This window comes from Sycon ciliatum, chromosome 9 (genome assembly GCF_964019385.1).
Source record: "Sycon ciliatum chromosome 9, ocSycCili1.1, whole genome shotgun sequence".
Classification (NCBI taxonomy): Eukaryota; Metazoa; Porifera; class Calcarea; order Leucosolenida; family Sycettidae; genus Sycon; species Sycon ciliatum.
Window position 1 is genome coordinate 13,194,728 of NC_088651.1, and position 144,179 is coordinate 13,338,906.

Genomic DNA, 144,179 nt, shown 5'->3' on the forward strand with positions numbered 1-144,179 from the left:
GTTTGTATTCGTTTGCATAAGCCTGATCTTTGTAAGCAGAAGAAACATGTAGTTGCGTTAAAATTGTTTTCGTAGGTGCACAGCATGATTGTTTGTCTCACTACACAGTTTTAGCGTTATAATTATTAGTTTTTCACCCACCGTTGCACTTAGCTCTCACTTCACTGCTATTGTCTCACCTTCCCTCTTTCTATTTTGGCACTGTATTTTGTTCTCGTAACACATCATTGAATGTATATTTAATCATTGTTCAGCATGGTTACTCTTCAGTCACGACTTTCCACTGATGAATGTGACAAGAAAATTAATTCTGGTAAACTTTCATGACTTCGTTGTAGTGTGGCGATGACTGCAGAATTTGTTCTTTTTATTGCTATTATAAAATTGTTGTCTCCACGTCGATTATTTGCATAATAATAATAATAATTTGAAACTTTGATGTTGAGCCATAAATAAATGTAGAAAAGAAAAGGACATAATTATGGATACAAGTTAAGAGTAACTCTCCATCACTGTAACTGGACACTATATACAGTCAGAAAGTGCAATAACTAGGCACAAAACTGACAAGAGTACTGAGACATACGACGTCCTGACACCTAGCTTCAACACATCTCCGTAGCGCTAACCAAAAGCCTTCCAACTTGGAAGGTTCAAGGTTATGAAAAGATTAAAGAGGGGAAGGCAAGCGCAAAGAAAACGAGCAAAAGCTTAAGTCCCAACGGAACAAAGAATGTCGATTGTTACTGGACGATGACGAGACCAGTACGATATTTGACAAAGCGGTCTAACTACAATTCGAAGCAGCAAAGCAGCACACCACCCAACTTGGGTGGGTCATTAATATCAAAGATAAGTAAAGAAAGGGTTTCAAATTGCACACCTGATGAGCCGTATGGAACCAAACAGCGAAACGTACGTCGTATGAAACAACTTGTTTTGTAGTCAACTAGTCCATCACAATGTCATGCATGAGGAGTACTGTAGAAGTTTGACTTTCGGCTTGTACAATTCGTTTTTGCAAAGCTTCCCCTTTCTTTACTTATCTTTGATACGTGCGTTCAGATGTTGAAGAGTTCTACCAACGTACCGACTACCGCATTGTCGGCACTCAAATTGGTATACCAATTTAGATGCGAGTTGGTTTGGGATGACATCCTTCCTCACCGTGAACGCACGTACAGTTGTGAAAACGGGTACAAAATGTACGTTTTGGCCCGGACAAATGTCCCACGTATCTTTCTCTCCCTTGGAAAGGTAACCTCTCATTATCGATCAGTCGCGTGGTCCGCAAAATTGTACAGCAAACGTACTACGCGGTACATTTTGTACCCGTTTTCACAACTGTACATGCGCTCACGGTGAGGAAGGATGTCCTACCAACCCAACTCGCATCTAAATTGGTATCCTAATTTGAGTGCCGACAATGCGGTAGTCGGTACGTTGGAAGGACTCTCTTCAACATCTGAACGCACGTATCAAGCAGCACGTCCCACTGCACATGCTGACTGGCTCGGCACGGGCGCTGCGGCCCAAACGCGGCAGGCCACCTAAGAACCCTCGGTCACAGCCTTTGTTAGTACAATTGCCGTCGTCGGCAATAGTGCCTTCGTTACCCGTATCGAGAATCGTGGAGATGAATAATGTGCACATCGTCACCACAAAGCAATGCACGATAACAACACAAGAGAGTACGCCACAAGAACATCTGGCTCAAGACCAAAGATGACGCTGCGATGAGGTGATGCCCCCATCGCCGTCGTTGCCGTTGCCTCCCCCGGAACCGCCACCTGCACCTGTCATCGGCGGTGCTGGGGCTGGGTCTGTGGGGTCGGTGGCACAGGTGAATATGGAAGAGGTAAGCACTGAACATGAACAAGGAGAAAGAAAGCTGAAGGGAACGGAATTCAACAGAGAAAACAACACGATCAACATTCAACGACCTAGACGATCAACGGCTAATTATTTAATGAATTATTACAGTACTGGATGTCAAGCACCGGCAAAGACACTGGGAACAGAAGATTTAACAACAACAGGAACAACAACAATAACAACAACAATGGTAACAAATTACCATCAAGATCAAAGGAGGAGTCAACGAACAGAGGTTAAGCAACATGAAGCGAGCCTGGGACCGATCGGTGTGGATGAGGAGAATGACACGGGGGACGACACTGAGGACGAGTTGGAAGATGAGACGGAGGACGAGGTTGCGGTTGGCGGAGACGAGGAATCGGATGGTGATTGTGATCGCAAGAAGTCTGCCGTTTTTCTTCATCTGTTGTCTCACCCTAAGTGTCTGCAGGTGTATGATGATTTTAGTTTTTCTGTTCTTTGTCGTGCACGGTACGCTAGTCAGTTGAAAGTACTTGAGGCTGTTTGTATTCGTTTGCATAAGCCTGATCTTTGTAAGCAGAAGAAACATGTAGTTGCGTTAAGATTGTTTTCGTAGATGCACAGCATGATTGTTTGTCTCAATACACAGTTCTACCGTTGTAATTAGTTCCTCACCCCTGTTGCACTTAGCTCTCACTTCACTTCTATTGTCTCACCTTCCCTCATTCTATTTTAGCACTTTGTTTTGTTCTCGTAACACATTATTGAATGTATATTAATCATTGATTCAGCATGGTTACTCTTCAGTCACGGCTTTCCACTGATGATTGTGACAAGAAAATCGATTTTGGTACACCTTCATGACTTTGTTGTAGTGTGGCGATGACAGCAGATTGTTCTCTTTATAGCTATTATAAAATTGTTGTCTCCACGTCGATTATTTGATTAATATTACGGTCATAATTTTTTTCTTCAAATAGGGGCTTCAACTTATAGTTCGAACCATGGGCATTCGCAAACCAATGTAACTTATTAGAGTGTAATTGTTATTTCATCTGAGTTATTAACCTGATGATGTCAACTGTGCCAAGGAGCGCCTCCTTTTGCAAGATCGATACACTGGCTCCGGTATCCAGTTCCCTCACAAAGTCAGCAGTCGAGGGGGTCAACCCACCTAATGACCCCACAATCTTGGCCCGAACCTGCCACATCTGTCCCACCTCACGCTTCAGGCCTTGATATTTCGGTATCTTTTCCACAGATTTTCGGCGGATGTTCCTATCCAGAGTGACACTTACGTCCACAAGGAACGCTTCATCTTTGCCCTTGATGACAATGTCCGGTCTGTTCGCTCCAATGGGCGCTGCTGTTGGAATTGGCACTTTCCAGTAGATTGACACATCCGTTTCGGCACTGTACACGACGTTGGTGAGTCGGTGACTTGTGTAGTTATTCGAAATGTCCGATGCACCATACTTTCCGCACAACGTCCAGTGGAGATATTTTGCTAACCTGTTGTGGCGATTGCCATAGTGAACTTCCAGCACAAGCTGTGCATTTATTATTACTACTTGTATTATTATTTTACCGTATTTCCGCGCATATAAAGCCATGGCGTTATAGGTGAAACATCGCTGTTTTGGACCAAATGTTTGGAGAAAATAGCCTCGGTTTTAACGCCATGGCGCTAAAAGTGAGAGACGCGTACATGCAAAAAACGGCAGAATATGAACCTCGAGTACTCGTATGGTGCCGTTGCACTTTCATGTCGAACGTCCATGTTTTTTTAATTTTCCGTGAAAATTTCAAATTGTGAACCTGTTGTGTACAAGGTGCCATACAACCTTGTGTGAAGGTATGGGATGTGACAGTGGGGATGGGTACATGCAGGGAGAATCACCGTTGCTGTAGGTTCACTGAAAGAATTGAACTCACCTTTAACGCCTGATGCTACTTCCTCCACATTGGATTTTGTTCGCTTATAACGCCATGGCTTTATAAGTGAGGGTGGCCTTATATTCGGATATAACGCCATGGCTTTAGATGCGCGGAATTACGGTATTATTTGAGGGATGCTCAAACGGCCGAAGCCTGATCCAAGGGGCTCTGCGAGAATAAAAAACGTGTACAATACGTGTACAATAAGGTGCAATTTTTGAAAGGAGGAAAATATTAAGATAAAAAAGATAAGGAGTTTGGGACCACAAATTAACACCAACCCTGGCTGGGGAATTCTGTGAGTATGACAGTTCGCTTAGTGTTGCTCAACATCGCACCTAGAAAGTATTACTGTGCGTTGAGTTACTCACTCTTGATATGTGTGCGCTGAGGTGACATCTGACACTAGCTGGTATTGTTGCCACATCATACACCAGTGCACTGTGCATTATCATTTTTTTGGAGTGTGTGTGTGTGTGTGTATGTGTGTGTGCACTGGAAGACCATTCTGGAGGCCTGGAATCGTCGAGATCCAGTGGATATTACCACACGTGTTCTTCGCCGCCGTCTGGAGTGGCTAGGCCATCTAGCTAGGATGGACGGCGATAGAACTCCGCGCCAGCTCCTGTTTGGTGCGCTCCTTCCGCCGAGGCCGGCTTGCGGTCCTCGGAAACGGTGGCGAGACTCTGTCAGAGCTGACCTCTCCGCAGTGAACATCGACCACACGGAATGGTACGACCTCGCCCAGGAGCGTGGGAAATGGCGCAGTGCGTATTCCGCTCAACCAGTACCGCGATCGGCTCAGCGTGACACTTCTGTGCTCTGCGATGTTTGCCAGCGTACTTTCGCCCACCAGAAATACAAGAATCGCCACAAGTGCCTGGCCGAGAGGAAGAATCTAATACCTGAGCAGTCCGGCAGCCGACTATGTAATGCGTGCGGGAGATGGTTCTTGAGTCCTGGCGGGCTAGCTTCGCATAAGTGTCTCTCCAAATCGGCTGCTGAAGTGGCGTCGGTCTCGGCTGTGGCATCGGCAGACTCGGTCCGGAAACAGCGGGTTGCCCTGCCCTGCTGCAGAGCGCATTGTCTCGGCTGCGGTCGCTGCAGCAAGTCATCCCGCGGTTTCGACCTGCATAGCTGTGCTAATTTCCTGTCCAGGAAGTAGAGCGGCGTTTCTGGATCCAGTGCTGAACTCAGTGCTGTCGACCCCTGCACAGGGGACACGTGACCATTTGATGGCAGTGTTACCAAGGACCAAGGTGCATGGGTGTGTGTGTCCCATATGGGGCAGTGGTATGTGCAGCGATTCCGAATCGATAGGTTGCGGGTTCGATTCCCGACGTTTATGGTCACACACGTCTTTCTTCTCGTTCTCAGACTCTACCTGACTATTCTTTCATTCTCCTGGTTGGTTACCAACAAACAGTATATGCCGGAGTATGTGGTGTGATGTGTGTGCGGGAAAAAAATGAAAAATACCAAAAATAGGGATTCACTGGCTAGAAAAAGTCACTTCAAATAACTGTTTGGTGTAAACCAGGCTGATCAGTGACTGTCAATTCTTCAGCCTTGCAAGCTGTGGACTGGTGCAATCCCAGCACAAGTTGCGGGGGCCTCTGCCGTAGCATTGCTATCATCGCCTCCAGGGATGGGTGTCAAAAAGTCAAGGGTGGTTGTGCATGGGTGTCTGCTTGAAAGCACTTAGGGGTTTCCGTGAATTTATCACCACATTGTCTTCTTTGAATAATTGTTGTTGGTAGCATACTTCTTTAATTTTATCATTATCTTTTTGATTCTGGCACGTCATGGTGGGTGCGATGTAGCACCACATATCACCACAAATTGTATGTACATAACTGCTCCTTTGCAAACATGCACACCATTGCATACCTAATGAGGGCAATTTTGCCGAAACGTTGTACAAAATTGATTGAGAAACGAGTTCGAGTTTTGCAGAGTGAATGGGAAAAGAGGGAGATTTCTCTAAAACCTTATTTCCTATGAATGAAGCTGCAGGAAGCCTCCTCACAGCTCCTATAATTACATAATTATATTATTATATGCACGTACGCGTTGCCGGGGGCCCCCATTGGACGGAGGTTGCCCAGGTTCGCATGTGCCAAACTGATTATCCTAAAGCATCACGACGAAAACATACAGAGAGAAACAAATCAAGGGTAAACGAAACAAAACAGTATTCTTATAAGTACAACGGAAGCTAAACGATAACAAACAAGAAACAAACAAAAAATAATAATTCAACGAAGGAGAAAAGGAACGGCGGACAGACTACATTAAATTGAAAACACAAGTGCATGGACAGAGTCGAGGGAAAGACGTGAAAGGAGAAGACTAAGGGTAGGGTACACTTAGGTAGAATGAGAAGCGAGTGGGAGGTTTACAAAAGAGAAACTGGAAAAAGAACCAGCATACACAGATGAAAAATCACGAACGAAGAAGAAACAGAGAAAACAAAACAGTGAGGACATCGCAAGCTGACCTGCGAGGAATTCGGTGATGGTGAGGGAGCTGGGTGGTGGTGGTGGTCCAGACTCCTTGGCCTTCTCCACTGGCTCTAATGGAAAGTCAATCTTCAGCAACGATTCCAGGCTCTCCATGACAAATCCACATCAGTGTCCACATCCACCCGCGTCAAATCGCATTAATGTTGTCCACCCGCGTCAAATCATCCATGGAAGCCAGCCTGGAGTGGAGCATGGAGGCGCTGGACCTATTCCTCAGCGATGGTCTGCCAGTTTGATAAAAGCTGTCTCTCTCCTAAGAGAGAGAGGAAAAGCGTTACCTTCTCCAACCAACTCCAACTATAATTATAATAATGCGTAAACAGAAACCTGAGTGCATATGAAGCAGAACATACTAAGAAGGCGCGGAAAGTGGTCATTAGCTACCCCAGCCATGTAGTGCTTGGAATAAAATAAAATAAATAAATAAATAACAACCTTCCAAGTTAAAAAAAACTCGCCTACCCGGATATTTCTAGTAAAGAAAAAAAGACCAAGGAATTACAAGTTACGCTATAATGTCCACAAACACCACCAATTACTACTAAACAAACAGCCCATGCGATTACATTCCACTGTTGCAGATTTCTGTTCGACTATGTTTTACGCATTTTGTTGTATTTGGTTCTTGTCTTGTAGAGTCCAGTGTCTGATGTCATATATGGTCTAAGCGTACATGCGAGTATGGTGTGATGTGCGACGTTTATGGTATGTGGTGCATGCAAGAGTACGTGTTGTCAGAGTGTGAGGATCTGCTTCCGTCTGTGTGAGAGTGACTGTCAAGCATATGCTGTACATGCGCAGTGCTAGTTTGATCTGGGATTGAGAGTCACGTGTGATTCGCCCCTGGTCTGGTTGTCTTGGTCTTGGTCATTTGTTCTGTACGTATTAGTCCCTGATTGGTCGTTCCGAATTGTCGTCGCTTTATTACTGCTTGTTCTTTTGTTGTTTCTTCGTGTCTTTTCTCGGGTGTCTTTTCCCGTCGTGGTTTTCAGTCTAGTCTTTTTGTATTTCTCCTCCTGCGCCCTCGTTGTTTTATGCTATAAAATAAGAATTGAGACACAACCAATAGTTTGCGTTGCTCTGTGGCGGGAGCCGTGGGGAGAACTATTTCCATTTCAGCACGACACTGACGGACAGTGCTGAAGTTCTACAACTACCTGGCTAACAGCTCTAGCACATCTCGGATGCGCACTCCAATAGCCTCCCAACTTGGATGGTTCTAAGTTATAGAGATAACATAAAGACAGGTCCTTGGTGCTTTTTCTTTTCTCTAAACTAATCCATGGCTCTCCGTCTGAGTCCGGATAATTTCGTGGAAAACGGATGTGTGCGGTTAAGCAAGGTTTGACTGAATTTAAATGGATGGTGAATAACATACGGTGCTGATGAAGAAAAAGCGAAAACATAGATGCCAGGGATGGTGAAACGGGGTCTGAAAACATGTGTGGGTTCAGCACTTACAGTTTTGATTCTCAGGCTGAGGTATTATTTAAAAACAGATGTGAACCGAAAGCCGATAGAAGTACGGTGTAGAACCTAGGCAATTGGCGTGAGGATGCGTTTTGAACAAGTTCATCGCCAAACTGCAACATTGCATTGTATAGGTCCACGTTGGTCAGTTCCTTGCGAAGATTCGATTCTTGTTCCAACGAGAGAAGATACTTTCCCAATCCAATATGTAGAGCTGCACGACTTGGTCGACTGGACTTGGGAAGACTTTCCCAGTACACTTCGTACTCCATGATGGCGATAAAGTAATCCTCTACTCGCGACGTCCGTAGCAATCCATTGATTAGGAAAAGTACAGCCGAATGATAGTCTGCCAGCTTATTGGTTGCATTAATCCATAAATCGCTGGCGTACATGTCACCAATCGGATGGCCTTTTAGCGCGTACACGCTTTCCGCCATGTAGTAGGGGTTATAGGCCCATCCGGTAATAGGGAACCGAGGGATACTAAAGATCTGATCATCATTTGCCAGGGATGGCAAGAGGCGTGCATTTCTCTTTGAAACGGCGTGAAAGCATTCAGAAAACTCAACAAGCCTTTTGTAAAGGTTTGCGCAAGGCATGTGTGAAACCGCCTCTTCAAGTTCTTGCTCTATTCTGTTCAAGATGGCTTTCTGGTACTTTTCAATGGATTCGAAACGCTGGAACCACCACTTCACCACATCCGCTAGTCTGTACAATCTCACTTCAAATGAGAGAGCAATTCCGAGCGGGTTCAAGTCATTCCCGATATTATCGGAGGAAAGGTTCGGGAGAAATGAACTTGCTTCTTCGGCGGACAGATATAGATCCTCTAGATGTGCCATCAATGAACCAAAACAGCTCAATTCAGGAGCATGACCAAATGTTTTAGGCGGCAACAACGCTAAGCTTGAAAGCTGCACAATCAATCGCCTTCTAAGGCTATGTTGGATAGCAGAGTTGGGGTCAGGTTTTTGAGGTCGACGGCATAACTGGCAACGATTAGTGACGTCATCGAACATATCCAGGCTAGCCACACTGTGTGCAATGAAGAGATGTTTAGCTGTTGAGATATAGTCCACGTTCAAATCAACACTGAGCTGGTAGCGATGCTGTATGCCACAAAACAGGACAAAAAGGGAGAACATGACACAACAAAGAATGCAACTGCTTGTGGCATTATATCACAACATCGAAGTATGCAAAAGGGACTCAGAATATTCAAACCGTCCATGTACCTGTTACCAGTTCCCGTTAGGCTGCATTCACACAAGCTCCAAAACGGCATACAAGCATCATGTTCTTTGAAGTGGGCATGGAAACATGCGCGAAAAGTGAAAAATCACATCAACATTCATAGCCATCCAAGAGCGGCTTTGAAGGCGGCTTTGAAAGTGGTTTTTAGATTTCAGGCAAGTCGAAACGAGTGGTTTGGTGTGTCGAGTGCGCAGAGTTTTTGTTAGTTTTTTTGGAGAGTCCGGCACCATGCCTCGAGTTGTCTTTTCTGCAGAGGTGGAGCTACGGCTGATAAAACTATGGGAAAATACCAGCGATAAAGTGGAACTATGAATCGTATGATGAAAAGCGCTGTTGCCGGGAAGAGGATTGCAGATGAGCTGAATTTGTGCGCAAAGCAGCTATCCGGAGGTGATCAGGAAATGATATACACGGCCGCTATCGTTCACAACTCTAGCATACTCAGAGGAATACACCAGTTGTGGAGGCGTTCCACCGAGATCATACTAGCGCTAGCGGACCAAGAGATAGTATTTTTGAAATATTGAGCCAAGTGCCGCACGGTACTGGTGCGCTCAGCTTATACAGAAATCAAAATTCCCGCTCTTCACCATGGGTCACGCGGGTCACTTTTTCAGTGATTGGCATGCACTGCATTTGACTGTGTGAATGCACAGACGTTGCAACTGGCTTGTACAGTCGTGTAAACGCGAATTTTTGTACCGTGTGTGAATGCAGCCTTAACCCCAAACGTAACGAAGGCGTGTCCGGATAGGAGAGAGTACCTGCTTTTAAAACACTTTAAAGGAATGCTGCAACTCAAAAGCCTCATTCGAAATCACTTGGAGCACTACACTTGAAAGGAAGTTTATCACAAAGACAATGCACGTGACTAGTTACCTGACATATCCGTTTGAACGTGTATTCATTCAACAGTATCTCCCTGAGTCGCCTGCTAGCGCCCAAAAGCTGAAGGATGTCCGCAACTGACAGCATAGGTAATAATGTTGCTTGCCAGACATCAAAAGGAACACTATCCAGCCCATACTCGACTGATACTGGGTCCCCTGGCTGGAAACTATCTTCAGGTTCATGTCGGGAGCTGGCTATACCAGAAACTGCTTGATCTGTGCACGCTTCCCTATTGTCACGTGATGATCTGGCATGTTGTAAACGGTATGCTAAATGAATCAGTAACGCAATTACAAAACTGCTTAGGACTGCAAAAAATAATTTTTGAGTTCTGGCTACCACTTTTGCGTTATCATCACAATGATCAGCTTGGTAATGGGAATCCATTGCTAGGGTATGTTGATCACTCCTCGTAGATAAGATCCTGGCAGTGGAGACTTTTTCAACACGGATCAGCACACAAGGCAAGGCATACCAAAGAACACATACACACACACACACGCACACGCACGCACACATACACACACACGCAGATTAGATCGGGAGGGGTGTTATGTCCAGTCAAGGCGGTACGCCAGTGAAGTCGATGGATCAGTTTTAATCAAAATACCTTGTAACATATTTCGCAGCGTTTTAGGTTTTGTTTTTCTACCACCAGTACCGACAACTATCAGTGAGGACTGTGGACAGCGATCCCAGAGGATATTTCATAGACTAGCCTTACCTAGGTCAGAGGAAACTTCACTTCTCAACTCCAACGTTCAAAAACGGTCTATTCAATTGCGATTCAAGTTCACACATTACACCAAATTTTCGAAATTTGGAACTACTGGCGGTATGCCGGAACAGAGTTCTTAAATATATTTTCAAAAGCCAAATTTAACTTTTATCCTCCTATTGTTCTCATATGGGAACAAGAATAAGGCCCAAACAGTTATGACATAACTTACCCCAAACTGGACGAATTGAGAACACTGGACAAAGTTTGTTTATTGCAGTTGCAGCGGCTATAACTAGGTAGACCTCACCCATTCTTATCAAAGTAAACCTCTTCAAGCTTAGAATGAAATCAAGAAGGTGTATACTTCGTTATGACAATGTTTTGGCCTTCTTCACATGGCGGGCGCATGGCGGGCAATAGTGAATTCAGTAACTCGTTCCCCATAATGACTTCACACTAATGGCTCTATCGCCCCACACTAAAGTATCATTTTCTAAGTAAAGCGATCACATGACCTTTACTTCATTTCTCCTCCACACAGGACATATCTGCAATTGAATTGCGCAAGAAAGAGTGGAAGCTTTGTCACAACTCTGAGTTTCACGTAGTACTACGATCATCAGGGGCCTGATGGCTCCAAAACGGGCAGCCTGAATATAAGGGTGAGCAAAGTGGGAAATTCTGAGGGGTATCATAGTCAGGAGCTGGCGTTAATACAATTGAATTAACATTTTATTTTACTGGAGAAAACCCCTTGATATGCTTTGGCCTTTGGCTTTGGCTCCACCCAAGAATAAATGTAATCAAACGATTATATTAATAGAGTTTGCGAGCAACTAACTTCCCTAGCTTGACTTACTTCGATAAGATCAATCGCTCGTATTATCGTAACACTTTCCTGGTTCCTGTATCCATAATATCAGCACAAAGAAGGGCAAATCATAAAATATTTGGCATCAAGAATGCCACTACAGACTTTGACATGGATTCTAGCGCGAAGACAAAATTAATTTGAGTTTTACCTATTGCCAGGGGAGAGAAAATTGGAACTTGAGCAGGTACACGAATGTCTACTACTAGAACAATGATCAGGACAGCTGATATGCAGATGGTGAACTGAATGTTTGTAACCTTGGGACCTCTGAGTAGTACGAGCACATGTAGCTACATGTACGTTGAATCTGACACTAAACGTGACGACCTTTACAACAGCAAAATAATCAAATCAATGCGAGCACTCACGTTCCAGTAGGGCAGTACGCCTTGAGAGATTATTAACGTGTCGTTTGTGTTGAAGTGTTCATGTACTTGTAGGTCTCAGTGTTGCTGAGTGTAACTGACCTTGCTAGGCATTCATCCGGTGATAGGTCAATGTAGCGCTAATCCGGACCAGTGTAGTGTGCGTTCGTGATATCCGATCCCCGTAATATGTGCCATGCCCCTGTCACCACTTCGGCTTCCGCAATGCACGTTTATTTTTAAAAGGGTGCTCACTCCTGTAATCTCACCTCCTCCGTGTCCGCTGCGTGCACCCGTCACGAGAATTCCATAAAGCTGACGTAAGAGCAGAGCTTGCGTCATATGCAGCACATCTTTTACCAGGGAGTGTTCCGTCTTCAACGGGTGGTATAAACACCCACGGACCAGGTGTATGTCAAAGGTGCTTTGCTAGGAGAGGAGTCCCAGCGTGTCGCTAATGAGGCAACGTGTGATGTGTGTGCGTGGCAGCCGATCCATACTTTCATACCACTCTGCTGCCTCCCTGGTAGTCGGAGGCAACTGTGTGTGAGTACAAGTGCGGATGACAGGTTAATGCACGGATACATTTGTCATGACTCACCTTTTGTCTTATCGCAGCAGTTAAGTTTGTTAAGGGCACACGTAACCATAACACGTCATGTTGCCAGCAAAGTACACTACATAATAGCAAACGCAGCGAGCAGAACAACAACTTGAACAAGGACAATCAAGGCTTGTTTGCTGCTACATGTTCTTCAAGTTTAAAGCTCTCGCAATCATCAGGCAACATGAAGAATGGGTGCCGACCATGCCGGTATGTCATACTGGCACCACTGGCGCTAGCAGCAAGTTATGTGGAGTAAAATTGAAAATTCACTCTTTCTTCTTATAAAGTTCAAGGTCTGTCAAAGCCCAACAACACCCGACATGGACAAATTTCCGATTTCGCTCAAAGTTCGCTCCTTTTATCCCTGGGTGGACTTCATTCACCCACTATGATAGTTTGGTCCAGAAACGCTCCGTTCTTTAGTTAAATATTGACCAAATTTGAGCAATCGATAAAAACTGAAACACCTTCAAACAAGGTGGAAGAACGAGAGTTCACTCCTGTTCACAACAACGCCGCGCGGCCAAACCAACTACATGTATATTTGCACACCGATCCAAGTTGCCTGGTAATATTTAGCCATCCAAATTTCGATTGGCGACTTGCAGAGTCCCTTTAACGAATTGATAAATTCAGGCTGTCCAATAGCGGCCATTACGACGGCCATCTTCAAGGGTTACGTCCTGAAATGCGGGTAGACCACCACCATAGTTTGCTACAACACGTCCCCAAGCACCGACGTGCGGTCTTGAATATAGTTATCCACTAAAAGTCACTTGGGTAAATATTTTAATTTCGACCTCTCCAACGGCCATACACTAGCCGAATCAAACCTCGTTTCAGGAAAGTACACAGGAAAGCCTCCCTATACCTTTTCGCTACGCTTCCAGCACTGAGACATCACTGGAGTGATCCCTGCCGTCGCAGAAACTCTAATGAAGCCGCCAAGAAGCGTCACCTGCTGAACAACAGCCCAACACGACGAGAAAGAAGAACTCCTCCCCAACAACAAATCAGCAAAGAGTGAAGCAGACTCCGTGGGCCGCTTTGGCCTCTTCCTTGTCACTACTAATGTAGTATCCCTGCCCGACCAATACGGAAGCAGTACGGAACTAATACGGAGCTTTGCCTGATGTATATTTAGTGTATCTCCGTATGTAAGCGTACGTCGTCTGCTGCATAAAAGCGGCTGCGCATTTCTGTTTTGATAAAGAGAAGATTAGATTAGATTGGATAGCAATGAAAGCTAACTCGAAGAATAAGGATTCAGCCTCTAGGTGAGCACCGGAGAGAAAGTTATTTATTTTGCCGCTTCTTCTTTCACGAACGATTATATCTCAGGTGTGTACCTGAAAGTAGAATAAAAGTAATTATTGTTGATTTCACCGCGCCTACCACTCGGCTACCTATTACATTGGTGGCAGCGGTGTAGTTTTAAATAAAACAACGTGATTCGACCCCAGACTCCGATGGCTCAACCCGCTACAGCTCCGTGCGACGAATCAAGATGAGAATCATGTTTCTTGTCTTCCTCGGCCTGGCACTGCTTATTAGCCTGCAGCTCAGTCAGGGTGCAAGCGTGGATCACCCTTCCCTCCGCATGGCGTCCACTGGAGACTCCAATGGCGATTCCAAGCGACCCGCTACCTACACGTATACTACCGGTGGTGATGGCGAAGCTGATGAGGAGGACGACATGCAGGCTGCTGACCAAGACAAGGAGGGTATTCCCCAAGACCAGCAGCGTTTGATTTTCGCCGGCACGCCGTTGGCAGACGGCCGAACCCTGAGTGACTACAACGTTCAGCAGGAGTCCACTATTCACTTGGTACTTCATCTCCGTGGTGGGATGCAGATTTTCGTCAACACTCTTCCTGGCTAGACCATCACTCTTTACGTCGCGCAAAGCGATGCTATCGACAATGTGAAGACCACGATTCAAGACGAGGAGGGAGGTCATTTGTCTGACGCCGAGCTAGCCGCTCTGAGTGACCGGCTCAACCAAGATGAAGATAACACCTGGCTTGCTCTCCGCCGTAGCTCCAGCCGCCGCCGTGGTTACTAACGCTGATTCCAGGTATGGCATTTTCTTTCCTGTCTTCCTTCAGTCTCCCTGTTCTCTTCAGTCTTCCTTTATGCGAGTGTGTGAATCCAGTTTAGTTTGGTAGGCGTCTGATCAAGGTGAGCCACGGCTTACCCAGCTAACGTGGGACAATGTGTGTGACAACGCCCCTTATAGTTATAGTGTATTCAGTTCGGTTTTTGAACTGCGATGTTCCTGGCGGGTTGTGCCAGCGTTGTGCAGCAAGAGTGCTGTGGCTTCAGGTCCTATTTGGAGGACAGTTCTTTCCCCTTTTGACCCCGTGAGGTCGTGTGAACCTGGTGTGCTTCTACTTTATGATTTGTTATCAGTTCATTTCTTCTGTCTACTCTAAACGTTATCATTTCCGATATAATTTGCCATCTTCCGGTTGACGCTGTGTTCGTAACTCTTCACTATTTTTTTGGAAAATCACGAGGGCGTGATTATCTGTAGGAAGGGAGGGTGTAGTATCCCTGCCCGACCAATACGGAAGCAGTACGGAACTAATACGGAGCTTTGCCTGATGTATATTTAGTGTATCTCCGTATGTAAGCGTACGTCGTCTGCTGCATAAAAGCGGCTGCGCATTTCTGTTTTGATAAAGAGAAGATTAGATTAGATTGGATAGCAATGAAAGCTAACTCGAAGAATAAGGATTCAGCCTCTAGGTGAGCACCGGAGAGAAAGTTATTTATTTTGCCGCTTCTTCTTTCACGAACGATTATATCTCAGGTGTGTACCTGAAAGTAGAATAAAAGTAATTATTGTTGATTTCACCGCGCCTACCACTCGGCTACCTATTACACTAACTATCGGTGTTTTTTATTTAATTTTTTACTATTATTTACAAATGCAACTCGTAAAATAAATAATTGGTGTGTATCACGCAGACAGCGATGACGACAAGAGTTAGTGGTCTTGTCGTACTCGCCGTCTGCGTGGTACACCAACAGCTAGTAGTCATAATAGTTATGTCATTAATCACGAGCTGCATGAACTGGGAGTCATTCCTGAGAGCAGTCTGATAGTACCCTCTGACCACGCACGGCTCAGTATTCGAGAAGTCTGTTGTCGCTACAAACGTATTATTATTTTAGAGCTCTGAAGCAGCCATTTGAGGGCTTGGAGATCAGCTGTGTAGATCGGGTTTTTCATCCTAGAAAGTCGTCCGCTTTCTCGTGCTCTTCCAAATCCCTTCTCCTTTCAGCCAGGTGAGACTGAATAGTGCCTACACACGTACATTCCTGTGCTTAGTTCATGCTTTACAAAAATTGTTTTGTTTCTGGTTGCCTGTATGTATATATGTATGTATGTATAACTCATAATCACAAGGTGATCGTAGAGGCATTAATCAGCGAGAGAATTGTGAATGATGTCTCTCAATCCAACTCTATCGTGTGCTGCATGAGAGCCTGCAAGGGAAGACCCGAGGATGATGAAATTGAAATCATAGCAGAAGTTAAACCACTGTTGTGTGCACGTTCAAATGATGCGAACGATTCATGTTTCCTTATGCAGACCCTAACTACCGAACGATCGAGTGTATTTTTGATGGGCATGAGCCTGAGTCTCCGTTCTTGTGCAATCATGCATATGTAGGTTGGTTCTCTTCATGCTATTATGACCTATTTCATAGATGTTGGTTGCCTTGTTGCTTTCTCTCCGCTCTCCTCTCACCTGAGCCATTCTCCACAAGCGAAGCTGTGGACGCAGCATACTGCAGCTACACTTCAACGCCTGAATGCGTATAATAGTAATACTAATAATAATGAGCCTGATTCCGTGATCGTGTGTGTTGTATTTATGTGTGTGTGTGTATATGTGTGTGTGTATGTGTGTGTGTGTGTGTGTGAGTGTGTGTGTTGTTGTTTTTGTTTTATCCCTTAGAGGAAGGAAAAGAGGGTAGCTAACATTGACAATGCATGGCCATCATAAACCCGATCACTTCGGTGACAGTACAACAGGTTTAGCCACCATTGCACAACACGCAATCACCCAAGAGCATTTTGGTCTGAGCAGTGACCCTTTTGACGTATGGTGCGACCGTCTATTAGCCATGTTGTCAATTGCCGACATATTTCAGCTTTGTGGAGTTAACAGTCACTTTCGGAAGCTGCTGCACAACGAATACACGTTCAGACGTCTTTGTAAGGTGAGTACTAATGTGCCATCTATGTGTGTATGTGTGTGTCTGTTTCAAAACCCTCTGTTAAAAAAAATACGTAATCAAGTGATCCGGAGAGTGCTAAATACCCATGTAGGGCAGAGCCTTGTACACAAGACAGATTGGAAGCTGTGTCGCAACTCTGAATTTCACGTATTACTGCGATCATCAGGCAATCTGATGATCATAGTAACACGTGAAACTACGTGAACGTTGCGACACAGGTTCCAATCTTTCTTGTTTTTCAAAAATATACCAACCTAGAGTTTTGATAGGAATCGAAGTGTTCGCATCAATCATTCCAGCACAAACTAACGTTCACACATGCACTATAATATTATCCACACACACGAAAGGTCCAAACTTCGCTTTTTCACATCAGCTATATAAATGTGTGGTTTACTCAATCTGCGTTTAGTTGTTTAATTTTAATTCTGCTGTTGTTATTATTGCACAAAAGATCTTATGTATTGACACTAACATCGAAGTTAGGGTTAAGTACTCTAGCTCTTGGTCATGCGCTCCCCTCTATGTTACGTCAAATGACCCTAGAGTGCTTGACTGAATCCAAAATGTCCTACCCCGTGGCATTGATATCTGATAATCGTTCTTGCAGGACTGAATATACACACCACTCCCAAACGAATGCACAGCTTCCATGCAAATTCACCCATCGACCTTTTGAGTATTACTAAGCTGACAGTATTGTGTGGTTTGATATTGCAGCACAACTCTTTGAGTGATCCCTTGTTCAAATATTATTTGGGAAAGTAGTTTCAATTCTATTGAAATGAAATAAGCAGTGATTATACACGTTTTATGTCATGTTTTACTGTCTTGTTATTGTTTCGTTGTCCCATGCATACAGCACCGGTATCAGATCAGTCCGTATTTGGAGATGTCCTACATACAGATTTCCAAAGTCATCTACATAGCCAATAGGGTAGCTAGCGTGCATTATAGCCATAAGAGAGATTTCATAAACTGCGTGTTCGGTAGCTATGATCGTCGTGTTTTCCAATGCAAAATGCGATTGACTGTGCAATTATCGAGCCTGGTGCTGAGACTGCCTGAAAACGTGAATACGCCTACTAGCTGGACAAGCACTGGGCAGTTGATGTCACTTGCACAAGAGCAGTGCCTGAACGCGGAGGAATCTTGTACCTACCTTCCGAACCTTTCAGCGACGTCGATCAAAGACACGTGCAATGAGGTCACATGTTTCTCTGCTACATACTTTGGCGAGAGTTGGTACAGACTTAAAGACTTAGCGGAATTGTCGTCCGAGAGTTGCAGCTCCATTGAACATTACCAAATTGCTATCATTAAGGATATAGAAAAGGATCTTTCAGAGATGATCCCATACTTGTCCTACACGCACCAATCTTGCAGGCTGGTGGAACTTGCGAAAGGGTTTTACAGCGTCGCAAAGCAAGATGCAACACTACTCTTATCCCTAAAAGATGCGCATTTGATCGCACTTCTCACAAAGCACTTAGATCATACTTGGACCTATAATCCCTTCCTTCATGTTGATATGGAGTATGGATACAGTGACGTGTTAAGCGATGACACATTTGCAACTCGAGAATGGATTGCTGCCACTGCACATCTCGCAACAAGACATTCGGTGATCTATCTCTTCATTAAGAGCAACCGACGAACATGGAAGGTGGAGGATTACTTCACGGCTATTCTTGAGTACAACAAGTTCCGCAAAACTTTGTCACTGTCTAGTCGTCCCTGCCTTAATGCTCTTTATGGAGGCTTGGGTAACTACATACTTGGGTCATCACCAGGGTCGAGGATGATGACTAACGCAGATTGGATTTGCGCCATGAAACGGTATGGCGCTGAACTTGCTGCCAGTACGAACCCGCAAAGCTGATTATTATCTTCTTATTAATCGTTCTTCCGTGGAAAGAAATTACCCATTCGCCCAACTAAGCTCTGCAAAGTCGGTCGCTTGCGATCTGTTGATGACTATGTTTAACTTGCTAACTTGTTCAGTTCAGTTTGATTCTTATTATGTATTTATAATTATAACTAAAAAGCCTATTTGGCGATTGAAATGCGATTAACGCAACGATTGGAGTAAGCTGCGCACTCAGTACAAACACCATTAGTAAATCTTGTTTTCATGTATAATAACTTGTTCCTTGAACGTTTTCGTGGCCATCTCTTCAGAAGGATTACTGGCAAATCAAAAGTAATTCAGAACTCAATATAGATACGCACAATGCAACTAGTAACTCATATTATGAGGTCTGATCTATCATGCTAGCTACTCATGTATTGCGCATGTACTTCAAGTTATTATCACCCGTATAACGCGTATTGTTACGTTATACGCCTTGCTTCACGTGATTACGTCTTGTCTCTATTGGACGCATCCACGCATCCATATTCTGGATTCATGTGTTCTTCTCCTTGCTCTTCTTCCTCACTTGAGAATGTAAATAATTAGTTTATATTACCTTGTCACCAAACTAGAAATAGTTCCTGTTGTCTAGTAGTAGTGGTGTGCACGAGAACATAACAAGGTCCCCAAGTATAATGTCACTGCATTCGAACTTACTTCGTGCATACTCTGTGTAGACGTTCACTGGTATGCGTCTGTCTGCAATGCCAGGGTAGAATGTACTTACTCCTGCGTTGTTTTATCTCTGGGATGTTTTGATGAGTGATTGCCCGCTGAAGTTAAATCAATGAAATTTCCAATTTTTTCATCTATTCCGGCCACTGATCATCTGACTTTCAATTTTCATGGAAGTTTTTGTTTGTGCGAGAGAGAGAGAGAGAGAGAGCAAAAGAGAGAGCGAATTATAACCTTCCTACGTTACCCGTAAAATGGAGGGGATTTGGACCTAGGCGTAATTTGATAACTATTCATGAACTTAAAATTAAAAAATTCACGGTTCGCGTGAGACTCCGCTAGAAGCCGAGTTTTCCGCATCCGCCGTGGGAACGCCACCACCCTCTAGGATCAAAGGCGCAGATGCAGCGTCTAAACGTTGGGAGGTGAGTAGATCAGACCCACCACCAAGTGGTCAAAGACCGAAATCCTATTAGCTGCATCCATGTTAACCTCGTGCCATGCCACGAGTTCCCAATTAACTGTGGGTCGCAGCACGGCTGGAACAATGTATGAACCTATAGTGACGAAAAGGGTCAAGAAACTACAAGTTACGCTAAAAGGTCTACTAAAACCACCAGTTACTTCGTAATTAGCTCATGCGTTATCATTGCACAAAACTGACCATAACTACTGACGTTCTGCAACTAACTTGCTGTTCTTCACCATAAATTTACTATTGGCTCTCCATCTGAGTCCATCCTTGCACACCTGATGAGCCGGCATTATCTACTAGTCTACGGCAAAACGATCGGCGTGTAAAACTGCTGCTTTTAGCTGATGCTTATTTTCCATCTAAATTGTGATAGTCGAAGTATGGTACAGGTCCTCCCTCATTATAACTAGGCCGATTAGTACATAATGAGCCGGCATTATCTACTAGTCTACGGCAAAACGATCGGCGTGTAAAACTGCTGCTTTTAGCTGATGCTTATTTTCCATCTAAATTGTGATAGTCGAAGTATGGTACAGGTCCTCCCTCATTATAACTAGGCCGATTAGTACATAAACCCCGTAAGAAAAATTTAAATCTGAAATCCAATGGCGAAACGTGGCCTATACAACTGTGTACAGGTCCGGTTACAACATAATGCGATAGTACATACAGTTCGTTGTAACGCCCCTTCTACCAGATCCTTCGAGTGCCAAAACCTTCAGTACAAGATCATACGACCTATAGCAAAGCTTGTTCATGGACATTTACGGGCAAAGAATGGATGCAATTGGTATATTTGAAGCAGAGAACGATTTTTTTACTATGTTCACATAGCCAGCTCGAAAAGAATAAGGAAAAACAATGGTACAGAGACTAGGACAAACGTGACAACTAATGAGCAGGCGCTGCACCAAGACGCAGCAGTGATTTTGGGGCATTGATGACTCTGGCGACTTGAGGTCTCGGCGTCACGGCCAAAAGCACGCACCAAAAAAACAAAAACAAAAAATTCACGGTTCGCGTGAGGCTCGGCCAAAGGCCCAGTTTTCCGCATCCGCAGGAACGCCCCCACCCTCTTGGATCAAGGCGCAGATGCAGCTCCTAAGCGGTGGGAGGTGAGTAGATAAGACCCACCACAAAGTGGTCAAAGACCGAAATCCCATTCACTGCATCCATGTTTCCCTCGTGCCAGGCCACGAGTTCCCAATTTACTGTGGGTCGCAGCACGGCTGGAAAAAATCCTTCCGCTTCAAAGCAGGACTTGAACCTGGTACCCTCTGTTTCTCAATCATGGTCTTAGACCATCCCACTATGCCTGCCTGCACGCACCAAAAACAATGAAAAAAGAACAAGATAGAGCTGTACAGGTAAGAAAGATGCAAAAACCCAAGGCTTAACACGAGCGATTGTGGGGGAGAAACTGTCTTAGTATCATACTATTCATAGGGAATCGACTTCCCAGAGCCAGTTTGTGCTGCGAAGATGGCGGTAAAACATTCGTTTTGAATGATTGCATTCTCTTGCTGTGGGGCGGCTGGGATAGGAGAGCGGCAGGGAGGGAATTCCAATCGCTGATGCTGCAGTGTGGGAACGAGCGCTTCAGTGCAGGCGGGGTAGATGCAGGCAGCTGGTGTTGGAGCTGGTGGTCATGGCCACTGACAGCACTGTGCTCGCTGCGAGTTCTGGTGTTGCGATGCACAGATGCAACTCTAGAAGGCACAAGCACAAAAGTAAAAAGGAATTCATGAGAGGCATAGCTTGGTGATAGCTTGTGGGTATTGAAAAAGCACAGAAATATTGCCATGATGGTCGTGTGGATGGCAACTTGGGCGATGAACCTATTAGCGCGGAAAGTATAGATTGTGCGTGAATATATATGTAGACGTGCAAGGTGTGCATTATCAAACTATACCTCATATTGGCCAAATTGCACTGATAACGTTATAAGTCGCCTGTGATTGCATTGTGCGAGAATGTCGGAGTTTCGAAGAAGTCTGTAAACACTTCTTCCGTTAGTGTGTAATAGTGCTCCAAGATATTGTGTTGCATTATTTTATTGAGCCCTCTCCGCTGGGTAAAGGAAAGTTTCCTCCATGTGTAACAGTCCATATTATGTGAACACTACACTTGCCAGCGAAAACCAAGAACAAGTGCTCTCAAAACCAACCCGCGTCACAAGGCCAAACGAAGAACACACGCGCCAATGCTGAAAAACAAAATCGGCCCCACTTGGCCAACGGACACACCAGAGCTGGAATTCAAACATAGGATTCACATTGTTGTCCCCAGCGCGGGCTTGCGAACTTAGAAAAGCGATCCTGTCAGCTTTTCTATTATTGTGTTCACATGGCAAGAAAAACGACACCGCTATGCTACGTAAGTTTCTACGTAAGGTGCTCGGTATTTCACTTCGGCTACGTAAGTCTCTACGTAAGGTGCTCGGTATTAGATCTACCAACGGGTGGTAGCCGCGTGCTGTGCACGTGCACGGCAGACATTGTGTTGCAGTGCAGTCCGTGTTTGGATGTGCATGCGCGAGGAACTTTCTCCTTTGGAACTGCTTCTTGTATGAGCTGTTTCGGATATTTCGTCTCCTAGCCTGGCTTATTTCGTTCCGGCGCTGCTGAGACCTCCTTTCGCGGAATATTACTCAATGACAGGTGAGTTGACCAGTTCCCTTTGATTCAATTGCTTGTGCTGACTCTTTCATTTACGAAAAGTGTGCTGATTTTGGGCGGAATGCAATAAATAATGGAAAAGCTGACAGGATCTCTTTTCCTTTTACGGAGTACTCGATGACAGGTGATCTCTGAGTTGACCGGTTTCCTTCGATTCATTTCCCTTTGCTCACCCTTTCATTTACGGAAACGTGTGCTGATTTTATTCGGATTTAGATCCATTTTTATCTCTTTGCCCTTGTCTACAGTGTGCGAAGAACGCGAGTTCACCTTCTTATTTATTTATTTTATTTATTCACAATCACGTGGCACTAGCCAATGAAATGGTGATGTGGGCGATAGCCAGCCATGGCGGTAATAGAGCTAGAGGGGAGAAAGAAAAAGAATGAAAGGGGAACTGAAAAGCAGGAGAAGCTAGGGCAGGGCTGGATATCAACTAGTATGTTGCATTCTTCAGTAGCTGTGTGAATGTATTGTAACATTGGCAGGATTTTAGATGTGGTGTGTGTGTGTGGTAAGGCTTATGTTAAATGTGTTGTCGAAATACTCATATTCGTTGTACATTAGTACATTACAAGTAAGGCACTGGTCAGTGGCATACTATTGTTGGCAATTCCCAATCTGGAGGGAAAGACTCAAGGACCCATTGACCGAGTTTGCAAAATAAATTCGCATACATTGTATCAGGGAAAATCTCCATTGTGGAGAGGTTCAGTAAACTTGTTTGCTTCATACGAAAACAGCCAATGGGTGCAGTCTCGTCTCGTGAAGATCTCGTACTTGTATGATTGGATTTGTTTCCTCGAGTCTGGGCTGTTTGATTTATTATTTGTGAGTACCACCGAGATTGCACTGCCCCAAATAAAGTTTCGTGCCGCCAAAGCAAGAATTACGATCTGCAATCTGTTTGTAGTACCTGCAAGAATGTGCTGTACATGTATCGTACTTTCTCTGTTCCTGTTTCAGTTGCCGTCATGTTGCTAAAGAAACGTTCAGTAGAGAGGTTCTGCAAAACGAAAATTCGAACGAAGTTTCGCGACAGTCCTTGCGAAAGTGTGTACGAATTTTTGCACGAACTTTGCGTTCTGCACATTTTCGTAGTTTGCGCGGTCCAAGCGCACGTACGCCCTAATCCTATCTCACGAAAGTGTGAACGACAGTTCATTTCGCGTTCCCTGCAAGTTTCGCGTCCAAAGTTGCGAAAGTTCGTGCGAAGTTTCGCACTTCATGACGTAGAACAAAAGTTTGTACGCATTTTCGTTTTGCAGAACCTCTCCAGTGACTCATTTATTTCATACGAGACGAGTCAATGATTTGGTGTGGCTTACAATCTTTCGCTGTAGAAGAAATCTATTTGTATGTCTATTGGAGAAATAATTGTATTCACTGGTTATAAAATAGGTTAAGACAAACTCACAGAATAAATACCATCGGTCCCTTGGTGTTCGTCCTAAAGAGGTTAGACTGGATATCATTCATACTCACCAAAAGATGTGTAAGATTTTATTATTATGGAGTGCCTTGTTTATCTCTCAGTGCCTCCAACCATAGCCTTGCCCCTTTTATCCTCAGGATCAGTGTAGTTGTTGGAACGAGGTGTCGGATTCAGCAATGTATTTGTTTACATTTTAATACATGTTTATTGTTCCTCCTTTGCTGTGTTGTTTTAGACAATCGTGGACTAACAGTTTGAAGTCATTGAACTACTTCAAAAAGTTGTATCGACATCAACAGGATAACGATTTCAGTGCAATATGATGCAGGATGACCTTATCACGATAACCCATGATTATAAACCATTATAAACACAGAATCAACAAAAACATCTGTGACACGCACCTGGTTACATTTCTCAAATAAATCTGATCGAGAGTGGGGAAATCTGAAATATCTGAAAGGCAAGACAATTTTATGAAATTCTGCTACAGCAACATGCACAGAATGACCTCCGTATAAAAAAAGTATCACCACGGTCCACCACTACTCCCATGTTTCCCCGCAGAAGAACATGCTAGTGCCATTTTCTGCAAGAAAAGGCTTGCACATCAATGCGTATAATACGGTATTGATATGATGTGAAGGCCATCATTTACATATTGATCTAAGACATTCCATTGATTGGTGACAGAAAAAACAAAAAGAAATTATAGCAATAAAAACTGCTTTATGGCAGTTTTCTAAAAAAAGTTATTGTGTTCTAGTCCATGGACCCCGTCTAAAAAGTAAGAAATTAACGAAATGTGATAGCCGAAAATTAAAATTTCACACAAAACCTCACAATAATCACACACAGAATGAAAAGCTACATTGTACATGTAGAAGACCTTTCCCCTCATGATCCTCTTTCCTATGCATGCATGACATGCATGTTGCCAATTGTTGGTGCAGTACAAGTTAAGAGTTGAAAGCAGCATTTCAAGTGTTGTGATTATTGTGAGGTTTTGTGTGAAATTTTAATTTTCGGTTATCACATTTCGTTAATTTCTTAATTTTTAGACGGGGTCCATGGACTAGAACACAATAACTTTTTTTAGAAAACTGCCATAAAGCAGTTTGTATTGCTATAAATAGATGGTTTGGACGCAACAACGTTGTAAATGGCCAACTAACTTGCCTCAGCGCCTCCATGAGCGACACTGACTCACGCTGCTATCTGGTGTTCGCGAGGTCGCGCTGGAAACGAAGCGTCTCTGCAAGTTTGTATCCCTGGTGATGTTTGCGCCTGGAGAGCTATAACTATATGATGGACTTCTGGTGTTCTCTGGATGGCAGTCGTGAGTCACTCAAGTGAGGATTCAACTCGGCAGGAAAACCGCGAGTTCCCATATAGGGAGCAACACACTCTTCCCCTACTCTCACCGAAGTCGCACCAACCTCTTCTTCACATTATAATTTTCACTGGTTTAATAATAATAATAAATATTTTTAAAAATAAATACGTTCTTCTTCGATTCCGCGTCAAACGCGGAGCAGAGCACGAATGACACTTTCGCTGCTCCCGCGACTTGATTGTTCTTTGATCGAGTAGCGGTGGATGGCTGCAGCTGTGTGGAACAGTGATAGGTGATGGGAAGAGAGAGAGTTGTAGCGCGGGTTAGCGATAATATAACGAATAGGGTCAGTGCATGCAACCAATGACATAATCATTTACTAAAAATTAATTATTAAATACTTACTTGTATTGGGGCATCAGTCCTTCGTCGATGCCGGGTCAATCGCTCAGTAGATCACGATTGCTGCACGACACGTTCGCCGACCTGTGAAGTGATTTTATTATGCGCAAGTAGCAGTACGTGACTGGGCGTTGCGCGTCCCTAGTCCTGTGAACAGTGGGCTGCGAAATGTACATGACACAAATGACAATCATTGTACAGTAGCTATAGACGGTGTATTATGTACATAATGACTCTGTCATTTGCGAAGAATAGAGTCAGTGCTTGCACTGCAGTCGATGACTATTACGTAATACTAATACTAGGTGTACACGGGGAATCAGTGCGCCAAATAAAGAAGCACACGTGACCATTTTAAAATGCAGTGGCGGTTGTGCGTGTGACAAAGTAATCAGTCAGCTAAATGTGCGTGTGTACATCATGGAGGCCGTGGCGTGCAGCTCTGCGCACTGCTAGCCGTGCAGAGATGATTGCGATAATTATTACCAATACAGGCTCACTGTCTGCTGCCCACGTCTATCTGTGTCGAATACGTAGGTTTCTGCTGTACCACTAAGAGCTTAGTGGATCAACAGTCAGCCATATAGCAGTAATAAACGTTGATAACGCAAAGTGGATGTACTGTGACCTTCTTCTGAGAGACAACTCATTTTACGCCTACGGTATAGTTAGAGCTGAGCTGTCACGTCTCAGGTCTTCACTACACAGTACACTACTCAGCAGTAGTATTAGTAGTAGTATGAAGGTATAAATCAGTGTTCTCGATCTTGCTTACCATCAGTTCACTTGCAGTTTTCGAATCATCAGGCGACCTCAGATATCCCTTTCCCCTGGAAACTGTAGTTGCACCCCGACAACACCAGGTGCAAGTCTCTGCTCCTAGGTAAGTCTAAACTCTGTCAACACACTGGAAAAAATGTCTTCAATTTGTAATGGTTATTAATTATTTGGGACATTTGTTGGTTTCGTTAATTCTATTGAAAGAAAGTATTATAATGCATGCAATAATTAGGAGAGAAAATCGTGTTTTCAATAAGTAATATTTGAGGTGACGCTATTGCCGATTCACACCATGTACATGTTTTTCCCAGATGTATCTATTGCGCTATGCATTATCTGTTTAGCGAATTATTGGTTTGTTTGCTGGTGGCTGTCTATGTGCGGCATATACATGTAGATGTTATTCTATCCTCAACTGTACTGCTCTGTGTCCGTTGGCTGGGTGTGCAGTTGTTCAGGGAAATCAGCAATTTTGTGGAGCGTACATTGGCAATGGATGCCCATCAGAAGCCTGACGTTCGCGACGATGACGCAACCGAGGTAGCCAAGCCACAACATGACATCACTACTGAGAATACATATGCGATGCCAGAGCTAATGGCTGCTGCTAGTCAAACTCTTACTGGTGATGATAAACTCCAGCAAGAGGAATTGCATCTAGAATCCGCAAACAGTGATGCAACGAGATCACAACATGTATCTGAATATCTGCAGGTGATGGAGCAGGGCCCGATCCCGAATGAACTGGACAGTGTTTCATTTGATGTGTTGCAAGGTACATTATTGCCAATGTTGTCAATTCTGGACATCTTTCAGCTGTGTGGAGTTTCGAGGAATGTTAAGAAGCTGCTGCTCAATGAGTACACGTTTAAGCATCTATGCCAGGTGAGTACCAATGTGCAATGTTTTTGTATTGTTTTGAGACTTTATTCAAATTGTTCTATTACAAAAGGAGATCGCAAAGAGGCTCCTTGCTAAGCCAAAGATTCTTTCTTTTTTGCACTGTCTGTTTCCGACCTATTTTCATTTCATTGTCAACCATGTGTTTTGGAGAATGTAGCTGTTCTCACAAGCAGCTGGTGTCGGTGTCGGCGTCCACAGTCGACTGCGGTGGCTGTTGCTGTATATAATTATCTCGCAGAAAGTCAATTCAATAACATTACTCAGTGACAGGTTTAAACTCTTAAAAGAGTCTTCGACAAAATATACAATGAGCCATTCACAACTTGTTGAAACAGACAGACCGGTACAGGTTTATGAACCAATATCATCCCTTACTCCTATGTTCAGTTTAATTCGCAATGGCTGTCATCACCTATGTTGCCACAGCGCAACCATCTATTCCTATCGGCTTGTTGGGAAAGGTCGCTTTTCTTGAATCGTACCTCTCTCATGACATGCCAGGCAAGGCCGAGAAAATGATCGCGACTCATTTCACCATAGTTTGTGCGCAAACCAGTCCCTCAAAAAATCGATCACGAAGTTTTTTGTTAACAGAGGAAGTAAGTCAGCAAAAAGGCACAAAAGCACCGAAAAATGCATCGCGGACCTGACCCTAGCTCCAATGTCGGTTTTGTCCTTTGTTGTTACATTTCCTGACTGTATAATGATCTAGTTACTTTGGTGAACAGTAGGTCACATATCACCACATTCAGTTTTTCATTTATTTTCCATGATTACATTGGCTCAACATCCGAGTTCAAACTTCAGGAATGAACAAGTCGATTGTAAATGCTACACTACAGCAGGATGAAAGTGTACATGTATTATTAATTTTGAAATATAAAAACAATATTCAAGGGATCCGCGTCGGCATCGCTTGAATGTTTAAAACCATGTATTTACTTACATGTAAATTTACGTCCCTGGTTTAAGATTTGGTGGTTAAAGCCTTTGTTCTTCATAATTGTCCTGTTTGAAACTCCCTGAAACTAATGAATGCAACGATATTTTCTGTATTTGTCATTTTTATGTGCTTCCATCCCATGCAGAAGCGGTATCATCTCAGTCCTTACTTGGAAATGTCGTATATTCGAGCTGCACGAATTCTCTACATAGCAGGCAGTGTGGCTAGCCTGCATCATAGCCTGTGGGATAGCATAAAAGATTTCGTTGTCGAAAGAGCTAATCGCTGGGTTTTCGACCGTAAGTATATATTGCTCAAGCAATTAAGGAGTCTGGCGTTGATGGCGCCTCCAACTACCGGTGAATTCACAAGCTGGACCTTCTCTTGTTTACAGAGTGATCTGATCCATGTAGACTTATTCCTCGTAGCTGAAGCTTGTGACATTCTTCCCAACCTTTCGCCTGGGTTGTTTCAGGACAAAAGGACAGACTCATCTGATGGAGATGCAGACATGAATGTGTATAGAATAGAAGACGTGACGACCTGGTTACAAGATATATGTGGCTCTACTGAAGAGTGCCAAGAAGCTATGATCGAACATTTTCAACAGGATATCCCAAAGCTGGTATTATGTTTACCCTACGTGAACCGTTCCAGGAGGCTTGTTGATGTTGCACAATGTTTTTACAGTATTGCAATTCACGACACAAGATTATTGGCAGCCCTGAGCACGGTATGTCCCTACTTTTGTGAATATGGTCTGGAGCGAATCATTCCTAGATGGACGTATAATCCCTTCGTTCATTGGGATTTCGTCAGTAAGAACAAGTGTGCTGAACACGAGGCTGCGATTTCAACAAATCATTGGATACACGCCGTCGGGCAGTTCGCAACCAAACATTCTGTTGTCAAGCTCCTGATAATGGGAAGCATGCGGACGGTTCCTATCGAGGATTATTTCATGGCTGTCATGGAGTATGAAGACTTCTTGAAGGGATTGCCAAAGTCCAGTATCCCTGATCGTGCAACTCTCTACCTACATTTGGGAAGTTACCTACAACCTGCCTTACAAGGAACACATTCTAGGAAGGAATGGACAGCAGACGAATTGTTCAAAGCCATGGTGGATTATGGCAAGGTGCTGGCTACGAAAAGTCTCGAAACGGCGTGATGAAGAAGAACGAATGAGAGAAATATGAGCAGCAGAATGCCAGTATCACAACAGCCAGTGCAGTTTTGTGCCCCCATTGTCATGATTTCTGGACGGGTGCATTGCTAAAGATTGGTGAATTTTTCATTTTGTAAACTTCCTTTGTGAACAGCTGTCATTTTCAGCGTGTCTCTGTATTACTGGAACTAGTTGCATTGTGAATGCGAGTTTTGAAAACTGTTAGCGTTGGTAAATGTACGAATACCATCTTCTGTAAACATTCCGACCAATTAAATTTAAGTAATCTCAATTTCGATCTTTCTCTGTTCAGGATCCTCGTTACTTGTTCATTTCCCTGCAATATAACCCTGTTTTCATGAATTTTGTTTCGCTAGAAGAAATCCAATGACCTTGCTCCTGGTAAACCAATCCGTGTCTTTTCACGTTTTCATTGCTTAGAGCTGGTTTCCTTTTCATCATTGTATCCAGTTCCGGAAATATTCTATAATGAAAACTCTGCCACTTTGCTGATGTCTAGGGATTCTTGGAATGCACGTCATCCGGAAGTAGCATATGAGAGGGCTTCGGTCGTTGCCTTCCATTGTGAAACGGTATTTGTTATCAATCGCAGTAAGATCACGGGCATGGGTACTATTCGAACACACCACATAGAAGCATAGCGTAATGCATGAATTACACGTACCAGTACGTCGACCACAGTTGAAATGTACTTTCAACAACCGATCATCTAGGATCACCTTCCTTCCAGGATGCTCTCAAAACAGCCATCTAATAGAAATTTTGTTTGCACCTTCCTTCATAGACAATGGCCAGATGGTTAGAATTTTAGGTTGGGACTAGGGCCGGAGGAGGATGACCGGAAGTTCAGCAATAGTATAAACAGTAACTATGGCGGGGATTTATTCCCAGTATAATGTGCCTTACAGTGTCACTTGAATGCTTTAACTGGCCCAAAAAACCTCTATAATTGAAGTTATAGTGAGATACTAGCGCTGAGGTCAATAGCGGTGGTGCAAAGTACTCTAAAGTAAGTTCAGATTGCTTTAAAAGTTGCTGGAGAACAGGGAAGAATTTTAAGTTGTGGAAAACGTTCAATGGTAGTCAATATGTTTGAGGCCAACACCTGGACTCTGTGACAATGCTTGATCTAGTGGGTGCCTGCGGGGAGGGGGTTCTATTCTCTGAAGTTGGCATTGCTTGTTGGTGTAGATACTTTGGTTTTTCTGTCCTCTGACCTCTTCGATTTCACTCACCATGCAGCCCAGGCTGAGTCTTTCGGAAAATAGTCAGTCCACATTGCTCAGAAAACCCGCCAGAGCGGTTGCCCGTGAACCCGGACAACACGGTGATGAGATAATGCCATCCTTCATTAGTTCTTCTTCAATAACGCGTCAATTGCGGAGCAGAGAGCGAATGACACGTATGTCGTTAGCTGCTCCCGCAACGTGATTGTATTTTTCTCGAGTAGCCGTAGATGGCTGCAGCTGGGTTGAACAGTGATAGACGGTGGAAAGAGAGAAAAATGTAGCGCGCGTGAGCGATAATTATAACGAATAGGATCAGTGCATGCAACCAAAGACATTCGCTAAAAACGTGTATTGGTGCATATCAGTCCTTCGTCGATGCCAGGGTAGCTAGCGTGCATTATAGCCATAAGAGAGATTTCATAAACTGCGTGTTCGGTAGCTATGATCGTCGTGTTTTCCAATGCAAAATGCGATTGACTGTGCAATTATCGAGCCTGGTGCTGAGTCTGCCTGAAAACGTGAATACGCCTACTAGCTGGACAAGCACTGGGCAGTTGATGTCATTTGCACAAGAGCAGTGCCTGAACGCGGAGGAATCTTCTACCTACCTTCCGAACCTTTCAGCGACGTCGATCAAAGACACGTGCAATGAGGTCACATGTTTCTCTGCTACATACTTTGGCGAGAGTTGGTACAGACTTAAGGGGGCACATCACCCATAAATTTCATATGGCATTCAATTGACCGTAACTTTGGTGTTTCTCAGTGGATTTGAGTGAAATTTTGACCACACACTCCTGCCACTATGCTGGCCCTCAGGACATGATTTACAAGTTCTTGCGCCTCACTGACAGGCTTTCCAGGCCGGAAAAACTCAAATTTCCGGCATAGTGCTACGGCGTGCGAGCCACCCAGGAGCCAAAAAAATGCATTTACATTTTTTTCACATTTTCGTGCCCATTCTGTCCGTGCGCGGGATCCAAACCTAAAACAAGTCCAGAAGCAGCCATGGGTTGTGGGGTAGGGCCCCTCAACGTGGCCCTGGAATTTGTCACAACGGAACGAGTGGGCGTTCTCTCACGGACTCCCACAGACCCAAGTCAATTTTTGATTTTTTTTAGGTTTAGCACGTGCTACGAGGTCGTACCTTTGATACAACATCCAGTGCTGGGACCTCCACAGCAAGCAATTTCCACAGCGCTGCACACCAAATCCAGGATGCCCTCAGAAACCGGCAAAGACTGCCACTCACGTTTCACTACTGCCTAGTACTGAATCCTACCTGACTTCTTGACACGACTCAAACTTGCCAAAGTCACTACAGTCCATTTCAAAACTATAGACGCGTACCTAGGCAAAAACCGTTATGCCAGCATCTATACCACATAAAATCTGTGATCACTTTGTGCATACATTTTTCCAAATTGGGCGTCTGTTATCCAATCCTTTAGAAACTATATGAGAGTAATTGTGGAGCGATCCTGAGCAATATACCGAAAACTATTCTCAAAAAGTTCCAGCCAAATTTGAAATATTTTAAAAACCCTACGCGTCTATAGATTTGAAATGCACTGTAAATCAACGTCAACTACAATAATCAAGCCACATATCTGCAACGTCACGAGAGTGCTGGCAAAAGTCCTGCTGCACGGCGGCGGGCTTCGCCCGCCGCCGTGCAGCACAATACGTGTTTTTTTAACGTGAATTTTGGACTTTTTTGGACTTGGGGCAAAATTCTGCACACTTCGCGTGTTTCCATAATACGACAAATTGCGCACGGTCTGCTCACATTCAAATACAGTGCTGCCAACAAATGACAGCATGCAACAAAAACATCTTTCCTTGCAAGGGCACATTGTCGGCCATAACTCTTGAACGGCTGGTCAGATAGGGACACAATTTTCAGAGAATTTGCAGCTATTCATGCTCTTTCAACTGACGTAGCACTCAATATGAATTTACAAATTCGATTTTTCAGCGAATTTTTGGGTAGTCTGCCACCTTAAATACTTAGCGGATTTGTCGTCCGAGAGTTGCAGCTCCATTGAACATTACCGAAGTGCTATCATTATGGATATAGAAAAGGATCTTTCAGAGATGATCCCATACTTGTCCTACACGCACCGCTCTTGCAGGCTGGTGGAACTTGCGAAAGGGTTTTACATCGTCGCAAAGCAAGATGCAACACTACTCTTATCCCTAAAAGATACGCATTTGATCGCACTTCTCACACAGCACTTAGATCATACTTGGACCTATAATCCCTTCCATCATGTTGATATGGAGTATGGATACAGTGACGTGTTAAGCGATGACACATTTGCAACTCGAGAATGGATTGCTGCCACTGCACATCTCGCAACAAGACATTCGGTGATCTATCTCTTCATTAAGAGCAACCGACGAACATGGAAGGTGGAGGATTACTTCACGGCTATTCTTGAGTACAACAAGTTCCGCAAAACTTTGTCACTGTCTAGTCGTCCCTGCCTTAATGCTCTTTATGGAGGCTTGGGTAACTACATACTTGGGTCATCACCAGGGTCGAGGATGATGACTAACGCAGATTGGATTTGCGCCATGAAACGGTATGGCGCTGAACTTGCTGCCAGTACGAACCCGCAAAGCTGATTATTATCTTCTTATTAATCCTTCTTCCGTGGAAAGAAATTAACTAAGCTCTGCAAAGTCGGTCGCTTGCAATCTGTCGATGACTATGTTTAACTTGCTAACTTGTTCAGTTCAGTTTGATTCTTATTATGTATTTATAATTATAACTAAAAAGCCTATGTGGAGATTGAAATGTGATTAACGCGACGATTAGAGTAAGCTGCGCACTCAGTACAAACACCATTAGTAAATCTTATTTTCATGTATAATAACTTGTTCCTTGAACGTTTTCGTGGCCATCTCTTCAGAAGGATTACAGGCAAATCAAAAATAATTCAGAACTCAATATAGATACGCACAATGCAAGTAGTAACTCATATTATGAGGTCTGATGTATCATGCTAGCTACTCATGTATTGCGCATGTACTTCAAGTTATTATCACCCGTATAACGCGTATTGTTACGTTATACGCCTTGCTTCACGTGATTACGTCATATCTCTATTGGACGCATCCACGCATCCATATTCTGAATTCATGTGTTCTTCTCCTTGCTCTTCTTCCCCACTTGAGAATGTAAATAATTAGTTTCTATTATCTTGTCACCAAACTAGAAATAGTTCCTGTTGTCTAGTAGTAGTGGTGTGCACGAGAACATAACAAGGTCCCCAAGTATAATGTCACTGCATTCGAACTTACTTCGTCCATACTCTGTGAAGACGTTCACTGGTATGCGTCTGTCTGCAATGCCAGGGTAGAATGTACTTACTCCTGCGTTGTTTTATCTCAGGGATGTTTTGATGAGTGATTGCCCGCTTAAGTTAAATCAATGAAATTTCCAATTTTTCATCTATTCCGGCCACCGATCATCTGACTTTCAATTTTCATGGAAGTTTTTGTTTGTGCGAGAGAGAGAGAGAGAGAGCGAAAGAGAGAGCGAATTATAACCTTCCTACGTTACCCGTAAATTGGAGGGGATTTGGACCCAGGCGTAATTTGATAACTAATCGTGAACTTAAAATAAAAAAATTCACGGTTCGCGTGAGACTCCGCTAGAAGCCGAGTTTTCCGCATCCGCCGTGGGAACGCCACCACCCTCTAGGATCAAAGGCGCAGATGCAGCGCCTAAACGTTGGGAGGTGAGTAGATCAGACCCACAACCAAGTGGTCAAAGACCGAAATCCCATTAGCTGCATCCATGTTAACCTCGTGCCAGGCCACGAGTTCCCAATTAACTGTGGATCGCAGCACAGCTGGAAAAATGTATGAACCTATAGTGACGAAAAGGGTCAAGAAACTACAAGTTACGCTAAAAGGTCTACTAAAACCACCAGTTACTTCGTAATTAGCTCATGCGTTATCATTGCACAAAACTGACCATAACTACTGACGTTCTGCAACTAACTTGCTGTTCTTCACCATAAATTTACTATTGGCTCTCCATCTGAGTCCATCCTTGCACACCTGATGAGCCCGCCTTATCTACTAGTCTACGGCAAAACAATCGGCGTGTAAAACTGCTGCTGTTAGCTAATGCTTATGCTTATTTTCCATCTAAATTGTCATAGTCGAAGTATGGTTCAGGTCCTCCCTCATTATAACGAGGACGATTAGTACATAAACCCCGTAAGAAAAATTGAAATCTGAAATCCAATGGCGAAACATGGCCTATACAACTGTGTACGGGTCCGGTTACAACATAATGCGATAGTACATAGAGTTCGTTGTAACGCCCCTTCTACCAGATCCTTCGAGTGCCAAAACCTTCAGTACAAGATCATACGACCTATAGCAAGGCTTGTTCATGGACATTTACGGGCACAGAATGGATCCAATTGGTATATTTGAAGCAGAGAACGATTTGTTTACTATGTTTACATAGCCAGCTCGAAAAGAATAAGGAAAAACAATGGTACAGAGACTAGGACAAACGTGACAACTAATGAGCAGGCGCTGCACCAAGACGCAGCAGTGATGGTGGGGCATTGATGACTCTGCCGACTTGAGGTCTCGGCGTCACGGCCAAAAGCACGCACCAAAAACAATGAAAAAAAGAACAAGATAGAGCTGTACAGGTAAGAAAGATGCAAAAACCCAAGGCTTAACACGAGCGATTGTGGGGGAGAAACTGTCTTAGTATCATACTATTCAGAGGGAATCGACTTCCCAGAGCCAGTTTGTGCTGCGAAGATGGCGGTAAACATTCGTTTTGAATGATTGCATTATCTTGCTGTGGGGAGGCTGGGATAGGAGAGCGGCAGGGAGGGAATTCCAATCGCTGATGCTGCAGTGTGGGAACGAGCGCTTCAGTGCCAGCGGGGTAGATGCAGGCAGCTGGTGTTGCAGCTGGTGGTCATGGCAACTGGCAGCACTGTGCTCGCTGCGAGTTCTGGGGTCGCGATGCAATAAAGCAACTCTAGAAGTCACAAGCACAAAAGGAAATAGGAACTCAAGAGAGGCATAGCTTGGTGATAGCTTGTGGGTATTGTTTCAGCACAGAAATATTGCCATGATGGTCGTGTGTATGGCAACTTGGGCGAGGAAGCTATTAGCGCGGAAAGTATAGATTGTGCGTGAATATACATGTAGACGTACAAGTGTAGTATCCCTGCCCGTCCAATACGGAAGTAGTACGGAACTAATACGGAGCTTTGCCTGATGTATATTTAGTGTATCTCCGTAAAACAGAGAGGTTCCAGGCTGTCCAAGAGAGTGCTCAATACCGAGTGGTAGAGCTGGTTCAAACAATAGGAGGACAGAGGAAGTGTTTTTACTCAGAGTTTCACGCACTAAGCGATCATCAGAAAACAGTATTTGGAAATCTGGATCAGTTTTGGTTTATATCCTCACAAAGCAAAGTGTAAATAGCGGCAGTGCAAAGCGTGAATGACAGCAAGTGGTGAAAGGTGACAACCACTGGAGCTTGGTGTCTCTTACTTAATTAGGTGATGGCTGTAGCTGGTTTAAAGTTCCGAAGGTAGTATCTATTCTCATGGCGACACTTCGACACAAGCTCACTCCTTTTGTTTAGAGAGAGGTGCTTGGGTGCTTGCGCGATTGCCAATTTTTCCGCCAGGCACAGGTTGCACCTTTTGCTTTTGTTGCTGTAGGCCGCTGCTCTGCGGTGTACCGCCCATTGAATGCTGCATGCCTTCCCTACATCCTTTTTGGTCCAGACGTACTGCGATAGGCGGGTGTCCTTCTCGTGTTGTCTGTGGCGGAATGAGGATTGGTGGTTATAGTAGCGTTGTTTGAATGTTGTTGCTGTTAATCCAGTATATTCCTTCTTCTCCATACCTGCGGTGACTCTTGCCTTATATACGATACTCTCCGTTAGACACGCTCCGTCCAGTGGACACGAGTCTTTCGCCCGACAGTTACAAGTCCTGGTATCGTTGTCACCTCCGTTAGCTTGTTTCTTGGGTCGTAGGATCGTGTTATTGTGTTGCTTGATGATAGTGGCCATATTCTGCATGCAACTGTAGCTAACCTTTACAGAGTTCCGGTTGAAGATTTTGTTGAGGCTTGAGCCTTTGGGGAAGTGTTTGGCTACTAGCTGGAGGAAGCGATGTCCAACGTTGGTGGCGACGTTCTTGCTAAATGGTGGGTTGAACCATATGATGTTCCGAGGGCGATTCCTTTTCTTCTTCTTCTTTGTCTCGTCCGTTTTACGCTCGTCAAAATACTGTACGTTCTCCCGGTATCCACTCTTCCTCAGCGCGTCACTGTAGATCGGAGTCGCATCTATGAAGACGTCTTCATCATTGGAAATATCTGTTAGTCTTCTGCTGATCGATGCAGGTAGGTTCTGGATGATTGTAGGTGGATGGTTTGACTGGCAGTTGATGTACATCGGCTTGTCGTTCGGTTTCCGGTAAGGGCAGTACTTTCCGGTGGTCAGGTCCAATGTCACGTCCAGAAAGTCGACTCTCTTCAGGTTTGTCTGTATCGTTATCTTCAGTCCGAGGTTCTGGAATATTTTGGTCATCTCCTTTCTTATTCGGTCAGCTTCATGTCCTGATGCATTCCTGAACACAGCCAGGCCGTCGTCGCGATACAACCCGACGTCTCGGCCGTTGAACACGTCCGCTATCATGGCGAGGGCGAAGGCTCCAACAAGCTCACACACCTCAGCCCCATCATAGCACCCCATTGTGACGTCAAAGTGCTCGTTGTGTCTCTTCACCCAGTGCCTCTCCAAGCCGAACAGCAGAGATCGCCTGGCGTGGAATATTATGTCACCCTCCTCCTGGGAGATGTCCGTGTAGCGGCGGGCGAATTCGACGGATCTCTGGAGGAGGTCTTCGGAGATTGAGGGGTAGAAATCTACGATGTCAAAGCACACGAATATGCAGTTTTCTTTCTCTGGTATTCTTGAGAACCACTCTATCACCGCTGCCGTGTTCCTCCATGCATTAATCTGCAGCTGGGGACGGAGTTGTTTTAGAGCGGTATCCAGTATAGACTTCGAGACTATGCCGATTTCACTCTTTGAGGGATTAATGAGCCGGCATGGCAGGGACCGGGAAAAGTTGTCTTTATGGTCCTTCAGCGTGATGTATGCGTCCTTCTTCGCCATTGCATCCATTCTGTCGTCCAGCTCCAGCGTCGCAGCAATTGTCTGAGCTTCCGTATCTCCGTATGTAAGTGCACGGCGTCTGCTGCATTAAAGCGGCTGCGCATTTCTGTTTTGAGTAAGATAAGATAGCAACGACAAAGCTAACTCGAAGAAGAAGTAGTCAACCTCTAGGTGTGCACCGGACAGAAAGTCATTTATTATTATTCTTCTTTAACTTCTAATATATCCTAGGTGTGTACCTAAGAGAATAATAATAAAAGATAACTCGTGTTAATTGCATCGCGCCTACCACTCGGCTACCTGTTACACAACGTGTGCATTATCAAACTATACATCATAGTGGACAAATTGCACTAATAACGTTTTAAGGGGGCAGCCTACCCATAAATTTCATATGGCATTCAATTGACCGTAACTTTGGTGTTTCTCAGTGGATTTGAGTGAAATTTTGACCACACACTCCTGCCACTATGCTGGCCCTCAGGACATGATTTACAAGTTCTTGCGCCTCACTGACAGGCTTTCCAGGCCGGAAAAACTGAAATTTCCGGCATAGTGCCACGGTGTGCGAGCCACCCAGGAGCCAAACAAATGCATTTACATTTTTTCACATTTTCGTGCCCATTCTGTCCGTGCGCGGGACCCAAACCTAAAACAAGTCCAGAAGCAGCCATGGGTGGTGGGGTAGGGCCCCTCAACGTGGCCCTGGAATCTGTCACAACGGAACGAGTGGGCGTTGTCTCACGGACTCCCACAGACCCAAGTCAATTTTTGAATTTTTTTAGGTTTAGCACGTGCTACGAGGTCGTACCTTTGATACAACATCCAGTGCTGGGACCTCCACAGCAAGCAATTTCCACAGCGCTGCACACCAAATCCAGGATGCCCTCAGAAACCGGCAAAGACTGCCACTCACGTTTCACTACTGCCTAGTACTGAATCCTACCTGACTTCTTGACACGACTCAAACTTGCCAAAGTCACCAAATCAACGTCAACTACAATAATCAAGCCACATATCTGCAACGTCACGAGGGTGCTGGCAAAAGTCCTGCTGCACGGCGGCCCAATACGTGTTTTTTTAACGTGATTTTTTGGACTTTTTTGGACTTGGGGAAAAATTCTGCACACTTTCGCGTGTTTCCATAATACGACAAGTTGCGCACGGTCTGCTCACATTCAAATACAGTGCTGCCAACAAATGACAGCATGCAACAAAAAAATCTTTCCTTGCAAGGGCACATTTTCGGCCATAACTCTTGAACGGCTGGTCAGATAGGGACACAATTTTCAGAGAATTTGCAGCTATTCATGCTCTTTCAACTGACGTAGCACTCAATATGAATTTACAAATTCGATTTTTAAGCGAATTTTTGGGTAGTCTGCCACCTTAAGTTGACTGTGATTGCATTGTGCGAGAAATACGGAGTTCCGAAGAAGTCTGTGAACACTTCTTCCGCTTGTGTGTAATAGTGCTCCAAGATATTGTGTTTCATTATTTTATTGAGCCCTCTCCGCTGGGTAAAGGAAAGTTTCCTCCATGTGTAACAGTCCATATTATGTGAACACTACACTTGCCATCGAAAACCAAGAACAAATGCTCTGAAAACCAACCCGCGTCACAAGGCCAAACCAAGAACACACGCGTCAATGCTCAAGAACAAAATCGGTCCCACTTGTCCAACGGACACACCAGAGCTGGAATTCAAACATAGGAATCACATTGTTGTCCCCAGCGCGGGCTTGCGAATTAGATGGTTTGGAGGCAACAACGTTGTAAATGGCCAACTGTCCTCAGCGCTTGTTCAGCGCCTCCATGAGCGACACTGACTCCCGCCGCCATCTGGTGTTCACGAGGTCGCGCTGGAAACGGAGCGTCTCTGAAACTTTGTATCCCTGGTGATGTTTGCGCCTGGAGAGCTATAAGTGGTGCTCTTCGGGCGCAATCATTCTCAGCCTACTCAAGCTCAACTGATGAGGGGTGAACACTGTGTTTTGAGCAGGGAGTGGTGCTTTCTTGCAGGGTTGCCGAGTGGACAGTTCGATTGACTTCTGATGGCAGTCGTGAGTCACTCAAGTGAGGATTCAATTCGGCAGGAAAACCGCGAGTTCCCATGTAGGGAGCAACACACTCTTCCCCTACTCTCGCCGAAGTCGCACCAACCTCTTCTTTACATCAAAATTTTCACTGGTTGAATATTACGAATAGGGTCAGTGCATGCAACCAATGACATTCACTAAAAACTTACTTGTATTGGGGCATCAGTCCTTTGTCGATGCCGGGTCAATCGCTGAGTAGATCACGATTGCTGCATGACGCGTTCGCCGACCTGTGAAGTGATTTTATTATGCGCAAGTAGCAGTAAGTGACTGGGCGTTGCGCAGCCCTAGTCCTGTAAACAGTGGGCTGCGAAATGTACATGACCCAAATAACAATCATTGTACAGTAGCTATAGACAGTGTATTATGTACATAATGACTCTATTCCTAATGGCATTTGCCAAGACTGGAGTCAGTGCCTGCCTGCTTTACAGCCGATGACTATTACGTAAGAGGTGTACACGGCCGGGGATCAGTTCGGCAGGTAAAGTACACGTGACCATTGTAAAATGGAGTGGCGGTTGTGCGTGTGACAAATGCACAGTAATCAGCCTGCTAAATGTGCGTGTGTACATCATGGAGGCTGTAGCATGCAGCTCTGCAGACTGCTAGCCGTGCAGAGATGATTGCAGAGATGATTGCGATAATTATTACCAATACAAGCTCGCTGTCTGCTGCCCACGTCTAGCTGTGTCGAATACGTAGGTTTCTGCTGGAACACTAAGAGCTAAGTGGATCAATGAACAGTCAGCCATGGCAGTACTAAACGTTCATAGCGATACGTGGATGCACTGTGACCTTCTTCTGAGAGACAACTCATTTTATGCCTACAGTATAGGTTAGAGCTGAGCTGTCACGTCTCAGAGCTGCCACGTCAGAGCACCGCTCCTTTCACTACACAGTACACTACTCAGTAGTAGTATTAGTAGTAGTATGAAGGTATAAATCAGTGTTCTCGATCTTGCTAACCATCAGTTCACTAGCAGTGTCTTCAAGTTCAAACCACCAGGTGAGCTCAGGTATCCCTTTTCCCCTGGAAATTGTAGTTGCACCCCGACATCACCAGGTGCAAGTCTCTGCTCCTGACCTAGGTAAGTCTTTGTCAACACCCTGGAAACAATGTCTTCAATTTTTAATTGTTATTAATTAGTTGGGACATTTGTCGGTCTCGTTGATTCTATTGAAAGAAAGTATTATAATAACCTACGTGGAGATAATAATTTTAATATAGCTATGAATAGGATGAAGGCCTCAGACATCACGCAACTACGTTACTTGTTTGACATGTATTACTGTGTATTTTATAACAAAAATATTATTGAAAACCCAGAATCGATTTTCTCGTTCCTATCATCAGTGGGAAAAAACGGAACTAAGGATACAACCAAAGAAACTGAATTTAAGTACTGTAAATAGAAAGGTGTTAGAAGTAACATCAAGATACAAGTGCAATAAAACCACTAGAGGAAACGCAAGAAAGGTAACAAGATTACATAACCAAAGGCGAGAAGGCACTGAACGAAGTGTCAACCTACGAATACAACTTCAGTGCAACAATGTGCTCGTTCTGCTTACACAAAACAGGCTTATGAGTACGTATACAAACTGCCTCTAGGACTTTCAACTGTTGGACATAACGCGCACGACACAGAATATTGAGAGTCATCATACACACCAAGACAGTCAGGACGAGATAACAAGTGTAGATACACAGCTGACTTCTTACGATCAACACATTCATCCGCCTCATCTCGCTCCTTCCCACCCGACTCCTCCTCGTCCATCGCCTCGTCCTCTTCCTCGTTCCGCTCGTCATCCTCACGATCATCATCACCACCATCATCTGCCTCGTCCTCTGTCTCCTCACCAACCGTTTCGTCATCCACTTCCTCTTCCATCCTCTGATCATCCCTCCCATCCTCCGTTTCAGTACAGACCACTTGTCTCCCGTTTGCTAGCCGCTCGTCCCGTGAGCGGAGTTGTTCCTCCAGATCCGCTTCACTCACTGACTCATGATACTGCTCGACCCTCCTCCTGTTGGTACTGTCCACAACGCGCGGTCCCTGGCCGTTTCTGGCATAGATCTCTGTGCAGTAGTTTGCTGTTGCCCTCCGAGGTCTCTGGATTAATGTGGGCGGCGTGGCAATTCGTGTGAGAGTTGGTGATGCCAGCGCGAGTGTAGGTGGGTCCACCCCAGCCCCCGCCACAAGAAGAGCCGGTGGCGGTTCTGGTGGTGGCAAGGGCGACGGTGGTGCTGCTGGAGTTCAGAGGATGGAAGAGGAATTGGATGACGAAACGGTTGGTGAGGAGACAGAGGACGAGGCAGATGATGGTGGTGATGATGATCGTGAGGATGACGAGCGGAACGAGGAAGAGGACGAGGAGATGGACGAGGAGGAGTCGGGTGGGAAGGAGCGAGATGAGGCGGATGAATGTGTTGATCGTAAGAAGTCAGCTGTGTATCTACACTTGTTATCTCGTCCTGACTGTCTTGGTGTGTATGATGACTCTCATTTTTCTGTACTGTGTCGTGCGCGTTATGTCCAACAGTTGAAAGTCTTAGAGGCAGTTTGTATACGTATTCATAAGCCTGTTTTGTGTAAGCAGAAAGAGCACATTGTTGCACTGAAGTTGTATTCGTAGGTTGACACTTCGTTCAGTGCCTTCTCGCCTTTGGTTATGTAATCTTGTTACCTTTCTTGCGTTTCCTCTAGTGGTTTTATTGCACTTGTATCTTGATGTTATTTCTAACACCTTTCTATTTACAGTACTTAAATTCAGTTTCTTTGGTTGTATCCTTAGTTCCGTTTTTTCCCACTGATGATAGGAACGAGAAAATCGATTCTGGGTTTTCAATCATATTTTTGTTATAAAATACACAGTAATACATGTCAAACAAGTAACGTAGTTGCGTGATGTCTGCGGCCTTCATCCTATTCATAGCTATATTAAAAGTATTATAATGCATGCAATAATTAGGAGAGGTACTCGTGTTTTCAATAAGCAATAGTTAAGAACATGCTATTGGCGATTCATATCCATGTACATGTATTTATTAGAGTGGCGATGCCACTCTGCTCACGCCTGCCCGTCACCAAACGACTCCCTACTTGTAGTGATCTCACTGGGCCACTGCCCGCCACCCTCCTGGCACCCCCCACACATCTGCTGTACACTGCCTCCCCATCGCCTCTTTCCGCGCTTTCATGCTCACACCTGCCTGTTGCCCGCCACCCTCCTGGCACTTCCACGGTCGCGCCTTGGCCCGCGCCAGCTTTCTCCCCATACCTCACACCAGATTTAGCGCTAAATTTGTTTATGCTTGTGGCCCTATGTGTTTATAAGCATACTGTTGGGTAGACCAGAGTATCAGTTGTCTGATGATTGCCTAGCGGAATGAAACTCAGAGTTACAACCAACCTGAACGTCCTCCGCTGAGTCTGCTATGTATTTATATATATGTAATCTGTTTAGCGAATTATTTGTTCGTTTGCTGGTGACTGTCTATGTGCTGCATATCCATGTAGATGTTATTCTGTACTCCTCTGTATTGCCCTGTGTCCGTTGGGTGAGTGTGCAGTTGTTCATGGAAATCAGCAATTTTGTGGATCTTACATTGGCAATGGATGCCCATCAGAAGCCTGACGTTCCCGACGATAACGCAACCGAGGTAGCCAAGCCGCAACATGACATCACTACTGAGAATGTATATGCTATGCCAGAGCTAATGGCTGCTGCTAATCACTCTCTTACTGGTGATGATATACTCCAGCAAGAAGAATTGCATCTAGAATCCGCAAACAGTGATGCAACTAGCTCACTACATGTATCTGAAGATCTCCAGGTGACGGAGCAGGGCCCAATTCTGCATGAACTGGACAGTGTTTCTTTTGATGTGTGGCAAGATACATTATTGCCAATGTTGTCCATTCTGGACATCTTTCGGCTGTGTGGAGTTTCGAGGAATGTTAAGAAGCTGCTGCTCAATGAGCACACGTTTAAGCGTCTATGTCAGGTGAGAACCAATGTGCAATGTTGCCACAGCGCAACCTTCTATTCAGCTCGGCTTGTTGTGAAAGGTCGCTTTCCTTGAATCGTATCTCTCTCATGGCATGCCAGGCAAGGCCGAGAAAATAATCGCGACTTATTTCAAAACAATTTGTGCGCAAACCAGGCCCTCAAAAATCCATCACGAAGTTTTTTTGTTAACGGAGTAAGTAAGTTCAACAACAAGCCAAAACAGCACTGACATATTCAACGCGGACCTGGCACTACCTCCAAAGTCGGTTTTGTCCTTTGTTGTTGCACTTACTGACTGTATAAATTATGTAGTCACTTTGGTGAACAGTTACCTGGTCATAACTCACAACATTCAGTCCTTCCTTTATTTATCCATGATTACATTGGCTCAACATCCGAGTACAAACTTTAGGAATGAACAAGTGCAATGAATAAAACTATGTGTGCACTCATATCACAACCGGAGCGACGAATTAAGTATTCCAGAACGTGTTTCTTCTTACAAATATCAATGGATTTCGTGATTAAAGAGAATTATGAAATTACAAAAGGATTTATACACTTGGAGTGAACAAGTGGATTGTAAATTCGAAAATTTACATCTACTTCAAAGTACTAATATTATTCTCAAAGACAAGTAAAGAAGGGGGAAGAGTTTTCAAAACGAATTGCACAAGCCGAAAGCTAAACTCGTACGCATACTGTAGGAGTTTGGCTTTCGGTTTGTATAATTCGTTTTCGCAAAGCTCCCCCTACTATTATTATTAGTTATATTGAAATATTGCAATTTCAAGTTTGGACTTCACGGAGAGTTTCAAAGTTTTTAGGAAATTAGAGGCCTCATGCAGCTCTAGCTCAGTTTGTTAGAGCATTGCTCGCGAATAGCAAGGTCCCTGGTTCGAGTCCCGGTGGTGTGACTGATGATTTTTTCTTTCTTTCATATCTGGCTTGCAAGTGTTGAGTTTCGGAGAAAAAAGAGAAGTACGTGGCATTTGGCCTCTTGTTTCCTAAAAATATATTGAAATATTATTATAATAATATTCACGTGTCGGCATCGCTTGAATGTTCAGAAACATGTATGTACGTATATGTACATTTTACGTCCCTGGTTCAAGACCTGGTGGTGACAGCTTTTGATCTTCATATCTATTCTGTTTGCAACTACCTGAAACTAATGAAGTCATGCATATTTTCTGTATTTGTCATTGTCATGTGTTTCCATGCAATGCAGAGGCGGTATCATCTCAGTCCTAACTTGGAAATGTCGTATATTCGAGCTGCACGAATTCTCTACATAGCAGACAGTGTGGCTAGTATGCATCATAGCCCGTGGGAGTGGATAAATGATTTGCTTGTCGAAAGGGCTAATCGCCGGGTTTTCGACCAAAAGGATACATTGCTAAAGCAATTATCGACTCTGGCGTTGATGGCACCTCCAACTGCGGGTCAGATCACAAGCTGGACTTTCTCTTGTTTGCAGAGTGAACTGGTGAAAGTCGACTTCTTATCTGTAGATGAAGCGTGTGAAATTCTTCCAAACGTTTCGCGGAAGTTGTTTGGGCCAGATTCATTGGATTCAGACGAAGGCATGAACACGGATGCATATAGAATAGAAGATTTGGTTTCTTTGCTTCTAGAAAGGTGTGGCTCTATTGAAGAGAACCAAGAAGCCATGATCGAACATTTGCACGGCGATATCTCAACGCTAGAATCATACTTGCCCTATGTGTACCGATCGAGAAGGCTTGTTGACATTGCAAAATGTTTTTACAGCATTGCAAAGCACGACAAAAGTGTATTCACCTCCCTGGGCACAGCATGGTTATGGGCATACCTTTATGTGCAATGTCTGCAGATTCCAAACACGTATGTATGGACGTATAATCCTTTCGTTCATTGGGATTTCGTCGATGTGAGGAATTTTGATCAAGAAGATGATGTGATGATGACTAGAAATTGGATATACGCCATCGGCAAGCTCGCAACCAAACATTCCGTTCTCAAGCTCCTGATAATGGGAAGAATGCGGACGGTTCATGTCGAGGATTATTTCATGGCTGTCATGGAGTATGAAGAGTTCTTGAAGGGATTGCCAAAGTCCAGTATCCCTGATTGTGCAACTCTCTACCTACATTTGGGAAGTTACCTACAACCTGCCTCACAAGGATCACATTCCAGAACAGAATGGACAGCAGACGAATTGTTCAAAGCCATGGAGGGCTATGGCAAGTTGTTGGCTACGAAATGACTCGAAGCCGCGTCAGGAAGAAGAAGGGATGAGGAGAATATCGGAGCAGCTGAGTGCCAGTATCACAACAGCCAGTGCAGTTTTGTGCCCCCATTGTCAAGATTTCTGGACGGATGCATTGCTAAAATTTAATATGTGTGAATTTTTCATTTCGTCACCTTTTTTGTTAACCGCTGTCCTTTTTCAGGGTGACTCTGTATTATGGAACTAGCTGTAATATGAATGCTAGGTTTGAAAAACTGCTAGCATTGGTAACTGTACGAACAACACCAAATTCTGTAAACATTCCGACCGGTTCAGTAATGTCAATTTCGATTTTTCTCCGTTTAGGGTCCTTGTTACTGTTCACTTTCCTGTAATAAAACATTGTTTCAGGTATTCTGTATAGCTACACGCAAGCCATGGACCTTGTCTCTGGTAAACCAATCCATGTCTTTTCAAGTTTTCATAGCTTATTGCTGCTTTCTTTTTCATAATTCTGGAAATATTTTTTAATGAAAACTCTGACACTTTGCTACATTCTTTTTCTTCTTGCTGTTGCTGCTGTCCCCGCAGAGGCTGTTTGTTGTTGCTGTGTGCGTGTGTATGTGGGTGTGCATGTGACTGAGGTGTGTTAGGGGTGGGGGCACGTATGGTGTGGCTGCACACAAGATTGAGAAAGAGAGTACAAAAGAATATTTTTTAATGAAAACTCTGACACTTTGCTGTAGTCTTCCAATGCACGTCATCCGGGTGTAGCATATGAAAGGGCTTCGGTCATTTTGCATTTCCCGGGTGAAAATTTATTTGTTTTCAATCGCAGTAAGGTCACGGGGCATAGGTACTGATCGAACACACCACATAGAAGCATAGCGTAATGCATGAAGTACACGTACCAGGACGTCATCCACAGGTGAAATGCAATTTCAACAACCGATCATCTAGGATCACCTTGCTTCCAGGATGCTCTCAAAGCAGCCGTCTAATACGAGTAATAGAAATTATGTGTGCACCTTCATTCACCGACAAGGACCGGGTGGTTATGAATTTTAGATTGGGACTTGAGCCGGGACGAGTGTGACCTACAGATGGGCTATAAGCAGCAACAATGGCAGTGACTAATTCGCAGTTTAATGTGCCTTTCAGAGTCACTAGAGTGCTTTGACTGGCTCCCGAAACCTCTGTAATTAAGGTTATGGTGAAATACTAGTGCTGAGGTCAATAGCCATGGTGAAAACACTATGAAGTAAGTTGAGACAGCTGTAAAAGTCGCTGGAGAACAGGGAAGAATTTTAAGTTGTGAATTTATTCGAGCAATTGTGTGAAACGTTCATTGGTAGTCAATATGGTGGGGCCAACACCTCGAATCTGTGACAATGCTTGATCTAGAGAGCGCCTGTGGGGAGGGGGCTCGACACCCTGAAGTTGGTATTGCTTGTTTGTGTAAATGTAGATACTAGATAGTATGGTTTTTTTCTTCTGACTTTTTGACTTCACGCACCATGCAGCCCGAGCTGAGTCTATCGGAAAAAACTCAGTCGACATCGCTGCCAGAGCAGTTGCCCTTAAACCCAGACAACATGGTGATGAGATAACGCCTTCGTCCATTAGCTCTTCTTCGATTCCACGTCAAACGGGGAGCAGAGAACGAATGACACGTTCGCTGCACCCGCAACGACTAGTTATGTGATTGTACTTTGCTCGAGTAGCGGTAGATGGCTGCGGCTGTGTTGAACAGTGATAGGCGGTGGAAAGAGAGAGTTTTAGCGCGGGTTAGCGATATAAGGGCGGCTGAGCAGCAGGGCCCGCCACCACCTTCCGCATTCTTTCGGGAGCATAGTGGACTAAGTAAAAAAATAAAATGACGAATAGAGTCAACATCCGACTCATCCGCGTGCTTCTATGCAACACTACCCTACGCATCCGCTTAAGCACCGATATGTCATCGCTCTTCAACACCAACGTGGGAACACCACAAGGTGATGCACTATCACCAGTCCTCTTTGTTGTATATCTAGATTCAGCTCTTCGTGATTTCAGAGCCGCAGCACCTCCCCGTCCACTACAGGACCAACACCTACCCCCAGAAGTGATCTACGCAGATGATACCGACTTCATAAGTAGTTCGAGGCAGTGGCTGACGGATATCGAACCCATTGCAGCGGAGGTACTGGGTGAATGGCATTTACGCGTCAACCATGACAAGACAGAGAGGACAACATTTCGCCGGGAGAAGGACCGTATAGCAGAAGATTGGCGCTCGACAAGAAAGCTGGGCTCTTTCATCGGCGACGAACAAGACGTGATCCGGAGAAAGCAGCTGGCATCAGCAGCATATCAGTCCATGTTCTCTCTCTGGCGTCGCAGCAAACAGATCAGCGAGCGGGTTCGGCTCCGTCTGTACAATACCCTGATCGTCCCAATTTTGCTGTACAACTGTGGCACTTGGGGCTTGACAGCAGCAACTGAGGAGGGGCTCGATTCCTTCCACAGAAGGCAGCTGAGGTCCCTGATTGGCGTCCGTTGGCCACAGCGCATCTCCAACATCAACGTTTACTCCCGCTGTGGTGCGGAACCAATCAGCGCAACGGTCAAGCGTGCCCGATGGAGACCGATGGGCCATGTCCTGCGGCTTCCTGGCGATACCCCGGCAGTGATAGCAATGAAGGCATACTTTGTATGTCGAGAAGGGTCGTTCCGAGGGCGACCAAGAACAACGTTGGTCACAACCCTGTCCAAGGACTTGGAGAAGAAGAACATGGCCAAATTAAAGACAGCAGCGGACCTAGACAGCCTTCGATCTACCGCAGCTAGTCGCGAGGAGTGGAGAGACTTTTGCCCTGCTCTATATTGAGGAAGGCCACAGTATGCTGGCATCTACCACTCCATCATGACTATTACTTCCCCGCATAGGTTTCGGTAGTCACCGACCATGCTGGCAATCACCATAGTGAAGTATATTGTCCGTTGTGTTGTACCGTTAAAATGCATTCTTGCTTCTACAGTATCATACAGCTGATCGTTTGGTTCTGGCATATGCGAAGATGTGAACATTGTTGACATCAACGCGAACATACATTATAATAATAATTATAATAATAGGGTCAGTGCATGCAACCAATGACATTCGCAAAAAAAACTTGTATTGGGGCATCAGTCTTTCGTTGATGCCGGGTCATTCGCGGAGTAGATCAAGATTGCTGCATGATGCGTGCGCCGCCCTGTGAAGTGATTTGACTACGTCAGTTCAGTATGTTCAAGTAGCAGGGCGTGACTGTAGTCCGTAGCTAGCTGTGTACTGTCCTCCAGTACCGTGCATGCAATGAAATCAAGTCGCGTCACTCAAGTACGCGCCGAACGTTGCGCAGCCCTAGTCCTGTGAACTACACTGAACAGTGGGCAGCGAAATGTACATGACTTAATCATGGTACAGTAGTCAGTACATTTGCGAAGAATAAAGTCAGTGCCTGCAATGCAGCCAATGACGAATCTTTAAATTCTTTGTTGGCATCTTCAATACCTACTACTACGAATATTTTGACGATCACGTAATACCAATAGGTACTAGCCTACTAGGTGTACGTAAGTGGGGAATGAGTTCGGCAAGTACTTGAACTTGAAGTACAGACAGTGCACACGTACGTGGCCATCTTGACATGGAGTGGCGGTTACCGGTTGTGCGTGTGATCAATACACAGTAATAATAATACTATTAGCCAGCTACATGTGCGTGTGTACATCATGAAGTTTGTAGCATGCAGCTAGCTCTGAACACTGCTAGCCGTGCAGAGATGATTGCGATAATTATTACCAATACAAGCTCACTGTCTGCTGCCCACGTCTAGCTGTGTCGAATACGTGGGTTTCTGCTGGAACACTAAGAGCTTAGTGGATCAATGAACAGTCAGCAATGGCAGTAATAAACGTTAATAACGATGCGTGGATGCATTGCGACCTTCTTCTGTAAGTTCTGAGAGACAACTCAACATTCGGCTACCGTAAAGATTAGAGCTGAGCTCTCACGTATCAGAGATGCCACGTCAGAGCACCGCTCCTTTCACTACACAGTACACTACTCAGTAGTAGTATTACCGTACTGGCAATATACATGGTCGCAGTGAGGCCATGAAGCGTTACATTGGCACATGTTTACCGCACGCAGGGCGTTACATGCAAAGTCGCACAGTAGCCGATGCGCAGGTTTCTATATTGCCGCAGTCCTTTTTTGCTATTGCAGGACTTCCTGCTGCGTCCAGTTTTGAACTTTTCACCACGCGGTACACGTGCTTTCACAGTTTTCAGCCTTTTTTGCAATGAAAAGATCGCCGCACCCCGCCGGACGCGCGTTACGAACGCAACGAAAATGTGTCGCACTAGCCTGGTCGCGCGTTACGACGCACCCCCCTGCGTTACGCGTTACGCGCAACATATTTTGCCAGTACGGTAGTAGTAGTATGAAGGTATAAATCAGTGTTCTCGATCTTGCTAACCATCAGTTCACTAGCAGTATCTTGAAAACGCCAGGCGAGCTCAGGTATCCCTTTCCCCTGCAAACTGTAGTTGCACCCCGACACCACCAGTTGCAAGTCTCTGCTCCTAGGTAAGTCTAAACTCTGGAAACACTTTCTTCAATTTTTGTAATGGTTATACATTAATTCTTTGGGACATCTGTTGGCTATTTGTATAAATAAAATATCTCTGGTTGATTATATTGAAAGAAGCAATTCTAATCTAGATTTCATTCTCAGCTTGAAGTGCTTTACTTCGATAAGAATGTGTGATGTCTTCCTAGTTATAGCACCTGTAAGCTGAGTGTAACAGCAAGAAACAAACTTTGTCCAGTGTTCTCAATTCGTCGATTTCGGGGTAATTTATGTCATCACTGTTTGGGCCTTATTCTTGTTCCCATATGAGAACAATGGGAAGATAAAAGTTAAATTTGGCTTTTAAAAATACATTTTAGAACTCTGTTCCGGCGTACTAAGATTAATTCCAATTTCCTGTTTTTCTGGTTCTGACGATGGGCCATGCCCGAAACTTTGGCCTAATGTAAATTTGAACTTGAATCGCAGTGAAGAGACCGTTTTTTGGAAGTTTAAGTTGAGAAGTAAGGTTTCCTCTGACCTAGGTAAGGCTAGTCTATGAAATACCCTCTGGGATCACTGTCCACAGTCTTCACTGACAGTTGTCGGTACTGGTGGTAGCAAAACAATACCTGAAACGAGGCGAAATCTTTGGCAAAGTATTTAGAGTTTCCCCTTCTTCCGTAGGTATGTGCAATGTGATAAAAAAATAAACTACTTGTTTTGAAAAGCTTACGTGGAGATAAAAATGTAATCAACGCAATAAATAGAGTAAGCTGCGCACTCAGTACAAACACCATTAGCAAAACTTGTTTTCATGTAAATAACTAAGCTTGTTCCTAAACGTTTTCGTCGCCATCTCATCAGAGGATTACTGGCAAATCAAAACTAGCTCTAAACTCAATATATATACGCACAATGCAAGTAATAATTTAGACCCTACCTAGCGCGAGAAGATGAGAGCTGAAAGAAACATAACATCAATCAACGATATCAGGTGACAACAGATGCGATAAATTCACCACTAGAAAGTAACCACAAACGAGAACTACTGATCTAAATTCACAAACAATTTCAACGTAAACAAATTCTTTTTCTGCCTACACAAAATCGGCTTGGTGGTAAAAATGTAGATAGACTCCAATACACGCAGATACCTTTGACTACGTGAACGAGACCAAACAGAAAAGCAATCATCAGTATAACTAGAACGACAATCACTATTCTGAACAAGATGGTTTGCAACAGAAGATTCATACACCCTTCCTTGCCGCTACTGCCAATCCAGACGAGGCCGATGTAGATGTCAGTACCAAAGACACGTCCGTTACTGGCACTGCCTGCTGCTCCTCCTCTTCATCAACACCAACGGCCATTGAAACGTCAAAGGGAGCATCATCGCAGCAGGCAGTGCCAGTAACGGACGTGTCTTTGGTACTGACATCTACATCGGCCTCGTCTGGATTGGCAGTAGCGGCAAGGAATGTCAGGTCGGTTTCATTGTCACGTAATTCCAAAGTATGTACTGGTTCTAGTAGTGGTGTTAGGGTGTATGAATCTTCTGTTGCAAACCATCTTGTTCAGAATAGTGATTGTCGTTCTAGTTATACTGATGATTGCTTTTCTGTTTGGTCTCGTTCACGTAGTCAAAGGTATCTGCGTGTATTGGAGTCTATCTACATTTTTACCACCAAGCCGATTTTGTGTAGGCAGAAAAAGAATTTGTTTACGTTGAAATTGTTTTTGAATTTAGATCAGTAGTTCTCGTTTGTGGTTACTTTCTAGTGGTGAATTTATCGCATCTGTTGTCACCTGATATCGTTGATTGATGTTTTGTTTCTTTCAGCTCTCATCTTCTCGCGCTAGGTAGGGTCTAAATTATTACTTGCATTGTGCGTATATATATTGAGTTTAGAGCTAGTTTCGATTTGCCAGTAATCCTCTGATGAGATGGCGACGAAAACGTTTAGGAACAAGCTTAGTTATTCACATGAAAACAAGTTTTGCTAATGGTGTTTGTACTGAGTGCGCAGCTTACTCTATTTATTGCGTTGATTACTTGTTTTGAAGTAAGAATAAATTAAAAAAGTAAAACCGAACCATCGACTTCACTGGCGTCCCGCCATGACTGAACAAAACACTGCTCACGATTTTGTGTATGTGTCTGTGTGTGTGTGTGTGTTCTTTGGTATGCCTGGCCTTGTGTGTTGATCCGTATTGAAAAGGTCTCCACTGCAAGAATCTTAACTACGAGGAGTGATCAACATACCCTAGCAATGGATTCATATTACCAAGCTGATCATTGTGATGATAATGCAACAGTGGAAGTTAGTACTGGAAAATTAATTTTTGCAGTACTAATCAGCTTTGTAATTGCGCTCCTGATTCATTTAGCATACCTCTTACAACATGCCAGCGCTAGTGACAATGGGCACATGTGCACAGATCCAGCAGCATCTGGTACCGCCAACTCTCGACATGAACCTGAAGATCATTGCCAGCTAGTGGACCCAGTATCAGTGGAGTATGGGCTGGATAGTGTCCTCTTTGACGTATGGCAAGCCAAAATACTACCTATGCTGTCAGTTGCGGACATCTTTCAGCTGTCGGGCACTAGCAGGCGACTCAGGGAGATGCTGCTAAATGAATACACGTTCAAACGGATATGTCAGGTAACTAGTCGCGTGCATTGTCTTTTTCATAACTCTTCCTTTCAAGTGTAGTGCTCCAAGTGATTTCGAATGAGTCGTTGAGTTGAAGCATACCTTTAAATTGTTCTAAACTATTATAATATTAAATATTCGGGGGATCCGTGTTGGCATCGTGCAACTCTCTACCTAGATTTGTAATAAAGGTCTTTTCAAATAATTATGAAGTTCATCACTATAGGCGATATACATGTACATGTATTACTATTGACGATTATCACTCTTCTATATCGACCTCCACAATTCTCGTGATCCTTGACTGGTCCTATAATACCCATATCGCCGTAATATCGACCGCTGGAGGGAGGGACTTAGAAAATTTCTCTTCACTTAAAAAAAAATTTGAAAGAAGACAAGGGAAGAGAACAAGCAGGATTTGAACCCACAACAGTATGAATCTCAAGCAACCCCTTATACCACCCAGCCACTGTGCTGCAGATGCTGAACCCTGTTGTTCTTACTGTATTGTGCCCAAAATAGGCACATCCTATGTACACTATAGTACAAATGCTATACTAAAAAGGTTAAAATAGCTCCTAAATGTTCAAATTCTGGGGTTATGGCAAAGGAATCGTGATAACTAGGATATTGACCTCGACTTCGGTCTATATGGGAAATATAGACCTCGTTTTGGTCAATATTCTATACTTATCACTATAGACGATTATTACTATACGCGATAACTGTGTATACTTAGTTATGGCAAATGAATATAATAAGAAAAATAATCTAGCAATGAAAAACCGTAAGTAAGGAACTGACAATCGGCCCAGCTCATTGTCGTGTCTTCCTGTGCCTGCCTTGGAAAGGCGCGGAGTCGACAAAGGTCAGTCGTATTGTCAAGTCTATTGTCCAGAAGACGTACTATGCAGTGAATGTAGTAACTGTCTTCACCACGATACGTTCGTTCACGGTGTTGAAGGACGTCCTGCCGACCCATCATTTGAGTCACCTCATTTAACATTTTGAATGCCGACAGTGCGGTAGTCGGTATGTTGGCAGGACGCTTCAACACTTGTCCGAACGTATCAAACAACACGTCCCATTGTCCTCGTTGTCAAAAGCGGCCAGGGCAGGCAGGCCAAAGCGTGGGAGGCCACGAAAACACCCGTTGCCTACTACTACGCCTGTCAGTATTACAACACAACCAGAAACGGATACAACACCGGACTGAACAGTAGCGCAACACATGAATCTGGTGTCACTCTTGACGACAACAACACGGCATGGGAGACCACCGGACGATCGTTCGTTAACAAACCCGACGGCGGTAACGGAAAGATCACCAGGAGAACGAAATGAAAATGGAGGAAAAACGAATCTGAGGAGAAGCCAGAGACTAGCGGAGACACGACTGAGAAAAATGGAGAAGGCGGAACCAGTAGTGGCAGGTGAAAGTACGGGCGCAGCAGTGAACACGTCAAGGAGAAAGAAGCGATGGCATGAGGAGATGGAAATGGAGGATGATGATGGGGATGAACAGGATGGTCAGGAGGAAAGCAAGGGTGAGCAGGAACAGGAAGTGGAGGATGAGAGTGATACGGACGAGAAGGAGTTCGACATCGACAAGAGCAAGTCTGCCATCTACAAGCATTTGGTGTCCAGTCCGGATTGTCCTAAGTTGTTTGACGATTCCTGGTTTAGTGTTATTTGTCACGCGCGTTTCTTTAAGCAGTTGCAGGTGTTGGAAGCTGTTTATATTCGCACACGTGACCCTGTTCTATGCAAGGAAAAGAAAATGTTGTAGCACTCACACTTTTTAAATAATACGCACTCACCAGTTTTTGTTCACACGCACTCACAGCTGCCACATTCATCTACTGCTACCATTCTCAGATACACTGCAAAGGTTCACACTACACGCGTTATGCATAACCGCTAGCTGTGCTGCATTCTCACGCTTCTTTTCATATTACTGTAGCTATATAACTGGTTGTTTTAGTGATTCTTACTATGTGACGATGTTCCACTGATGATGGTCACACGAAAACGTTCTGGAATTGTTTCATTTTAATTGTTTATACATGGTTATGAGTGCACAATTGATATTTTTCATTGCTATTTTACGACTGTTGTCTCCTCGTCGGTTATCAAAATAATCTACGTGGAGATAATAATTTTAATAAAGCTATGAATAGGATGAAGGCCGCAGATATCACGCAACTACGTTACTTGTTTGACATGTATTTACTGTGTATTTTATAACAAAAATATTATTGAAAACCCATAATCGCTTTTCTTGTTCCTATCATCAGTGGGAAAAATACGGAACTAAGGATACAACCAAAGAAACTGAAGTTAAGAACTGTAAATAGAAAGGTGTTAGAAATAACAACAAGATACAAGTGCAATAAAACCACTAGAGGAAACGCAAAAAGGTAACAAGATTACGTAACCAAAGGCGAGAAGGCGCTAAACGAAGTGTCAATCTACGAATACAACTTCAGTGCAACAACGTGCTCCTTCTGTTTACACAAAACAGGCTTATGAATACGTATACAAACTGCCTCAAGGACTTTCAACTGTTGGACAGAACGCACACGACAAAGTACAGAAAAAAGAGAGTCATCATACACACTTAGACAGTCAGGACGAGATAACAAGTGTAGATACACAGCTGACTTCTTACGATCAACACATTCATCCGCCTCATCTCGCTCCTTCCCACCCGACTCCTCCTCGTCCATCTCATCATCCTCTTCCTCGTTCCGCTCGTCATCCTCACGATCATCACCAACCTTATAAGAGATACGGACTGTACATGCCTAACTGACTACATTTTTGCCCCTGGTTCAAGACCTGGTGGTGACAGCTTTTGTTCTTCATATTTGTCCTGTTTTAAATTCCCAGAAACAAATGAATACAGCCATATTTTCTGTATTTGTCATTCTGTATGTGTTTCCATCCCATGCAGAAGCGGTATCATCTCAGTCCTAACTTGGAAATGTCGTATATTCGAGCTGCACGAATTCTCTACATAGCAGACAGTGTGGCTAGTATGCATCTTAGCCCGTGGGAGAGCATAAATAATTTGCTTTTCGAAGGGGCTAATCGCCAGGTTTTCGACCGTATGGATACATTGTTTAAGCAATTATCGACTCTGGCGTTGATGGCACCTCCAACTGCGGGTCAGATCACAAGCTGTACCTTCTCTTGTTTGCAGGATGAACTGGTCTATGTCGAGTTCGTATCTGTAGATGAAGCGTGTGAAATTATTCCAAACGTTTCGCGGAAGTTGTTTGGGCCAGGTTCATCGGATTCAGACGAAGGCATGACCACGGATGCATGTAGTATAGAAGATTTGGTTTCTTTGCTTCTAGAAAAGTGTGGCTCTATTGAAGAGAACCAAGAAGCTATGATCGAACATTTGCAGAGAGATATCCCAACGCTAGAATCATACTTGCCCTATGTGTACCGATCGAGAAGGCTTGTTAATATTGCAATATGTCTTTACAGCATTGCAAAGCACGACAAAAGTGCATTAACCTCCCCGGTCACAGCATGGTTATGGACATACATTTATGAGCACTGTCTGCAGACTCCAATCATTTCTGCATGGACGGATAATGCTTTCGTTCATTGGAATTTCGTCGATGTGAGGAGTTATCTTGAAAAATATGATTTGATTGGGATTAGATATTGGACATACGCCATCGGACAGCTCGCAACCAAACATTCCGTTCTCAAGCTCCTGATAATGGGACGAATGCGGACGGTTCATGTCGAGGATTATTTCATGGCTGTCCTGGAGTATGAAGAGTTCTTGAAGGGATTGCCAAAGTCCAGTATCCCTGATCGTGCAACTCTCTACCTACAATTGGGAAGTTACCTACAACCTGCCTCACAAGGATCACATTCTAGAACAGAATGGACATCAGACGAATTGTTCAAAGCCATGGAGGGCTATGGAAAGTTGTTGGCTACGAAATGATTCGAAGCCGCGTCATGAAGAAGAAGGGATGAGGAGAATATCGGAGCAGCTGAGTGCCAGTATCACAACAGCCAGTGCAGTTTTGTGACCTCATTGTAATGATTTCTGGACGGGTGCATTGCTAAAGATGTGTGAAATTTTCATTTCGTCACCTTTTTTGTTAACCGCTGTTATTTTCAGGGTGTCTCTGTATTAATGGAACTAGATGTAATATGAATGCTAGGTTTGAAAAACTGTTAGCGTTGGTAAATGTACGAACAACACCAAATTCTGTAAACATTCAGACCGGTTCAGTAATGTCAATTTCGATCTTTCTCCGTTTAGGATCCTTGTTACTGTTCACTTTCCTGTAATAAAACATTGTTTCAGGTATTATGTATAGCTAGACGCAAGCCATGGACCTTGTCTCTGGTAAACCAACCCGTGTCTTTTCAAGTTTTCATTGCTTAAAGCTGCTTTCTTTTTCATAATTCCGGAAATCTGTTTTAATGAAAACTCTGACACTTTGCTGTAGTCTTCCAATGCACGTCATCCGGGTGTAGCATATGAAAGGGCTTCGGTCATTTTGCATTTCCCGGGTGAAAATTTATTTGTTTTCAATCGCAGTAAGGTCACAGGGCACGGGTACTGTTCAAACACACCACATAGAAGCATAGCGTAATGCATGAAGTACACGTACCAGTACGTCACCCACAGTTGAAATGTACTTTCAACAACCGATCGTCTAGGATCACCTTGCTTCCAGGATGCTCTCAAAGCAGCCGTCTAATACCAGTAATAGAAATTATGTGTGCACCTTCATTCACCGACAAGGACAGGGTGGTTGTGAATTTTAGATTGGGACTTGTCCCGGGACGAGTATGACCCACAGATGAGCTATAAGCAGCAACAATGGCAGTGACTAATTCGCAGTATAATGTGCCTTTTAGAGTCACTAGAGTGCTTTGGCTGGCCTCCGAAACCTCTGTAATTAAGGTTATGGTGAAATACTAGCGCCGAGGTCAATAGCCATGGTGAAAAATACTATGAAGTAAGTTGAGACAGCTGTAAAAGTCGCTGGAGAACAGGGAAGAATTTTTAAGTTGTGAATTTATTCGAGCAATTGTGTGAAACATTCATTGGTAGTCAATATGGTGGGGCCAACACCTCGACTCTGTGACAATGCTTGATCTAGAGGGCGACTGTGGGGAGGGGGCTCGACACCCTGAAGTTGGTTTTGCTTGTTTGTGTACATGTCGATACTGGATAGTATGGTTTTCTTTCTTCTGACTTCTTCGACTTCACGTACCATGCAGCCCGAGCTGAATCTATCGGAAAATACTCAGTCGACACCGCTCATAAAATCTGCCAAAGCAGTTGCCCTTAAACCCAGACAACATGGTGATGAGATAATGCCTTCATCCATTACGCATTAGCTCTTCTTCGAATCCACGTCAAACGCGGAGCAGAGCACGAATGACACGTAGTCGTTCGCTGCACCCGCAACGACTAGTTACGTGATTATTTTGCTCGAGTAGCAGTAGATGGCTGCAGCTGTGTTGAACAGTGATAGGCGGTGGAAAGAGAGAGTTTTAGCGCGGGTTAGCGATATAAGGGCGGCTGAGCAGCAAAGCCCGCCACCACCTTCCGCATTTTTTCGGGAGCATAGTTGACTTAGTAAAAAATAAAATGACGAATAGGGTCAGTGCATGCAACCAATGACATTCGCAAAAAAAATGTATTGGCGCATCAGTCCTTCGTCGATGCCGGGTCAATCGCGGAGCAGATCAAGATTGCTGCATGACGCGTGCGCCGCCCTGTGTCTGTGAAGTGATTTGACTACTTGAGTTCAGTGTATTGTGCAAGTAGCAGTGCGTGACTGTAGTCCGTAGCTAGTTGTACTGTAATCCAGTACTGTGCATGAAATGAAATCAAGTCACGTCACTCAAGTACCCGCCGAGCGCTGCGCAGCCCTAGTCCTGTGAACTACACTGAACAGTGGGCAGCGAAAAGTACATGACTTAATCATAGTACAGTAGTCAGTAAGTACATTTGCGAAGAATAAAGTCAGTGCCTGCGATGCAGCCAATGACGAATCTTTAAATTTTTTTGCCATCTTCAATACCTACTACTACTACTACTACGAATCTTTTGACGATCACGTAATACTAAAAGGTGTGCGTACGTGGGGAATGAGTTGGGCAAGTACTTGAACTTAAAGTACAGACAGCGCACACGTGGCCATCTTGACATGGAGTGGCGGTTGTGCCTGTGACCAATGCACAGTAATAATAATAGCCAGCTACATGTGCGTGTGTACATCATGGAGTCTGTAGCATGCAGCTCTGCACACTGCGAGCCGTGCTGAGAGTATTGCGATATTTATTACCAATACAAGCTCACTGTCTGCTGCCCACGTCTATGGGTGTCGCACCTAGGTTTCCCGCTGGATCACTAAGAGCTTAGTGGATCAATGAACAGTCAGCCATGGTAGTAATAAACGTTAATAACGATGCGTGGATGCATTGCGACCTTCTTCTGTTACTAGTGTTAGTTCTGAGAGACAACTCATCATTCGGCTACGCTATAGTATAGGTTAGAGCTGAGCTGTCACGTCTCAGGTCTGCCACGTCAGAGCACCGCTCCTTTCACTACACAGTATAGTACACTGCTCAATAGCAGTATTACTATTAGTAGTAGTATCTTTACTTATAAAGAAGAGGCACCTGTGACGAGTGTCTGTGTGTGTGTGTGTCACGCTCCTTATAAAGAAGAGGCACCTGTGACGTGTGTTTTTGTGTCACGCTGAAGCGCTGCGTAGAAGCGCTGCCCTGAGCATGCGAAGCGCCACTGCCAAAGCAGCGTGGGATCCGCAGGAGAGTGCAAATTTCATGATCTCCGACGGTTACGTCGGCAAGCGAGCCTCCGCCACTGCCAAAGCAGCGTGGGCTCCGCAGGAGGGTGCAAATTTCAAACCAAAATTTAAAGGCCTACTGCGCTGCCCTGAGCACGCGAAGCGTGCGAATCGTGTAGCTAGCGGAAGCAGCCACAGAATCGTGTAGCAGGACAAGTGAATAATTAGTCAGTCCATTGTTCATGATGATCTCCGACGGTTACGGTTACGTCGGCAAGCGAGCCTCCGCCACTGCCAAAGCAGCGTGGGCTCCGCAGGAGGGTGCAAACTTCATGATCTCCGACGGTTACGTCGGCAAGCGACCCTCCGCCACTGCCAAAGCAGCGTGGGCTCCGCAGGAGGGTGCAAATCTATGAGGGAGGTTCTTCATCGTTGGAAGGAGAAGGAGGGACGTCTGTTACGCCTTCGGGAGGCTGGTCAGGGTTGTCCATCACCTGGTGGCGGATGAAGCGGCTCAAAAAATTCATAAACTTACGAACAAAAGTGCGATGCGCTCTTCACTGCAGATCAGATGCAGAGTGCAGTCAGTGCAGATCTGGTGAGCTCACCAGTACTTCAGCGGTCTAGCCACCACGTGCTGAGCACGTGTGCTGTTCACGTACTTGCTTCACCCGCATGCCACATTCGGCCAGGCAACGCTGGCCGGTGGTGCTGCTAGTGAAGGTATAAATCAGTGTTCTCGATCTTGCTAACCATCAGTTCACTAGCAGTATCTTCAAATCGCCTGGCGAGCTCAGGTATCCCTTTCCCCTGGAAACTGTAGTTGCACCCCGACATCACCAGTTGCAAGTCTCTGCTTCTAGGTAAGTCTAAACTCTGTCAACACTGTCTTCAATTTGTAATGGTTATAAATTAATTCTTTGGGACATCTGTTGGTCTCAAATATCTCTGGACTCGGATGGAGTGCCAAGGTTTAATTTATACAAAAGAGAAAGGACCAAGGAACTGCAAGTAGTTACGCTATACTGTCCACTAACACCACCAATTAAGAAACACAATTGTAGAACGTCAATGCCGGTCACAGTTGTAGAACGTCAATGCCGTCGGTCAGTGTCGTGCAATGTTTATCGCATGAGCTGATTGTTTACTAACTGGTTGTGTTAGTGGGAGGATAAAACCAGTCTGCCCCCTTAAAGTAGCAGCCTACCCAAACATTTGCTGAAAAATCGAATTTGTAAATTCATATCGAGTGCTACATCAGTTGAAAGAGCATGAATAGCTGCAAAATCTCTGAACATTTTGTCTCGATCTGAGCATCCGTTCAAGAGTTATGGTAGAAAATGTGCCCTTGCAAGGAAAGATTTTTTGTTGCACGCTGTCATTTTTTGGAAGGACTGTATTTTAATCTGAGCAGACCGTGCGCAACTTGTAGTATCATGGAAACACGCGAAAATGTGCAGAATTTTGTTCCAAGTCCAAAAAAGTCGAAAAATCGTGTTTTTAGCCACGTATGGGGCTGCACGCTGGAAGCCCGCCACCGTGCAGCAGGACTTTTGCCAGCACCACCGTGACGTTGCAGATGTGTGGCTTGATTATTGTAGTTGACGGTGATTTAGTGACCTTGGCAAGTTGGAGTCGTGTCGAGAAGTCAGGTAGGAGTCAGTACTAGGCAGTTGTGGAACATGATGGTTGTCTTTGCCGATTTTTGAGGGTATACTGGTTTTGGTGTGGAGCGCTGTAGAAAGGTCTTGCTGTGCAGGTCCCAGCACTGGATGTTGTATCAAAGGTACCACCTTGTAGCACATGCTAAACCTAAAAAAATCAAGAATTGACTTGCGTCTGTGGAAGTCTGTGAGACAACGCCCACTCCTACCGTTGTGACAGATTCCAGCTCCACGTTGAGGGGCCCTATCCCACCACCCATGCCTGCTTCTGGACTTGTTTTAGGTTTGGATCCCGCGCACGGACAGAATGGGCACGAAAATGTTAATCCGAGTGTTAAAAAGTTAAAAATATTGTAAATGCATTCTTTTGGCTCCTGGGTGGCTCGCACACCATGGCAATATGCCGGAATGTTGAGTTTTTCCGGCCTAGAAGCCTGTCAGTGAGGCGCAAGAGCTTTGAAATCATGTCCAGAGGGCCAGCATAATGGCAGGAATGTGTGGTCAAAATTTCACTCAACTCCATTGAGAAACACCAAATATACGATCAATTAAATGCCTTGTGAAATTTATGGGTAGGCTGCTACCTTAAGTTGAGAAGTAAGGTTTCCTCAGAGATACATGTAGGTGAGGCTAGTCTATGAAATACCCTCTGGGATCACTGTCCACAGTCTTCACTGACAGTTGTTGGTACTGGTGGTAGCAAAACAATACCTGAAACGAGGCGAAATCATTGACAAAGTATTTTGAGTTTCCATTTCTTCCATATGTATGTGCAATGTGATACAAAAAATACTTTTGAAGTAAAAATAATAAAAAAGTAAAAACGACCCATCTACTTCAATGGCGTCCGGCCATGACTGAACAAAACAACCCTCACGATTCTTTTGTGTGTGTGTTCTTTGGTATGCCTGGTCTTGTGTGTTGATCCGTGTTGAAAGGGTTTCCACTGCAAGGATCTTAACTACGAGGAGTGATCACCATACCCTAGCAATGGATTCCCATTACCAAGCTGTTCATTTTGATGATAATGCAGCAGTGGAATTTAGTACTCAAAAAATATTTTTTGCAGTACTAAGCAGTTTTGTAATTGCGTTCCTGATTCATTTAACTTACCGTTTACAACATACCAGAGCATCACGTGACAATAGGGAAGTGTGCACAGATCAAGAAGACTCTGGTATAGCCAGCTCCCGACATGAACCTGAAGATAGTTTCCAGCCAGGGGACCCAGTATCAGTGGAGTATGGGCTGGATAGTGTCCTTTTTGATGTCTGGCAAGCCACATTATTACCTATGCTGTCAGTTGCGGATATCTTTCAGCTGTTGGGCGCGAGCAGACGACTCAGGGAGATGCTGTTGAATGAATACACGTTCAAACGGATATGTCAGGTAACTAGCCACGTGTATTGTCTTGTTGATAAACTTCCTTTCAAGTGTAGTGCTGCAAGTGATTTCGAAGGAGGCTTTGAGTTGTAGCGTTCCTTTAATTATAGGTTAGTGCATGGCAGGGAGAGCCTTATGGCTTGTTAGTGCCCGACAGGTTAGCCTGAGGGCCGTAGGCCCGAGGGCCACCCTGAAGGGCACAAACAAGCCATAAGACCCTCCCTGCCATGCACTAACTATTTTAGAACGAGGTTACATGCATTATCTCACTTCCATTATGCTTGTGTACCATTATATTGGGTAGTTTTGTTGTTTGTGTGCAGAGAGACTTGATGTGGTATGAAAGAATATTTTCTTCTGTTTAGTTATGGTAACTCAGCACCACTTAGGACTACTAAAAGTAGAAAAGCAGCAAATGAAATGCTGGGCTCTTATTGCTAGCTTCATTCTTATTCATAGCTTGTGGAGCTATTTAGGGACTTTGAGGGCCCCTTGTCGATACCTCTACTGACTTTGATCTTCGGTTTTATAGGTTTCCACAAGCTGTTGACAAAGGAAATTCGTACAGATGAAAGAATACGGGAGGCAAAACCCGTACACACTTCTGAAATGCGTAGCTTTTAGTAGTACACCGTATATTTTATGCAGAGTTCATTACCTGCACCGTACTATAATGCATACAGGGAGTTGTACGCACCAGTTTAGAGTATATTCAGCGGGCTTTAAACTAATCCAAGGCCCTCGACGCGTCATCAAGAGTAGTAAAATAACGATTGAGCGGGATTTAAACTCTGATAAGGCCCTTGGCGGGAATGTCGCTGATTGGTCGTTTCCTGGACAACGAGACAGACCTCGTTCTAAAGTGTTTTAAATGCAGTTCCTCACTCCTATCCGGACACGCCTACGTTACATTTGAGGATAACGGGAACTTGTTGCTGGTACATGGACGGTTAGAATATTCTGAGTCACTTTTGCATACTTCGATGTTGTGATGTAATGCCACAAAGTTAGCAGTTGCATTCTTTGTTGTGTCATGTTCTCCATTTTTGTCCTGTTTTGTGGCATACAGCATCGCTACCAGCTGAGTGTTGATTTGGGCGTGGAATATATGTCAACAGCTAAACATCTCTTTATTGCCCACAGCGTGGCTAGCCTGGATGTGTTCGATGACATCACTAATCGCTGCAAGATATGCCGTCGGCCTCAGAAACCTGACCCGAACTCTGCTATCGAACATAGCGTCAGAAAGCGATTGATTGTGCAGCTATCATGCTTAGCGTTGTTGCCGCCTAAAACATTTGGTCAAGCTCCTGAATTGAGTATTTTTGGTTCATTGATGCCACACCTAGGGGATCTATATCTGTCCGCCGACGAAGCAAGTTCATTTCTCCCGAACCTTTCCTCCGATAATATCGGGAATGACTTGAACCCGCTCGGAATTGCTCTCTCATTTGAAGTGAGATTGTACAGACTAGCGGATGTGGTGAAGTGGTGGTTCCAGCGTTTCGAATCCATTGAAAAGTACCAGAAAGCCATCTTGAACAGAATAGAGCAAGAACTTGAAGAGGCGGTTTCACACATGCCTTGCACAAACTTTTACAGACGGCTTGTTGAGTTTTCTGAATGCTTTCACGGCGCTTCAAAGAGAAATGCACGCCTCTTGCCATCCCTGGCAAAGGATATGCAGATCTTTACTATACCGCGGTTCCCTATTACCGGATGGGCCTATAACCCCTACTACGTTTGGGAAAACATGTACGACCTTAAAGGGCCTCCGATTGATGACCTGTGCGCCAGCGATATGTGGATTAATGCAACCATTAAAATGGCACCTTACCATTCGGTTTTACTGTTCCTAATCAATGGATTGATACGGACGTCGCAAGTAGAGGATTACTTCATCGCCATCATGGAGTACGAAGAGTACTGGGAAAGTCTTCCCCATTCCAGGCGACCAAGTCGTGCAGCTCTACATATTGGATTGGGAGACTATCTGCTCTCGTTAGAACCAGAATCGAATCTTCGAAAGGAACTGAACAACGTGGACCTATACAACGCAATGTTGCAGTTTGGCCATGAACTTGTTCCAAATGAATCCTACAGCCTATTGCAGAGGTTCTCCACACTACTATTATAGGTTTTCGGTTCAGATCTGTTATTTTTAAATACTACCATAGCCTGAGAATCGAAGCTGAAAGTGCTCAACCCACACGTGTTTCAGACCCCGTCTTATTGTTAATGGCATCTATGTTTTCGCTTTTTCTTCATCAGCAATGTATGTTATTCATCACCTATTTAAATTCAGTCAAAACTTTCTTAACCGCAGTTGCCGCACACATCTGTTTTCCACGACATTATTCGGATAGAATGGAATTATAGAAAATAAAAAGGTCCAAGGAACCCCTAATTATGTTATCTCTAGAACTTTGAACCTTCCAAGTTGGAAGGCCATTGGAGTGCGCATCCGAGATGTGCTTGAGCTGTCGCCAGTTAGTTGTAGAACGTCAGTACCGTCGGTCAGTGTCTTGCTGAAATGGAAATAGTTCTCCCCCGGCTCCCGCCACACAGCAACGCAAACTATTGGTTGTGTAACAATTCTTATAATTATTATAACAACAAATAACGAGGGCGCAGGAGGAGAAAGACAAAAAGACTAGACTGAAAACGACGACGGGAAAAGATACCCGAGAAAAGACACGAAGAAACAACAAAAGAACAAGCAATAATAAAGCGACGACGATTTGGTATGACCAATCAGGGACTAATAGATACAGAACACATGACCAAGACCAAGACAACCAGGCCACGGACGAATCACACTGTCACACATGACTCTCATTCCCAGACCAAAACTAGCACTGCGCATGTCCAGCATCCGCTTGACAGTCACTCTCACACAGACGGAAGCAGATCCTCACACTCTGACCGTGTTGAACACGTATTCTTGCATGCACCACATACCATAAACGTCACACATCGCATCATACTCGCACGTACACTTAGACCATATATAACATCACACACTGAACTCTACAAGACAAGAACCAAATACAACAACATGCGTAAATCATAGTGGAACAGAAATCCGCAACAGTGCAATGTAATCGCATGAGCTGTTTGTTTAGTAACTGGTAGTGTTTGTGGACATTATAGCGTAACTTGTAGTTCCTTCGGCTTTTTTTGTCTTTCATAGAAACATTCGGGTAGGCGAGTATTTTATTTCGGAATGTATGTTAAGCTATGCACTCAGGTTTCTTTTAACGCAACATTATGATTATTATCTCAGTGACTGCTCTCTCCTTCCGTGGCTTCGTTGGACCCAGATGCAGCGCCATTCTTCTTCTTCCCCGAATCCTGTGTCTGTTCTAACCTTAACCCCAATGCCAGGCCGTATGCTCCTCTGCGTCATCCAGCCGAGCAAGTGAAGGAAACTAGCTTCGAGAAGCTCCTATTGTATACAACAAACTGCCGTTAAATTGTCAATAAACATGCTGAATTGTCCGTAATCGTCGAACAACACCACCCTGATGTGATTTGCTTAACTGAAACTTGGCTAGAGCCTACTATACCTTTCTGTATTCCGGGATACCTAACCTATCGGCGAGACAGACCGCCTTGTGAAAACAAGTCTGGCACCACCTCCTGGGCATACTCTTCGCGAAGAGAGATCTTTGCCGTTTTCTTTGGCAATTGCCCGGATCGCCGACACGTACAAGCGGACGGTTGACACGGCATGTTGACGTGCCAGGTAGGCTACAAATGCCAGCATGATGGTGTCTGTAATCACCTTGGTGCCGACTAGTTTGCAGAATTGGTGCAGTCGTTTCCAGGCTGTCGCGCATGTGGCGCTCAGGCACCACAACATCAACAGAGACTCGACCAGCCCGCTGTGCTGCTGTTGCTGCTGCTACTGTTGGGAGTGTTGGCTGTGCACGTGGAGGTACCACTGGTTGCAGACCCATCGATGTGGTCAAGTGGCTGTGCGCGTTCAATATGTAAAGCCACACGGCGACGCTCACCGCCATACTTGCGCTCTAGCAACTTCTTAGTGCACGGTACGCTAGTCAGTTGAAAGTACTTGAGGCTGCTTGTATTCGTTTGCATAAGCCTGATCTTTGTGAGCAGAAGAAACATGTAGTTGCGTTAAGATTGTTTTCGTAGATGCACAGCATGATTGTTTGTCTCAATACACAGTTCTAGCGTTGTAATTAGTTCCTCACCCCTGTTGCCCTTAGCTCTCACTTCACTTCAATTGTCTCACCTTCCCTCATTCTATTTTAGCACTTTGTTTTGTTCTCCTAACACATTATTGAATGTATATTAATCATTGATTCAGCATGGTTACTCATCAGTCACGGCTTTCCACTGATGATTGTGACAAGAAAATCGATTTTGGTAAACCTTCATGACTTTGTTTTAGTGTGGCGATGACAGCAGATTGTTCTCTTTACAGCTATTATAAAATTGTTGTCTCCACGTCGATTATTTGATTAATATTACGGTCATAATTTTTTTCTACAAATAGGGGCTTCAACTAATGGTTCGAACCATGGGCATTCGCAAACCAATGTAACTTATTAGAGTGTAATTGTTATTTCATCTGAGTTATTAACCTGATGATGTCAACTGTGCCAAGGAGCGCCTCCTTTTGCAAGATCGATACACTGGCTCCGGTATCCAGTTCCCTCGCAAAGTCAGCACTCGAGGGGGTCAACCCACCTAATGACCCCACAATCTTGGCCCGAACCTGCCACATCTGTCCCACCTCACGCTTAAAGCCTTGATATTTCGGTATCTTTTCCACAGATTTTCGGAGGATGTTCCTATCCAGAGGGAAACTTACGTCCACAAGGAACGCTTCATCTTTGCCCTTGATGACAATATCCGGTCTGTTTGCTCCAACGAGCGCTGCTGTTGGAATTGGCACTTTCCAGTAGATTGACACATCCGTTTTGGCACTGTACACGACGTTGGTGAGTCGGTGACTTGTGTAGTTATTCGAAATGTCCGATGCACCATACTTCCCGCACAACGTCCAGTGGAGATATTTTGCTAACCTGTTGTGGCGATTACCATAGTGAACTTCCAGCACAAGCTGTGCATTTATTATTACTACTTGTATTATTATTTTACCGTATTTCCGCGCATATAAAGCCATGGCGTTATAGGTGAAACATCGCTGTTTTGGACCAAATTTTTGGAGAAAATAGCCTCGGTTTTAACGCCATGGCGCTAAAAGTGAGAGACGCGTACATGCAAAAAACGGCCGAGTATGAACCTCGAGTACTCGTATGGTGCCGTTGCACTTTCATGTCGAACGTCCATGTTTTTTTAATTTTCCGTGAAATATTCACATTGTGAACCTATTGTGTACAAGGTGCCATACAACCTTGTGTGAAGGTATGGCATGTGACAGTGGGGATGGGTACATGCAGGGAAAATCACCGTTGCTGTAGGTTCACTGAAAGAATTGAACTCACCTTTAACGCCTGGTGCTACTTCCTCCACATTGGATTTTGTTCGCTTATCACGCCATGGCTTTATAAGTGAGGGTGGCCTTATATTCGGATATAACGCCATGGCTTTATATGCGCGGAATCACGGTATTATTTGAGGGATGCTCAAAAGGCCAAAACCTGAATCAAGGGGGTCTGCGAGAATAAAAAACGTGTACAATACGTGTACAATAAGGTGCAATTTTTGAAAGGAGGAAAATATTAAGATAAAAAAGATAAGGAGTTTGGGACCACAAATTAACACCAACCCTGGCTGGGGAATTCTGTGAGTATGACAGTTCGCTTAGTGTTACTCAACATCGCACCTAGAAAGTATTACTGTGCGTTGCGTTACTCACTCATGATATGTGTGTGCGCTGAGGTGACATCTGACACTAGCTGGTATTGTTGCCACATCATACACCAGTGCACTGTGCATTATAATTTTTTTGGAGTGTGTGTGTGTGCGTGTGTATGTGTGTGTGCACAGGAAGACCATTCTGGAGGCCTGGAATCGTCGAGATCCAGTGGATATTACCACACGTGTTCTTCGCTGCCGTCTGGAGTGGCTAGGCCATCTAGCTAGGATGGACGGCGATAGAACTCCGCTCCTGTTTGGTGCGCTCCTTCCGCCGAGGCCGGCTTGCGGTCGTCGGAAACGGTGGCGAGACTCTGTCAGAGCTGACCTTTCCGCAGTGAACATTGACCACACGGAATGGTACGACCTCGCCCAGGAGCGTGGGAAATGGCGCAGTGCGTATTCCGCTCAGCCAGTACCGCGATCGGCTCAGCGTGACACTTCTGTGCTCTGCGATGTTTGCCAGCGTACTTTCGCCCACCAGAAATACAAGAATCGCCACAAGTGCCTGGCCGAGAGGAGGAAGCCCATACCTGAGCAGTCCGGCAGCCGACTATGTAATGCGTGCGGGAGATGGTTCTTGAGTCCTGGCGGGCTAGCTTCGCATAAGTGTCTCTCCAACTCGGCTTGTGAAGTGGCGTCGGTCTCGGCTGTGGCATCGGCAGACTCGGTCCGGAAACAGCGGGTTGCCCTGCCCTGCTGCAGAGCGCATTGTCTCGGCTGCGTTCCCTGCTGCAAGGCATCCCGTGGTTTCGACCTGCATAGCTGTGCTAATTTCCTGTCCAGGAAGTAGAGCGGCGTTTCTGGATCCAGTGCTGAACTCAGTGCTGTCGACCCCTGCACAGGGGACACGTGACCATTTGATGGCAGTGTTACCAAGGACCAAGGTGCATGGGTGTGTGTGTCCCATATGGGGCAGTGGTATGTGCAGCGATTCCGAATCGATAGGTTGCGGGTTCGATTCCCGACGTTTATGGTCACACACGTCTTTCTTCTCGTTCTCAGACTCTACCTGACTATTCTTTCATTCTCCTGGTTGGTTACCAACAAACAGTATATGCCGGAGTATGTGGTGTGATGTGTGTGCGGGAAAAAAAATGAAAAATACCAAAAATAGGGATTCACTGGCCAGAAAAAGTCATTTCAAATAGCTGTTTGGTGTAAACCAGGCTGATCAGTGACTGTCAATTCTTCAGCCTTGCAAGCTGTTGACTGGTGCAATCCCAGCACAAGTTGCGGTGGCCTCTGCCGTAGCATTGCTATCATTGCCTCCAGGGATGGGTGTCAAAAAGTCAAGGGTGGTTGTGCATGGGTGTCTGCTTGAAAGCACTTAGGGGTTTCCGTGAATTTATCACCACATTGTCTTCTTTGAATAATTGTTGTTGGTAGCATACTTCTTTAATTTTATCATTATCTTTTTGATTCTGGCACGTCATGGTGGGTGCGATGTAGCACCACATAGCACCACAAATTGTATGTACATAACTGCTCCTTTGCAAACATGCACACCATTGCATACCTAATGAGGGCAATTTTGCCGAAACGTTGTACAAAATGGATTGAGAAACGAGTTCGAGTTTTGCAGAGTGAATGGGAAGAGAGGGAGATTTCTCTAAAACCTTATTTCCTATGAATGAAGCTGCAGGAAGCCTCCTCACAGCTCCTATAATTACATAATTATATTATTATATGCACGACCAACGCATATGGCCGATTGGTTTGCAGGCCTGCCTGCGAATCATGAGGTCCCGAGTTCAAGACCCGCGCTGGTAGCAGGGAACGTGTAAAAAGACTTTTTACGCGTGCTGAACTGCGCCGACACCCACGGTCAACTGGGTACTCACAGCTCGGAGTGAGAATAACAAGGATGCAGTTTACAGGGTTATGGGCCGTTACACGCCCGATTGGTTGAGAGACTAACCTCCTCTCCCCTGACTCACTTGTGAGGTCTGCATTCGCCACTAAGGTTAATAGGCATAGTGGTGGCCTGCGGATGCGAAGGCTAGTTTGTGTGTTTGTGAATATTCAAGCGATGCCGACGCGGATCCCGCGAATATTATTAAATATTACGTACGCGTTGCTGGGGCCCCCATTGGACGGAGGTTGCCCAGGTTCGCATGTGCCAAACTGATTATGCTAAAGCCTCATGACGAAAACATACAGAGAGAAACAAATCATGGGTAAACGAAACAAAACAGTATTCTTATAAGTACAACGGAAGCTAAACGATAACAAACAAGAAACAAACAAAAAATAATAATTCAACGAAGGAGAAAAGGAACGGCGGACAGACTACATTAAATTGAAAACACAAGTGCATGGACGGAGTCGAGGGAAAGACGTGAAAGGAGAAGACTAAGGGAAGGGTACACTTAGGTTGAATGAGAAGCGAGTGGGAGGTTGACAAAAGAGAAACTGGAAAAAGAACCAGCATACACAGATGAAAAATCACGAACGAAGAAGAAACAGAGAAAACAAAACAGTGAGGACATCGCAAGCTGACCTGCGAGGAATTCGGTGATGATGAGGGAGCTGGGTGGTGGTGGTCCAGACTCCTTGGCCTTCTCCACTGGCTCTAATGGAAAGTCAATCTTCAGCAACGATTCCAGGCTCTCCATGACAAATCCACATCAGTGTCCACATCCACCCGCGTCAAATCGCATTAATGTTGTCCACCCGCGTCAAATCATCCATGGAAGACAGCCTGGAGTGGAGCATGGAGGCGCTCGACCTATTCCTCAGCGATGGTCTGCCAGTTTGATAAAAGCTGTCTCTCTCCTAAGAGAGAGAGGAAAAGCGTTACCTTCTCCAACCAACTCCAACTATAATTATAATAATGCGTTAACAGAAACCTGAGTGCATATGAAGCAGAACATACTAAGAAGGCGCGGAAAGTGGTCATTAGCTACCCCAGCCATGTAGTGCTTGGAATAAAATAAAATAAATAAATAAATAACAACCTTCCAAGTTTAAAAAAACTCGCCTACCCGGATATTTCTAGTAAAGAAAAGAGACCAAGGAATTACAAGTTACGCTATAATGTCCACAAACACCACCAATTACTACTAAACAAACAGCCCATGCGATTACATTCCACTGTTGCAGATTTCTGTTCGACTATGTTTTACGCATTTTGTTGTATTTGGTTCTTGTCTTGTAGAGTCCAGTGTCTGATGTCATATATGGTCTAAGCGTACATGCGAGTATGGTGTGATGTGTGACGTTTATGGTATGTGGTGCATGCAAGAGTACGTGTTGTCAGAGTGCGAGGATCTGCTTCCGTCTGTGTGAGAGTGACTGTCAAGCACATGCTGTACATGCGCAGTGCTAGTTTGATCTGGGATTGAGAGTCACGTGTGATTCGCCCCTGGTCTGGTTGTCTTGGTCTTGGTCATTTGTTCTGTACGTATTAGTCCCTGATTGGTCGTTCCGAATTGTCGTCGCTTTATTACTGCTTGTTCTTTTGTTGTTTCTTCGTGTCTTTTCTCGGGTGTCTTTTCCCGTTGTGGTTTTCAGTCTAGTCTTTTTGTATTTCTCCTCCTGCGCCCTCGTTTTTTTATGCTATTAAATAAGAATTGAGACACAACCAATAGTTTGCGTTGCTCTGTGGCGGGAGCCGTGGGGAGAACTATTTCCATTTCAGCACGACACTGACGGACAGTGCTGAAGTTCTACAACTACCTGGCTAACAGCTCTAGCACATCTCGGATGCGCACTCCAATAGCCTCCCAACTTGGATGGTTCTAAGTTATAGAGATAACATAAGGACAGGTCCTTGGTGCTTTTTCTTTTCTCTAAACTAATCCATGGCTCTCCGTCTGAGTCCGGATAATTTCGTGGAAAACGGATGTGTGCGGTTAAGCAAGGTTTGACTGAATTTAAATGGATGGTGAATAACATACGGTGCTGATGAAGAAAAAGCGAAAACATAGATGCCAGGGATGGTGAAACGGGGTCTGAAAACATGTGTGGGTTCAGCACTTACAGTTTTGATTCTCAGGCTGAGGTATTATTTAAAAACAGATGTGAACCGAAAGCCGATAGAAGTACGGTGTAGAACCTAGGCAATTGGCGTGAGGATGCGTTTTGAACAAGTTCATCGCCAAACTGCAACATTGCATTGTATAGGTCCACGTTGGTCAGTTCCTTGCGAATATTCGATTCTTGTTCCAACGAGAGAAGATACTTTCCCAATCCAATATGTAGAGCTGCACGACTTGGTCGACTGGACTTGGGAAGACTTTCCCAGTACACTTCGTACTCCATGATGGCGATAAAGTAATCCTCTACTCGCGACGTCCGTAGCAATCCATTGATTAGGAAAAGTACAGCCGAATGATAGTCTGCCAGGTTATTGGTTGCATTAATCCATAAATCGCTGGCGTACATGTCACCAATCGGATGGCCTTTTAGCGCGTACACGCTTTCCACCATGTAGTAGGGGTTATAGGCCCATCCGGTAATAGGGAACCGAGGGATACTAAAGATCTGATTATCATTTGCCAGGGATGGCAAGAGGCGTGCATTTCTCTTTGAAACGGCGTGAAAGCATTCAGAAAACTCAACAAGCCTTTTGTAAAGGTTTGCGCAAGGCATGTGTGAAACCGCCTCTTCAAGTTCTTGCTCTATTCTGTTCAAGATGGCTTTCTGGTAGTTTTCAATGGATTCGAAACGCTGGAACCACCACTTCACCACATCCGCTAGTCTGTACAATCTCACTTCAAATGAGAGAGCAATTCCGAGCGGGTTCAAGTTATTCCCGATATTATCGGAGGAAAGGTTCGGGAGAAATGAACTTGCTTCTTCGGCGGACAGATATAGATCCTCTAGATGTGCCATCAATGAACCAAAACAGCTCAATTCAGGAGCATGACCAAATGTTTTAGGCGGCAACAACGCTAAGCTTGAAAGCTGCACAATCAATCGCCTTCTAATGCTATGTTGGATAGCAGAGTTGGGGTCAGGTTTTTGAGGTCGACGGCATAACTGGCAGCGATTAGTGACGTCATCGAACATATCCAGGCTAGCCACACTGTGTGCAATGAAGAGATGTTTAGCTGTTGAGATATAGTCCACGTTCAAATCAACACTGAGCTGGTAGCGATGCTGTATGCCACAAAACAGGACAAAAAGGGAGAACATGACACAACAAAGAATGCAACGGCTTGTGGCATTATATCACAACATCGAAGTATGCAAAAGGGACTCAGAATATTCAAACCGTCCATGTACCTGTTACCAGTTCCCGTTAGGCTACATTCACAGAAGCTCCAAAACGGCATACAAGCATCATGTTCTTTGAAGTGGGCATGGAAACATGCGCGAAAAGTGAACAATCACATCAACGTTCATAGCCATCCCGGAGATTCTTTGAAGGCGGCTTTGAAAGTGGTTTTTAGATTTCAGGCAAGTCGAAACGAGTGGTTTAGTGTGTCGAGTGCGCAGAGTTTTTGTTAGTTTTTTTGGAGAGTCCGGCACCATGCCTCGAGTGGTCTTTTCTGCAGAGGTGGAGCTACGGCTGATAAAACTATGGGAAAATACCAGCGATAAAGTGGAACTATGAATCGTATGATGAAAAGCGCTGTTGCCGGGAAGAGGATTGCAGATGAGCTGAATTTGTGCGCAAAACAGCTATCCGGAGGTGATCAGGAAATGATATACACGGCCGCTATCGTTCAAAATTCTAGCATACTCAGAGGAATACACCAGTTGTGGAGGCGTTCCACCGAGATCATACTAGCGCTAGCGGACCAAGAAATAGTATTTTTGAAATATTGAGCCAAGTGCCGCACGGTACTGGTGCGCTCAGCTCATACAGAAATCAAAATTCCCGCTCTTCGCCATGGGTCACGCGGGTCACTTTTTACGTGTTTGGCATGCACTGCATTTGACTGTGTGAATGCACAGGCGTTGCAAGTGGTTTGTACAGTCATGTAAACGCGAATTTTTGTACCGTGTGTGAATGCAGCCTTAGCCTCAAACGTAACGCAGGCGTGTCCGGATTGGAGTGAGTACCTGCTTTTAAAACACTTTAAAGGAATGCTGCAACTCAAAAGCCTCATTCGAAATCACTTGGAGCACAACACTTGAAAGGAAGTTTATCACAAAGACAATGCACGTGACTAGTTACCTGACATATCCGTTTGAACGTGTATTCATTCAACAGTATCTCCCTGAGTCGCCTGCTAGCGCCCAAAAGCTGAAGGATGTCCGCAACTGACAGCATAGGTAATAATGTTGCTTGCCAGACATAAAAAGGAACACTATCCAGCCCATCTCCACTGATACTGGGTCCCCTGGCTGAAAACTATCTTCAGGTTCATGTCGAGAGCTGGCTATACCAGAATCTGCTTGATCTGTGCACGCTTCCCTATTGTCACACGATGCTCTGGCATGTTGTAAACGGTATGCTAAATGAATCAGTAACGCAATTACAAAACTGCTTAGTACTGCAAAAAATAATTTTTGAGTTCTGGCTTCCACTTTTGCGTTATCATCACAATGATCAGCTTGGTAATATGAATCCATTGCTAGGGTATGTTGATCACTCCTCGTAGATAAGATCCTGGCAGTGGAGATCTTTTCATCACGGATCAGAACACAAGCCAAGGCATACCAAAGAACACATACACACACACACGCACACGCACGCACACACACACACACACAGATTAGATCGGGAGGGTGTTATGTCCAGTCAAGGCGGTACGCCAGTGAAGTCGATGGATCAGTTTTAATCAAAATACCTTGTAACAGATTTCGCAGCGTTTTAGGGTTTGTTTTTCTACCACCAGTACCGACAACTATCAGTGAGGACTGTGGACAGCGATCCCAGAGGGTATTTCATAGACTAGCCTTATCTAGGTCAGAGGAAACTTCACTTCTCAACTCCAACGTCCAAAAACAGTCTATTCAATTGCGATTCAAGTTCAAACATTACACCAAATTTTCGAAATTTGGAACTACTCGCAGTATCCCGGAACAGAGTTCTAAAATATATTTTCAAAAGCCAAATTAACTTTTATCCTCCCATTGTTCTCATATGGGAACAAGAATAAGGCCCAATCAGTAATGAATTAACTTACCCCAAACTGGACGAGTTGAGAACACTGAACAAAGTTTGTTTATTGCAGTTGTAGCGTCTATAACTAGGTAGATCTCACCCATTCTTATCAAAGTAAACCTCTTCAAGCTTAGAATGAAATCAAGAAGGGGTATACTTCGTTATGACAATGTTTTGGCCTTCTGCACATGGCGGGCGCATCGCGGGCAATAGTGAATTCAGTAACTCGTTCCCCATAATGACTTCACACGAATGGCTCTATCGCCCCACACTAAAGTATCATTTTCTAAGTAAAGCGATCACATGACCTTTACTTCATTTCTCCTCCACACAGGACATATCTGCAATTGAATTGCGCAAGAAAGAGTGGAAGCTTTGTCACAACTCTGAGTTTCACGTAGTACTACGATCATCAGGGGCCTGATGGCTCCAAAACGGGCAGCCTGAATATAAGGGTGAGCAAAGTGGGAAATTCTGAGGAGTATCATGGTCAGGAGCTGGCGTTAATACAATTGAATAAACATTTTATTTTACTGGAGAAAACCCCTTGATAATTCTTTGGCCTTTGGCTTTGGCTCCACCCAAGAATAAATGTAATCAAACGATTATATTAATAGAGTTTGCGAGCAACTAACTTCCCTAGCTTGACTTTCTTCGATAAGATCAATCGCTCGTATTATCGTAACACTTTCCTGGTTCCTGTATCCATAATATCAGCACAAAGAAGGGCAAATCATAAAATATTTGGCATCAAGAATGCCACTACAGACTTTGACATGGATTCTAGCGCGAAGACAAAATTAATTTGAGTTTTACCTATTGCCAGGGAAGAGAAAATTGGAACTTGAGCAGGTACACGAATGTCTACTACTAGAACAATGATCAGGACAGCTAATATGCAGATGGCGAACTGAATGTTTGTAACCTTGGGACCTCTGAGTAGTACTAGCACATGTAGCTACATGTACGTTGAATCTGACACTAAACGTGACGACCTTTACAACAGCAAAATAATCAAATCAATGCGAGCACTCACGTTCCAGCAGGGCAGTACGCCTTAAGAAATTGTTAACGTGTCTTTTGTCTTGAAGTGTTCATGTACTTGTAGGTCTCAGTGTTGCTGAGTGTAACTGACCTTCCTAGGCATTCATCCGGTGATAGGTCAATGTAGCGCTAATCCGGACCAGTGTAGTGTGCGTGCGTGATAGCCGATCCCCGTAAGATGTGCAACGCCCCTGTCACCACTTCGGCTTCCGCAATGCACGTTTATTTTTAAAAGGGTGCTCAGTCCTGTAATCTCACCTCCTCCGTGTCCGCTGCGTGCACCCTTCACGAGAATTCCATAAAGCTGACCTAAGAGCAGAGCTTGCGTCATATGCAGCACACCTTTTACCAGGGAGTGTTCCGTCTTCAACGGGTGGTATAAACACCCACGGGCCAGGTGTATGTCAAAGGTGCTTTGCTAGGAGAGGAGTCCCAGCGTGTCGCTAATGAGGCAACGTGTGATGTGTGTGCGTGGCAGCCGATCCATATTTTCATACCACTTTGCTACCTCCCTGGTAGTCGTAGGCAACTGTGTGTGGGTACAAGTGTGGATGACAGGTTAATGCACGGATACATTTGTGATGACTCACCTTTTGACTTATCACAGCAGTTAAGTTTGTTAAGGGCACACGTAACCATAACAACACGTCATTTTGGCAGCAAAGTACCATACATAATAGGACACGCAGCGAACAGAACAACAAGGACAATCAAGGCTTGTTTGCTGCGACATGTACTTCAAGTTTCATGCTCTCGCAATCATCAGGCAACATGAAGAATGGGTGCCAACCATGCCGGTTTGTCATACTGCCACCACTGGCGCTAGAAGCAAGTCATGTGGAGAAAAATTGAAATTTCACTCTTTTTTCTTATAAAGTTCAATGTCTATCAAAGCCCAACAACACCCGACATGGACAAATTTCCGATTTCGCTCAAAGTTTGCTCCTTTTATCCCTAGGTGGACTTCATTCACCCACTATGATAGTTTGGTCCAGAAACGCTCCGTTCTTTAGTTAAATATTGACCAAATTTGAGCAATCGATAAAAATTCGAACTAAAACACCTTCAAACAAGGTGGAAGAACGAGAGTTCACTCCTGTTCACAACAACGCAGCGCGGCCAAACCAACTATATTCGCACACCGATCCAAGTTGCCTGGTAATATTTAGCCATCCAAATTTCGATTGGCGACTTGCTGAGTCCCTTTAACGAATTGATAAATTCAGGCTGTCCAATAGCGGCCATTACGACGGCCATCTTCAAGGGTTACGTCCTGAAATTCGGGTAAACCACCACCATAGTCTGCTACAACACGTCCCCAAGCACCAACGTGCGGTCTTGAATATAGTTATCCACTAAACGTCACCTGGGTAAATATTTTAATTTCGACCTCTCCAACGGCCAGACACGAGCCGAATCAAACCTCTTTTCAGGAAAGTACACAGGAAAGCCTCCCTATACCTTTTCGCTACGCTACCAGCACTGATACATCACACGAGTGATCCTTGCCGTCGCAGAAACTCGAATGAAACCGCCAAGAAGCGTCACTTGCTGAACAACAGCCCAACATGAGGAGAAAGAAGAACTCCTCCCCAACAACAAATCAGCGAAGAGTGAAGCAGACTCCGTGGGCCGCTTTGGCCTCTTCCTTGTCACTACTAACTATCGGTGTTTTTTATTTAATTTTTTACTATTATTTACAAATGCAACTCGTAAAATAAATAATTGGTGTGTATCACGCAGACAGCGATGACGACAAGAGTTAGTGGTCTTGTCGTACTCGCCGTCTGCGTGGTACACCAACAGCTAGTAGTCATAATAGTTATGTCATTAATCACGAGCTGCATGAACTGGGAGTCATTCCTGAGAGCAGTCTGATAGTACCCTCTGACCACGCACGGCTCGATATTCGAGAAGTCTGTTGTTGCTACAAAGGTATTATTATTTTAGAGCTCTGAAGCAGCCATTTGAGGGCTTGGAGATCAGCTGTGTAGATCGGGTTTTTCATCCTAGAAAGTCGTCCGCTTTCTCGTGCTCTTCCAAATCCCTTCTCCTTTCAGCCAGGTAAGACTGAATAGTGCCTACACACGTACATTCCTGTGCTTAGTTCATGCTTTACAAAAATTGTTTTGTTTCTGGTTGCCTGAATGTATATATGTATGTATGTATAACTCATAATCACAAGGTGATCGTAGAGGCATTAATCAGCGAGAGAATTGTGAATGATGTCTCTCAATCCAACTCTATCGTGTGCTGCATGAGAGAGAGCATGCAAGGGAAGACCCGAGGATGATGAAATTGAAATCATAGCAGAAGTTAAACCACTGTTGTGTGCACGTTCAAATGATGCGAACGATTCATGTTTCCTTATGCAGACCCTAACTACCGAACGATCGAGTGTATTTTTGATGGGCATGAGCCTGAGTCTCCGTTCTTGTGCAATCATGCATATGTAGGTTGGTTCTCGTCATGCTATTGTGACCTATTTCATAGATGTTGGTTGCCTTGTTGCTTTCTCTCCGCTCTCCTCTCACCTGAGCCATTCTGCACAAGCGAAGCTGTGGACGCAGCATACTGCAGCTACACTTCAACGCCTGAATGCGTATAATAGTAATACTAATAATAATGAGCCTGATTCCGTGATCGTGTGTGTTGTATTTATGTGTGTGTATATATGTGTGTGTATGTGTGTGTGTGTGTGTGTGTGTGTGTGTGTGTGTGTGTGTGAGTGTGTGTGTTGTTGTTTTTGTTTTATCCCTTAGAGGAAGGAAAAGAGGGTAGCTAACATTGACAATGCATGGCCATCATAAACCTGATCACTTCAGTGACAGTACAACAGGGTTAGCCACCATTGCACAACACGCAATCACCCATGAGCATTTTGGTCTGAGCAGTGTCCCTTTTGACGTATGGTGCGACAGTCTATTAGCCCTGTTGCCAATTGCCGACATATTTCAGCTTTGTGGAGTTAACAGTCACTTTCGGAAGCTGCTGCACAACGAATACACGTTCAGACGTCTTTGTAAGGTGAGTACTAATGTGCCATCTATGTGTGTATGTGTGTGTGTTTCAAAACCCTCTGTTAAACAAATTACGTAATCAAGTGATCCGAAGAGTGCTAAATACCCATGTAGGGCAGAGCCTTGTACACAAGACAGATTGGAAGCTATGTCGCAACTCTGAATTTCACGTATTACTGCGATCATCAGGCAATCTAATGATCATAGTAACACGTGAAACTACGTGAACGTTGCGACACAGGTTCCAATCTTTCTTGTTTTTCAAAAATATACCAACCTAGAGTTTTGATAGGAATCGAAGTGTTCGCATCAATCATTCCAGCACAAACTAACGTTCACACATGCACTATAATATTATCCACACACAGGGAAGGTCCAAGCTTCGCTTTTCACATTAACTATATAAATGTGTGGTTTACTCAATCTGCGTTTAGTTGTTTAATTTTAATTCTGCTGTTGTTATTATTGCACAAAAGATCTTATGTATTCACACTAACATCGAAGTTAGGGTTAAGTACTCCATCTCTTGGTCATGCGCTCCCCTCTATGTTACGTCAAATTACCCTAGAGTGCTTGACTGAATCCAAAATGTCCTACCCCGTGGCATTGATGTCTGATAATCGTTCATGCAGGACTGAATATACACACCACTCCCAAACAAATGCACAGCTTCCATGCAAATTCACCCATTGACCTTTTGAGTATTACTAAGCTGACAGTATTGTGTGGTTTGATATTGCAGCACAACTCTTTGAGTGATCCCTTGTTCAAATATTATTTGGGAAAGTAGTTTCAATTCTATTGAAATTAAAAATAAGCACTGATTATACAGGTTTTATGTCATGTTTTACTGTCTTGTTATTGTTTCGTTGTCCCATGCATACAGCACCGGTATCAGATCAGTCCGTATTTGAAGATGTCCTACATTCAGATTTCCAAAGTCATCTACATAGCCAATAGGGTAGCTAGCGTGCATTATAGCCAAAAGAGGGATTTCATAAACTGCGTGTTCGGTAACTATGATCGTCGTGTTTTCCAATGCAAAATGCGATTGACTGTGCAATTATCGAGCCTGGTGCTGAGACTGCCTGAAAACGTGAATACACCTACTAGCTGGACAAGCACTGGGCAGTTGATGTCACTTGCACAAGAGCAGTGCCTGAATGCCGAGGAATCTTGTACCTACCTTCCGAACCTTTCAGCGACGTCGATCAAAGACACGTGCAATGAGGTCACATGTTTCTCTGCTACATACTTTGGCGAGAGTTGGTACAGACTTAAAGACTTAGCGGAATTGTCGTCCGAGAGTTGCAGCTCCATTGAACATTACCAAAGTGCTATCATTAAGGATATAGAAAAGGATCTTTCAGAGATGATCCCATACTTGTCCTACACGCACCGCTCTTGCAGGCTGGTGGAACTTGCGAAAGGGTTTTACAGCGTCGCAAAGCAAGATGCAACACTACTCTTATCCCTAAAAGATACGCATTTGATCGCACTTCTCACACAGCACTTAGATCATACTTGGACCTATAATCCCTTCCTTCATGTTGATATGGAGTATGGATACAGTGACGTGTTAAGCGATGACACATTTGCAACTCGAGAATGGATTGCTGCCACTGCACATCTCGCAACAAGACATTCGGTGATCTATCTCTTCATTAAGAGCAACCGACGAACATGGAAGGTGGAGGATTACTTCACGGCTGTTCTTGAGTACAACAAGTTCTGCAAAACTTTGTCACTGTCTAGTCGTCCCTGCCTTAATGCTCTTTATGGAGGCTTGGGTAACTACATACTTGGGTCATCACCAGGGTCGAGGATGATGACTAACGTAGATTGGATTTGCGCCATGAAACGGTATGGCGCTGAACTTGCTGCCAGTACGAACCCGCAAAGCTGATTATTATCTTCTTATTAATCCTTCTTCCGTGGAAAGAAATTAACCATTCGCCCAACTAAGCTCTGCAAAGTCGGTCGCTTGCGATCTGTTGATGACTATGTTTAACTTGCTAACTTGTTCAGTTCAGTTTGATTCTTATTATGTATTTATAATTATAACTAAAAAGCCTATGTGGCGATTGAAATGTGATTAACGCAACGATTAGAGTAAGCTGCGCACTCAGTACAAACACCATTAGTAAATCTTGTTTTCACGTATAATAACTTGTTCCTTGAACGTTTTCGTGGCCATCTCTTCAGAAGGATTACTGGCAAATCAAAAGTAATTCAGAACTCAATATAGATACGCACAATGCAACTAGTAACTCATATTATGAGGTCTGATCTATCATGCTAGCTACTCATGTATTGCGCATGTACTTCAAGTTATTATCACCCGTATAACGCGTATTGTTACGTTATACGCCTTGCTTCACGTGATTACGTCTTGTCTCTATTGGACGCATCCACGCATCCATATTCTGGATTCATGTGTTCTTCTCCTTGCTCTTCTTCCTCACTTGAGAATGTAAATAATTAGTTTATATTACCTTGTCACCAAACTAGAAATAGTTCCTGTTGTCTAGTAGTAGTGGTGTGCACGAGAACATAACAAGGTCCCCAAGTATAATGTCACTGCATTCGAACTTACTTCGTGCATACTCTGTGTAGACGTTCACTGGTATGCGTCTGTCTGCAATGCCAGGGTAGAATGTACTTACTCCTGCGTTGTTTTATCTCTGGGATGTTTTGATGAGTGATTGCCCGCTGAAGTTAAATCAATGAAATTTCCAATTTTTTCATCTATTCCGGCCACTGATCATCTGACTTTCAATTTTCATGGAAGTTTTTGTTTCTGCGAGAGAGAGAGAGAGAGAGAGAGCAAAAGAGAGAGCGAATTATAACCTTCCTACGTTACCCGTAAAATGGAGGGGATTTGGACCTAGGCGTAATTTGATAACTATTCATGAACTTAAAATTAAAAAATTCACGGTTCGCGTGAGACTCCGCTAGAAGCCGAGTTTTCCGCATCCGCCGTGGGAACGCCACCACCCTCTAGGATCAAAGGCGCAGATGCAGCGTCTAAACGTTGGGAGGTGAGTAGATCAGACCCACCACCAAGTGGTCAAAGACCGAAATCCTATTAGCTGCATCCATGTTAACCTCGTGCCATGCCACGAGTTCCCAATTAACTGTGGGTCGCAGCACGGCTGGAACAATGTATGAACCTATAGTGACGAAAAGGGTCAAGAAACTACAAGTTACGCTAAAAGGTCTACTAAAACCACCAGTTACTTCGTAATTAGCTCATGCGTTATCATTGCACAAAACTGACCATAACTACTGACGTTCTGCAACTAACTTGCTGTTCTTCACCATAAATTTACTATTGGCTCTCCATCTGAGTCCATCCTTGCACACCTGATGAGCCGGCATTATCTACTAGTCTACGGCAAAACGATCGGCGTGTAAAACTGCTGCTTTTAGCTGATGCTTATTTTCCATCTAAATTGTGATAGTCGAAGTATGGTACAGGTCCTCCCTCATTATAACTAGGCCGATTAGTACATAATGAGCCGGCATTATCTACTAGTCTACGGCAAAACGATCGGCGTGTAAAACTGCTGCTTTTAGCTGATGCTTATTTTCCATCTAAATTGTGATAGTCGAAGTATGGTACAGGTCCTCCCTCATTATAACTAGGCCGATTAGTACATAAACCCCGTAAGAAAAATTTAAATCTGAAATCCAATGGCGAAACGTGGCCTATACAACTGTGTACAGGTCCGGTTACAACATAATGCGATAGTACATACAGTTCGTTGTAACGCCCCTTCTACCAGATCCTTCGAGTGCCAAAACCTTCAGTACAAGATCATACGACCTATAGCAAAGCTTGTTCATGGACATTTACGGGCAAAGAATGGATGCAATTGGTATATTTGAAGCAGAGAACGATTTTTTTACTATGTTCACATAGCCAGCTCGAAAAGAATAAGGAAAAACAATGGTACAGAGACTAGGACAAACGTGACAACTAATGAGCAGGCGCTGCACCAAGACGCAGCAGTGATTTTGGGGCATTGATGACTCTGGCGACTTGAGGTCTCGGCGTCACGGCCAAAAGCACGCACCAAAAAAACAAAAACAAAAAATTCACGGTTCGCGTGAGACTCGGCCAAAGGCCCAGTTTTCCGCATCCGCAGGAACGCCCCCACCCTCTTGGATCAAGGCGCAGATGCAGCTCCTAAGCGGTGGGAGGTGAGTAGATAAGACCCACCACAAAGTGGTCAAAGACCGAAATCCCATTCACTGCATCCATGTTTCCCTCGTGCCAGGCCACGAGTTCCCAATTTACTGTGGGTCGCAGCACGGCTGGAAAAAATCCTTCCGCTTCAAAGCAGGACTTGAACCTGGTACTCTCTGTTTCTCAATCATGGTCTTAGACCATCCCACTATGCCTGCCTGCACGCACCAAAAACAATGAAAAAAGAACAAGATAGAGCTGTACAGGTAAGAAAGATGCAAAAACCCAAGGCTTAACACGAGCGATTGTGGGGGAGAAACTGTCTTAGTATCATACTATTCATAGGGAATCGACTTCCCAGAGCCAGTTTGTGCTGCGAAGATGGCGGTAAAACATTCGTTTTGAATGATTGCATTCTCTTGCTGTGGGGCGGCTGGGATAGGAGAGCGGCAGGGAGGGAATTCCAATCGCTGATGCTGCAGTGTGGGAACGAGCGCTTCAGTGCAGGCGGGGTAGATGCAGGCAGCTGGTGTTGGAGCTGGTGGTCATGGCCACTGACAGCACTGTGCTCGCTGCGAGTTCTGGTGTTGCGATGCACAGATGCAACTCTAGAAGGCACAAGCACAAAAGTAAAAAGGAATTCATGAGAGGCATAGCTTGGTGATAGCTTGTGGGTATTGAAAAAGCACAGAAATATTGCCATGATGGTCGTGTGGATGGCAACTTGGGCGATGAACCTATTAGCGCGGAAAGTATAGATTGTGCGTGAATATACATGTAGACGTGCAAGGTGTGCATTATCAAACTATACCTCATATTGGCCAAATTGCACTGATAACGTTATAAGTCGCCTGTGATTGCATTGTGCGAGAATGTCGGAGTTTCGAAGAAGTCTGTAAACACTTCTTCCGTTAGTGTGTAATAGTGCTCCAAGATATTGTGTTGCATTATTTTATTGAGCCCTCTCCGCTGGGTAAAGGAAAGTTTCCTCCATGTGTAACAGTCCATATTATGTGAACACTACACTTGCCAGCGAAAACCAAGAACAAGTGCTCTCAAAACCAACCCGCGTCACAAGGCCAAACGAAGAACACACGCGCCAATGCTGAAAAACAAAATCGGCCCCACTTGGCCAACGGACACACCAGAGCTGGAATTCAAACATAGGATTCACATTGTTGTCCCCAGCGCGGGCTTGCGAACTTAGAAAAGCGATCCTGTCAGCTTTTCTATTATTGTGTTCACATGGCAAGAAAAACGACACCGCTATGCTACGTAAGTTTCTACGTAAGGTGCTCGGTATTTCACTTCGGCTACGTAAGTCTCTACGTAAGGTGCTCGGTATTAGATCTACCAACGGGTGGTAGCCGCGTGCTGTGCACGTGCACGGCAGACATTGTGTTGCAGTGCAGTCCGTGTTTGGATGTGCATGCGCGAGGAACTTTCTCCTTTGGAACTGCTTCTTGTATGAGCTGTTTCGGATATTTCGTCTCCTAGCCTGGCTTATTTCGTTCCGGCGCTGCTGAGACCTCCTTTCGCGGAATATTACTCAATGACAGGTGAGTTGACCAGTTCCCTTTGATTCAATTGCTTGTGCTGACTCTTTCATTTACGAAAAGTGTGCTGATTTTGGGCGGAATGCAATAAATAATGGAAAAGCTGACAGGATCTCTTTTCCTTTTACGGAGTACTCGATGACAGGTGATCTCTGAGTTGACCGGTTTCCTTCGATTCATTTCCCTTTGCTCACCCTTTCATTTACGGAAACGTGTGCTGATTTTATTCGGATTTAGATCCATTTTTATCTCTTTGCCCTTGTCTACAGTGTGCGAAGAACGCGAGTTCACCTTCTTATTTATTTATTTTATTTATTCACAATCACGTGGCACTAGCCAATGAAATGGTGATGTGGGCGATAGCCAGCCATGGCGGTAATAGAGCTAGAGGGGAGAAAGAAAAAGAATGAAAGGGGAACTGAAAAGCAGGAGAAGCTAGGGCAGGGCTGGATATCAACTAGTATGTTGCATTCTTCAGTAGCTGTGTGAATGTATTGTAACATTGGCAGGATTTTAGATGTGGTGTGTGTGTGTGGTAAGGCTTATGTTAAATGTGTTGTCGAAATACTCATATTCGTTGTACATTAGTACATTACAAGTAAGGCACTGGTCAGTGGCATACTATTGTTGGCAATTCCCAATCTGGAGGGAAAGACTCAAGGACCCATTGACCGAGTTTGCAAAATAAATTCGCATACATTGTATCAGGGAAAATCTCCATTGTGGAGAGGTTCAGTAAACTTGTTTGCTTCATACGAAAACAGCCAATGGGTGCAGTCTCGTCTCGTGAAGATCTCGTACTTGTATGATTGGATTTGTTTCCTCGAGTCTGGGCTGTTTGATTTATTATTTGTGAGTACCACCGAGATTGCACTGCCCCAAATAAAGTTTCGTGCCGCCAAAGCAAGAATTACGATCTGCAATCTGTTTGTAGTACCTGCAAGAATGTGCTGTACATGTATCGTACTTTCTCTGTTCCTGTTTCAGTTGCCGTCATGTTGCTAAAGAAACGTTCAGTAGAGAGGTTCTGCAAAACGAAAATTCGAACGAAGTTTCGCGACAGTCCTTGCGAAAGTGTGTACGAATTTTTGCACGAACTTTGCGTTCTGCACATTTTCGTAGTTTGCGCGGTCCAAGCGCACGTACGCCCTGATCCTATCTCACGAAAGTGTGAACGACAGTTCATTTCGCGTTCCCTGCAAGTTTCGCGTCCAAAGTTGCGAAAGTTCGTGCGAAGTTTCGCACTTCATGACGTAGAACAAAAGTTTGTACGCATTTTCGTTTTGCAGAACCTCTCCAGTGACTCATTTCTTTCATACGAGACGAGTCAATGATTTGGTGTGGCTTACAATCTTTCGCTGTAGAAGAAATCTATTTGTATGTCTATTGGAGAAATAATTGTATTCACTGGTTATAAAATAGGTTAAGACAAACTCACAGAATAAATACCATCGGTCCCTTGGTGTTCGTCCTAAAGAGGTTAGACTGGATATCATTCATACTCACCAAAAGATGTGTAAGATTTTATTATTATGGAGTGCCTTGTTTATCTCTCAGTGCCTCCAACCATAGCCTTGCCCCTTTTATCCTCAGGATCAGTGTAGTTGTTGGAACGAGGTGTCGGATTCAGCAATGTATTTGTTTACATTTTAATACATGTTTATTGTTCCTCCTTTGCTGTGTTGTTTTAGACAATCGTGGACTAACAGTTTGAAGTCATTGAACTACTTCAAAAAGTTGTATCGACATCAACAGGATAACGATTTCAGTGCAATATGATGCAGGATGACCTTATCACGATAACCCATGATTATAAACCATTATAAACACAGAATCAACAAAAACATCTGTGACACGCACCTGGTTACATTTCTCAAATAAATCTGATCGAGAGTGGGGAAATCTGAAATATCTGAAAGGCAAGACAATTTTATGAAATTCTGCTACAGCAACATGCACAGAATGACCTCCGTATAAAAAAAGTATCACCACGGTCCACCACTACTCCCATGTTTCCCCGCAGAAGAACATGCTAGTGCCATTTTCTGCAAGAAAAGGCTTGCACATCAATGCGTATAATACGGTATTGATATGATGTGAAGGCCATCATTTACATATTGATCTAAGACATTCCATTGATTGGTGACAGAAAAAACAAAAAGAAATTATAGCAATAAAAACTGCTTTATGGCAGTTTTCTAAAAAAAGTTATTGTGTTCTAGTCCATGGACCCCGTCTAAAAAGTAAGAAATTAACGAAATGTGATAGCCGAAAATTAAAATTTCACACAAAACCTCACAATAATCACACACAGAATGAAAAGCTACATTGTACATGTAGAAGACCTTTCCCCTCATGATCCTCTTTCCTATGCATGCATGACATGCATGTTGCCAATTGTTGGTGCAGTACAAGTTAAGAGTTGAAAGCAGCATTTCAAGTGTTGTGATTATTGTGAGGTTTTGTGTGAAATTTTAATTTTCGGTTATCACATTTCGTTAATTTCTTAATTTTTAGACGGGGTCCATGGACTAGAACACAATAACTTTTTTTAGAAAACTGCCATAAAGCAGTTTGTATTGCTATAAATAGATGGTTTGGACGCAACAACGTTGTAAATGGCCAACTAACTTGCCTCAGCGCCTCCATGAGCGACACTGACTCACGCTGCTATCTGGTGTTCGCGAGGTCGCGCTGGAAACGAAGCGTCTCTGCAAGTTTGTATCCCTGGTGATGTTTGCGCCTGGAGAGCTATAACTATATGATGGACTTCTGGTGTTCTCTGGATGGCAGTCGTGAGTCACTCAAGTGAGGATTCAACTCGGCAGGAAAACCGCGAGTTCCCATATAGGGAGCAACACACTCTTCCCCTACTCTCACCGAAGTCGCACCAACCTCTTCTTCACATTATAATTTTCACTGGTTTAATAATAATAATAAATATTTTTAAAAATAAATACGTTCTTCTTCGATTCCGCGTCAAACGCGGAGCAGAGCACGAATGACACTTTCGCTGCTCCCGCGACTTGATTGTTCTTTGATCGAGTAGCGGTGGATGGCTGCAGCTGTGTGGAACAGTGATAGGTGATGGGAAGAGAGAGAGTTGTAGCGCGGGTTAGCGATAATATAACGAATAGGGTCAGTGCATGCAACCAATGACATAATCATTTACTAAAAATTAATTATTAAATACTTACTTGTATTGGGGCATCAGTCCTTCGTCGATGCCGGGTCAATCGCTCAGTAGATCACGATTGCTGCACGACACGTTCGCCGACCTGTGAAGTGATTTTATTATGCGCAAGTAGCAGTACGTGACTGGGCGTTGCGCGTCCCTAGTCCTGTGAACAGTGGGCTGCGAAATGTACATGACACAAATGACAATCATTGTACAGTAGCTATAGACGGTGTATTATGTACATAATGACTCTGTCATTTGCGAAGAATAGAGTCAGTGCTTGCACTGCAGTCGATGACTATTACGTAATACTAATACTAGGTGTACACGGGGAATCAGTGCGCCAAATAAAGAAGCACACGTGACCATTTTAAAATGCAGTGGCGGTTGTGCGTGTGACAAAGTAATCAGTCAGCTAAATGTGCGTGTGTACATCATGGAGGCCGTGGCGTGCAGCTCTGCGCACTGCTAGCCGTGCAGAGATGATTGCGATAATTATTACCAATACAGGCTCACTGTCTGCTGCCCACGTCTATCTGTGTCGAATACGTAGGTTTCTGCTGTACCACTAAGAGCTTAGTGGATCAACAGTCAGCCATATAGCAGTAATAAACGTTGATAACGCAAAGTGGATGTACTGTGACCTTCTTCTGAGAGACAACTCATTTTACGCCTACGGTATAGTTAGAGCTGAGCTGTCACGTCTCAGGTCTTCACTACACAGTACACTACTCAGCAGTAGTATTAGTAGTAGTATGAAGGTATAAATCAGTGTTCTCGATCTTGCTTACCATCAGTTCACTTGCAGTTTTCGAATCATCAGGCGACCTCAGATATCCCTTTCCCCTGGAAACTGTAGTTGCACCCCGACAACACCAGGTGCAAGTCTCTGCTCCTAGGTAAGTCTAAACTCTGTCAACACACTGGAAAAAATGTCTTCAATTTGTAATGGTTATTAATTATTTGGGACATTTGTTGGTTTCGTTAATTCTATTGAAAGAAAGTATTATAATGCATGCAATAATTAGGAGAGAAAATCGTGTTTTCAATAAGTAATATTTGAGGTGACGCTATTGCCGATTCACACCATGTACATGTTTTTCCCAGATGTATCTATTGCGCTATGCATTATCTGTTTAGCGAATTATTGGTTTGTTTGCTGGTGGCTGTCTATGTGCGGCATATACATGTAGATGTTATTCTATCCTCAACTGTACTGCTCTGTGTCCGTTGGCTGGGTGTGCAGTTGTTCAGGGAAATCAGCAATTTTGTGGAGCGTACATTGGCAATGGATGCCCATCAGAAGCCTGACGTTCGCGACGATGACGCAACCGAGGTAGCCAAGCCACAACATGACATCACTACTGAGAATACATATGCGATGCCAGAGCTAATGGCTGCTGCTAGTCAAACTCTTACTGGTGATGATAAACTCCAGCAAGAGGAATTGCATCTAGAATCCGCAAACAGTGATGCAACGAGATCACAACATGTATCTGAATATCTGCAGGTGATGGAGCAGGGCCCGATCCCGAATGAACTGGACAGTGTTTCATTTGATGTGTTGCAAGGTACATTATTGCCAATGTTGTCAATTCTGGACATCTTTCAGCTGTGTGGAGTTTCGAGGAATGTTAAGAAGCTGCTGCTCAATGAGTACACGTTTAAGCATCTATGCCAGGTGAGTACCAATGTGCAATGTTTTTGTATTGTTTTGAGACTTTATTCAAATTGTTCTATTACAAAAGGAGATCGCAAAGAGGCTCCTTGCTAAGCCAAAGATTCTTTCTTTTTTGCACTGTCTGTTTCCGACCTATTTTCATTTCATTGTCAACCATGTGTTTTGGAGAATGTAGCTGTTCTCACAAGCAGCTGGTGTCGGTGTCGGCGTCCACAGTCGACTGCGGTGGCTGTTGCTGTATATAATTATCTCGCAGAAAGTCAATTCAATAACATTACTCAGTGACAGGTTTAAACTCTTAAAAGAGTCTTCGACAAAATATACAATGAGCCATTCACAACTTGTTGAAACAGACAGACCGGTACAGGTTTATGAACCAATATCATCCCTTACTCCTATGTTCAGTTTAATTCGCAATGGCTGTCATCACCTATGTTGCCACAGCGCAACCATCTATTCCTATCGGCTTGTTGGGAAAGGTCGCTTTTCTTGAATCGTACCTCTCTCATGACATGCCAGGCAAGGCGGAGAAAATGATCGCGACTCATTTCACCATAGTTTGTGCGCAAACCAGTCCCTCAAAAAATCGATCACGAAGTTTTTTGTTAACAGAGGAAGTAAGTCAGCAAAAAGGCACAAAAGCACCGAAAAATGCATCGCGGACCTGACCCTAGCTCCAATGTCGGTTTTGTCCTTTGTTGTTACATTTCCTGACTGTATAATGATCTAGTTACTTTGGTGAACAGTAGGTCACATATCACCACATTCAGTTTTTCATTTATTTTCCATGATTACATTGGCTCAACATCCGAGTTCAAACTTCAGGAATGAACAAGTCGATTGTAAATGCTACACTACAGCAGGATGAAAGTGTACATGTATTATTAATTTTGAAATATAAAAACAATATTCAAGGGATCCGCGTCGGCATCGCTTGAATGTTTAAAACCATGTATTTACTTACATGTAAATTTACGTCCCTGGTTTAAGATTTGGTGGTTAAAGCCTTTGTTCTTCATAATTGTCCTGTTTGAAACTCCCTGAAACTAATGAATGCAACGATATTTTCTGTATTTGTCATTTTTATGTGCTTCCATCCCATGCAGAAGCGGTATCATCTCAGTCCTTACTTGGAAATGTCGTATATTCGAGCTGCACGAATTCTCTACATAGCAGGCAGTGTGGCTAGCCTGCATCATAGCCTGTGGGATAGCATAAAAGATTTCGTTGTCGAAAGAGCTAATCGCTGGGTTTTCGACCGTAAGTATATATTGCTCAAGCAATTAAGGAGTCTGGCGTTGATGGCGCCTCCAACTACCGGTGAATTCACAAGCTGGACCTTCTCTTGTTTACAGAGTGATCTGATCCATGTAGACTTATTCCTCGTAGCTGAAGCTTGTGACATTCTTCCCAACCTTTCGCCTGGGTTGTTTCAGGACAAAAGGACAGACTCATCTGATGGAGATGCAGACATGAATGTGTATAGAATAGAAGACGTGACGACCTGGTTACAAGATATATGTGGCTCTACTGAAGAGTGCCAAGAAGCTATGATCGAACATTTTCAACAGGATATCCCAAAGCTGGTATTATGTTTACCCTACGTGAACCGTTCCAGGAGGCTTGTTGATGTTGCACAATGTTTTTACAGTATTGCAATTCACGACACAAGATTATTGGCAGCCCTGAGCACGGTATGTCCCTACTTTTGTGAATATGGTCTGGAGCGAATCATTCCTAGATGGACGTTTAATCCCTTCGTTCATTGGGATTTCGTCAGTAAGAACAAGTGTGCTGAACACGAGGCTGCGATTTCAACAAATCATTGGATACACGCCGTCGGGCAGTTCGCAACCAAACATTCTGTTGTCAAGCTCCTGATAATGGGAAGCATGCGGACGGTTCCTATCGAGGATTATTTCATGGCTGTCATGGAGTATGAAGACTTCTTGAAGGGATTGCCAAAGTCCAGTATCCCTGATCGTGCAACTCTCTACCTACATTTGGGAAGTTACCTACAACCTGCCTTACAAGGAACACATTCTAGGAAGGAATGGACAGCAGACGAATTGTTCAAAGCCATGGTGGATTATGGCAAGGTGCTGGCTACGAAAAGTCTCGAAACGGCGTGATGAAGAAGAACGAATGAGAGAAATATGAGCAGCAGAATGCCAGTATCACAACAGCCAGTGCAGTTTTGTGCCCCCATTGTCATGATTTCTGGACGGGTGCATTGCTAAAGATTGGTGAATTTTTCATTTTGTAAACTTCCTTTGTGAACAGCTGTCATTTTCAGCGTGTCTCTGTATTACTGGAACTAGTTGCATTGTGAATGCGAGTTTTGAAAACTGTTAGCGTTGGTAAATGTACGAATACCATCTTCTGTAAACATTCCGACCAATTAAATTTAAGTAATCTCAATTTCGATCTTTCTCTGTTCAGGATCCTCGTTACTTGTTCATTTCCCTGCAATATAACCCTGTTTTCATGAATTTTGTTTCGCTAGAAGAAATCCAATGACCTTGCTCCTGGTAAACCAATCCGTGTCTTTTCACGTTTTCATTGCTTAGAGCTGGTTTCCTTTTCATCATTGTATCCAGTTCCGGAAATATTCTATAATGAAAACTCTGCCACTTTGCTGATGTCTAGGGATTCTTGGAATGCACGTCATCCGGAAGTAGCATATGAGAGGGCTTCGGTCGTTGCCTTCCATTGTGAAACGGTATTTGTTATCAATCGCAGTAAGATCACGGGCATGGGTACTATTCGAACACACCACATAGAAGCATAGCGTAATGCATGAATTACACGTACCAGTACGTCGACCACAGTTGAAATGTACTTTCAACAACCGATCATCTAGGATCACCTTCCTTCCAGGATGCTCTCAAAACAGCCATCTAATAGAAATTTTGTTTGCACCTTCCTTCATAGACAATGGCCAGATGGTTAGAATTTTAGGTTGGGACTAGGGCCGGAGGAGGATGACCGGAAGTTCAGCAATAGTATAAACAGTAACTATGGCGGGGATTTATTCCCAGTATAATGTGCCTTACAGTGTCACTTGAATGCTTTAACTGGCCCAAAAAACCTCTATAATTGAAGTTATAGTGAGATACTAGCGCTGCGGTCAATAGCGGTGGTGCAAAGTACTCTAAAGTAAGTTCAGATTGCTTTAAAAGTTGCTGGAGAACAGGGAAGAATTTTAAGTTGTGGAAAACGTTCAATGGTAGTCAATATGTTTGAGGCCAACACCTGGACTCTGTGACAATGCTTGATCTAGTGGGTGCCTGCGGGGAGGGGGTTCTATTCTCTGAAGTTGGCATTGCTTGTTGGTGTAGATACTTTGGTTTTTCTGTCCTCTGACCTCTTCGATTTCACTCACCATGCAGCCCAGGCTGAGTCTTTCGGAAAATAGTCAGTCCACATTGCTCAGAAAACCCGCCAGAGCGGTTGCCCGTGAACCCGGACAACACGGTGATGAGATAATGCCATCCTTCATTAGTTCTTCTTCAATAACGCGTCAATTGCGGAGCAGAGAGCGAATGACACGTATGTCGTTAGCTGCTCCCGCAACGTGATTGTATTTTTCTCGAGTAGCCGTAGATGGCTGCAGCTGGGTTGAACAGTGATAGACGGTGGAAAGAGAGAAAAATGTAGCGCGCGTGAGCGATAATTATAACGAATAGGATCAGTGCATGCAACCAAAGACATTCGCTAAAAACGTGTATTGGTGCATATCAGTCCTTCGTCGATGCCAGGGTAGCTAGCGTGCATTATAGCCATAAGAGATATTTCATAAACTGCGTGTTCGGTAGCTATGATCGTCGTGTTTTCCAATGCAAAATGCGATTGACTGTGCAATTATCGAGCCTGGTGCTGAGTCTGCCTGAAAACGTGAATACGCCTACTAGCTGGACAAGCACTGGGCAGTTGATGTCATTTGCACAAGAGCAGTGCCTGAACGCGGAGGAATCTTCTACCTACCTTCCGAACCTTTCAGCGACGTCGATCAAAGACACGTGCAATGAGGTCACATGTTTCTCTGCTACATACTTTGGCGAGAGTTGGTACAGACTTAAGGGGGCACATCACCCATAAATTTCATATGGCATTCAATTGACCGTAACTTTGGTGTTTCTCAGTGGATTTGAGTGAAATTTTGACCACACACTCCTGCCACTATGCTGGCCCTCAGGACATGATTTACAAGTTCTTGCGCCTCACTGACAGGCTTTCCAGGCCGGAAAAACTCAAATTTCCGGCATAGTGCTACGGCGTGCGAGCCACCCAGGAGCCAAAAAAATGCATTTACATTTTTTTCACATTTTCGTGCCCATTCTGTCCGTGCGCGGGATCCAAACCTAAAACAAGTCCAGAAGCAGCCATGGGTTGTGGGGTAGGGCCCCTCAACGTGGCCCTGGAATTTGTCACAACGGAACGAGTGGGCGTTCTCTCACGGACTCCCACAGACCCAAGTCAATTTTTGATTTTTTTTAGGTTTAGCACGTGCTACGAGGTCGTACCTTTGATACAACATCCAGTGCTGGGACCTCCACAGCAAGCAATTTCCACAGCGCTGCACACCAAATCCAGGATGCCCTCAGAAACCGGCAAAGACTGCCACTCACGTTTCACTACTGCCTAGTACTGAATCCTACCTGACTTCTTGACACGACTCAAACTTGCCAAAGTCACTACAGTCCATTTCAAAACTATAGACGCGTACCTAGGCAAAAACCGTTATGCCAGCATCTATACCACATAAAATCTGTGATCACTTTGTGCATACATTTTTCCAAATTGGGCGTCTGTTATCCAATCCTTTAGAAACTATATGAGAGTAATTGTGGAGCGATCCTGAGCAATATACCGAAAACTATTCTCAAAAAGTTCCAGCCAAATTTGAAATATTTTAAAAACCCTACGCGTCTATAGATTTGAAATGCACTGTAAATCAACGTCAACTACAATAATCAAGCCACATATCTGCAACGTCACGAGAGTGCTGGCAAAAGTCCTGCTGCACGGCGGCGGGCTTCGCCCGCCGCCGTGCAGCACAATACGTGTTTTTTTAACGTGAATTTTGGACTTTTTTGGACTTGGGGCAAAATTCTGCACACTTCGCGTGTTTCCATAATACGACAAATTGCGCACGGTCTGCTCACATTCAAATACAGTGCTGCCAACAAATGACAGCATGCAACAAAAACATCTTTCCTTGCAAGGGCACATTGTCGGCCATAACTCTTGAACGGCTGGTCAGATAGGGACACAATTTTCAGAGAATTTGCAGCTATTCATGCTCTTTCAACTGACGTAGCACTCAATATGAATTTACAAATTCGATTTTTCAGCGAATTTTTGGGTAGTCTGCCACCTTAAATACTTAGCGGATTTGTCGTCCGAGAGTTGCAGCTCCATTGAACATTACCGAAGTGCTATCATTATGGATATAGAAAAGGATCTTTCAGAGATGATCCCATACTTGTCCTACACGCACCGCTCTTGCAGGCTGGTGGAACTTGCGAAAGGGTTTTACAGCGTCGCAAAGCAAGATGCAACACTACTCTTATCCCTAAAAGATACGCATTTGATCGCACTTCTCACACAGCACTTAGATCATACTTGGACCTATAATCCCTTCCATCATGTTGATATGGAGTATGGATACAGTGACGTGTTAAGCGATGACACATCTGCAACTCGAGAATGGATTGCTGCCACTGCACATCTCGCAACAAGACATTCGGTGATCTATCTCTTCATTAAGAGCAACCGACGAACATGGAAGGTGGAGGATTACTTCACGGCTATTCTTGAGTACAACAAGTTCCGCAAAACTTTGTCACTGTCTAGTCGTCCCTGCCTTAATGCTCTTTATGGAGGCTTGGGTAACTACATACTTGGGTCATCACCAGGGTCGAGGATGATGACTAACGCAGATTGGATTTGCGCCATGAAACGGTATGGCGCTGAACTTGCTGCCAGTACGAACCCGCAAAGCTGATTATTATCTTCTTATTAATCCTTCTTCCGTGGAAAGAAATTAACTAAGCTCTGCAAAGTCGGTCGCTTGCAATCTGTCGATGACTATGTTTAACTTGCTAACTTGTTCAGTTCAGTTTGATTCTTATTATGTATTTATAATTATAACTAAAAAGCCTATGTGGAGATTGAAATGTGATTAACGCGACGATTAGAGTAAGCTGCGCACTCAGTACAAACACCATTAGTAAATCTTATTTTCATGTATAATAACTTGTTCCTTGAACGTTTTCGTGGCCATCTCTTCAGAAGGATTACAGGCAAATCAAAAATAATTCAGAACTCAATATAGATACGCACAATGCAACTAGTAACTCATATTATGAGGTCTGATCTATCATGCTAGCTACTCATGTATTGCGCATGTACTTCAAGTTATTATCACCCGTATAACGCGTATTGTTACGTTATACGCCTTGCTTCACGTGATTACGTCATATCTCTATTGGACGCATCCACGCATCCATATTCTGAATTCATGTGTTCTTCTCCTTGCTCTTCTTCCCCACTTGAGAATGTAAATAATTAGTTTCTATTATCTTGTCACCAAACTAGAAATAGTTCCTGTTGTCTAGTAGTAGTGGTGTGCACGAGAACATAACAAGGTCCCCAAGTATAATGTCACTGCATTCGAACTTACTTCGTCCATACTCTGTGAAGACGTTCACTGGTATGCGTCTGTCTGCAATGCCAGGGTAGAATGTACTTACTCCTGCGTTGTTTTATCTCAGGGATGTTTTGATGAGTGATTGCCCGCTTAAGTTAAATCAATGAAATTTCCAATTTTTCATCTATTCCGGCCACCGATCATCTGACTTTCAATTTTCATGGAAGTTTTTGTTTGTGCGAGAGAGAGAGAGAGAGAGCGAAAGAGAGAGCGAATTATAACCTTCCTACGTTACCCGTAAATTGGAGGGGATTTGGACCCAGGCGTAATTTGATAACTAATCGTGAACTTAAAATAAAAAAATTCACGGTTCGCGTGAGACTCCGCTAGAAGCCGAGTTTTCCGCATCCGCCGTGGGAACGCCACCACCCTCTAGGATCAAAGGCGCAGATGCAGCGCCTAAACGTTGGGAGGTGAGTAGATCAGACCCACAACCAAGTGGTCAAAGACCGAAATCCCATTAGCTGCATCCATGTTAACCTCGTGCCAGGCCACGAGTTCCCAATTAACTGTGGATCGCAGCACAGCTGGAAAAATGTATGAACCTATAGTGACGAAAAGGGTCAAGAAACTACAAGTTACGCTAAAAGGTCTACTAAAACCACCAGTTACTTCGTAATTAGCTCATGCGTTATCATTGCACAAAACTGACCATAACTACTGACGTTCTGCAACTAACTTGCTGTTCTTCACCATAAATTTACTATTGGCTCTCCATCTGAGTCCATCCTTGCACACCTGATGAGCCCGCCTTATCTACTAGTCTACGGCAAAACAATCGGCGTGTAAAACTGCTGCTGTTAGCTAATGCTTATGCTTATTTTCCATCTAAATTGTCATAGTCGAAGTATGGTTCAGGTCCTCCCTCATTATAACGAGGACGATTAGTACATAAACCCCGTAAGAAAAATTGAAATCTGAAATCCAATGGCGAAACATGGCCTATACAACTGTGTACGGGTCCGGTTACAACATAATGCGATAGTACATAGAGTTCGTTGTAACGCCCCTTCTACCAGATCCTTCGAGTGCCAAAACCTTCAGTACAAGATCATACGACCTATAGCAAGGCTTGTTCATGGACATTTACGGGCACAGAATGGATCCAATTGGTATATTTGAAGCAGAGAACGATTTGTTTACTATGTTTACATAGCCAGCTCGAAAAGAATAAGGAAAAACAATGGTACAGAGACTAGGACAAACGTGACAACTAATGAGCAGGCGCTGCACCAAGACGCAGCAGTGATGGTGGGGCATTGATGACTCTGCCGACTTGAGGTCTCGGCGTCACGGCCAAAAGCACGCACCAAAAACAATGAAAAAAAGAACAAGATAGAGCTGTACAGGTAAGAAAGATGCAAAAACCCAAGGCTTAACACGAGCGATTGTGGGGGAGAAACTGTCTTAGTATCATACTATTCAGAGGGAATCGACTTCCCAGAGCCAGTTTGTGCTGCGAAGATGGCGGTAAACATTCGTTTTGAATGATTGCATTATCTTGCTGTGGGGAGGCTGGGATAGGAGAGCGGCAGGGAGGGAATTCCAATCGCTGATGCTGCAGTGTGGGAACGAGCGCTTCAGTGCCAGCGGGGTAGATGCAGGCAGCTGGTGTTGCAGCTGGTGGTCATGGCAACTGGCAGCACTGTGCTCGCTGCGAGTTCTGGGGTCGCGATGCAATAAAGCAACTCTAGAAGTCACAAGCACAAAAGGAAATAGGAACTCAAGAGAGGCATAGCTTGGTGATAGCTTGTGGGTATTGTTTCAGCACAGAAATATTGCCATGATGGTCGTGTGTATGGCAACTTGGGCGAGGAAGCTATTAGCGCGGAAAGTATAGATTGTGCGTGAATATACATGTAGACGTACAAGTGTAGTATCCCTGCCCGTCCAATACGGAAGTAGTACGGAACTAATACGGAGCTTTGCCTGATGTATATTTAGTGTATCTCCGTAAAACAGAGAGGTTCCATGCTGTCCAAGAGAGTGCTCAATACCGAGTGGTAGAGCTGGTTCAAACAATAGGAGGACAGAGGAAGTGTTTTTACTCAGAGTTTCACGCACTAAGCGATCATCAGAAAACAGTATTTGGAAATCTGGATCAGTTTTGGTTTATATCCTCACAAAGCAAAGTGTAAATAGCGGCAGTGCAAAGCGTGAATGACAGCAAGTGGTGAAAGGTGACAACCACTGGAGCTTGGTGTCTCTTACTTAATTAGGTGATGGCTGTAGCTGGTTTAAAGTTCCGAAGGTAGTATCTATTCTCATGGCGACACTTCGACACAAGCTCACTCCTTTTGTTTAGAGAGAGGTGCTTGGGTGCTTGCGCGATTGCCAATTTTTCCGCCAGGCACAGGTTGCACCTTTTGCTTTTGTTGCTGTAGGCCGCTGCTCTGCGGTGTACCGCCCATTGAATGCTGCATGCCTTCCCTACATCCTTTTTGGTCCAGACGTACTGCGATAGGCGGGTGTCCTTCTCGTGTTGTCTGTGGCGGAATGAGGATTGGTGGTTATAGTAGCGTTGTTTGAATGTTGTTGCTGTTAATCCAGTATATTCCTTCTTCTCCATACCTGCGGTGACTCTTGCCTTATATACGATACTCTCCGTTAGACACGCTCCGTCCAGTGGACACGAGTCTTTCGCCCGACAGTTACAAGTCCTGGTATCGTTGTCACCTCCGTTAGCTTGTTTCTTGGGTCGTAGGATCGTGTTATTGTGTTGCTTGATGATAGTGGCCATATTCTGCATGCAACTGTAGCTAACCTTTACAGAGTTCCGGTTGAAGATTTTGTTGAGGCTTGAGCCTTTGGGGAAGTGTTTGGCTACTAGCTGGAGGAAGCGATGTCCAACGTTGGTGGCGACGTTCTTGCTAAATGGTGGGTTGAACCATATGATGTTCCGAGGGCGATTCCTTTTCTTCTTCTTCTTTGTCTCGTCCGTTTTACGCTCGTCAAAATACTGTACGTTCTCCCGGTATCCACTCTTCCTCAGCGCGTCACTGTAGATCGGAGTCGCATCTATGAAGACGTCTTCATCATTGGAAATATCTGTTAGTCTTCTGCTGATCGATGCAGGTAGGTTCTGGATGATTGTAGGTGGATGGTTTGACTGGCAGTTGATGTACATCGGCTTGTCGTTCGGTTTCCGGTAAGGGCAGTACTTTCCGGTGGTCAGGTCCAATGTCACGTCCAGAAAGTCGACTCTCTTCAGGTTTGTCTGTATCGTTATCTTCAGTCCGAGGTTCTGGAATATTTTGGTCATCTCCTTTCTTATTCGGTCAGCTTCATGTCCTGATGCATTCCTGAACACAGCCAGGCCGTCGTCGCGATACAACCCGACGTCTCGGCCGTTGAACACGTCCGCTATCATGGCGAGGGCGAAGGCTCCAACAAGCTCACACACCTCAGCCCCATCATAGCACCCCATTGTGACGTCAAAGTGCTCGTTGTGTCTCTTCACCCAGTGCCTCTCCAAGCCGAACAGCAGAGATCGCCTGGCGTGGAATATTATGTCACCCTCCTCCTGGGAGATGTCCGTGTAGCGGCGGGCGAATTCGACGGATCTCTGGAGGAGGTCTTCGGAGATTGAGGGGTAGAAATCTACGATGTCAAAGCACACGAATATGCAGTTTTCTTTCTCTGGTATTCTTGAGAACCACTCTATCACCGCTGCCGTGTTCCTCCATGCATTAATCTGCAGCTGGGGACGGAGTTGTTTTAGAGCGGTATCCAGTATAGACTTCGAGACTATGCCGATTTCACTCTTTGAGGGATTAATGAGCCGGCATGGCAGGGACCGGGAAAAGTTGTCTTTATGGTCCTTCAGCGTGATGTATGCGTCCTTCTTCGCCATTGCATCCATTCTGTCGTCCAGCTCCAGCGTCGCAGCAATTGTCTGAGCTTCCGTATCTCCGTATGTAAGTGCACGGCGTCTGCTGCATTAAAGCGGCTGCGCATTTCTGTTTTGAGTAAGATAAGATAGCAACGACAAAGCTAACTCGAAGAAGAAGTAGTCAACCTCTAGGTGTGCACCGGACAGAAAGTCATTTATTATTATTCTTCTTTAACTTCTAATATATCCTAGGTGTGTACCTAAGAGAATAATAATAAAAGATAACTCGTGTTAATTGCATCGCGCCTACCACTCGGCTACCTGTTACACAACGTGTGCATTATCAAACTATACATCATAGTGGACAAATTGCACTAATAACGTTTTAAGGGGGCAGCCTACCCATAAATTTCATATGGCATTCAATTGACCGTAACTTTGGTGTTTCTCAGTGGATTTGAGTGAAATTTTGACCACACACTCCTGCCACTATGCTGGCCCTCAGGACATGATTTACAAGTTCTTGCGCCTCACTGACAGGCTTTCCAGGCCGGAAAAACTGAAATTTCCGGCATAGTGCCACGGTGTGCGAGCCACCCAGGAGCCAAACAAATGCATTTACATTTTTTTCACATTTTCGTGCCCATTCTGTCCGTGCGCGGGACCCAAACCTAAAACAAGTCCAGAAGCAGCCATGGGTGGTGGGGTAGGGCCCCTCAACGTGGCCCTGGAATCTGTCACAACGGAACGAGTGGGCGTTGTCTCACGGACTCCCACAGACCCAAGTCAATTTTTGAATTTTTTTAGGTTTAGCACGTGCTACGAGGTCGTACCTTTGATACAACATCCAGTGCTGGGACCTCCACAGCAAGCAATTTCCACAGCGCTGCACACCAAATCCAGGATGCCCTCAGAAACCGGCAAAGACTGCCACTCACGTTTCACTACTGCCTAGTACTGAATCCTACCTGACTTCTTGACACGACTCAAACTTGCCAAAGTCACCAAATCAACGTCAACTACAATAATCAAGCCACATATCTGCAACGTCACGAGGGTGCTGGCAAAAGTCCTGCTGCACGGCGGCCCAATACGTGTTTTTTTAACGTGATTTTTTGGACTTTTTTGGACTTGGGGAAAAATTCTGCACACTTTCGCGTGTTTCCATAATACGACAAGTTGCGCACGGTCTGCTCACATTCAAATACAGTGCTGCCAACAAATGACAGCATGCAACAAAAAAATCTTTCCTTGCAAGGGCACATTTTCGGCCATAACTCTTGAACGGCTGGTCAGATAGGGACACAATTTTCAGAGAATTTGCAGCTATTCATGCTCTTTCAACTGACGTAGCACTCAATATGAATTTACAAATTCGATTTTTAAGCGAATTTTTGGGTAGTCTGCCACCTTAAGTTGACTGTGATTGCATTGTGCGAGAAATACGGAGTTCCGAAGAAGTCTGTGAACACTTCTTCCGCTTGTGTGTAATAGTGCTCCAAGATATTGTGTTTCATTATTTTATTGAGCCCTCTCCGCTGGGTAAAGGAAAGTTTCCTCCATGTGTAACAGTCCATATTATGTGAACACTACACTTGCCATCGAAAACCAAGAACAAATGCTCTGAAAACCAACCCGCGTCACAAGGCCAAACCAAGAACACACGCGTCAATGCTCAAGAACAAAATCGGTCCCACTTGTCCAACGGACACACCAGAGCTGGAATTCAAACATAGGAATCACATTGTTGTCCCCAGCGCGGGCTTGCGAATTAGATGGTTTGGAGGCAACAACGTTGTAAATGGCCAACTGTCCTCAGCGCTTGTTCAGCGCCTCCATGAGCGACACTGACTCCCGCCGCCATCTGGTGTTCACGAGGTCGCGCTGGAAACGGAGCGTCTCTGAAACTTTGTATCCCTGGTGATGTTTGCGCCTGGAGAGCTATAAGTGGTGCTCTTCGGGCGCAATCATTCTCAGCCTACTCAAGCTCAACTGATGAGGGGTGAACACTGTGTTTTGAGCAGGGAGTGGTGCTTTCTTGCAGGGTTGCCGAGTGGACAGTTCGATTGACTTCTGATGGCAGTCGTGAGTCACTCAAGTGAGGATTCAATTCGGCAGGAAAACCGCGAGTTCCCATGTAGGGAGCAACACACTCTTCCCCTACTCTCGCCGAAGTCGCACCAACCTCTTCTTTACATCAAAATTTTCACTGGTTGAATATTACGAATAGGGTCAGTGCATGCAACCAATGACATTCACTAAAAACTTACTTGTATTGGGGCATCAGTCCTTTGTCGATGCCGGGTCAATCGCTGAGTAGATCACGATTGCTGCATGACGCGTTCGCCGACCTGTGAAGTGATTTTATTATGCGCAAGTAGCAGTAAGTGACTGGGCGTTGCGCAGCCCTAGTCCTGTAAACAGTGGGCTGCGAAATGTACATGACCCAAATAACAATCATTGTACAGTAGCTATAGACAGTGTATTATGTACATAATGACTCTATTCCTAATGGCATTTGCCAAGACTGGAGTCAGTGCCTGCCTGCTTTACAGCCGATGACTATTACGTAAGAGGTGTACACGGCCGGGGATCAGTTCGGCAGGTAAAGTACACGTGACCATTGTAAAATGGAGTGGCGGTTGTGCGTGTGACAAATGCACAGTAATCAGCCTGCTAAATGTGCGTGTGTACATCATGGAGGCTGTAGCATGCAGCTCTGCAGACTGCTAGCCGTGCAGAGATGATTGCAGAGATGATTGCGATAATTATTACCAATACAAGCTCGCTGTCTGCTGCCCACGTCTAGCTGTGTCGAATACGTAGGTTTCTGCTGGAACACTAAGAGCTAAGTGGATCAATGAACAGTCAGCCATGGCAGTACTAAACGTTCATAGCGATACGTGGATGCACTGTGACCTTCTTCTGAGAGACAACTCATTTTATGCCTACAGTATAGGTTAGAGCTGAGCTGTCACGTCTCAGAGCTGCCACGTCAGAGCACCGCTCCTTTCACTACACAGTACACTACTCAGTAGTAGTATTAGTAGTAGTATGAAGGTATAAATCAGTGTTCTCGATCTTGCTAACCATCAGTTCACTAGCAGTGTCTTCAAGTTCAAACCACCAGGTGAGCTCAGGTATCCCTTTTCCCCTGGAAATTGTAGTTGCACCCCGACATCACCAGGTGCAAGTCTCTGCTCCTGACCTAGGTAAGTCTTTGTCAACACCCTGGAAACAATGTCTTCAATTTTTAATTGTTATTAATTAGTTGGGACATTAGTCGGTCTCGTTGATTCTATTGAAAGAAAGTATTATAATAACCTACGTGGAGATAATAATTTTAATATAGCTATGAATAGGATGAAGGCCTCAGACATCACGCAACTACGTTACTTGTTTGACATGTATTACTGTGTATTTTATAACAAAAATATTATTGAAAACCCAGAATCGATTTTCTCGTTCCTATCATCAGTGGGAAAAAACGGAACTAAGGATACAACCAAAGAAACTGAATTTAAGTACTGTGAATAGAAAGGTGTTAGAAGTAACATCAAGATACAAGTGCAATAAAACCACTAGAGGAAACGCAAGAAAGGTAACAAGATTACATAACCAAAGGCGAGAAGGCACTGAACGAAGTGTCAACCTACGAATACAACTTCAGTGCAACAATGTGCTCGTTCTGCTTACACAAAACAGGCTTATGAGTACGTATACAAACTGCCTCTAGGACTTTCAACTGTTGGACATAACGCGCACGACACAGAATATTGAGAGTCATCATACACACCAAGACAGTCAGGACGAGATAACAAGTGTAGATACACAGCTGACTTCTTACGATCAACACATTCATCCGCCTCATCTCGCTCCTTCCCACCCGACTCCTCCTCGTCCATCGCCTCGTCCTCTTCCTCGTTCCGCTCGTCATCCTCACGATCATCATCACCACCATCATCTGCCTCGTCCTCTGTCTCCTCACCAACCGTTTCGTCATCCACTTCCTCTTCCATCCTCTGATCATCCCTCCCATCCTCCGTTTCAGTACAGACCACTTGTCTCCCGTTTGCTAGCCGCTCGTCCCGTGAGCGGAGTTGTTCCTCCAGATCCGCTTCACTCACTGACTCATGATACTGCTCGACCCTCCTCCTGTTGGTACTGTCCACAACGCGCGGTCCCTGGCCGTTTCTGGCATAGATCTCTGTGCAGTAGTTTGCTGTTGCCCTCCGAGGTCTCTGGATTAATGTGGGCGGCGTGGCAATTCGTGTGAGAGTTGGTGATGCCAGCGCGAGTGTAGGTGGGTCCACCCCAGCCCCCGCCACAAGAAGAGCCGGTGGCGGTTCTGGTGGTGGCAAGGGCGACGGTGGTGCTGCTGGAGTTCAGAGGATGGAAGAGGAATTGGATGACGAAACGGTTGGTGAGGAGACAGAGGACGAGGCAGATGATGGTGGTGATGATGATCGTGAGGATGACGAGCGGAACGAGGAAGAGGACGAGGAGATGGACGAGGAGGAGTCGGGTGGGAAGGAGCGAGATGAGGCGGATGAATGTGTTGATCGTAAGAAGTCAGCTGTGTATCTACACTTGTTATCTCGTCCTGACTGTCTTGGTGTGTATGATGACTCTCATTTTTCTGTACTGTGTCGTGCGCGTTATGTCCAACAGTTGAAAGTCTTAGAGGCAGTTTGTATACGTATTCATAAGCCTGTTTTGTGTAAGCAGAAAGAGCACATTGTTGCACTGAAGTTGTATTCGTAGGTTGACACTTCGTTCAGTGCCTTCTCGCCTTTGGTTATGTAATCTTGTTACCTTTCTTGCGTTTCCTCTAGTGGTTTTATTGCACTTGTATCTTGATGTTATTTCTAACACCTTTCTATTTACAGTACTTAAATTCAGTTTCTTTGGTTGTATCCTTAGTTCCGTTTTTTCCCACTGATGATAGGAACGAGAAAATCGATTCTGGGTTTTCAATCATATTTTTGTTATAAAATACACAGTAATACATGTCAAACAAGTAACGTAGTTGCGTGATGTCTGCGGCCTTCATCCTATTCATAGCTATATTAAAAGTATTATAATGCATGCAATAATTAGGAGAGGTACTCGTGTTTTCAATAAGCAATAGTTAAGAACATGCTATTGGCGATTCATATCCATGTACATGTATTTATTAGAGTGGCGATGCCACTCTGCTCACGCCTGCCCGTCACCAAACGACTCCCTACTTGTAGTGATCTCACTGGGCCACTGCCCGCCACCCTCCTGGCACCCCCCACACATCTGCTGTACACTGCCTCCCCATCGCCTCTTTCCGCGCTTTCATGCTCACACCTGCCTGTTGCCCGCCACCCTCCTGGCACTTCCACGGTCGCGCCTTGGCCCGCGCCAGCTTTCTCCCCATACCTCACACCAGATTTAGCGCTAAATTTGTTTATGCTTGTGGCCCTATGTGTTTATAAGCATACTGTTGGGTAGACCAGAGTATCAGTTGTCTGATGATTGCCTAGCGGAATGAAACTCAGAGTTACAACCAACCTGAACGTCCTCCGCTGAGTCTGCTATGTATTTATATATATGTAATCTGTTTAGCGAATTATTTGTTCGTTTGCTGGTGACTGTCTATGTGCTGCATATCCATGTAGATGTTATTCTGTACTCCTCTGTATTGCCCTGTGTCCGTTGGGTGAGTGTGCAGTTGTTCATGGAAATCAGCAATTTTGTGGATCTTACATTGGCAATGGATGCCCATCAGAAGCCTGACGTTCCCGACGATAACGCAACCGAGGTAGCCAAGCCGCAACATGACATCACTACTGAGAATGTATATGCTATGCCAGAGCTAATGGCTGCTGCTAATCACTCTCTTACTGGTGATGATATACTCCAGCAAGAAGAATTGCATCTAGAATCCGCAAACAGTGATGCAACTAGCTCACTACATGTATCTGAAGATCTCCAGGTGACGGAGCAGGGCCCAATTCTGCATGAACTGGACAGTGTTTCTTTTGATGTGTGGCAAGATACATTATTGCCAATGTTGTCCATTCTGGACATCTTTCGGCTGTGTGGAGTTTCGAGGAATGTTAAGAAGCTGCTGCTCAATGAGCACACGTTTAAGCGTCTATGTCAGGTGAGAACCAATGTGCAATGTTGCCACAGCGCAACCTTCTATTCAGCTCGGCTTGTTGTGAAAGGTCGCTTTCCTTGAATCGTATCTCTCTCATGGCATGCCAGGCAAGGCCGAGAAAATAATCGCGACTTATTTCAAAACAATTTGTGCGCAAACCAGGCCCTCAAAAATCCATCACGAAGTTTTTTTGTTAACGGAGTAAGTAAGTTCAACAACAAGCCAAAACAGCACTGACATATTCAACGCGGACCTGGCACTACCTCCAAAGTCGGTTTTGTCCTTTGTTGTTGCACTTACTGACTGTATAAATTATGTAGTCACTTTGGTGAACAGTTACCTGGTCATAACTCACAACATTCAGTCCTTCCTTTATTTATCCATGATTACATTGGCTCAACATCCGAGTACAAACTTTAGGAATGAACAAGTGCAATGAATAAAACTATGTGTGCACTCATATCACAACCGGAGCGACGAATTAAGTATTCCAGAACGTGTTTCTTCTTACAAATATCAATGGATTTCGTGATTAAAGAGAATTATGAAATTACAAAAGGATTTATACACTTGGAGTGAACAAGTGGATTGTAAATTCGAAAATTTACATCTACTTCAAAGTACTAATATTATTCTCAAAGACAAGTAAAGAAGGGGGAAGAGTTTTCAAAACGAATTGCACAAGCCGAAAGCTAAACTCGTACGCATACTGTAGGAGTTTGGCTTTCGGTTTGTATAATTCGTTTTCGCAAAGCTCCCCCTACTATTATTATTAGTTATATTGAAATATTGCAATTTCAAGTTTGGACTTCACGGAGAGTTTCAAAGTTTTTAGGAAATTAGAGGCCTCATGCAGCTCTAGCTCAGTTTGTTAGAGCATTGCTCGCGAATAGCAAGGTCCCTGGTTCGAGTCCCGGTGGTGTGACTGATGATTTTTTCTTTCTTTCATATCTGGCTTGCAAGTGTTGAGTTTCGGAGAAAAAAGAGAAGTACGTGGCATTTGGCCTCTTGTTTCCTAAAAATATATTGAAATATTATTATAATAATATTCACGTGTCGGCATCGCTTGAATGTTCAGAAACATGTATGTACGTATATGTACATTTTACGTCCCTGGTTCAAGACCTGGTGGTGACAGCTTTTGATCTTCATATCTATTCTGTTTGCAACTACCTGAAACTAATGAAGTCATGCATATTTTCTGTATTTGTCATTGTCATGTGTTTCCATGCAATGCAGAGGCGGTATCATCTCAGTCCTAACTTGGAAATGTCGTATATTCGAGCTGCACGAATTCTCTACATAGCAGACAGTGTGGCTAGTATGCATCATAGCCCGTGGGAGTGGATAAATGATTTGCTTGTCGAAAGGGCTAATCGCCGGGTTTTCGACCAAAAGGATACATTGCTAAAGCAATTATCGACTCTGGCGTTGATGGCACCTCCAACTGCGGGTCAGATCACAAGCTGGACTTTCTCTTGTTTGCAGAGTGAACTGGTGAAAGTCGACTTCTTATCTGTAGATGAAGCGTGTGAAATTCTTCCAAACGTTTCGCGGAAGTTGTTTGGGCCAGATTCATTGGATTCAGACGAAGGCATGAACACGGATGCATATAGAATAGAAGATTTGGTTTCTTTGCTTCTAGAAAAGTGTGGCTCTATTGAAGAGAACCAAGAAGCCATGATCGAACATTTGCACGGCGATATCTCAACGCTAGAATCATACTTGCCCTATGTGTACCGATCGAGAAGGCTTGTTGACATTGCAAAATGTTTTTACAGCATTGCAAAGCACGACAAAAGTGTATTCACCTCCCTGGGCACAGCATGGTTATGGGCATACCTTTATGTGCAATGTCTGCAGATTCCAAACACGTATGTATGGACGTATAATCCTTTCGTTCATTGGGATTTCGTCGATGTGAGGAATTTTGATCAAGAAGATGATGTGATGATGACTAGAAATTGGATATACGCCATCGGCAAGCTCGCAACCAAACATTCCGTTCTCAAGCTCCTGATAATGGGAAGAATGCGGACGGTTCATGTCGAGGATTATTTCATGGCTGTCATGGAGTATGAAGAGTTCTTGAAGGGATTGCCAAAGTCCAGTATCCCTGATTGTGCAACTCTCTACCTACATTTGGGAAGTTACCTACAACCTGCCTCACAAGGATCACATTCCAGAACAGAATGGACAGCAGACGAATTGTTCAAAGCCATGGAGGGCTATGGCAAGTTGTTGGCTACGAAATGACTCGAAGCCGCGTCAGGAAGAAGAAGGGATGAGGAGAATATCGGAGCAGCTGAGTGCCAGTATCACAACAGCCAGTGCAGTTTTGTGCCCCCATTGTCAAGATTTCTGGACGGATGCATTGCTAAAATTTAATATGTGTGAATTTTTCATTTCGTCACCTTTTTTGTTAACCGCTGTCCTTTTTCAGGGTGACTCTGTATTATGGAACTAGCTGTAATATGAATGCTAGGTTTGAAAAACTGCTAGCATTGGTAACTGTACGAACAACACCAAATTCTGTAAACATTCCGACCGGTTCAGTAATGTCAATTTCGATTTTTCTCCGTTTAGGGTCCTTGTTACTGTTCACTTTCCTGTAATAAAACATTGTTTCAGGTATTCTGTATAGCTACACGCAAGCCATGGACCTTGTCTCTGGTAAACCAATCCATGTCTTTTCAAGTTTTCATAGCTTATTGCTGCTTTCTTTTTCATAATTCTGGAAATATTTTTTAATGAAAACTCTGACACTTTGCTACATTCTTTTTCTTCTTGCTGTTGCTGCTGTCCCCGCAGAGGCTGTTTGTTGTTGCTGTGTGCGTGTGTATGTGGGTGTGCATGTGACTGAGGTGTGTTAGGGGTGGGGGCACGTATGGTGTGGCTGCACACAAGATTGAGAAAGAGAGTAAAAAAGAATATTTTTTAATGAAAACTCTGACACTTTGCTGTAGTCTTCCAATGCACGTCATCCGGGTGTAGCATATGAAAGGGCTTCGGTCATTTTGCATTTCCCGGGTGAAAATTTATTTGTTTTCAATCGCAGTAAGGTCACGGGGCATAGGTACTGATCGAACACACCACATAGAAGCATAGCGTAATGCATGAAGTACACGTACCAGGACGTCATCCACAGGTGAAATGCAATTTCAACAACCGATCATCTAGGATCACCTTGCTTCCAGGATGCTCTCAAAGCAGCCGTCTAATACGAGTAATAGAAATTATGTGTGCACCTTCATTCACCGACAAGGACCGGGTGGTTATGAATTTTAGATTGGGACTTGAGCCGGGACGAGTGTGACCTACAGATGGGCTATAAGCAGCAACAATGGCAGTGACTAATTCGCAGTTTAATGTGCCTTTCAGAGTCACTAGAGTGCTTTGACTGGCTCCCGAAACCTCTGTAATTAAGGTTATGGTGAAATACTAGTGCTGAGGTCAATAGCCATGGTGAAAACACTATGAAGTAAGTTGAGACAGCTGTAAAAGTCGCTGGAGAACAGGGAAGAATTTTAAGTTGTGAATTTATTCGAGCAATTGTGTGAAACGTTCATTGGTAGTCAATATGGTGGGGCCAACACCTCGAATCTGTGACAATGCTTGATCTAGAGAGCGCCTGTGGGGAGGGGGCTCGACACCCTGAAGTTGGTATTGCTTGTTTGTGTAAATGTAGATACTAGATAGTATGGTTTTTTTCTTCTGACTTTTTGACTTCACGCACCATGCAGCCCGAGCTGAGTCTATCGGAAAAAACTCAGTCGACATCGCTGCCAGAGCAGTTGCCCTTAAACCCAGACAACATGGTGATGAGATAACGCCTTCGTCCATTAGCTCTTCTTCGATTCCACGTCAAACGGGGAGCAGAGAACGAATGACACGTTCGCTGCACCCGCAACGACTAGTTATGTGATTGTACTTTGCTCGAGTAGCGGTAGATGGCTGCGGCTGTGTTGAACAGTGATAGGCGGTGGAAAGAGAGAGTTTTAGCGCGGGTTAGCGATATAAGGGCGGCTGAGCAGCAGGGCCCGCCACCACCTTCCGCATTCTTTCGGGAGCATAGTGGACTAAGTAAAAAAATAAAATGACGAATAGAGTCAACATCCGACTCATCCGCGTGCTTCTATGCAACACTACCCTACGCATCCGCTTAAGCACCGATATGTCATCGCTCTTCAACACCAACGTGGGAACACCACAAGGTGATGCACTATCACCAGTCCTCTTTGTTGTATATCTAGATTCAGCTCTTCGTGATTTCAGAGCCGCAGCACCTCCCCGTCCACTACAGGACCAACACCTACCCCCAGAAGTGATCTACGCAGATGATACCGACTTCATAAGTAGTTCGAGGCAGTGGCTGACGGATATCGAACCCATTGCAGCGGAGGTACTGGGTGAATGGCATTTACGCGTCAACCATGACAAGACAGAGAGGACAACATTTCGCCGGGAGAAGGACCGTATAGCAGAAGATTGGCGCTCGACAAGAAAGCTGGGCTCTTTCATCGGCGACGAACAAGACGTGATCCGGAGAAAGCAGCTGGCATCAGCAGCATATCAGTCCATGTTCTCTCTCTGGCGTCGCAGCAAACAGATCAGCGAGCGGGTTCGGCTCCGTCTGTACAATACCCTGATCGTCCCAATTTTGCTGTACAACTGTGGCACTTGGGGCTTGACAGCAGCAACTGAGGAGGGGCTCGATTCCTTCCACAGAAGGCAGCTGAGGTCCCTGATTGGCGTCCGTTGGCCACAGCGCATCTCCAACATCAACGTTTACTCCCGCTGTGGTGCGGAACCAATCAGCGCAACGGTCAAGCGTGCCCGATGGAGACCGATGGGCCATGTCCTGCGGCTTCCTGGCGATACCCCGGCAGTGATAGCAATGAAGGCATACTTTGTATGTCGAGAAGGGTCGTTCCGAGGGCGACCAAGAACAACGTTGGTCACAACCCTGTCCAAGGACTTGGAGAAGAAGAACATGGCCAAATTAAAGACAGCAGCGGACCTAGACAGCCTTCGATCTACCGCAGCTAGTCGCGAGGAGTGGAGAGACTTTTGCCCTGCTCTATATTGAGGAAGGCCACAGTATGCTGGCATCTACCACTCCATCATGACTATTACTTCCCCGCATAGGTTTCGGTAGTCACCGACCATGCTGGCAATCACCATAGTGAAGTATATTGTCCGTTGTGTTGTACCGTTAAAATGCATTCTTGCTTCTACAGTATCATACAGCTGATCGTTTGGTTCTGGCATATGCGAAGATGTGAACATTGTTGACATCAACGCGAACATACATTATAATAATAATTATAATAATAGGGTCAGTGCATGCAACCAATGACATTCGCAAAAAAAACTTGTATTGGGGCATCAGTCTTTCGTTGATGCCGGGTCATTCGCGGAGTAGATCAAGATTGCTGCATGATGCGTGCGCCGCCCTGTGAAGTGATTTGACTACGTCAGTTCAGTATGTTCAAGTAGCAGGGCGTGACTGTAGTCCGTAGCTAGCTGTGTACTGTCCTCCAGTACCGTGCATGCAATGAAATCAAGTCGCGTCACTCAAGTACGCGCCGAACGTTGCGCAGCCCTAGTCCTGTGAACTACACTGAACAGTGGGCAGCGAAATGTACATGACTTAATCATGGTACAGTAGTCAGTACATTTGCGAAGAATAAAGTCAGTGCCTGCAATGCAGCCAATGACGAATCTTTAAATTCTTTGTTGGCATCTTCAATACCTACTACTACGAATATTTTGACGATCACGTAATACCAATAGGTACTAGCCTACTAGGTGTACGTAAGTGGGGAATGAGTTCGGCAAGTACTTGAACTTGAAGTACAGACAGTGCACACGTACGTGGCCATCTTGACATGGAGTGGCGGTTACCGGTTGTGCGTGTGATCAATACACAGTAATAATAATACTATTAGCCAGCTACATGTGCGTGTGTACATCATGAAGTTTGTAGCATGCAGCTAGCTCTGAACACTGCTAGCCGTGCAGAGATGATTGCGATAATTATTACCAATACAAGCTCACTGTCTGCTGCCCACGTCTAGCTGTGTCGAATACGTGGGTTTCTGCTGGAACACTAAGAGCTTAGTGGATCAATGAACAGTCAGCAATGGCAGTAATAAACGTTAATAACGATGCGTGGATGCATTGCGACCTTCTTCTGTAAGTTCTGAGAGACAACTCAACATTCGGCTACCGTAAAGATTAGAGCTGAGCTCTCACGTATCAGAGATGCCACGTCAGAGCACCGCTCCTTTCACTACACAGTACACTACTCAGTAGTAGTATTACCGTACTGGCAATATACATGGTCGCAGTGAGGCCATGAAGCGTTACATTGGCACATGTTTACCGCACGCAGGGCGTTACATGCAAAGTCGCACAGTAGCCGATGCGCAGGTTTCTATATTGCCGCAGTCCTTTTTTGCTATTGCAGGACTTCCTGCTGCGTCCAGTTTTGAACTTTTCACCACGCGGTACACGTGCTTTCACAGTTTTCAGCCTTTTTTGCAATGAAAAGATCGCCGCACCCCGCCGGACGCGCGTTACGAACGCAACGAAAATGTGTCGCACTAGCCTGGTCGCGCGTTACGACGCACCCCCCTGCGTTACGCGTTACGCGCAACATATTTTGCCAGTACGGTAGTAGTAGTATGAAGGTATAAATCAGTGTTCTCGATCTTGCTAACCATCAGTTCACTAGCAGTATCTTGAAAACGCCAGGCGAGCTCAGGTATCCCTTTCCCCTGCAAACTGTAGTTGCACCCCGACACCACCAGTTGCAAGTCTCTGCTCCTAGGTAAGTCTAAACTCTGGAAACACTTTCTTCAATTTTTGTAATGGTTATACATTAATTCTTTGGGACATCTGTTGGCTATTTGTATAAATAAAATATCTCTGGTTGATTATATTGAAAGAAGCAATTCTAATCTAGATTTCATTCTCAGCTTGAAGTGCTTTACTTCGATAAGAATGTGTGATGTCTTCCTAGTTATAGCACCTGTAAGCTGAGTGTAACAGCAAGAAACAAACTTTGTCCAGTGTTCTCAATTCGTCGATTTCGGGGTAATTTATGTCATCACTGTTTGGGCCTTATTCTTGTTCCCATATGAGAACAATGGGAAGATAAAAGTTAAATTTGGCTTTTAAAAATACATTTTAGAACTCTGTTCCGGCGTACTAAGATTAATTCCAATTTCCTGTTTTTCTGGTTCTGACGATGGGCCATGCCCGAAACTTTGGCCTAATGTAAATTTGAACTTGAATCGCAGTGAAGAGACCGTTTTTTGGAAGTTTAAGTTGAGAAGTAAGGTTTCCTCTGACCTAGGTAAGGCTAGTCTATGAAATACCCTCTGGGATCACTGTCCACAGTCTTCACTGACAGTTGTCGGTACTGGTGGTAGCAAAACAATACCTGAAACGAGGCGAAATCTTTGGCAAAGTATTTAGAGTTTCCCCTTCTTCCGTAGGTATGTGCAATGTGATAAAAAAATAAACTACTTGTTTTGAAAAGCTTACGTGGAGATAAAAATGTAATCAACGCAATAAATAGAGTAAGCTGCGCACTCAGTACAAACACCATTAGCAAAACTTGTTTTCATGTAAATAACTAAGCTTGTTCCTAAACGTTTTCGTCGCCATCTCATCAGAGGATTACTGGCAAATCAAAACTAGCTCTAAACTCAATATATATACGCACAATGCAAGTAATAATTTAGACCCTACCTAGCGCGAGAAGATGAGAGCTGAAAGAAACATAACATCAATCAACGATATCAGGTGACAACAGATGCGATAAATTCACCACTAGAAAGTAACCACAAACGAGAACTACTGATCTAAATTCACAAACAATTTCAACGTAAACAAATTCTTTTTCTGCCTACACAAAATCGGCTTGGTGGTAAAAATGTAGATAGACTCCAATACACGCAGATACCTTTGACTACGTGAACGAGACCAAACAGAAAAGCAATCATCAGTATAACTAGAACGACAATCACTATTCTGAACAAGATGGTTTGCAACAGAAGATTCATACACCCTTCCTTGCCGCTACTGCCAATCCAGACGAGGCCGATGTAGATGTCAGTACCAAAGACACGTCCGTTACTGGCACTGCCTGCTGCTCCTCCTCTTCATCAACACCAACGGCCATTGAAACGTCAAAGGGAGCATCATCGCAGCAGGCAGTGCCAGTAACGGACGTGTCTTTGGTACTGACATCTACATCGGCCTCGTCTGGATTGGCAGTAGCGGCAAGGAATGTCAGGTCGGTTTCATTGTCACGTAATTCCAAAGTATGTACTGGTTCTAGTAGTGGTGTTAGGGTGTATGAATCTTCTGTTGCAAACCATCTTGTTCAGAATAGTGATTGTCGTTCTAGTTATACTGATGATTGCTTTTCTGTTTGGTCTCGTTCACGTAGTCAAAGGTATCTGCGTGTATTGGAGTCTATCTACATTTTTACCACCAAGCCGATTTTGTGTAGGCAGAAAAAGAATTTGTTTACGTTGAAATTGTTTTTGAATTTAGATCAGTAGTTCTCGTTTGTGGTTACTTTCTAGTGGTGAATTTATCGCATCTGTTGTCACCTGATATCGTTGATTGATGTTTTGTTTCTTTCAGCTCTCATCTTCTCGCGCTAGGTAGGGTCTAAATTATTACTTGCATTGTGCGTATATATATTGAGTTTAGAGCTAGTTTCGATTTGCCAGTAATCCTCTGATGAGATGGCGACGAAAACGTTTAGGAACAAGCTTAGTTATTCACATGAAAACAAGTTTTGCTAATGGTGTTTGTACTGAGTGCGCAGCTTACTCTATTTATTGCGTTGATTACTTGTTTTGAAGTAAGAATAAATTAAAAAAGTAAAACCGAACCATCGACTTCACTGGCGTCCCGCCATGACTGAACAAAACACCGCTCACGATTTTGTGTATGTGTCTGTGTGTGTGTGTGTGTTCTTTGGTATGCCTGGCCTTGTGTGTTGATCCGTATTGAAAAGGTCTCCACTGCAAGAATCTTAACTACGAGGAGTGATCAACATACCCTAGCAATGGATTCATATTACCAAGCTGATCATTGTGATGATAATGCAACAGTGGAAGTTAGTACTGGAAAATTAATTTTTGCAGTACTAATCAGCTTTGTAATTGCGCTCCTGATTCATTTAGCATACCTCTTACAACATGCCAGCGCTAGTGACAATGGGCACATGTGCACAGATCCAGCAGCATCTGGTACCGCCAACTCTCGACATGAACCTGAAGATCATTGCCAGCTAGTGGACCCAGTATCAGTGGAGTATGGGCTGGATAGTGTCCTCTTTGACGTATGGCAAGCCAAATTACTACCTATGCTGTCAGTTGCGGACATCTTTCAGCTGTCGGGCACTAGCAGGCGACTCAGGGAGATGCTGCTAAATGAATACACGTTCAAACGGATATGTCAGGTAACTAGTCGCGTGCATTGTCTTTTTCATAACTCTTCCTTTCAAGTGTAGTGCTCCAAGTGATTTCGAATGAGTCGTTGAGTTGAAGCATACCTTTAAATTGTTCTAAACTATTATAATATTAAATATTCGGGGGATCCGTGTTGGCATCGTGCAACTCTCTACCTAGATTTGTAATAAAGGTCTTTTCAAATAATTATGAAGTTCATCACTATAGGCGATATACATGTACATGTATTACTATTGACGATTATCACTCTTCTATATCGACCTCCACAATTCTCGTGATCCTTGACTGGTCCTATAATACCCATATCGCCGTAATATCGACCGCTGGAGGGAGGGACTTAGAAAATTTCTCTTCACTTAAAAAAAAATTTGAAAGAAGACAAGGGAAGAGAACAAGCAGGATTTGAACCCACAACAGTATGAATCTCAAGCAACCCCTTATACCACCCAGCCACTGTGCTGCAGATGCTGAACCCTGTTGTTCTTACTGTATTGTGCCCAAAATAGGCACATCCTATGTACACTATAGTACAAATGCTATACTAAAAAGGTTAAAATAGCTCCTAAATGTTCAAATTCTGGGGTTATGGCAAAGGAATCGTGATAACTAGGATATTGACCTCGACTTCGGTCTATATGGGAAATATAGACCTCGTTTTGGTCAATATTCTATACTTATCACTATAGACGATTATTACTATACGCGATAACTGTGTATACTTAGTTATGGCAAATGAATATAATAAGAAAAATAATCTAGCAATGAAAAACCGTAAGTAAGGAACTGACAATCGGCCCAGCTCATTGTCGTGTCTTCCTGTGCCTGCCTTGGAAAGGCGCGGAGTCGACAAAGGTCAGTCGTATTGTCAAGTCTATTGTCCAGAAGACGTACTATGCAGTGAATGTAGTAACTGTCTTCACCACGATACGTTCGTTCACGGTGTTGAAGGACGTCCTGCCGACCCATCATTTGAGTCACCTCATTTAACATTTTGAATGCCGACAGTGCGGTAGTCGGTATGTTGGCAGGACGCTTCAACACTTGTCCGAACGTATCAAACAACACGTCCCATTGTCCTCGTTGTCAAAAGCGGCCAGGGCAGGCAGGCCAAAGCGTGGGAGGCCACGAAAACACCCGTTGCCTACTACTACGCCTGTCAGTATTACAACACAACCAGAAACGGATACAACACCGGACTGAACAGTAGCGCAACACATGAATCTGGTGTCACTCTTGACGACAACAACACGGCATGGGAGACCACCGGACGATCGTTCGTTAACAAACCCGACGGCGGTAACGGAAAGATCACCAGGAGAACGAAATGAAAATGGAGGAAAAACGAATCTGAGGAGAAGCCAGAGACTAGCGGAGACACGACTGAGAAAAATGGAGAAGGCGGAACCAGTAGTGGCAGGTGAAAGTACGGGCGCAGCAGTGAACACGTCAAGGAGAAAGAAGCGATGGCATGAGGAGATGGAAATGGAGGATGATGATGGGGATGAACAGGATGGTCAGGAGGAAAGCAAGGGTGAGCAGGAACAGGAAGTGGAGGATGAGAGTGATACGGACGAGAAGGAGTTCGACATCGACAAGAGCAAGTCTGCCATCTACAAGCATTTGGTGTCCAGTCCGGATTGTCGTAAGTTGTTTGACGATTCCTGGTTTAGTGTTATTTGTCACGCGCGTTTCTTTAAGCAGTTGCAGGTGTTGGAAGCTGTTTATATTCGCACACGTGACCCTGTTCTATGCAAGGAAAAGAAAATGTTGTAGCACTCACACTTTTTAAATAATACGCACTCACCAGTTTTTGTTCACACGCACTCACAGCTGCCACATTCATCTACTGCTACCATTCTCAGATACACTGCAAAGGTTCACACTACACGCGTTATGCATAACCGCTAGCTGTGCTGCATTCTCACGCTTCTTTTCATATTACTGTAGCTATATAACTGGTTGTTTTAGTGATTCTTACTATGTGACGATGTTCCACTGATGATGGTCACACGAAAACGTTCTGGAATTGTTTCATTTTAATTGTTTATACATGGTTATGAGTGCACAATTGATATTTTTCATTGCTATTTTACGACTGTCTCCTCGTCGGTTATCAAAATAATCTACGTGGAGATAATAATTTTAATAAAGCTATGAATAGGATGAAGGCCGCAGATATCACGCAACTACGTTACTTGTTTGACATGTATTTACTGTGTATTTTATAACAAAAATATTATTGAAAACCCATAATCGCTTTTCTTGTTCCTATCATCAGTGGGAAAAATACGGAACTAAGGATACAACCAAAGAAACTGAAGTTAAGAACTGTAAATAGAAAGGTGTTAGAAATAACAACAAGATACAAGTGCAATAAAACCACTAGAGGAAACGCAAAAAGGTAACAAGATTACGTAACCAAAGGCGAGAAGGCGCTAAACGAAGTGTCAATCTACGAATACAACTTCAGTGCAACAACGTGCTCCTTCTGTTTACACAAAACAGGCTTATGAATACGTATACAAACTGCCTCAAGGACTTTCAACTGTTGGACAGAACGCACACGACAAAGTACAGAAAAAAGAGAGTCATCATACACACTTAGACAGTCAGGACGAGATAACAAGTGTAGATACACAGCTGACTTCTTACGATCAACACATTCATCCGCCTCATCTCGCTCCTTCCCACCCGACTCCTCCTCGTCCATCTCATCATCCTCTTCCTCGTTCCGCTCGTCATCCTCACGATCATCACCAACCTTATAAGAGATACGGACTGTACATGCCTAACTGACTACATTTTTGCCCCTGGTTCAAGACCTGGTGGTGACAGCTTTTGTTCTTCATATTTGTCCTGTTTTAAATTCCCAGAAACAAATGAATACAGCCATATTTTCTGTATTTGTCATTCTGTATGTGTTTCCATCCCATGCAGAAGCGGTATCATCTCAGTCCTAACTTGGAAATGTCGTATATTCGAGCTGCACGAATTCTCTACATAGCAGACAGTGTGGCTAGTATGCATCTTAGCCCGTGGGAGAGCATAAATAATTTGCTTTTCGAAGGGGCTAATCGCCAGGTTTTCGACCGTATGGATACATTGTTTAAGCAATTATCGACTCTGGCGTTGATGGCACCTCCAACTGCGGGTCAGATCACAAGCTGTACCTTCTCTTGTTTGCAGGATGAACTGGTCTATGTCGAGTTCGTATCTGTAGATGAAGCGTGTGAAATTATTCCAAACGTTTCGCGGAAGTTGTTTGGGCCAGGTTCATCGGATTCAGACGAAGGCATGACCACGGATGCATGTAGTATAGAAGATTTGGTTTCTTTGCTTCTAGAAAAGTGTGGCTCTATTGAAGAGAACCAAGAAGCTATGATCGAACATTTGCAGAGAGATATCCCAACGCTAGAATCATACTTGCCCTATGTGTACCGATCGAGAAGGCTTGTTAATATTGCAATATGTCTTTACAGCATTGCAAAGCACGACAAAAGTGCATTAACCTCCCCGGTCACAGCATGGTTATGGACATACATTTATGAGCACTGTCTGCAGACTCCAATCATTTCTGCATGGACGGATAATGCTTTCGTTCATTGGAATTTCGTCGATGTGAGGAGTTATCTTGAAAAATATGATTTGATTGGGATTAGATATTGGACATACGCCATCGGACAGCTCGCAACCAAACATTCCGTTCTCAAGCTCCTGATAATGGGACGAATGCGGACGGTTCATGTCGAGGATTATTTCATGGCTGTCCTGGAGTATGAAGAGTTCTTGAAGGGATTGCCAAAGTCCAGTATCCCTGATCGTGCAACTCTCTACCTACAATTGGGAAGTTACCTACAACCTGCCTCACAAGGATCACATTCTAGAACAGAATGGACATCAGACGAATTGTTCAAAGCCATGGAGGGCTATGGAAAGTTGTTGGCTACGAAATGATTCGAAGCCGCGTCATGAAGAAGAAGGGATGAGGAGAATATCGGAGCAGCTGAGTGCCAGTATCACAACAGCCAGTGCAGTTTTGTGACCTCATTGTAATGATTTCTGGACGGGTGCATTGCTAAAGATGTGTGAAATTTTCATTTCGTCACCTTTTTTGTTAACCGCTGTTATTTTCAGGGTGTCTCTGTATTAATGGAACTAGATGTAATATGAATGCTAGGTTTGAAAAACTGTTAGCGTTGGTAAATGTACGAACAACACCAAATTCTGTAAACATTCAGACCGGTTCAGTAATGTCAATTTCGATCTTTCTCCGTTTAGGATCCTTGTTACTGTTCACTTTCCTGTAATAAAACATTGTTTCAGGTATTATGTATAGCTAGACGCAAGCCATGGACCTTGTCTCTGGTAAACCAACCCGTGTCTTTTCAAGTTTTCATTGCTTAAAGCTGCTTTCTTTTTCATAATTCCGGAAATCTGTTTTAATGAAAACTCTGACACTTTGCTGTAGTCTTCCAATGCACGTCATCCGGGTGTAGCATATGAAAGGGCTTCGGTCATTTTGCATTTCCCGGGTGAAAATTTATTTGTTTTCAATCGCAGTAAGGTCACAGGGCACGGGTACTGTTCAAACACACCACATAGAAGCATAGCGTAATGCATGAAGTACACGTACCAGTACGTCACCCACAGTTGAAATGTACTTTCAACAACCGATCGTCTAGGATCACCTTGCTTCCAGGATGCTCTCAAAGCAGCCGTCTAATACCAGTAATAGAAATTATGTGTGCACCTTCATTCACCGACAAGGACAGGGTGGTTGTGAATTTTAGATTGGGACTTGTCCCGGGACGAGTATGACCCACAGATGAGCTATAAGCAGCAACAATGGCAGTGACTAATTCGCAGTATAATGTGCCTTTTAGAGTCACTAGAGTGCTTTGGCTGGCCTCCGAAACCTCTGTAATTAAGGTTATGGTGAAATACTAGCGCCGAGGTCAATAGCCATGGTGAAAAATACTATGAAGTAAGTTGAGACAGCTGTAAAAGTCGCTGGAGAACAGGGAAGAATTTTTAAGTTGTGAATTTATTCGAGCAATTGTGTGAAACATTCATTGGTAGTCAATATGGTGGGGCCAACACCTCGACTCTGTGACAATGCTTGATCTAGAGGGCGACTGTGGGGAGGGGGCTCGACACCCTGAAGTTGGTTTTGCTTGTTTGTGTACATGTCGATACTGGATAGTATGGTTTTCTTTCTTCTGACTTCTTCGACTTCACGTACCATGCAGCCCGAGCTGAATCTATCGGAAAATACTCAGTCGACACCGCTCATAAAATCTGCCAAAGCAGTTGCCCTTAAACCCAGACAACATGGTGATGAGATAATGCCTTCATCCATTACGCATTAGCTCTTCTTCGAATCCACGTCAAACGCGGAGCAGAGCACGAATGACACGTAGTCGTTCGCTGCACCCGCAACGACTAGTTACGTGATTATTTTGCTCGAGTAGCAGTAGATGGCTGCAGCTGTGTTGAACAGTGATAGGCGGTGGAAAGAGAGAGTTTTAGCGCGGGTTAGCGATATAAGGGCGGCTGAGCAGCAAAGCCCGCCACCACCTTCCGCATTTTTTCGGGAGCATAGTTGACTTAGTAAAAAATAAAATGACGAATAGGGTCAGTGCATGCAACCAATGACATTCGCAAAAAAAATGTATTGGCGCATCAGTCCTTCGTCGATGCCGGGTCAATCGCGGAGCAGATCAAGATTGCTGCATGACGCGTGCGCCGCCCTGTGTCTGTGAAGTGATTTGACTACTTGAGTTCAGTGTATTGTGCAAGTAGCAGTGCGTGACTGTAGTCCGTAGCTAGTTGTACTGTAATCCAGTACTGTGCATGAAATGAAATCAAGTCACGTCACTCAAGTACCCGCCGAGCGCTGCGCAGCCCTAGTCCTGTGAACTACACTGAACAGTGGGCAGCGAAAAGTACATGACTTAATCATAGTACAGTAGTCAGTAAGTACATTTGCGAAGAATAAAGTCAGTGCCTGCGATGCAGCCAATGACGAATCTTTAAATTTTTTTGCCATCTTCAATACCTACTACTACTACTACTACGAATCTTTTGACGATCACGTAATACTAAAAGGTGTGCGTACGTGGGGAATGAGTTGGGCAAGTACTTGAACTTAAAGTACAGACAGCGCACACGTGGCCATCTTGACATGGAGTGGCGGTTGTGCCTGTGACCAATGCACAGTAATAATAATAGCCAGCTACATGTGCGTGTGTACATCATGGAGTCTGTAGCATGCAGCTCTGCACACTGCGAGCCGTGCTGAGAGTATTGCGATATTTATTACCAATACAAGCTCACTGTCTGCTGCCCACGTCTATGGGTGTCGCACCTAGGTTTCCCGCTGGATCACTAAGAGCTTAGTGGATCAATGAACAGTCAGCCATGGTAGTAATAAACGTTAATAACGATGCGTGGATGCATTGCGACCTTCTTCTGTTACTAGTGTTAGTTCTGAGAGACAACTCATCATTCGGCTACGCTATAGTATAGGTTAGAGCTGAGCTGTCACGTCTCAGGTCTGCCACGTCAGAGCACCGCTCCTTTCACTACACAGTATAGTACACTGCTCAATAGCAGTATTACTATTAGTAGTAGTATCTTTACTTATAAAGAAGAGGCACCTGTGACGAGTGTCTGTGTGTGTGTGTGTCACGCTCCTTATAAAGAAGAGGCACCTGTGACGTGTGTTTTTGTGTCACGCTGAAGCGCTGCGTAGAAGCGCTGCCCTGAGCATGCGAAGCGCCACTGCCAAAGCAGCGTGGGATCCGCAGGAGAGTGCAAATTTCATGATCTCCGACGGTTACGTCGGCAAGCGAGCCTCCGCCACTGCCAAAGCAGCGTGGGCTCCGCAGGAGGGTGCAAATTTCAAACCAAAATTTAAAGGCCTACTGCGCTGCCCTGAGCACGCGAAGCGTGCGAATCGTGTAGCTAGCGGAAGCAGCCACAGAATCGTGTAGCAGGACAAGTGAATAATTAGTCAGTCCATTGTTCATGATGATCTCCGACGGTTACGGTTACGTCGGCAAGCGAGCCTCCGCCACTGCCAAAGCAGCGTGGGCTCCGCAGGAGGGTGCAAACTTCATGATCTCCGACGGTTACGTCGGCAAGCGACCCTCCGCCACTGCCAAAGCAGCGTGGGCTCCGCAGGAGGGTGCAAATCTATGAGGGAGGTTCTTCATCGTTGGAAGGAGAAGGAGGGACGTCTGTTACGCCTTCGGGAGGCTGGTCAGGGTTGTCCATCACCTGGTGGCGGATGAAGCGGCTCAAAAAATTCATAAACTTACGAACAAAAGTGCGATGCGCTCTTCACTGCAGATCAGATGCAGAGTGCAGTCAGTGCAGATCTGGTGAGCTCACCAGTACTTCAGCGGTCTAGCCACCACGTGCTGAGCACGTGTGCTGTTCACGTACTTGCTTCACCCGCATGCCACATTCGGCCAGGCAACGCTGGCCGGTGGTGCTGCTAGTGAAGGTATAAATCAGTGTTCTCGATCTTGCTAACCATCAGTTCACTAGCAGTATCTTCAAATCGCCTGGCGAGCTCAGGTATCCCTTTCCCCTGGAAACTGTAGTTGCACCCCGACATCACCAGTTGCAAGTCTCTGCTTCTAGGTAAGTCTAAACTCTGTCAACACTGTCTTCAATTTGTAATGGTTATAAATTAATTCTTTGGGACATCTGTTGGTCTCAAATATCTCTGGACTCGGATGGAGTGCCAAGGTTTAATTTATACAAAAGAGAAAGGACCAAGGAACTGCAAGTAGTTACGCTATACTGTCCACTAACACCACCAGTTAAGAAACACAATTGTAGAACGTCAATGCCGGTCACAGTTGTAGAACGTCAATAGATATCCTTAGCTAAAAAAACGCTAACGTAAACGCAAACCTTTCCGTACCTCGGATCGTTCAAGCTGACTTTTCCCTTAGCACAAAGTACGTTATAGTTGAGACGAAGTAGTCGTGACAACCATGGCGATATGAATTTTCGTGGAAACAGATGCGGGAAATTCAAAATTTTGAACCAGGGATTAGTTTGCTGTCGTTCCGAAAGAATACCTTGGCGAGGTCTTTTACTCTGGAATAGCAAAAGCACGGCGAACATGAGTTTTCGCTGTTCCCAGGTCCTTGGAAACCCTTTCCTAAACGCAGCACCGAAGACTGTAAGGGTTCTCCAGCTCCAGCACGTCTGGGAGAGGCCGATGAATTTCTTCCTCAGGAGTGCCGCGGAACTGGTCCTTTGTTTCCCAGATGGGATAGAGGGAGAACGACACGAAGCAGAGGACGCAGAAATTGTCAACTGAAAGGCAAAACTCGCCAAAAAGCTAAATGTCACAAGAGGAAGCAATCTCGACTCTCGATCTCATCTCGATCTGCACGTCGACCTGCTTTTTATCTCCCGCCAGTTACAAAACAATGCGAGTTTTTGCATTTTTTGCAGAATTTCCATAACGAACGTCGGCCCGTTATTTTGAGCTCTGTAACGTTTTTCCGTTATCCGATAACGTCTTTTGTCACGGCTGGGAGTGAGTACCGTAAAAGTTAGCGTTATCGTACTTTTGCTAAGGATGTCTAATGCCGTCGGTCAGTGTCGTGCAATGTTTATCGCATGAGCTGATTGTTTACTAACTGGTTGTGTTAGTGGGAGGATAAAACCAGTCTGCCCCCTTAAAGTAGCAGCCTACCCAAACATTTGCTGAAAAATCGAATTTGTAAATTCATATCGAGTGCTACATCAGTTGAAAGAGCATGAATAGCTGCAAAATCTCTGAACATTTTGTCTCGATCTGAGCATCCGTTCAAGAGTTATGGTAGAAAATGTGCCCTTGCAAGGAAAGATTTTTTGTTGCACGCTGTCATTTTTTGGAAGGACTGTATTTTAATCTGAGCAGACCGTGCGCAACTTGTAGTATCATGGAAACACGCGAAAATGTGCAGAATTTTGTTCCAAGTCCAAAAAAGTCGAAAAATCGTGTTTTTAGCCACGTATGGGGCTGCACGCTGGAAGCCCGCCACCGTGCAGCAGGACTTTTGCCAGCACCACCGTGACGTTGCAGATGTGTGGCTTGATTATTGTAGTTGATTGTGATTTAGTGACCTTGGCAAGTTGGAGTCGTGTCGAGAAGTCAGGTAGGAGTCAGTACTAGGCAGTTGTGGAACATGATGGTTGTCTTTGCCGATTTTTGAGGGTATACTGGTTTTGGTGTGGAGCGCTGTAGAAAGGTCTTGCTGTGCAGGTCCCAGCACTGGATGTTGTATCAAAGGTACCACCTTGTAGCACATGCTAAACCTAAAAAAATCAAGAATTGACTTGCGTCTGTGGAAGTCTGTGAGACAACGCCCACTCCTACCGTTGTGACAGATTCCAGCTCCACGTTGAGGGGCCCTATCCCACCACCCATGCCTGCTTCTGGACTTGTTTTAGGTTTGGATCCCGCGCACGGACAGAATGGGCACGAAAATGTTAATCCGAGTGTTAAAAAGTTAAAAATATTGTAAATGCATTCTTTTGGCTCCTGGGTGGCTCGCACACCATGGCAATATGCCGGAATGTTGAGTTTTTCCGGCCTAGAAGCCTGTCAGTGAGGCGCAAGAGCTTTGAAATCATGTCCAGAGGGCCAGCATAATGGCAGGAATGTGTGGTCAAAATTTCACTCAACTCCATTGAGAAACACCAAATATACGATCAATTAAATGCCTTGTGAAATTTATGGGTAGGCTGCTACCTTAAGTTTAGAAGTAAGGTTTCCTCAGAGATACATGTAGGTGAGGCTAGTCTATGAAATACCCTCTGGGATCACTGTCCACAGTCTTCACTGACAGTTGTTGGTACTGGTGGTAGCAAAACAATACCTGAAACGAGGCGAAATCATTGACAAAGTATTTTGAGTTTCCATTTCTTCCATATGTATGTGCAATGTGATACAAAAAATACTTTTGAAGTAAAAATAATAAAAAAGTAAAAACGACCCATCTACTTCAATGGCGTCCGGCCATGACTGAACAAAACAACCCTCACGATTCTTTTGTGTGTGTGTTCTTTGGTATGCCTGGTCTTGTGTGTTGATCCGTGTTGAAAGGGTTTCCACTGCAAGGATCTTAACTACGAGGAGTGATCACCATACCCTAGCAATGGATTCCCATTACCAAGCTGTTCATTTTGATGATAATGCAGCAGTGGAATTTAGTACTCAAAAAATATTTTTTGCAGTACTAAGCAGTTTTGTAATTGCGTTCCTGATTCATTTAACTTACCGTTTACAACATACCAGAGCATCACGTGACAATAGGGAAGTGTGCACAGATCAAGAAGACTCTGGTATAGCCAGCTCCCGACATGAACCTGAAGATAGTTTCCAGCCAGGGGACCCAGTATCAGTGGAGTATGGGCTGGATAGTGTCCTTTTTGATGTCTGGCAAGCCACATTATTACCTATGCTGTCAGTTGCGGATATCTTTCAGCTGTTGGGCGCGAGCAGACGACTCAGGGAGATGCTGTTGAATGAATACACGTTCAAACGGATATGTCAGGTAACTAGCCACGTGTATTGTCTTGTTGATAAACTTCCTTTCAAGTGTAGTGCTGCAAGTGATTTCGAAGGAGGCTTTGAGTTGTAGCGTTCCTTTAATTATAGGTTAGTGCATGGCAGGGAGAGCCTTATGGCTTGTTAGTGCCCGACAGGTTAGCCTGAGGGCCGTAGGCCCGAGGGCCACCCTGAAGGGCACAAACAAGCCATAAGACCCTCCCTGCCATGCACTAACTATTTTAGAACGAGGTTACATGCATTATCTCACTTCCATTATGCTTGTGTACCATTATATTGGGTAGTTTTGTTGTTTGTGTGCAGAGAGACTTGATGTGGTATGAAAGAATATTTTCTTCTGTTTAGTTATGGTAACTCAGCACCACTTAGGACTACTAAAAGTAGAAAAGCAGCAAATGAAATGCTGGGCTCTTATTGCTAGCTTCATTCTTATTCATAGCTTGTGGAGCTATTTAGGGACTTTGAGGGCCCCTTGTCGATACCTCTACTGACTTTGATCTTCGGTTTTATAGGTTTCCACAAGCTGTTGACAAAGGAAATTCGTACAGATGAAAGAATACGGGAGGCAAAACCCGTACACACTTCTGAAATGCGTAGCTTTTAGTAGTACACCGTATATTTTATGCAGAGTTCATTACCTGCACCGTACTATAATGCATACAGGGAGTTGTACGCACCAGTTTAGAGTATATTCAGCGGGCTTTAAACTAATCCAAGGCCCTCGACGCGTCATCAAGAGTAGTAAAATAACGATTGAGCGGGATTTAAACTCTGATAAGGCCCTTGGCGGGAATGTCGCTGATTGGTCGTTTCCTGGACAACGAGACAGACCTCGTTCTAAAGTGTTTTAAATGCAGTTCCTCACTCCTATTCGGACACGCCTACGTTACATTTGAGGATAACGGGAACTTGTTGCTGGTACATGGACGGTTAGAATATTCTGAGTCACTTTTGCATACTTCGATGTTGTGATGTAATGCCACAAAGTTAGCAGTTGCATTCTTTGTTGTGTCATGTTCTCCATTTTTGTCCTGTTTTGTGGCATACAGCATCGCTACCAGCTGAGTGTTGATTTGGGCGTGGAATATATGTCAACAGCTAAACATCTCTTTATTGCCCACAGCGTGGCTAGCCTGGATGTGTTCGATGACATCACTAATCGCTGCAAGATATGCCGTCGGCCTCAGAAACCTGACCCGAACTCTGCTATCGAACATAGCGTCAGAAAGCGATTGATTGTGCAGCTATCATGCTTAGCGTTGTTGCCGCCTAAAACATTTGGTCAAGCTCCTGAATTGAGTATTTTTGGTTCATTGATGCCACACCTAGGGGATCTATATCTGTCCGCCGACGAAGCAAGTTCATTTCTCCCGAACCTTTCCTCCGATAATATCGGGAATGACTTGAACCCGCTCGGAATTGCTCTCTCATTTGAAGTGAGATTGTACAGACTAGCGGATGTGGTGAAGTGGTGGTTCCAGCGTTTCGAATCCATTGAAAAGTACCAGAAAGCCATCTTGAACAGAATAGAGCAAGAACTTGAAGAGGCGGTTTCACACATGCCTTGCACAAACTTTTACAGACGGCTTGTTGAGTTTTCTGAATGCTTTCACGGCGCTTCAAAGAGAAATGCACGCCTCTTGCCATCCCTGGCAAAGGATATGCAGATCTTTACTATACCGCGGTTCCCTATTACCGGATGGGCCTATAACCCCTACTACGTTTGGGAAAACATGTACGACCTTAAAGGGCCTCCGATTGATGACCTGTGCGCCAGCGATATGTGGATTAATGCAACCATTAAAATGGCACCTTACCATTCGGTTTTACTGTTCCTAATCAATGGATTGATACGGACGTCGCAAGTAGAGGATTACTTCATCGCCATCATGGAGTACGAAGAGTACTGGGAAAGTCTTCCCCATTCCAGGCGACCAAGTCGTGCAGCTCTACATATTGGATTGGGAGACTATCTGCTCTCGTTAGAACCAGAATCGAATCTTCGAAAGGAACTGAACAACGTGGACCTATACAACGCAATGTTGCAGTTTGGCCATGAACTTGTTCCAAATGAATCCTACAGCCTATTGCAGAGGTTCTCCACACTACTATTATAGGTTTTCGGTTCAGATCTGTTATTTTTAAATACTACCATAGCCTGAGAATCGAAGCTGAAAGTGCTCAACCCACACGTGTTTCAGACCCCGTCTTATTGTTAATGGCATCTATGTTTTCGCTTTTTCTTCATCAGCAATGTATGTTATTCATCACCTATTTAAATTCAGTCAAAACTTTCTTAACCGCAGTTGCCGCACACATCTGTTTTCCACGACATTATTCGGATAGAATGGAATTATAGAAAATAAAAAGGTCCAAGGAACCCCTAATTATGTTATCTCTAGAACTTTGAACCTTCCAAGTTGGAAGGCCATTGGAGTGCGCATCCGAGATGTGCTTGAGCTGTCGCCAGTTAGTTGTAGAACGTCAGTACCGTCGGTCAGTGTCTTGCTGAAATGGAAATAGTTCTCCCCCGGCTCCCGCCACACAGCAACGCAAACTATTGGTTGTGTAACAATTCTTATAATTATTATAACAACAAATAACGAGGGCGCAGGAGGAGAAAGACAAAAAGACTAGACTGAAAACGACGACGGGAAAAGATACCCGAGAAAAGACACGAAGAAACAACAAAAGAACAAGCAATAATAAAGCGACGACGATTTGGTATGACCAATCAGGGACTAATAGATACAGAACACATGACCAAGACCAAGACAACCAGGCCACGGACGAATCACACTGTCACACATGACTCTCATTCCCAGACCAAAACTAGCACTGCGCATGTCCAGCATCCGCTTGACAGTCAATCTCACACAGACGGAAGCAGATCCTCACACTCTGACCGTGTTGAACACGTATTCTTGCATGCACCACATACCATAAACGTCACACATCGCATCATACTCGCACGTACGCTTAGACCATATATAACATCACACACTGAACTCTACAAGACAAGAACCAAATACAACAACATGCGTAAATCATAGTGGAACAGAAATCCGCAACAGTGCAATGTAATCGCATGAGCTGTTTGTTTAGTAACTGGTAGTGTTTGTGGACATTATAGCGTAACTTGTAGTTCCTTCGGCTTTTTTTGTCTTTCATAGAAACATTCGGGTAGGCGAGTATTTTATTTCGGAATGTATGTTAAGCTATGCACTCAGGTTTCTTTTAACGCAACATTATGATTATTATCTCAGTGACTGCTCTCTCCTTCCGTGGCTTCGTTGAACCCAGATGCAGCGCCATTCTTCTTCTTCCCCGAATCCTGTGTCTGTTCTAACCTTAACCCCAATGCCAGGCCGTATGCTCCTCTGCGTCATCCAGCCGAGCAAGTGAAGGAAACTAGCTTCGAGAAGCTCCTATTGTATACAACAAACTGCCGTTAAATTGTCAATAAACATGCTGAATTGTCCGTAATCGTCGAACAACACCACCCTGATGTGATTTGCTTAACTGAAACTTGGCTAGAGCCTACTATACCTTTCTGTATTCCGGGATACCTAACCTATCGGCGAGACAGACCGCCTTGTGAAAACAAGTCTGGCACCACCTCCTGGGCATACTCTTCGCGAAGAGAGATCTTTGCCGTTTTCTTTGGCAATTGCCCGGATCGCCGACACGTACAAGCGGACGGTTGACACGGCATGTTGACGTGCCAGGTAGGCTACAAATGCCAGCATGATGGTGTCTGTAATCACCTTGGTGCCGACTAGTTTGCAGAATTGGTGCAGTCGTTTCCAGGCTGTCGCGCATGTGGCGCTCAGGCACCACAACATCAACAGAGACTCGACCAGCCCGCTGTGCTGCTGTTGCTGCTGCTACTGTTGGGAGTGTTGGCTGTGCACGTGGAGGTACCACTGGTTGCAGACCCATCGATGTGGTCAAGTGGCTGTGCGCGTTCAATATGTAAAGCCACACGGCGACGCTCACCGCCATACTTGCGCTCTAGCAACTTCTTAGTGCACGGTACGCTAGTCAGTTGAAAGTACTTGAGGCTGCTTGTATTCGTTTGCATAAGCCTGATCTTTGTGAGCAGAAGAAACATGTAGTTGCGTTAAGATTGTTTTCGTAGATGCACAGCATGATTGTTTGTCTCAATACACAGTTCTAGCGTTGTAATTAGTTCCTCACCCCTGTTGCCCTTAGCTCTCACTTCACTTCAATTGTCTCACCTTCCCTCATTCTATTTTAGCACTTTGTTTTGTTCTCCTAACACATTATTGAATGTATATTAATCATTGATTCAGCATGGTTACTCATCAGTCACGGCTTTCCACTGATGATTGTGACAAGAAAATCGATTTTGGTAAACCTTCATGACTTTGTTTTAGTGTGGCGATGACAGCAGATTGTTCTCTTTACAGCTATTATAAAATTGTTGTCTCCACGTCGATTATTTGATTAATATTACGGTCATAATTTTTTTCTACAAATAGGGGCTTCAACTAATGGTTCGAACCATGGGCATTCGCAAACCAATGTAACTTATTAGAGTGTAATTGTTATTTCATCTGAGTTATTAACCTGATGATGTCAACTGTGCCAAGGAGCGCCTCCTTTTGCAAGATCGATACACTGGCTCCGGTATCCAGTTCCCTCGCAAAGTCAGCACTCGAGGGGGTCAACCCACCTAATGACCCCACAATCTTGGCCCGAACCTGCCACATCTGTCCCACCTCACGCTTAAAGCCTTGATATTTCGGTATCTTTTCCACAGATTTTCGGAGGATGTTCCTATCCAGAGGGAAACTTACGTCCACAAGGAACGCTTCATCTTTGCCCTTGATGACAATATCCGGTCTGTTTGCTCCAACGAGCGCTGCTGTTGGAATTGGCACTTTCCATTTCAGCACGACACTGACGGACAGTGCTGAAGTTCTACAACTACCTGGCTAACAGCTCTAGCACATCTCGGATGCGCACTCCAATAGCCTCCCAACTTGGATGGTTCTAAGTTATAGAGATAACATAAGGACAGGTCCTTGGTGCTTTTTCTTTTCTCTAAACTAATCCATGGCTCTCCGTCTGAGTCCGGATAATTTCGTGGAAAACGGATGTGTGCGGTTAAGCAAGGTTTGACTGAATTTAAATGGATGGTGAATAACATACGGTGCTGATGAAGAAAAAGCGAAAACATAGATGCCAGGGATGGTGAAACGGGGTCTGAAAACATGTGTGGGTTCAGCACTTACAGTTTTGATTCTCAGGCTGAGGTATTATTTAAAAACAGATGTGAACCGAAAGCCGATAGAAGTACGGTGTAGAACCTAGGCAATTGGCGTGAGGATGCGTTTTGAACAAGTTCATCGCCAAACTGCAACATTGCATTGTATAGGTCCACGTTGGTCAGTTCCTTGCGAATATTCGATTCTTGTTCCAACGAGAGAAGATACTTTCCCAATCCAATATGTAGAGCTGCACGACTTGGTCGACTGGACTTGGGAAGACTTTCCCAGTACACTTCGTACTCCATGATGGCGATAAAGTAATCCTCTACTCGCGACGTCCGTAGCAATCCATTGATTAGGAAAAGTACAGCCGAATGATAGTCTGCCAGGTTATTGGTTGCATTAATCCATAAATCGCTGGCGTACATGTCACCAATCGGATGGCCTTTTAGCGCGTACACGCTTTCCACCATGTAGTAGGGGTTATAGGCCCATCCGGTAATAGGGAACCGAGGGATACTAAAGATCTGATTATCATTTGCCAGGGATGGCAAGAGGCGTGCATTTCTCTTTGAAACGGCGTGAAAGCATTCAGAAAACTCAACAAGCCTTTTGTAAAGGTTTGCGCAAGGCATGTGTGAAACCGCCTCTTCAAGTTCTTGCTCTATTCTGTTCAAGATGGCTTTCTGGTAGTTTTCAATGGATTCGAAACGCTGGAACCACCACTTCACCACATCCGCTAGTCTGTACAATCTCACTTCAAATGAGAGAGCAATTCCGAGCGGGTTCAAGTTATTCCCGATATTATCGGAGGAAAGGTTCGGGAGAAATGAACTTGCTTCTTCGGCGGACAGATATAGATCCTCTAGATGTGCCATCAATGAACCAAAACAGCTCAATTCAGGAGCATGACCAAATGTTTTAGGCGGCAACAACGCTAAGCTTGAAAGCTGCACAATCAATCGCCTTCTAATGCTATGTTGGATAGCAGAGTTGGGGTCAGGTTTTTGAGGTCGACGGCATAACTGGCAGCGATTAGTGACGTCATCGAACATATCCAGGCTAGCCACACTGTGTGCAATGAAGAGATGTTTAGCTGTTGAGATATAGTCCACGTTCAAATCAACACTGAGCTGGTAGCGATGCTGTATGCCACAAAACAGGACAAAAAGGGAGAACATGACACAACAAAGAATGCAACGGCTTGTGGCATTATATCACAACATCGAAGTATGCAAAAGGGACTCAGAATATTCAAACCGTCCATGTACCTGTTACCAGTTCCCGTTAGGCTACATTCACAGAAGCTCCAAAACGGCATACAAGCATCATGTTCTTTGAAGTGGGCATGGAAACATGCGCGAAAAGTGAACAATCACATCAACGTTCATAGCCATCCCGGAGATTCTTTGAAGGCGGCTTTGAAAGTGGTTTTTAGATTTCAGGCAAGTCGAAACGAGTGGTTTAGTGTGTCGAGTGCGCAGAGTTTTTGTTAGTTTTTTTGGAGAGTCCGGCACCATGCCTCGAGTGGTCTTTTCTGCAGAGGTGGAGCTACGGCTGATAAAACTATGGGAAAATACCAGCGATAAAGTGGAACTATGAATCGTATGATGAAAAGCGCTGTTGCCGGGAAGAGGATTGCAGATGAGCTGAATTTGTGCGCAAAACAGCTATCCGGAGGTGATCAGGAAATGATATACACGGCCGCTATCGTTCACAATTCTAGCATACTCAGAGGAATACACCAGTTGTGGAGGCGTTCCACCGAGATCATACTAGCGCTAGCGGACCAAGAAATAGTATTTTTGAAATATTGAGCCAAGTGCCGCACGGTACTGGTGCGCTCAGCTCATACAGAAATCAAAATTCCCGCTCTTCGCCATGGGTCACGCGGGTCACTTTTTACGTGTTTGGCATGCACTGCATTTGACTGTGTGAATGCACAGGCGTTGCAAGTGGTTTGTACAGTCATGTAAACGCGAATTTTTGTACCGTGTGTGAATGCAGCCTTAGCCTCAAACGTAACGCAGGCGTGTCCGGATTGGAGTGAGTACCTGCTTTTAAAACACTTTAAAGGAATGCTTCAACTCAAAAGCCTCATTCGAAATCACTTGGAGCACAACACTTGAAAGGAAGTTTATCACAAAGACAATGCACGTGACTAGTTACCTGACATATCCGTTTGAACGTGTATTCATTCAACAGTATCTCCCTGAGTCGCCTGCTAGCGCCCAAAAGCTGAAGGATGTCCGCAACTGACAGCATAGGTAATAATGTTGCTTGCCAGACATAAAAAGGAACACTATCCAGCCCATCTCCACTGATACTGGGTCCCCTGGCTGAAAACTATCTTCAGGTTCATGTCGAGAGCTGGCTATACCAGAATCTGCTTGATCTGTGCACGCTTCCCTATTGTCACACGATGCTCTGGCATGTTGTAAACGGTATGCTAAATGAATCAGTAACGCAATTACAAAACTGCTTAGTACTGCAAAAAATAATTTTTGAGTTCTGGCTTCCACTTTTGCGTTATCATCACAATGATCAGCTTGGTAATATGAATCCATTGCTAGGGTATGTTGATCACTCCTCGTAGATAAGATCCTGGCAGTGGAGATCTTTTCATCACGGATCAGAACACAAGCCAAGGCATACCAAAGAACACATACACACACACACGCACACGCACGCACACACACACACACACAGATTAGATCGGGAGGGTGTTATGTCCAGTCAAGGCGGTACGCCAGTGAAGTCGATGGATCAGTTTTAATCAAAATACCTTGTAACAGATTTCGCAGCGTTTTAGGGTTTGTTTTTCTACCACCAGTACCGACAACTATCAGTGAGGACTGTGGACAGCGATCCCAGAGGGTATTTCATAGACTAGCCTTATCTAGGTCAGAGGAAACTTCACTTCTCAACTCCAACGTCCAAAAACAGTCTATTCAATTGCGATTCAAGTTCAAACATTACACCAAATTTTCGAAATTTGGAACTACTGGCAGTATCCCGGAACAGAGTTCTAAAATATATTTTCAAAAGCCAAATTAACTTTTATCCTCCCATTGTTCTCATATGGGAACAAGAATAAGGCCCAATCAGTAATGAATTAACTTACCCCAAACTGGACGAATTGAGAACACTGAACAAAGTTTGTTTATTGCAGTTGTAGCGTCTATAACTAGGTAGATCTCACCCATTCTTATCAAAGTAAACCTCTTCAAGCTTAGAATGAAATCAAGAAGGGGTATACTTCGTTATGACAATGTTTTGGCCTTCTGCACATGGCGGGCGCATCGCGGGCAATAGTGAATTCAGTAACTCGTTCCCCATAATGACTTCACACGAATGGCTCTATCGCCCCACACTAAAGTATCATTTTCTAAGTAAAGCGATCACATGACCTTTACTTCATTTCTCCTCCACACAGGACATATCTGCAATTGAATTGCGCAAGAAAGAGTGGAAGCTTTGTCACAACTCTGAGTTTCACGTAGTACTACGATCATCAGGGGCCTGATGGCTCCAAAACGGGCAGCCTGAATATAAGGGTGAGCAAAGTGGGAAATTCTGAGGAGTATCATGGTCAGGAGCTGGCGTTAATACAATTGAATAAACATTTTATTTTACTGGAGAAAACCCCTTGATAATTCTTTGGCCTTTGGCTTTGGCTCCACCCAAGAATAAATGTAATCAAACGATTATATTAATAGAGTTTGCGAGCAACTAACTTCCCTAGCTTGACTTTCTTCGATAAGATCAATCGCTCGTATTATCGTAACACTTTCCTGGTTCCTGTATCCATAATATCAGCACAAAGAAGGGCAAATCATAAAATATTTGGCATCAAGAATGCCACTACAGACTTTGACATGGATTCTAGCGCGAAGACAAAATTAATTTGAGTTTTACCTATTGCCAGGGAAGAGAAAATTGGAACTTGAGCAGGTACACGAATGTCTACTACTAGAACAATGATCAGGACAGCTAATATGCAGATGGCGAACTGAATGTTTGTAACCTTGGGACCTCTGAGTAGTACTAGCACATGTAGCTACATGTACGTTGAATCTGACACTAAACGTGACGACCTTTACAACAGCAAAATAATCAAATCAATGCGAGCACTCACGTTCCAGCAGGGCAGTACGCCTTAAGAAATTGTTAACGTGTCTTTTGTCTTGAAGTGTTCATGTACTTGTAGGTCTCAGTGTTGCTGAGTGTAACTGACCTTCCTAGGCATTCATCCGGTGATAGGTCAATGTAGCGCTAATCCGGACCAGTGTAGTGTGCGTGCGTGATAGCCGATCCCCGTAAGATGTGCAACGCCCCTGTCACCACTTCGGCTTCCGCAATGCACGTTTATTTTTAAAAGGGTGCTCAGTCCTGTAATCTCACCTCCTCCGTGTCCGCTGCGTGCACCCTTCACGAGAATTCCATAAAGCTGACCTAAGAGCAGAGCTTGCGTCATATGCAGCACACCTTTTACCAGGGAGTGTTCCGTCTTCAACGGGTGGTATAAACACCCACGGGCCAGGTGTATGTCAAAGGTGCTTTGCTAGGAGAGGAGTCCCAGCGTGTCGCTAATGAGGCAACGTGTGATGTGTGTGCGTGGCAGCCGATCCATATTTTCATACCACTTTGCTACCTCCCTGGTAGTCGTAGGCAACTGTGTGTGGGTACAAGTGTGGATGACAGGTTAATGCACGGATACATTTGTGATGACTCACCTTTTGACTTATCACAGCAGTTAAGTTTGTTAAGGGCACACGTAACCATAACAACACGTCATTTTGGCAGCAAAGTACCATACATAATAGGACACGCAGCGAACAGAACAACAAGGACAATCAAGGCTTGTTTGCTGCGACATGTACTTCAAGTTTCATGCTCTCGCAATCATCAGGCAACATGAAGAATGGGTGCCAACCATGCCGGTTTGTCATACTGCCACCACTGGCGCTAGAAGCAAGTCATGTGGAGAAAAATTGAAATTTCACTCTTTTTTCTTATAAAGTTCAATGTCTATCAAAGCCCAACAACACCCGACATGGACAAATTTCCGATTTCGCTCAAAGTTTGCTCCTTTTATCCCTAGGTGGACTTCATTCACCCACTATGATAGTTTGGTCCAGAAACGCTCCGTTCTTTAGTTAAATATTGACCAAATTTGAGCAATCGATAAAAATTCGAACTAAAACACCTTCAAACAAGGTGGAAGAACAAGAGTTCACTCCTGTTCACAACAACGCAGCGCGGCCAAACCAACTATATTCGCACACCGATCCAAGTTGCCTGGTAATATTTAGCCATCCAAATTTCGATTGGCGACTTGCTGAGTCCCTTTAACGAATTGATAAATTCAGGCTGTCCAATAGCGGCCATTACGACGGCCATCTTCAAGGGTTACGTCCTGAAATTCGGGTAAACCACCACCATAGTCTGCTACAACACGTCCCCAAGCACCAACGTGCGGTCTTGAATATAGTTATCCACTAAACGTCACCTGGGTAAATATTTTAATTTCGACCTCTCCAACGGCCAGACACGAGCCGAATCAAACCTCTTTTCAGGAAAGTACACAGGAAAGCCTCCCTATACCTTTTCGCTACGCTACCAGCACTGATACATCACACGAGTGATCCTTGCCGTCGCAGAAACTCGAATGAAACCGCCAAGAAGCGTCACTTGCTGAACAACAGCCCAACATGAGGAGAAAGAAGAACTCCTCCCCAACAACAAATCAGCGAAGAGTGAAGCAGACTCCGTGGGCCGCTTTGGCCTCTTCATGGCAACTACTAACTACCAGTGTTTATTTATTTATTTTTTTACTATTATTCACAAACGCAACTCGTAAAATAAATAATTGGTGTGTATTACGCAGACAGCGATGACGACAAGAGTTAGTGGTCTTGTCGTACTCGCCGTCTGCGTGGTACACCAACAGCTAGTAGTCATAATAGTTATGTCATTAATCACGAGCTGCATGAACTGGGAGTCATTCCTGAGAGCAGTCTGATAGTACCCTCTGACCACGCACGGCTCAGTATTCGAGAAGTCCGTTGTTGCTACAAAGGTATATTATGCAAGAGCTCTGAAGCAGCCATTCGAGGGCTTGGAGATCAGCTGTGTGGATCGGGTTTTTCAACCTAGAAAGTCGTCCGCTTTCTCGTGCTCTTCCAAATCCCTTCTCCTTTCAGCCAGGTAAGACTGAATAGTGCCTACACACGTACATTCCTGTGCTTAGTTCATGCTTTACAAAAATTGTTTTGTTTCTGGTTGCCTGTATGTATATATGTATGTATGTATAACTCATAATCACAAGGTGATCGTAGAGGCATTGATCAGCGAGAGAATTGTGAATGATGTCTCTCAATCCAACTCTATCGTGTGCTACATGAGAGAGAGCATGCAAGGGAAGACCCGAGGATGATGAAATTGAAATCAGAGCAGAAGTTAAACCACTGTTGTGTGCACGTTCAAATGATGCGAACGATTCATGTTTCCTTATGCAGACCCTAACTACCGAACGATCGAGTGTATTTTTGATGGGCATGAGCCTGAGTCTCCATTCTTGTGCAATCATGCATATGTAGGTTGGTTCTCTTCATGCTATTATGACCTATTTCATAGATGTTGGTTGCCTTGTTGCTTTCTCTCCGCTCTCCTCTCACCTGAGCCATTCTGCACAAGCGAAGCTGTGGACGCAGCATACTGCAGCTACACTTCAACGCCTGAATGCGTATAATAGTAATACTAATAATAATGAGCCTGATTCCGTGATCGTGTGTGTTGTATTTATGTGTGTGTGTGTATATGTGTGTGTGTATGTGTGTGTGTGTGTGTGTGTGTGTGTGAGTGTGTGTGTTGTTGTTTTTGTTTTATCCCTTAGAGGAAGGAAAAGAGGGTAGCTAACATTGACAATGCATGGCCATCATAAACCCGATCACTTCGGTGACAGTACAACAGGTTTAGCCACCATTGCACAACACGCAATCACCCAAGAGCATTTTGGTCTGAGCAGTGTCCCTTTTGACGTATGGTGCGACCGTCTATTAGCCATGTTGTCAATTGCCGACATATTTCAGCTTTGTGGAGTTAACAGTCACTTTCGGAAGCTGCTGCACAACGAATACACGTTCAGACGTCTTTGTAAGGTGAGTACTAATGTGCCATCTATGTGTGTATGTGTGTGTGTGTTTCAAAACCCTCTGTTAAAAAAAATACGTAATCAAGTGATCCGGAGAGTGCTAAATACCCATGTAGGGCAGAGCCTTGTACACAAGACAGATTGGAAGCTGTGTCGCAACTCTGAATTTCACGTATTACTGCGATCATCAGGCAATCTGATGATCATAGTAACACGTGAAACTACGTGAACGTTGCGACACAGGTTCCAATCTTTCTTGTTTTTCAAAAATATACCAACCTAGAGTTTTGATAGGAATCGAAGTGTTCGCATCAATCATTCCAGCACAAACTAACGTTCACACATGCACTATAATATTATCCACACACACGAAAGGTCCAAACTTCGCTTTTTCACATCAGCTATATAAATGTGTGGTTTACTCAATCTGCGTTTAGTTGTTTAATTTTAATTCTGCTGTTGTTATTATTGCACAAAAGATCTTATGTATTGACACTAACATCGAAGTTAGGGTTAAGTACTCTAGCTCTTGGTCATGCGCTCCCCTCTATGTTACGTCAAATGACCCTAGAGTGCTTGACTGAATCCAAAATGTCCTACCCCGTGGCATTGATATCTGATAATCGTTCTTGCAGGACTGAATATACACACCACTCCCAAACGAATGCACAGCTTCCATGCAAATTCACCCATCGACCTTTTGAGTATTACTAAGCTGACAGTATTGTGTGGTTTGATATTGCAGCACAACTCTTTGAGTGATCCCTTGTTCAAATATTATTTGGGAAAGTAGTTTCAATTCTATTGAAATGAAATAAGCAGTGATTATACACGTTTTATGTCATGTTTTACTGTCTTGTTATTGTTTCGTTGTCCCATGCATACAGCACCGGTATCAGATCAGTCCGTATTTGGAGATGTCCTACATACAGATTTCCAAAGTCATCTACATAGCCAATAGGGTAGCTAGCGTGCATTATAGCCATAAGAGAGATTTCATAAACTGCGTGTTCGGTAGCTATGATCGTCGTGTTTTCCAATGCAAAATGCGATTGACTGTGCAATTATCGAGCCTGGTGCTGAGACTGCCTGAAAACGTGAATACGCCTACTAGCTGGACAAGCACTGGGCAGTTGATGTCACTTGCACAAGAGCAGTGCCTGAACGCGGAGGAATCTTGTACCTACCTTCCGAACCTTTCAGCGACGTCGATCAAAGACACGTGCAATGAGGTCACATGTTTCTCTGCTACATACTTTGGCGAGAGTTGGTACAGACTTAAAGACTTAGCGGAAATGTCGTCCGAGAGTTGCAGCTCCATTGAACATTACCAAATTGCTATCATTAAGGATATAGAAAAGGATCTTTCAGAGATGATCCCATACTTGTCCTACACGCACCAATCTTGCAGGCTGGTGGAACTTGCGAAAGGGTTTTACAGCGTCGCAAAGCAAGATGCAACACTACTCTTATCCCTAAAAGATGCGCATTTGATCGCACTTCTCACAAAGCACTTAGATCATACTTGGACCTATAATCCCTTCCTTCATGTTGATATGGAGTATGGATACAGTGACGTGTTAAGCGATGACACATTTGCAACTCGAGAATGGATTGCTGCCACTGCACATCTCGCAACAAGACATTCGGTGATCTATCTCTTCATTAAGAGCAACCGACGAAAATGGAAGGTGGAGGATTACTTCACGGCTATTCTTGAGTACAACAAGTTCCGCAAAACTTTGTCACTGTCTAGTCGTCCCTGCCTTAATGCTCTTTATGGAGGCTTGGGTAACTACATACTTGGGTCATCACCAGGGTCGAGGATGATGACTAACGCAGATTGGATTTGCGCCATGAAACGGTATGGCGCTGAACTTGCTGCCAGTACGAACCCGCAAAGCTGATTATTATCTTCTTATTAATCGTTCTTCCGTGGAAAGAAATTACCCATTCGCCCAACTAAGCTCTGCAAAGTCGGTCGCTTGCGATCTGTTGATGACTATGTTTAACTTGCTAACTTGTTCAGTTCAGTTTGATTCTTATTATGTATTTATAATTATAACTAAAAAGCCTATTTGGCGATTGAAATGCGATTAACGCAACGATTGGAGTAAGCTGCGCACTCAGTACAAACACCATTAGTAAATCTTGTTTTCACGTATAAAAACTTGTTCCTTGAACGTTTTCGTGGCCATCTCTTCAGAAGGATTACTGGCAAATCAAAAGTAATTCAGAACTCAATATAGATACGCACAATGCAACTAGTAACTCATATTATGAGGTCTGATCTATCATGCTAGCTACTCATGTATTGCGCATGTACTTCAAGTTATTATCACCCGTATAACGCGTATTGTTACGTTATACGCCTTGCTTCACGTGATTACGTCTTGTCTCTATTGGACGCATCCACGCATCCATATTCTGGATTCATGTGTTCTTCTCCTTTCTCTTCTTCCTCACTTGAGAATGTAAATAATTAGTTTCTATTATCTTGTCACCAAACTACAAATAGTTCCTGTTGTCTAGTAGTAGGGGTGTGCACGAGAACATAACAAGGTCCCCAAGTATAATGTCACTGCATTCGAACTTACTTCGTGCATACTCTGTGAAGACGTTCACTGGTATGCGTCTGTCTGCAATGCCAGGGTAGAATGTACTTACTCCTGCGTTGTTTTATCTCAGGGATGTTTTGATGAGTGATTGCCCGCTTAAGTTAAATCAATGAAATTTCCAATTTTTTCATCTATTCCGGCCACTGATCATCTGACTTTCAATTTTCATGGAAGTTTTTGTTTGTGTGAGAGAGAGAGAGAGAGAGAGAGAGCGAAAGAGAGAGCGAATTATAACCTTCCTACGTTACCCGTAAATTGGAGGGGATTTGGATCCAGGCGTAATTTGATAACTATTCATGAACTTAAAATAAAAAAATTCACCGTTCGCGTGAGACTCCGCTAGAAGCCGAGTTTTCCGCATCCGCCGTGGGAACGCCACCACCCTCTAGGACCAAAGGCGCAGATGCAGCGCCTAAACGTTGGGAGGTGAGTAGATCAGACCCACCACCAAGTGGTCAAAGACCGAAATCCCATTGGCTGCATCCATATTAACCTCGTGCCAGGCCACGAGTTCCCAATTAACTGTGGATCGCAGCACGGCTGGAAAAATGTATGAACCTATAGTGACGAAAAGGGTCAAGAAACTACAAGTTACGCTAAAAGGTCTACTAAAACCACCAGTTACTTCGTAATTAGCTCATGCGTTATCATTGCACAAAACTGACCGTAACTACTGACGTTCTGCAACTAACTTGCTGTTCTTCACCATAAATTTACTATTGGCTCTCCATCTGAGTCCATCCTTGCACACCTGATGAGCCGGCAGTATCTACTAGTCTACGGCAAAACAATCGGCGAGTAAAACTGCTGCTTTTAGCTGATGCTTATTTTCCATCTAAATTGTCATAGTCGAAGTATGGTACAGGTCCTCCCTCATTATAACGAGGCCAATTAGTACATAAACCCCGTAAGAAAAATTGAAATCTGAAATCCAATGGCGAAACGTGGCCTATACAACTGTGTACGGGCCCGGTTACAACATAATGCGATAGTACATACAGTTCGTTGTAACGCCCCTTCTACCAGATCCTTCGAGTGCCAAAACCTTCAGTACAAGATCATACGACCTATAGCAAAGCTTGTTCATGGACATTTACGGGCAAAGAATGGATCCAATTGGTATAATTGAAGCAGAGAACGATTTTTTTACTATGTTTACATAGCCAGCTCGAAAAGAATAAGGAAAAACAATGGTACAGAGACTAGGACAAACGTGACAACTAATGAGCAGGAGCTGCACCGAGACGCAGCAGTGATGGTGGGGCATTGATGACTCTGCCGACTTGAGGTCTCGGCGTCACGGCCAAAAGCACGCACCAAAAACAATGAAAAAAAGAACAAGATAGAGCTGTACAGGTAAGAAATATGCAAAAACCCAAGGCTTAACACGAGCGATTGTGGGCGAGAAACTGTCTTAGTATCATACTATTCATAGGGAATCGACTTCCCAGACCCAGTTTGTGCTGCGAAGATGGCGGTGAA

At 44.3% G+C, this 144,179-nt stretch overlaps 9 protein-coding genes across 12 annotated transcripts; all 9 read left to right on the forward strand.

Annotated features, from left to right (window-relative positions):
- Nucleotides 1-26,449: 26,449 nt before the first annotated feature.
- LOC135825350 (uncharacterized) lies at nucleotides 26,450-29,887 on the forward strand. Its single transcript, XM_065338085.1, has 3 exons — nucleotides 26,450-26,539; nucleotides 26,887-27,321; nucleotides 28,428-29,887. The coding sequence occupies exons 2-3, from the start codon at nucleotides 26,929-26,931 to the stop codon at nucleotides 29,451-29,453; spliced, it is 1,419 nt and encodes a 472-aa protein (XP_065194157.1). The 5' UTR covers nucleotides 26,450-26,539; nucleotides 26,887-26,928; the 3' UTR covers nucleotides 29,454-29,887.
- An 11,097-nt stretch (nucleotides 29,888-40,984) lies between these two features.
- On the forward strand, nucleotides 40,985-46,256 carry LOC135824269 (uncharacterized). The gene is made up of 3 exons (XM_065337000.1): nucleotides 40,985-41,079; nucleotides 43,569-44,003; nucleotides 45,240-46,256. Exons 2-3 carry the CDS (start codon nucleotides 43,575-43,577, stop codon nucleotides 46,254-46,256), a joined length of 1,446 nt encoding a protein of 481 aa, XP_065193072.1. The 5' UTR covers nucleotides 40,985-41,079; nucleotides 43,569-43,574.
- A 1,840-nt stretch (nucleotides 46,257-48,096) lies between these two features.
- Nucleotides 48,097-49,089, forward strand: LOC135824270 (uncharacterized). The gene has a single exon (XM_065337001.1). The coding sequence runs from the start codon at nucleotides 48,097-48,099 to the stop codon at nucleotides 49,087-49,089; it is 993 nt and encodes a 330-aa protein (XP_065193073.1).
- An 11,982-nt stretch (nucleotides 49,090-61,071) lies between these two features.
- LOC135825339 (uncharacterized) lies at nucleotides 61,072-65,732 on the forward strand. 2 transcript variants are annotated; one of them, XM_065338076.1, is made up of 3 exons: nucleotides 61,072-61,153; nucleotides 63,258-63,343; nucleotides 64,407-65,732. In XM_065338076.1, the coding sequence occupies exons 2-3, from the start codon at nucleotides 63,305-63,307 to the stop codon at nucleotides 65,472-65,474; spliced, it is 1,107 nt and encodes a 368-aa protein (XP_065194148.1). In that variant the 5' UTR covers nucleotides 61,072-61,153; nucleotides 63,258-63,304; the 3' UTR covers nucleotides 65,475-65,732. The 2 variants fall into 2 exon arrangements, with proteins under 2 accessions (XP_065194148.1, XP_065194147.1); XM_065338075.1 differs by lacking the exon at nucleotides 61,072-61,153 and having other exon boundaries at nucleotides 62,941-63,343.
- Nucleotides 65,733-90,052: 24,320 nt separating this feature from the next.
- Nucleotides 90,053-93,056, forward strand: LOC135824271 (uncharacterized). The gene is made up of 3 exons (XM_065337003.1): nucleotides 90,053-90,142; nucleotides 90,490-90,924; nucleotides 92,031-93,056. Exons 2-3 carry the CDS (start codon nucleotides 90,532-90,534, stop codon nucleotides 93,054-93,056), a joined length of 1,419 nt encoding a protein of 472 aa, XP_065193075.1. The 5' UTR covers nucleotides 90,053-90,142; nucleotides 90,490-90,531.
- Nucleotides 93,057-104,588: 11,532 nt separating this feature from the next.
- Nucleotides 104,589-110,484, forward strand: LOC135825161 (uncharacterized). Of its 2 annotated transcripts, XM_065337887.1 has the most exons (3): nucleotides 104,589-104,683; nucleotides 107,173-107,607; nucleotides 108,844-110,484. In XM_065337887.1, the coding sequence occupies exons 2-3, from the start codon at nucleotides 107,179-107,181 to the stop codon at nucleotides 109,858-109,860; spliced, it is 1,446 nt and encodes a 481-aa protein (XP_065193959.1). In that variant the 5' UTR covers nucleotides 104,589-104,683; nucleotides 107,173-107,178; the 3' UTR covers nucleotides 109,861-110,484. The 2 variants fall into 2 exon arrangements, with proteins under 2 accessions (XP_065193959.1, XP_065193958.1); XM_065337886.1 differs by lacking the exon at nucleotides 104,589-104,683 and having other exon boundaries at nucleotides 106,662-107,607.
- Nucleotides 110,485-111,700: 1,216 nt separating this feature from the next.
- Nucleotides 111,701-112,693, forward strand: LOC135824272 (uncharacterized). Its single transcript, XM_065337004.1, has one exon. It carries the CDS (start codon nucleotides 111,701-111,703, stop codon nucleotides 112,691-112,693), a length of 993 nt encoding a protein of 330 aa, XP_065193076.1.
- Nucleotides 112,694-114,352: 1,659 nt separating this feature from the next.
- Nucleotides 114,353-121,464, forward strand: LOC135825299 (uncharacterized). Its single transcript, XM_065338038.1, has 3 exons — nucleotides 114,353-114,439; nucleotides 116,648-117,094; nucleotides 120,042-121,464. Exons 2-3 carry the CDS (start codon nucleotides 116,699-116,701, stop codon nucleotides 121,056-121,058), a joined length of 1,413 nt encoding a protein of 470 aa, XP_065194110.1. The 5' UTR covers nucleotides 114,353-114,439; nucleotides 116,648-116,698; the 3' UTR covers nucleotides 121,059-121,464.
- Nucleotides 121,465-124,672: 3,208 nt separating this feature from the next.
- Nucleotides 124,673-130,061, forward strand: LOC135825340 (uncharacterized). Of its 2 annotated transcripts, XM_065338078.1 has the most exons (3): nucleotides 124,673-124,754; nucleotides 127,587-127,672; nucleotides 128,736-130,061. In XM_065338078.1, exons 2-3 carry the CDS (start codon nucleotides 127,634-127,636, stop codon nucleotides 129,801-129,803), a joined length of 1,107 nt encoding a protein of 368 aa, XP_065194150.1. In that variant the 5' UTR covers nucleotides 124,673-124,754; nucleotides 127,587-127,633; the 3' UTR covers nucleotides 129,804-130,061. The 2 variants fall into 2 exon arrangements, with proteins under 2 accessions (XP_065194150.1, XP_065194149.1); XM_065338077.1 differs by lacking the exon at nucleotides 124,673-124,754 and having other exon boundaries at nucleotides 127,270-127,672.
- Nucleotides 130,062-144,179: the final 14,118 nt, after the last annotated feature.

Coding starts and splice junctions, on each gene's coding strand:
- LOC135824269 (XM_065337000.1), top strand. CDS start 43,575: ATGGAAATCAGCAATTTTGTGGATCTTACATTGGCAATGGATGCCCAT. Junction 44,004..45,239: donor CGTTTAAGCGTCTATGTCAG/GTGAGAACCAAT, acceptor CATGCAATGCAG/AGGCGGTATCATCTCAGTCC.
- LOC135824270 (XM_065337001.1), top strand. CDS start 48,097: ATGACGAATAGAGTCAACATCCGACTCATCCGCGTGCTTCTATGCAAC.
- LOC135825340 (XM_065338077.1), top strand. CDS start 127,274: ATGGATTCCCATTACCAAGCTGTTCATTTTGATGATAATGCAGCAGTG. Junction 127,673..128,735: donor CGTTCAAACGGATATGTCAG/GTAACTAGCCAC, acceptor TGTGGCATACAG/CATCGCTACCAGCTGAGTGT.
- LOC135824272 (XM_065337004.1), top strand. CDS start 111,701: ATGACGAATAGAGTCAACATCCGACTCATCCGCGTGCTTCTATGCAAC.
- LOC135825339 (XM_065338075.1), top strand. CDS start 62,945: ATGGATTCCCATTACCAAGCTGTTCATTTTGATGATAATGCAGCAGTG. Junction 63,344..64,406: donor CGTTCAAACGGATATGTCAG/GTAACTAGCCAC, acceptor TGTGGCATACAG/CATCGCTACCAGCTGAGTGT.
- LOC135825161 (XM_065337886.1), top strand. CDS start 107,038: ATGTATTTATATATATGTAATCTGTTTAGCGAATTATTTGTTCGTTTG. Junction 107,608..108,843: donor CGTTTAAGCGTCTATGTCAG/GTGAGAACCAAT, acceptor CATGCAATGCAG/AGGCGGTATCATCTCAGTCC.
- LOC135825299 (XM_065338038.1), top strand. CDS start 116,699: ATGGATTCATATTACCAAGCTGATCATTGTGATGATAATGCAACAGTG. Junction 117,095..120,041: donor CGTTCAAACGGATATGTCAG/GTAACTAGTCGC, acceptor CATCCCATGCAG/AAGCGGTATCATCTCAGTCC.
- LOC135825350 (XM_065338085.1), top strand. CDS start 26,929: ATGGATGCCCATCAGAAGCCTGACGTTCGCGACGATGACGCAACCGAG. Junction 27,322..28,427: donor CGTTTAAGCATCTATGCCAG/GTGAGTACCAAT, acceptor CATCCCATGCAG/AAGCGGTATCATCTCAGTCC.
- LOC135824271 (XM_065337003.1), top strand. CDS start 90,532: ATGGATGCCCATCAGAAGCCTGACGTTCGCGACGATGACGCAACCGAG. Junction 90,925..92,030: donor CGTTTAAGCATCTATGCCAG/GTGAGTACCAAT, acceptor CATCCCATGCAG/AAGCGGTATCATCTCAGTCC.